The sequence below is a fragment of the Bubalus bubalis genome, chromosome 5 (assembly GCF_019923935.1).
Source record: "Bubalus bubalis isolate 160015118507 breed Murrah chromosome 5, NDDB_SH_1, whole genome shotgun sequence".
Lineage (NCBI taxonomy): Eukaryota > Metazoa > Chordata > Mammalia > Artiodactyla > Bovidae > Bubalus > Bubalus bubalis.
In genome coordinates, this window is record NC_059161.1 from 40720670 (window position 1) to 40864848 (window position 144179).

The 144179-nt window shown below is 40.4% G+C and overlaps 1 long non-coding RNA gene across 1 annotated transcript; it reads right to left on the minus strand.

Annotated features, from left to right (window-relative positions):
* Positions 1-2926: 2926 nt before the first annotated feature.
* On the minus strand, positions 2927-120909 carry LOC112585093. The gene is made up of 3 exons (XR_006551162.2): positions 120780-120909; positions 47034-47338; positions 2927-5543 (listed from the first exon to the last, which is right to left on the minus strand). It is a non-coding gene; the product is annotated as an uncharacterized LOC112585093 (long non-coding RNA).
* Positions 120910-144179: the final 23270 nt, after the last annotated feature.

A 144179-nucleotide genomic window follows, 5' to 3' on the forward strand; every position in this document is an offset into this window, starting at 1 on the left:
CTTCCGAACCCAGGGATGAAACCCAGGTCTCCTGCATTGCAGGCAGATTCTTTAGCAGCCGAGCCACGAGGGAAGCCCATTAATCAGAACCAAATGGCCAAAGTTGTTTACATCTCCCCTGTGTCCCAGCTTTCTTGAGTGCACAAAAATTACATTACAAACCCTCCAACCAATCCCAAGTCCTTATATTTAGCTGCCTTCTTTTGTTTTTTTTTTTTTTTAATTTTATTTTATTTTTAAACTTTACATAACTGTATTAGTTTTGCCAAATATCAAAATGAATCCGCCACAGGTATACATGTGTTCCCCATCCTGAACCCTCCTCCCTCCTCCCTCCCCATTCCATCCCTCTGGGTCGTCCCAGTGCACCAGCCCCAAGCATCCACTATCGTGCATCGAACCTGGACTGGCGACTCGTTTCATACATGATATTTTACATGTTTCAATGCCATTCTCCCAAATCTTCCCACCCTCTCCCTCTCTCACAGAGTCCATAAGACTGTTCTATACATCAGTGTCTCTTTTGCTGTCTCGTACACAGGGTTATTGTTGCCATCTTTCTAAATTCCATATATATGCGTTAGTATACTGTATTGGTGTTTTTCTTTCTGGCTTACTTCACTCTGTATAATAGGCTCCAGTTTCATCCACCTCATTAGAACTGATGCAAATATATTCTTTTTAATGGCTGAGTAATACTCCATTGTGTATATGTACCACAGCTTTCTTATCCATTCATCTGCTGATGGACATCTAGGTTGCTTCCATGTCCTGGCTATTATAAACAGTGCTGCGATGAACATTGGGGTACACGTGTCTCTTTCCCTTCTGGTTTCCTCAGTGTGTATGCCCAGCAGTGGGATTGCTGGGTCAGAAGGCAGGTCTATTTCCAGTTTTTTAAGGAATCTCCACACTGTTCTCCATAGTGGCTGTACTAGTTTGCATTTCCACCAACAGTGTAAGAGGGTTCCCTTTTCTCCACACCCTCTCCAGCATTTATTACTTGTAGACTTTTGGATCGCAGCCATTCTGACTGGTGTGAAATGGTACCTCATAGTGGTTTTGATTTGCATTTCTCTGATAATGAGTGATGTTGAGCATCTTTTCATGTGTTTGTTAGCCATCTGTATGTCTTCTTTGGAGAAATGTCTATTTAGTTCTTTGGCCCATTTTTTGATTGGGTCATTTATTTTTCTGGAGTTGAGCTGTAGGAGTTGCTTGTATATTCTCGAGATTAGTTGTTTGTCAGTTGCTTCATTTGCTATTATCTTCTCCCATTCTGAAGGCTGTCTTTTCACCTTGCTAATAGTTTCCTTTGATGTGCAGAAGCTTTTAAGGTTAATTAGGTCCCACTTGTTTATTTTTGCTTTTATTTCCAGTATTCTGGGAGGTGGGTCATAGAGGATCCTGCTGTGATGTATGTCAGAGAGTGTTTTGCCTATGTTCTCCTCTAGGAGTTTTATAGTTTCTGGTCTTACATTTAGATCTTTAATCCATTTTGAGTTTATTTTTGTGTATGGTGTTAGAAAGTGTTCTAGTTTCATTCTTTTACAAGTGGTTGACCAGAGTTCCCAGCACCACTTGTTAAAGAGATTGTCTTTTCTCCATTGTATATTCTTGCCTCCTTTGTCAAAGATAAGGTGTCCATATGTGCGTGGATTTATCTCTGGGCTTTCTATTTTGTTCCATTGATCTATATTTCTGTCTTTGTGCCAGTACCATACTGTCTTGATAACTGTGGCTTTGTAGTAGAGCCTGAAGTCATGTAGGTTGATTCCTCCAGTTCCATTCTTCTTTCTCAAGATCGCTTTGGCTATTCGAGGTTTTTTGTTTTTCCATACAAATTGTGAAATTATTTGTTCTAGCTCTGTGAAGAATGCTGTTGGTAGCTTGATAGGGATTGCATTGAATCTATAGATTGCTTTGGGTAGAAGGAACATACCTCAACATTAGCTGCCTTCTTTATCTAACTCTCATATACCAGGCCAGCATTTCTCCTGCCCTAAATCACTCAGGGCCAGGTACCAGAGAACTAGAGACCAACCCTATTGCCCAGAGCCTACCAACATAATTCAAACCAGTCCTAAGCAGTTTCCTTGCCCTGCTTTGCCTTTCCCACAGAAAACGCAATAAAGATTCTGGACCTATGTGTTTTCCCTTATTCCTGCTTCTGCCTCTTAACTAACTTTGGTGCTTCCCCCAGTGTCCCTGCATGGTAAGTCAAGGTGCTATTTCTAGGGGAACAGGGAATAATGACAAACTTCTTTCAGTGCCATTGACCTCCTATGTTGTCACTCAGTCATCTTTATAAATTAAGAGCCAGGCAGAAATCAAGATGATGGTCTCATAGGATTAAGAATCCTTCCTGACCAGCATTGGACTTTACATGACTGGATGATAAATGTTTATTTTGCTAAAGCACTGAAATTTTAGGGGCGATTTGTTACCACAGCTTAGTTGAACCTGTCCTGACCAATACAAAATCCTTGCGTTCCAAGTACGTTTCAATGATTAGGAAAAAATAAATGTATGTACAGTATATACAGTTAATGGTATAAAGTAGGAACTCCAAAAATGGTAGTGGTTATGATGATAATTCAACAATGTCTAAAAATATCTAAAATGTATCAACAATATCTAAAAATAAATCTAAATCTACATATATCAATAATGCCTAAAAGTATCAACAATGTCTCAGTTCAGTTCAGTCGCTCAGTCGTGTCTGACTCTTTGCGACCCCATGAATTGCAGCACGCCAGGCCTCTCTGTCCATCACCAACTCCCAGAGTTCACTCAGACTCATGTCCATCGAGTCAGTGATGCCATCCAGCCACCTCATCCTCTGTCATCCCCTTCTCCTCCTGCCCCCAATCCCTCCCAGCATCCGAGTCTTTCCCAATGAGTCAACTCTTCGCATGAGGTGGCCAAAGTGTCTAAAAGCAAGTATGATGTTTATTACTCCATCAAGTGAAAATAGCAAAACAAATTTTCATCAAATATGGAGCATATGTTTGAAATATCAACTTACAACAGAGATTGTGGTGTACCAAAAAATACACTTTGGCAATTTGTTCAAAGAGATGTTCACAGAAAGTGTAAACAAAAGACTCATTCCTTGGAAGGGGCACTCCCTGTGCTAGACTTCACAAAACACAACAATGAATTCAAACAAAAACCCATGTCAAAATACAAGGACAGATGCTATGAATAACAGGCATTGCTTTGCTAAGGAAATGGCAACCCACTCCAGTGTTCTTGCCTGGAGAATCCCAGGGACGGGGGAGCCTGGTGGGCTGCCGTCTATGGGGTCACACAGAGTCAGACACGACTGAAGCGACTTAGCAGCAGCAGCAGGTACACGGACAACCTACATGGCCAGGATGATTTATTTATTATGAGATGGTTAATGATGCAGGCAGGCCACTTAGTTTGTATAACTCTTCACAGTTTACAAAACACTCTCATAAACATTCTAATAAGAGACATATGAAATGATCAGAGAAGTGATACGCTGTCGGAAACAAAAGAGAACACCTTGTGTACAACTACTCACTTCATATGCCATTTCCGGAACTTAAAAATTGTATTTTTTTTCTAACAGGAAAAAGTTAGAGGCAATGGGGGACATTAGGATGCACAAGTCACCTACAAACTTACTACTTACAGTACATCTTTGGACCAATATCATTGATAGCACCTGGAGCTTGTTAGAAGCTCAGAGACTCAGGTCCCATTCCAGACTTGTTGAGTCACATTCTGCTTTTCAACAAGATGTCCAGGTACTTCCTATGCTCATTAACATTTGACAAGTGATACTCTAAAATGGTATCTCTAAAACTGTGTGCCTGAGATTTGCAAACCTCTGAACTGAATCAGGGAAAACAGCATGTAAACTCAGAAAAATAAGACTACACTATGACTGCAATTAATGAACCTGAAAAGTCAACCATGTTAGTGTTTTCTACCTGAAATTGAAAACTATTAATGGCACTGGAGACAGATTACTTGGAGTCTAGAAATAAGAAGCCTAAAAAGCACAGTTTTGCCTAATGTTTTCTATGGCATTTGATAAAGATAGTTCTAACCTACCAACACACATGTTTGTTCGAAGAGATGATGAGTGCATTTGATCAAAGTTGAATACCTTACATAATATCTTCAAAATCTAATTTTGTCTTTCTTTCAACTTTCTGATTATAATTCTACAACCCAATTTATACATAATTTTTAATATTTACATATAATACTACCCAATTTTTTTACAATTTTACTCTCCCCAATTTTTTTTTCACATAAAGAGAACTGACCAATCAGACCAAAACATTCTACGTTACCAACAACTGTACTTGCCATTACAACTTAGTATATTGTCTGCCTATTTTTAAAATCAGTCAATTTGAGCAGTTAGGGCAAACAAGTGTACCTGTGTCCACTGTAAAGTCAATATTAAAATTTTCTGGACATTGATGACCACTTCCTAGAAACATGACTGTGGTCATGGAGGAATGATATGCCTGAATAATGATAAACACGTTAAGCACCTAGAGCATATAAACGTTTGCCTCTTTAATTCTTACAATTATTATTATCTTCATTTCACAGATGTGAAAACAGGAGAGCAAAATCATTAAGCACTTGACTAAATTAGGAGGTGACAGAAATAGTGTTTTAATCTAGGCAATCTGGGAACAAAGCCACCTCTCTTGACTACTTTGATATATTTCTTCCATCCTGTCTCTCTATAATTATTACTTATTGATGTCTTCCTCTTTACTTCCCCTAACCATCATTTTTGGGTTAAATTCAAAAACATTAACAGAACTAAAGAACTAGGAAATAGAGCTTTTTATAAAACAAACATTAAAACTCCAAGCCTCAGTAAGTAACTCTTTCACCTCTGTGACTGAGTATGCTCCCCTGAGGCATACAGGTTAAACCACAGATATGCTAGATCCTAAAAAAGATACTCTCTATTTTGCACCTCCTTGGATTTGCTTCCCCTGGTATTGAGAACTGAATGGTATAGAAGCCAAAACTGGACAGGGCCAGGAAGGGCAAGGAGACAGAATTACTTCAGGAGGGACTTAGGTAAAGAGGAGTCTCTAACTCCATAACAGGTAACCATATTGGTCTTTGAATCAAGGATTCCATAGAAATACTAAATGTGCTTTGCCTTACTTGAACCTCATTGATTTCTCTTGGGAGGAATGTCTGGGTCAGGAGCTTCAGCCACAAAAAACTCTAGGATTTGCAACCCTAGATCTCTGGCCAAATACCAGAATTATCCACATGACAAACACAAAGGAAATAGTAAATCATTTACAGATTTTTTAAAAACACTGGTAAGCTGAAGCATATATATATTTAACTCCATTCCTGTGAGATGGGCAGCAGCATGAACCTGGAACAAGTTCTCTAAGGTGTCTCCTAGAATCTTTATAGCCCTCCACCACAGATGACTAGAATTGTCCAGTGACTTGTCCTTGGGACATCAGATCTTTATTGATGATCAGCATTTGTGATCTTTTCTCTGCGCAGCACACCTATGAGAAACAATACATTTCCATAGTTACAGTAATACTTCAAATGAGATTTGTATAAAGCTACACATCCTCCTCAACTTCAATGGGGTAATATCCCCATAAACCCATCATAAGTTGAAAATATCCTGGGTCAAAAATGCATTTAATACCCCTAACCTCCCAAACATCATGGTTTAGTCAATCCTGTCTTAAATGTCCTCAGAATGCTTTCATTAGCCTACAGTTGGCAAAATCATCTAACACAAACCTATTTTATAAGTGCTGGATATCTCATGTTATTGGATACTGTACTTAAAATGAAAAACAGAATGGCTGGCTGGGGGCAGCTGGTTGTAAGTTTATCAGCTGTTGACTCTTGTGATAGTGGAGCTGACAGGAGCTGTGGCTCATTCCCACTGGCCAACATCATGAGAGTGTATCATACTGCATATCGCTAGCTGAAGAAAAGATCAAAATTCAAAGTAAAGTTTCTACTGAATTCATACTGCTTTTGCACCATTGTAAAGTTGAAAAATTCTAAATCGAACCATCATAAATTAAAAACCACCTGTGCATGTTCTGACTCCCTTCAGTACAAAATAATGAAATCATGCTGCTCAGCATTTGTAAATATGCCAAATATATGTCATTGCCTCAGGGAGAAAAAAACCAGTTCAGTAAAAATGAGCAGCAGTGTAAAACTTCAGTATAAACTTAAACTGAACTTGAACATGTAACCCGTTCTGACATGCCTAATGACTAATAACTGGGCTTCTTTTCTCCTCCTGGTTCTTGGCAATACCAAAGAAACAAAGACTGAACAAGCAGTAACGAACAACTGCAGTCACTTACCTCATTCTGTGTTAGTTAGAAAAGTAAAATAGTTTAGTTTGTTGTGTATTTATAATTTTTTAACCAATTTCCCAATGTATCCAAATATTTGTCATCTATCTATCATTATCCAGAAAGCATTAGGATAACTTCCCAAGAGTCAGGACGAAGTTGTTTACACATTATCCCCCTGGCAAATAAAACTAGTAACATTTAGGGTTAACTAAATTCTTTATATGTATTGATCATGGCAATTGATGAGTTCATTCACTTTAATGGCAACCCACTCCAGTATTCTTGCCTGGGAAATCCCATGGACAGTGGAGCCTGGCAGGCTTCAATCCATGGGGTTGAAAAGAGTTGGACACAACTTCGCAATTAAACAATAAGCAAATAAGCCTCCAAGTTTGTATTTACTCAATATTTTTTAGAAAGTAGGTTTAGAATTTAAAGCATGCAAAGTTAAACAAATCATCTATTTTTATCTTGATCTGGAGTATAAATGCGTCTGAAAAATGCATTTCTGACAGCTTATAATCTGCATTTATGAACCACTGCTTCACTTTTTCAAAGATTTAATAGTTTAAGAAGTATAAAAATTACTGATTTCTATGCAGTAAATCAGAGCACAAGACATTGTGATAAACTGCAAAAGATATGTCCCTGAAACATTAAGAGGAGACCAGAAAATTTACAGTATCCAACACATGAGAGCAACCTAAGTGTCCATTAACAGATGGATGGATAAAGAAAATGTGGTACCTATATATAATGGAATCTTACTCAGTCATAAAAAAGAATGAAATAATGCCATTTGTAGCAACATGGATGGGCCTAGAGTTTATCATACTAAGTGAAGTCAATCAGAGAAAGACAGATATCATATGATATCCCTTACTCATGGAATCTAAAAAAATGATACAAATAAACTTATTTACAAAACAGATTCACAGACACAGAAAACAAACTTACGCTTACCAAACAGGGAAGGAGGAGAGAGATAAATTGAAAGTTTGAGATTAATAGATATATACTGCTGCTGCTGCTGCTAAGTCGTTTCAGTTGTGTCCGACTCTGTGTGACCCCATGGACAGCAGCTCACCAGGCTCCCCCGTCCCTGGGTAAAATAAACAAGGACTGTAATACAGAGTGGAGAAGGAAATGGCAAGCCATTCCAGTACTCTTGCCTAGAGAATCCCATGGACAGAGGAGGCTGGTGGGCTGCTGTCCATGGGGTCACACAGAGTCGGACACGACTGAAGCGACTTAGCATGCATGCATGCATTGGAGAAGGAAATGGCAACCCACTCCAGTATTCTTGCCTGGAAAATCCCAGGGACAGAGGAGCCTGGTCAGCTGCCATCTATGGGGTCACACAGAGTCGGACACGACTGAAGCAACCTAGCAGCAGCAGCAGTAATACTGAGAATTATATTTGATATCTTGTAGTAAACTGTAATGGAAATAAATCTGAAATAGATAACCGAATAATTTTGCTGTATATCTGAAACTAACACAGTATCATAAATAGACTATATTTCAATTAAGAAGAGAGAAGAGGAGACTAGATAGTTCACCACATCAAAATGAGATTCAACAAGAATGAAGCTGATAGAGAATTTTGAAGGAGAGGAAGTGCAAGTGTAAATGAGAAAAGCTAAGTGTCATAAATAAATCAAATTAAATACCAGATGAAAATAATCAGTGTGTCTGAGCATAACATAAGAAATAGTTACAATTATGAGAGTTGCAATGCCAGATATTCAGAATGATAGTTAAAAACAATTCTATGTACAGATTCACCTTAATAACTACTAAGATCAGCAAGAAGTTAATATTATACCTTGTATAACTGTAAGCAAAGTTGAAATAAACACATACGTTTATATCAGTGCGAAGCAATTATTATTTCAAATTTCAAGAACTCACAGAACTAAATCAATGCATTAAATATAATCATTATCACCACACTGGCATCCAGAAGGTTTTCATGGGTTTACTTTTTCACAAAGTGTCTGATTCCCACACCATTGCTAACTCTGGGTGCATGTGTATGTGGCCGGTTGCTTCAGTCATGTTGGACTCTTTGTGACCCTATGGACTGTAGCCCACCAGACTCCTCTGTCCATGGGATTCTCTAGGCAAGAATACTAGAGTGGGTTTCCATGCCCTCATCTAGAGGATCTTCCTGACCCAGGGATCGAGCCCACATCTTTTACATCTCCTGTCTTGGCAGGCAGGTTCTTTACTACTAGAGCCACCTGTGAAGCACTAAAACCATGGATATTGCTTTTTAACTAAAAATTTTCCTGCTTGCTAAGAGCAAGATTGTATTATCTTATTTTTATTTCCAGTGCACTTGAACACACTTTTGCATATTTCTTACACTTTTATATTTATCTTCAAAATTTCCTGCTTATACCTCTTACCCATTTTTCTGTTGGAATATTCATTTTTCTCTTATTAATCTACAAAAACTTTCATATATTCTGACTACTTATATGCCACATATGTTGAAAAATAGCTTTCATGACTGCAAATTTGTTTTCTGATAGATTCCAACAACTCTGTTATATTTGAGAGCTGTGTAACTGTGGTATAGACTATTCAGGCTAAGAGCAACAGATCTGTATCTAGCTAACCTAACACACTCATTGGTTTTCAATGGATCTTCTGTTTACTTCAAAGAAAGAAAGCACCCCAGGCTCACACCTGAGTCCTCTGCCTTTCTCTCCCCTGATAAATCTTCCTCCAGAAGTTCATGTACTCCAGTAGTTCTCACAACTCTGAGTTGATAATTTATAAATCTAAGTCACAGTTCCAGACATGGTCTACCCGACAAGAGATTTCAGTCAGAGATTTCATCTGCCTGATGAACTCTTTCATTAAGATTCCATTCATTCATTCACCCACTCAAATGCATACAGCATCTCTTAAGCATACCTAGTATCTATGATGGAGAAGGCAATGGCACCCCACTCCAGTACTCTTGCCTGGAAAATCCCATGGATGGAGGAGCCTGGTAGGCTCCAGTCCATGGGGTCGCTAAGAGTCGAACACGACTGAGCGACTTCACTTCCACTTTTCACTTTCATGCATTGGAGAAGGAAATGGCAACCCACTCCAGTATTCTTGCCTGGAGAATCCCAGGGACAGAGGAGCTTAGTGGGCTGCCGTCTATGGGGTCATATAGAGTCGAACATGACTGAAGCGACTTAGCAGCAGCAGCAGCAGTACCTATGAAATATTGCAATGTTTCATCATCTCAAATTAAAAGATTTGAAACTAAAGTCACCTGCTGCCCCATAAACCATCCTTCCTCTCCAAATTCCTTTTTTGTTCATTATATCCCCAACTTTCTGCTGCTGTATCTGAAAATGTCATGACTCTTTGCTCTCTGTTGTTATGACATGCAATCAGTCTGTTTATTTTTCCTCTAATGGCTCAAACTCTTTTTTTTTTCTTCACTCAACTGCCACTCTGGTCCATGCCCTCAGCATCTGGCACCTGTTGAACAGCTTTGATATCTCGTTGGCCTCACTGATTCCCACCTGTTTCCCACTTAGTTGGTTTTGTATCTTGTGCTGGATTGTTCTTCCTGCAAGATGGTTCTGAAAATATCACTCCTCTGTTTAAGAATCTCAAGTGCTTCTTCTGCCTGTGTAGATAAGCCCAAATCCACCTTCCCCTCATCAGAAGTTTCTAATAAGCCAATTCTACCAACCCAAACTCATCTCCCCCTACTCTGTGTCAGAGACACAATGTTAGTGTTCTGTCTGATTATCATTCAAACACCATCCACCCAATTCTTCACAGCACAGCTCAAGTCTTCTCTCTTCCAGGAAGTTGGCCCCAACTAAAACCATATTTAATTTTCTAAGAACTAGAGCAGACTTCAGAGAGCACCCTCAAGGACTCTGAGGCTCAAGAAATCTTAAATCTTGTTCAATAAAAATTTATCAAACACTCATTATGCACAAAACCCTGTGCTAGGAACTGGTGGTGAGAAAAATAAGTAGATGTGACCCCTCCTCTCAAGGAGCTCATGCCCATTGGAGTGGACAAGTACTTATCAAAATGTATCATTTTATTAAAACCTGGGAAGTTCTAGATTGTAGGTAAACACAGTGCTATGACAGTGAGAAAAGGGGGCATTTAGTTCAACTAGGGTTTCCAGGAAAACATCCCAGAGAGATATCATGTGACAAGAATGTTAAAAGATGAGTAAGAGCTATTAAGACAAAGTAAAATGGGAGGAGAGTTTGAGACAAAAGGAACAAAATAAATAAATCCAGAGACACAGACAATGGGGAAGGAGAGAGGAACTAGAGGCAGTAATATTAGGTTGTAATGTTGAGAACAAGAACTGGTGAGAGAGAATTCAGGAATCAACCAGAGGAAGTAAGCCAGGCCTGTAGGGCTATGTAAACGATAGTAAGAGCTTTGCACTCTGATCTGTAAATGGTGAGGAGCCACTAAAATTGTTTAAATAAGGAGGTTAAATGATGTGGTTTTGTATTCTCTCTACATTGTAGAGGCTAAATTGAAGGGAAGCAAGACAGAAGAAAGGAGACTGACTACATATTACAGTGCACCAAGAAAGAGAGGCCAAGGGCCTGCACGACATCACTGATACAAGGGACAGGGCTAAAAAGACAGATTTGAAAAAAATATTTAACAGCTAAAGTTGCTGATTGTCTAGACATAGGAGGTTTAGGGAAATGAGAAATCTCACATGACTCTTGAAGTCTCTGGTTTGGAAAACTAGATGGTAGTGCCAGTAAACTAGCAACAAAGAAGCCACGCAGCATTGTAAGGCATGGGGGTGGGGGTTGATGGCGAGGCCTGAAGGTGGTGAGTAGAGAATGACAGTCAAAGCTAAAGATAAAAATTTGGCATTGATCATTATTCCACTGATGGATAAAATAATGATAGTGATGAGATTGCCCAAAGTGTGCACAGACAGAAATAAATTTTTTTTATTTTTTAAAAATTTATTTATTTTAATTGGAGGATAATTACAATATTGTGATGGTTCTTGCCATACATCAACATGAGTCAGCCACAGGTTTACATGTGTCCCCCCACATCCTGAACCCCCCTCCCAACTCCCACCCCCTATCTCTATGGGTTGTCCCAGAGCACTGGCTTTGAGTGCCCTGCTTCATGCATCAAACTTGCACTGGTTATCTATTTTACATATGGCAATGTATATGTTTCAATGCTATTCTCTCACATTGTCCCACCCTCATCTTCTCTCACTGAGTCCAAAAGTCTGTTCCCTACATTCGAGTCTCCCTTGCTGCCCTGCATGTAGGATCATTGTTACCGTCTTTCTAAATTCCATATATATGCGCTAATATACAGCATTTGTGTTTTTCTGACTTACTTCACTCCGTATAATAGCCTCCAGCTTTGTAACTCTGGGATACACTAATGGTCAATGGATATACACAAAAGGAAGAGTTCATGGAGACCATAAAGGAATAACCAAGGAATTAGGAGGACTACCAGGACAAATTGGAGTCAAGGAAGTAAAGGCCAGAGAGTTTTAGGATGGGATGTATGGATAAGGACTGCAGAAGTATCCTCTGGCATGGCAATGTAAAGTTCATTGATGACCTGCAAAAGCGAATGTGGACTCCAAACTGAGATGAGTTGAAGAGTAGATGAAGTACAGACATGGCAGTGTTAACTTAGCTGAGAAGGAAAGGAGAAGAATTAGAACACAACTAGTGGGAAATGGCACCCCACTCCAGTATTCTTGCCTGGAGAATCCCAGGGACAGAGGAGCCTAGTGGGCTACCGTCTATGGGATTGCACAGAGTCGGACACGACTGAAGCGACTTAGCAGCAGCAGCAGCAGTAGTTGGGAGGCAGGGCCAAGAGACAGCTGACTAAGGCTAAAGGAAAAATTATTATAGAGGCAGATAGTAAACTAGTCATTATTTAATTCATTGCTTTAAGGAGAACAAGAGAAAGCAGTCTATAGACAATTCAATACCCAAATATCTTTTTTCAGTCACAAGACCAGAAGATAATAAAGTCACATGCACCGGCACTGACTTTGCCAGAATTCTAACCACATCTTTGTGTACAGGAAGATGATGAAGTTTCTGCTCCTGCCAGGAACCTGACGCTTGTCAAACTGGTCAGGCATCTTCTGGAATAACTTAACTTTGGGGTGTAATGATTTGCTTTCTGGAAGCTGGGCACCACTATTTCTATGAGGAGCCACTGCACCACCATGTGGCCAGTTGTGAGTTTTTCTCAACTTTCTCCCACGAGTAGTCCTGGTTTGAATCACGGAAAAAGAGAAATCTGCAGCTGGTGGAGACCTTCAGTTCAGTCGCTCAGTCATGTCTGATTCTTCGTGACTCCATGGACTGCAGCACACCAGGCTTCCCTGTCCATCACCAACTCAAACTCATGGCCATTGAGTCGGTGATGCCATCCTCTGTTGTCCCCTTCTCCTCCTGCCTTCAATCTTTCCCAGCATAAGGGTCTTTTCTAATGAGTCAGTTCTTCCCAACAGGTGGCCAAAGTATTAGAGCTTCAGCTTCAGCATCAGTCCTTCCAATGAATACTGATGCTATATAGTTCTGGTTTGAATCACAGAAAAAGAGAATTCTGTACTTGGTGGAGACCTTAGGGGCACTCTTCTTATCATACAGAGAGACTTGCTTCATTTTTCAAAAAATCTTTTTATTTTTACTTGCATATTATATCTTGCGTATATGTGAGTGACTGCATGCATACACACATATATACACAAATATATGTTTTATATACACATACACAATCTTTAAATATTCATTTAAACCCAGGAATAACATTCTTATCAGATTCCCTTGTTTTAAGTTTTAATGTTAACATTGATGAAATGCAGCAACTTGCACTGATCTTTGTTTCTAAACTAATCTTTAGCAATAATCACATTGCTAGGAGATTAGTAGGATATTTTGTATAAACTGAGTTATTTCAAATTATATTTTAAAAATGTATGTAGGCTCACATGAAATGGTAAAATAGGAAACAAGCCTTAGGATCAATTATCTTAAGATATAAAACTCAGGGACTTCCCTGGTGGACCAGTTTTAAGACTCTGCTCGTGGTGGAGAAGGCAATGGCACCCCACTCCAGTACTCTTGCCTGGAAAATCCCATGGATGGAGGAGCCTGGAAGACTGTATGTAGTCCATGGGGTCGCTGAGGGTCGGACACGACTGAGTGACTTCACTTTCACTTTTCACTTTCAAGCATTGGAGAAGGAAATAGCAACCCACTCCAGTGTTCTTGCCTGGAGAATCCCAGAGATGGGGGAGCCTGGTGGGCTGCCATCTATGGGGTCGCACAGAGTCGGACACAACTGAAGTGACTTAGAAGCAGCAGCATGGTGCAGGGGGCCTGGGATTGATCTCTGGTCAGGGAACTAGATCTCACACACTCCAACTAAGAATTTGCCTGCCGCAACTAGAAGATTCCACATGCAGCAATGAAGACCCTCCATTCCATAACTAAGACCTGGCACAGCCAAATATAAATAAAAATACATTTTTTTTAAAGATACAAAACTCAGTTCTATGTTATCTTTTTGCTTTTCCATATATCATTTTCTCTGATGATCTGAGTAACAGTTATCATAAAGAAAGCTTGGAGATTTCATAGGGGAAAGAAAAGTATTAAAAATCACTCAAAATTCCATAGCCTAATAATAACCTTTAAGATTTTGGCACATTCAATATTTTCTAAATGTTTTAAGTTAAACATATCAAACTAGTCATTTTAACATAGCACAGGGGACAATAGTCAATATTTTATAATAATCTATAAGGGAAAATAGTCTGAAAAAGTAAATATATACACACACGCATGCATACACACATATATATATCTGAATCATTGTGTTGTACACATGAAACTAACATTGTAATCCATTATACTTCAGATTAATATATGTGTGTGTGTATATGTATATATATACAAAAAAGTTAGTCATTTTATTTATTCCATGGAATTAGTTAAGAGTTAAATTGTTTTTTTCATATTTATAGAAGTTCTTTCACCCTTTAAGTCCACCTGACCAAAATATTCACCAACTTGGAGACTTTAAACAAATGTCAAAGAACAAAAGTAGACCAAGGTTGACAAAGTTTGGGCAAGCTTTGTCCAAGGTGACATCTCCAGCCAAACCACTCATTTGTTCATCAGTGTGTTACCATTAATTATTTCTGAAATTCCTTACTGTGTTGGCTTCTCTCTACAACTATTTATCTCTCAGTTCAAAGATGTTTCCGCTGATTCTAGATCATTTTGGAAAAGGAGCACCCTAAGTTAGCAAGACTACAACATTTGAAATGTTTCAAATCAAAACAATAGACTTCTGCTGAATGCAGCATTAATAGAAGTAGTGCTAGTAATAGCTTCCAAGGTGGCTCAGTGGGTAAAGAATTTGCCTGCAATGCAGGAGGTATAAGAGATGTGGGCTTGATTTCTGGGTTGGGAAGATCCGCTGGAGGAGGGCATGGCAACCCACTCCAGTATTCTTGCCTAGAGAATCCCAAGGACAGATGAACCGGGTGGGCTACAGTCCATATGGTTGCAAAGAGTAGGACATAACTGAAGTGACTAAGCATGCATGTATGTATTCGTAATGGTGAGAACAATAGATGAAGCTCTTATAAGTGCTTTGCAAAGTTCTCATTTAATCACCCCGATTTTGCAATGAAAGATGTTTAGAAATGGTCTCACCTCATAAGCTAATATTCATGTGGTCAGCCTCTGCCCAAAACTCTTCCAGGAACCAGAATCCCACAGCTCAAGACCTTTTCGGGAACTCAATGCTTAACCAATCCCAGGCTTTCGGATTCTTTTCAACCTACAGTAACGTAATTATATCACAAGTTCTGTGTGTAATATTTTGAAAAAAATACCTGCTTCTCTCTTTTCCCTTTTTTGACTACATCAGTCCAAGGAGTCCATTTCTCTGGGAAAATACTAGAATACTTTACAAAAGGAATGCAAAGGGGAAAAATTAGCATTCATTTTCTGATATACAAAATAGATTTATTCAGAAGACAATTTTTATTTTCCTGAGGAGGGCATGGCAACTCACTCCAGTATTCTTGCCTAGAGAATCCCATGGACAGAGGAACCTGGTGGGCTACAGAGTCCATACAGTCAGAATAGAGTCCATACGGAGGAAATAAAGCCCCTTAACCCAACATTTATATAGATCACCTGTAGTGTGGGAATGATAGAACCTTGGACCAATGATGGGCAAGTCCCTGGGGAGGCTTGATGCTCAAAGATAAAAGGAATAAATTACTCAGGAGGTAAAAGAAAAAGTCACCCTCACTTCATTTTTTAATAAAAGAAGTTGGGGGAGGCAGAAGAGGAAGACTGTTAACCACATGTGTCCCAATTGCCCCCCTTGCAGGCTTTGGCCCCTAGAAGGGGAGCTACAGTCAGGTAACATTGTGGTCAGGAGGAGTTTCTGCTCCCCACTCGACTTGGAAAATAATTACCTCCTGCACCAGCCTGGCACATGACCACATCAATTAGGAGGCCCAGGGAGGAAGAAATCTCAAAAGTTCAGCTTTCCAAAGTTTTGGTTCTCATGGTCTGTTGGGGGTAAGGCAAGATCCACAGATCAACCACTGATTCCCCAGTGACAGTGGCCCTATTTCTGATTCTGAGGTGGACCTGTGGTTCAGTGGACCAGCAGCAGCACATGGCGGAGATTCAGGCCTGCAGCCAGTGGGAACCAGGTATAAGCCATCCCAGCCCAAGGAGCACAGCCAGGGTCTGAGAAGCCAGGAGAGAAATGGGGCAGCAAGATGCGAGTTACCAACTGCACAAGAAAATGCCAGCAAAGCCAACAGCAGCCAGGTAAACAGGAATCTCACTTGGATTCCGGAGAACATGGGGCCCAAAGACACAAAGTCCTCTTCTCAGAACCTCCTTCCCCACATGTGTAGATACATGGGAGAAACACAGGAGGAAAAGGGAGCAACCAGAGAGAATGCATTTTTCCCGTAAGGAGACTGAGCATTATATAAAGGAACTGATTAAGTTATCAAATTATTTTTTTTTTTACCTTGATAGCCAGCAGATGAGTCCCCCTGAAGATCAAATGAGTTCCTGGCAAAAGAAAGAAGTTGTATTTGGGGAGAATCTAGGTTAAGGGCTCGGAGAAGGCAATGGCACCCCACTCCAGTACTCTTGCCTGGAAAATCCCTTGGACAGAGGAGCCTGGTGGGCTGCAGTCCGTGGGGTTGTGAAGAGTCGGACACGACTGAGTGACTTCACTTTAACTTTTCACTTTCATGCTTAGAGAAGGAAATGGCAACCCACTCCAATGTTCTTGCCTGGAGAACCCCAGGGATGGGGGAGCCTGGTGGCCTGCCATCGATGGGGTCGCACAGAGTCGGACACGACTGAAGCGACTTAGCAGCAGCAGCAGCAACAGCAGGTTAAAGGTTAAGGTGGATGACTTAACACACCCATCTACCTTCAACCCTTCCTGAAACCAGAACTGCAGTAAAGGGAGCTTTAACAAGACCCAACTCCATAACAATGGGAGAACCGAAGAGACCCCAGCTCCATAGTCTGGAAGCTAGCAAGAGATGGGCAAGTGATAACTAACTCATCATGTCCCATTCTAACAGTAGACAAAGATGGGGAGAACCAACCCAGTTAACATCACAGAACCTGCAGAGTTCTCAGGAACCAGAAGCCCCAGGGTCTCTGGAACCTGGGGTTAAAGGGATGTCTGAAATAAGGAAGCCTGAGTGGAATACTATCACAGAAGCTGTTAAGAGTCCCTAGGTTCCCTCGTCTTCTCTATTTCCTTTTTCCTAGTTTTGCAGAAATCTGAAGATTTGTTCTCTGAAAAGAAAACAGAGAGACTCTAGATCTGGAGGACACAGATACAGTTGGGGGTGTAGACACCTATTCCAAAATGCTGAGTAATTGTCCATCCCAAACTCCCTAACTATCTCTTTTCCCCATCCTTCCCCCCAGCAACTGTAAATTACACACTGCTATATTTAAAATGAATAACCAACAAGGACCTACTGTGTAACACAGAGAACTCTGCTCAAAGTTATGTGGCAGCCTGGATGGGAGGGGAGTTTGGGGGAGAGTGGATATGTATATGTATGGCTGAGTCCCTTCAGTTTACTTGAAAGCATCACAACACTGTTGATCATCTATACCCCAATACAAAACAAACAGTTTAGCCAAGAAGAACACTGAGTGAGGGGCGGTCCATAGTGAATGTTGAATGTGACAAACTCTTGCCATCTTCCCCTACTTTGAGAACTCTAGCAAAAAGACCCTTACACTCCTGGTAGGAATCCAGCCAACTGGTCTAACTTAAGCAATGTGATACAAGACACAGATATGATGAGGACTATCTTCACTGTGTCTCTCACCTTAATCAGACCATCTTTTTTAACTTTAATACAGAATATATTAGGAAGCCAGGTCCACATTCGTATCTGTTTTGGCTTGTCATGACCTTGTGCTGATCAAAGCTCCTATGAACTCCTCTATCTCTTCACCTTCAGCCAGCCGAGGATGCTCTTTTCATACCAGAGAATGCCCCTGCTTTGCCCTGCTCCTGAGGGCTGCATATGGTGGTGAGATGAGAAGCAGAAAATACAGGGCAGCCACTCCATTTGATGACATTTCTATCAGATGCCCAAAGCATGGTCCCATACAACAGCCCTGCAAGATCAGGATGACTATGGGGTCACCTATGTGGTGACTCCTGTTTCTCAATCACCATCTTGCCCACTGACTTTCCCAAGTGGATCTTATAAACTCTCAGAAAAACCAAAGCCAAACCATGATTCAGCACTTCACCTCCTAGGAACAGCCACAACATTGCTAATAGAGCTCTCTCTATATACAAATAGATCTATGCTTATTGATCAGATTTTTTTAATTTATTTTTTAACTGAAAGATAATTGCTTTACAGAGTTTTGTTGCTTTCTGTCAAACAGCAACAAGAATCAGCCATAGGTACACCCATGTCCCCTCCCTCCCATTTGCCTCTCTATCCCACCCCTCTAGGTTGTTACAGAGCCCCCTTTTGAGTTCCCTGAGGCATGCAGCATATTCCCATTGGCTGTCTATTTTACATTTGGTAATGTAAGTTTCCATGTTATTCTCTCCATACATCTCACCCTCTCCCTCCTCCCCTCCCCCTGTGTCCATAGGTCTGTACTCTTATGTTTGTTTCTCCATTGCTGCCCTGCAAATAAATTCATCAGTACCATCTTTCCAGATTCCACATATATGCGTCAGTATACAATATTTATATTTCTCTTTCTGACTTACTTCACACTGTGTAATAGGTTCTAGGTTCATCCACCTCATTAGAACTAACTCAAATGCATTCCTCCTTTTTGTGGCTGAGTATTATTCAATTGTATACATGCACCACAACTTCTTTATCCATTCATCTGTCGATGGTCAATGGACATCTAGATTGCTTCCATGTTTTGGCTATTGTAAATAGTGCTGCAATGAACACTGGGAGATGAGTCTTTTTCAATTATGGTTTCCTCAGGATATATGCCAGTTGTGGGATTGCTGGGTCATATGGTAGTTTTATTCCTAGTTTTTAAGGAATCTCCATACTGTCTTCCATAGTGGCTATATCAATTTACACTCCCACCAGCAATGCAAAGAGGGTTCCCTTTTTTCCACACCCGTTCCAGCATTTATGGTTTGTAGACATTTGGATGATGGCCATTCTGACAGGTGTGAGTTGGTATCTCACTGTAGTTTTGATTTGTATTTCTCTAGTAATGAGCAATGTTGAGCACCTTTTCATGTGTTTGTTTATCACTCAGATTTTTCAAAAATCACACGACACTGTTTATAGATTCACACCCCAGCATGAACTACAAACATCAGTTGTCAGAGGAAAGTGAAGATATGAATGAGTGCAGCATGGCAGCTGTTACTTCAGTCACACCTAGTCCAGCCCATGTACTCATGGCTGTAAGTCACACTGAAGACTTAGCCACCCTCTGGGAAGCATGAGTCTACAGGAGATGCGTCTCTGGGGGTGCTTCTAAAAGGGAGGAACACCAAGAAAACAGAGATCTTCTCCTCCATATTGACACAGACCACCTAGCTCTGCCACCTAAGGGCTTCAAGCCCCTAGCTGTGCTGCTACCTGGCAAATGTGAGCATATAGGAGACATTCCTTAAAAATTCCCAAGTGTACTTAAGTGACAAGAGTGGAAGAGGAAAATGATAAAGAGATTGGGCTTTCAGATTAACTCAAACCCAGACTCCAAACCCTACTAGCTCTCACCTTAGTCAGTTTACATAACTTATCAGAATTCATTCTCTTTATCTGTAAAATGAGGATTGTTATGGTCACACTTTTTTTTTTTTTGCCCAATCAATACCATTCATGCATTAGATGAAGAAATACCTGTGCATTTATTATGTGTCAGGCATTCTATTGGTACTTAAGATGCACCTGTTAAAGACAGAGTGAGATTTCTTTAAAAAAAAAAAAATTCCCTGCCCTTACAGTAACTCACATTTTTTTTTGAAAATTATTATTTATTTTGGCTGTGCTAGGACTTTATTGTGGTGTGCAGGCTTTCTCTAGTTCTTGTGCACCTGTTCTTGCCACTTATGGGCTTAGTTGCTCGGTAGCATGTGGGATCTTAGCTCCCTGACCAGGGATGGAACGGGCATTCCATGCATTGGAAGGCAGATTCTTAACCACTGGGCCACCAGGGAAGTCTCCTGTACTTACATTCTAAAGGAGGATATAAACAAAAAATAAACACTAAGGAAATGTAGTAAGCATGCAGTATATTAGAAGGTAAGTCCAAGAGGGAGAAAAAGCAGGAAACTGGAAGTGTGGGGGTCAGGTTTGCAATCTTACATAAAAGGGTGAAAGTCAGCTTCAACGAGAAGAAAAAAATTGAGCCAAGACTGAAAGGAGTGATGTAGGGACTACATGACACAGTGCAATTAAATGCTCTCACTGCCCACCTCACCTGGCATAGCCGGAGCTTGGCAAATTATGATGGTGATGGTGAGGAGGAGCAAGGAGAGGAGAAAGATGAATGACAGGAGATCAAGGTCCCAAGTGGGCAGATGAGTGAGATGGGCTGTAACATTCTTGAGAGAGTGACACTCTTTAACAATGGTTAAGGTGACACTCCTTAATAAAAGTAACTGTTATTTATCAAATTTTTGCTATGTGCTAAGCATAGTGCTAAATTTTAAAATATTTTATTTCATTTAATATTTGTCAATAGCCCTAAAACTGAGGCTGACAGAGATAAGTCATTGACTCAAGGTCACACAGCCAGCTGGCAATAAATTAGAGGTCATGAGAACCTTGGCCAGAGGCTTTAGCCATTGTCACCGTTGGTCCCCTTAATGCTCTGGCTCTCAGGTTTGTTCTCGGACACCAGTGAGACTAGTGGAAGCATGGGTCACCAGGAGGAAATGGAGGCATGTACACAGTGGCTGGGTCAGGATGACGTTGCTCTCTTCCCCTGCACTGGATGAACTGCCTGGCTCAGCACCAACACCATATAACTTGGACAGAAAGTCTACCAGACAACAATCCTCCCCGAACATAACAGGGAGAGTCACTGTGGAATCATCTTTTGAGGGGATTTTAAAATAATAGATGAGAGCGTCTTCAAGCTAGAAGTGTGCTTTTTAGCAGCCCAGGCCCCAAAGATGGTATACAGTATAAAAAGAATGGATGTTCCAGGAGGCATGAGGCCCCTTGTCTGTAGCGTCCACTCAAGGGTCTGGTCATGGGAAGACTCAGTGACACACATGTGTTGACTGAGGACCCTGCAACCTGGATTGATCCAGTGCTGCTCAGACTGATTACAGCAGCTGACCTGTGAGAACACAGGCCTGAGGCTCTGAGGCATGCCCTGCACACACAGAGGAAACCCAGGGTGTTTTTAAGATTCCTCTCAAGCTAAGGAGAAAATAGAGTTTAAACATAAATTCAAATCTATGCTCAGAAAGCAAGCCCTCTCGTGCATTAAAATGTTGGAGGGAAGAAAGAAAGACCTCGGAACACGAGAAAACAAAACTGAGAAATTTTACCCCATGCCTTGGTTTCACAGAGTCAAGAGCAGAAACTGAAACCAACAGACATTTCTGTTAAAGGGTTCACCTTCTGGAGCCTGACAACCCATCAACGATCTCAGACTAGCTAACATAAGCAAGAGGCTTCCCACCACAAAGCCCCGAAGGGCAAACCAAGCCAGCTAAAGGGGCAGCAGACTCGGCAGCCGAATGGGCGCTCTTCAGCACAGAAACATTTGAACAGAGAAGGGGAGACAAGGTAAGCCACCTCCTCCCCGACTTTCTCTGAGGCTGTGAAGTCTGCCACTTGCCGCCTGAGTGACAACACGAACTTGAGCAGCTCCAATACACCAAAAAAAAAAAAAAAAAAAACATGGGGGAAGTGACACTGGTGACATTCTCCATGAGAGAAATGAGTAATCGTGTCAAAAAGCGCATGGTCTACTGGCCCTAGAAACTTGAGCATGTCACCTCCCCCACCGAAACAGTGAGCCAGCAACAAAGAGCAAATGTCACAGAAAACAAAGCTCTTGCTGTTGGGTGACCCCCTCAGCTGAGGCTTGGAAGGGAGGAGGCCAGTAAGAACTGAGAGGTGGTGAAAAGTCACACAGTGAGGCCCCTGTAGGGCCTTAATTCACAGGCTACATAACTGAGCATCCCCAGGTGCCAAGGTCATGCTAAGTTTTCTTTGTTTAATATTTTATTGCATTTAAATGAACATTCAGGGCAGCCACAATCCATTTTGTTAATAATGTAAGCATCAGAAACCACACACTCACATATACCTCCCTTCCCAATCTACTGTATTACAAATAAAGGGGAAATTTAGACTGGGTAGCCAGTTCAAGCCAGCCTGTCATGCCTGAATATCGCTAGAAGCAGAAGGATGTGCTAAAAATAGATAAGCAAGTAAGTCTCCTCTAACGTTCGGCCCCATCCCCTCATGAACAGTACCACATTCTCGTTTCCCCTTCTGCTCCTGCTCCGAGTCACTGCATCACTGCACAGCTCTGATCTCATGCACGCTGAATGCGGCAACACCGAACGTGGGGCCCTATGGGCAGCAAAGTTGTACCTAAGGAGATTTTCCAGTCAGTGCTTCGTTATAAGATGGGATTAATAAGGCTAACCCTGTGATAATCCTTCCATGTTTACCACTAACAACATTGCCAGAATTCCCGCCTTGTCCCCAAACTGAGTGCACAAAGAGACACAAGTTAGAGGAAAAAGAGAAACTCTATTCTATTGTTGGCTGACTGGATCCCCATTGCCTAGAGGACATATCTGACATATAGTAAATTATTGATGAAATCTGTTGAATGAATTTTCTGCTGAATGAAAATAGTTATCTTTCTCTAGTAGGTAAAATAGTTAACAAACCACTTGAAGACTTGGTCGACTTTTTTACATTTATGTAAATAAATGAGATGAAGAGATGGGTCCTATGAATGTGCTTCAGGATGGGTCTGTAAGTTTCCTTGTTTTGTTATTTTTTGGTGTGTTTTTAACTAACCCTTACGTGCTATGAACTAGGAATCTATACCTTGTGTATGTTATTCTTACCAGGTATTCATTCCCCCAGGGTTCTCGGATAGAACAGGATTCTTGGAAGAGTTGTAATAGGAACGGATACTAGGTGCCCTTAGTCTCTCTCCCTTGATAACCCTTTATGTCACTTCATAAGCTAACAAGTCTGTGCTTTTGGCTTTACTTCACATAGATCAGGATTCAAAGGCACAGCCTCATTTTCACTTTCATGTCACCATAATCCGATGACCATTTTTCTCCCAATCTTCACCCTTGTCCATCATTGACTTTTGATCATTTCCTCAACCATTACTGAATACTATTACATTATTCTCTTTTCATTTTTTTCAAGGTCCCCATTTTTTGCTCCTACCCTGTGCATTCCCCAGTCCCCTGTTTGTTCATCCCATCTTTATTTCACACACTCATTCTTACTCACTCAATTTGACTTCTGTGTTTGTTTTCCTTGTGGGATTACTCGTATTTTTTTTTCCTTCTTCTTACTTTCTTTTTTGCATCCTCTTCCAACCTTCCTCCCTTTTTGTAAAATTATCTTTTTTCCCTAAAGTTCCATTTCATTGCTCTTCTGTCTACATTACTTTTACCCTTCTGCCTCTCTCAGATCATATAAAGTTTGGCTTCTGCAATTTTATTTAGAAGAAAAATTTTATAATTCTTAAATGTCAGTTACTCGTATCCTCATATTTTATTTCAGATCCTTTTGGTTTCTTTTAGAATTTTACAGACCAGCACTGGTGTATAGCAAAATGTCCTTGTTTCAAGCTTCTTCCCTTCCCCTGTAACCTTTGTTCACTCACTATAATAAAGGAAGACACATAAGCCTTAACAAGTTAGAAGGGATAAGGTTGACAAAATTATAAAGAATCACCCTTTTATTCCTCTTCTATTTCTCCCTTCTTTACAGTTTCTCTATGGCAAATTGTACCCACGTTTTATCTACTTAAATTCTGATAACTGGTAAGGAAGCTATAGAATAAAACAGCAAAAATTTTCCTGGGAATCCAGAGAAGATATGCAGCAAACTGAACACGTTTCCAGAACAGGATACTTACCATTTTTTTATTCCACGTTTGGGGAGCCCAATATTTGTCTCTTAAATTGCCCAAAGCTGAACAGCTCACCTAACTTGTAAAATTTTTATGTAGTCTCATAGATCTTGACACCTATGGTTAATTAGGTTGAATATATTGTGTAGGCTGGCACATGAAAAACATTTTAATCAAAAGAAAGGGAAGTACAGCAAATGAAGGATCACTTATGTTTTCATTCTCTATACCATTCTTTCTCCTATTATCTGACCACATCACTTCATACTTTAGTACACATGGTCTCCAATTATTGAATTCCCTCTTCTCTTGCCTTGATATTAACTATACTGGTTTCTTAGGGCTGGTGCACTGGGATGACCCAGAGGGATGGTACGGGGAGGGAGGAGGAAGGGGGGTTTGGGATGGGGAACACGTGTATACCTGTGGTGGATTCACGTTGACGTATGGCAAAACCAATACAATATTGTAAAGCAATTAACCTCCAATTAAAACAAATACATTTATATTTTAAAAAATAATAAATACAATCTTGAGTAATCAGGGAAAAAAAGACATTAACTATAAATTCATTGAGAAGAGAGTCTGTCTCCTGTGAGAGGAAAAAAGGAATAATATTTGTTTGTTAAGTGTTCACCGCATTTCAGGCACTATGCTACATGCTCTAAATTTGAGTTGGCTCGTTTTATGCTGACAGTCATCCTGTGAGGTACACATTTCTATTCTTGCGTTACAAAAGAGGAACTTGTGTTGCAGAAAATTTGAGTATCTTGTCCCAGATCACCTGGATAGAAAGTAGAGACACTGAAATTCAGCCCCAGATTAACCTCTCTACAATCCTACTATCCCACCTGCATAGGGCCTATCTCAGTTCTAGGAACATAGTAAGATTTCAGAGAGTGAGCCTCAACTTTCAAGGTAAGAGAAATAAAGTCAAGCAAAAAGTGTCTCTCTTCATCTCACACTATGGGGCTGCCCCAAAGCTCACTTGTTATTACCACTGTACTGTCCCCTCTCACAACACACCTGTCTCGGTACTCCCTTGCTTCCCTTGTGTAACACTCCTCACTTGAAAATTCTCTCCCCAGCATCCCTTGACCTTAGGTTAGCTGGACCTCTTTAAGGGACATACAACTAATCATACATACATGTGCACATAAAAGGACAATCGCTCTGTGTCTCTGGTTTCTCCCACTATATCTGGCATAGTACTGTACTGCGTTCTCATCACTACTGCTGTCCTCGCTATTGTCACCTTGATATGCATGATGGGCACACTGGTGTGTTCACTCTGGTCTGTGTACTTTTCTCTACCTTTCTATTTTTTTAAATTACATAAGATAGTAGGAATAGAACAAGTCTTTGGACACCCTTGTTCAACTCAGCATCAACCCTTGTGTAAAACTGAAAACATGTACCACAGGTTTTAATAATAAAAATTATAAAGGGACACTTTTAGGAATTTATATTAATGAACTAACCAGAAATGCATGTTGGGAGCACACAAGGAAATTTGAGGTAATATTTTTAAAAATACTGCAAAACTGGAAACTGTGTGTCTGCCCAATATGATAGAACTGTGTCTTACTAAAATATATCTACTTAATGGAAAAACGGGCTCCCAAATTAAAGACTTCCAGCAAATGTTGATTATATAAGGGAAAAGCATAAATCCACCATATGATTGCAATTTGTTTAAAAATACACTCACACACAGACACATATATGTTTGTGTGTGTCCATATAAGTATATATGTGAACATGTAGCTATAAAGTGTATATTTTATAGATGTATTCATAGACACAACAGAAAATTAGACACCCCAATATACCACCCGTATTTATTGCTGGAAGGTGGAATTCTATTTTTTTCCCTTACATTATTCTGCATTTTTCAACTTGAACTTCTTTCTTCCTCAACTCTACCTTCTTTCCAGGCTCCAGGTACAATATCCTCCTCTCCTCAAATCTCTTTTCTACTCCTCACCTTCATGACTACTTCAGTCAGGGAAAATAATTAATTAAGTAATTAATAAACTTAAGGAAATGCATAAAACAAAATCCAGAAAGATACTTAAAGTGATGATGAACTTATATTCACACGTGACTTTTTAAATTTCTGCATGCTTTTATGCACTTTCTAAATTTTATTCTATAATCAGAAGAGAAAAAGTTTGAAATATTAGGAAAAGGGACTATTTCCAGGATGGCATTGTAGGACACCCAAAAATCTGTTCCTCCATAAAAGCAGGAAAATTTGGGAAGGACATGTCAAAATCAACTTTTTTTGAACTTTGGAAATTAACCAAGGTCATACAAAAATCAGAGGGGTATTTATTAAAGAAAAACAGTTTAATCTCAGTAAAAACAGTAAGCTCTGTGACATTTTAACTTACTCTATTTCCATGGTCCTCTCCTTAGCTCAAAGCTAGCCTTGAAATCCAGCAACCCTAGAAGCATGGTAGCTGTGAGAACCAGCAGCCCAGCAATGAATGGAGGGAAGAGAATGGATTTGAAGTTCCCAAGTTCAGTTCAGTCACTCAGTCGTGTCTGACTCTTTGCGACTCCATGAACTGCACCACACCAGACCTCCCTGTCCATCACCAACTCCCAGAGTTTCCCCAAACTCATGTCCATTGAGGCAGTGATGCCATCCAGTCATCTCATCCTCTGTCGTCCCCTTCTCCTCCTGCCCCCAATCCCTCCCAGCATCAGGGTCTTTTCCAATGAGTCAACTCTTTGCATGAGGTGGCCAAAGTACTGGAGTTTCAGCTTTAGCATCATTCCTTCCAATGAACACCCAGGACTGATCTCCTTTAGGATGGACTGGTTAGATCTCCTTGCAGTCCAAGGGACTTTCAAGAGTCTTAAACACCACAGTTCAAAAGCATCAATTCATTGGCACTCAGCTTTCTTCACAGTCCAACTCTTACATCCATATATGACCACTGGAAAAACCATAGCCTTGATCAGACAGAGCTTTGTTGGCAAAGTAATGTCTCTGCTTTTGAATATGCTACCTAGGTTGGTCATACTTTTCTTTCCAAGGAGTAAGCATATTTTAATTTCATGGCTTCAATCACCATCTGCAGTGATTTTATAGACCCCCAGAATAAAGTCTGACACTGTTTCCACTGTTTCCCCATCTATTTCCAATGAAGTGATGGGACCAGATGCCATGATTTTAGTTTTCTGAATGTTGAACTTTAAGCCAACTTTTTCACTCTGCTCTTTCACTTTCATCAAGAGGCTTTTTAGTTCCTCTTCATTTTCTGCCCTAAGGGTGGTGTCATCTGCATATCTGAGGTTATTGATATTTCTCTCGGCAATCTTGATTCCAGCTTGTACTTCTTTCAGCCCAGCGTAGAGGAAAACAACAGAATGGGAAAGACTAGTGATCTCTTCAAGAAAATTAGAGATACCAAGGGAACATTTTATGCAAAGATGGGCTCGATAAAGGACAGAAATGGTATGGACCTAACAGAAGCAGAGGATATTAAGAAGAGATGGCAAGAATACACAGAAGAACTGTACAAAAAAGATCTTCATGACCCAGATAATCACGATGGTGTGATCACTCACCTAGAGCCAGACATCCTGGAATGTGAAGTCAAGTGGGCCTTAGAAAGCATCACTACGAACAATGCTAGTGGAGGTGATGGAATTCCAGTGGAACTATTTCAAATCCTAAAAGATGATGCTGTGAAAGTGCTGCGCTCAATATTCCAGCAAATTTGGAAAACTTAGCAGTGGCCTCAGGACTGAAAAAAGTCAGTTTTCATTTCAATGCCAAAGAATGCTCAAACTACCGCACAATTGCACTCATCTCACACACTAGTAAAGTAATGCTCAAAATTCTCCAAGCAAGGCTTCAGCAATACGTGAACTGTGAACTTCCAGTTGTTCAAGCTGGTTTTAGAAAAGGCATAGGAACCAGAGACCAAATAGCCAACATCTGCTGGATCATCAAAAAAGCAAGAGAGTTCCAGAAAAACATCTATTTCTGCTTTATTGACTATGCCAAAGCCTTTGACTGTGTGGATCACAATAAACTGTGGGATATTCTGAAAGAGATGGGAATACCAGACCACCTGACCTGCCTCTTGAGAAACGTGTATGCAGATCAGGAAGCAACAGTTAGAACTGGACATAGAACAACAGACTGGTTCCAAATAGGAAAAGGAGTACGTCAAGGTTGTATATTGTCACCCTAATTATTTAACTTATATGCAGAATACATCATGAGAAACGCTGGGCTGGAAGAAGCACAAGCTGGAATCAAGACTGTTGGAAGAAATATCAATAACCTCAGATATGCAGATGACACCACCCTTATGGCAAAAAGTGAAGAGGAACTAAAAAGCCTCTTGATGAAGGTGAAAGAGGAGAGTGAAAATGTTGGCTTAAAACTCACCTTTCAGAAAACGAAGATCATGGCATCTGGTCCCCTCACTTCATTGGAAATAGATGGGGAAACAGTGGAAACAGTGTCAGACTTTATTTTTTGGGGTTCCAAAATCACTGCAGATGGTGACTGCAGCCATGAAATTAAAAGATGCTTACTCCTTGGAAGAAAAGTTATGACCAACCTAGATAGCATATTCAAAAGCAGAGACATTACTTTGCCAACAAAGGTCCATCCAAGTCAAGGCTATGGTTTTTCCAGTGGTCATTTATGGATGTGAGAGTTGGACTGTGAAGAAAGCTGAGCGCCAAAGAATTAATGCTTTTGAACTGTGGTGTTGGAGAAGACTCTTGAGAGTCCCTTGGACTGCAAGGAGATCCAACCAATCCATTCTAAAGGAGATCAGTCCTGGGTGTTCTTTGGAAGGAATGATGCTAAAGCTGAAACTCCAGTACTTTGGCCACCTCATGCGAAGAGTTGACTCATTGGAAAAGATTCTGATGCTTGGAAGGATTGGGGGCAGGAGGAGAAGGGGACGACAGAGGATGAGATCGCTGGATGGCATCACCGACTTGATGGACGTGAGTTTGAGTGAACTTCGGGAGTTGGTGATGGACAGGGAGGCCTGGTGCGCTGTAATTCATGGGGTAGCAAAGAGTCGGACACGACTGAGCTACTGAACTGAACTGAAGGAATTGGTAAGAAAGCTATTAAAATATATAAGCATATTCATAAAACTTGTAAGATACAAGATAAATATACAAAAATCACTTGCATACTATACATTAACAATAAACAATCTGAATAAGAAATAAAGAAATAATTCAATTTACAATATCATAAAAAACAAAATATTAGTCAATTCAGTTTACTGTTCAGCCATGTCTGACCCTTTGCAACCACATGGACAATAGTACGCCAGGCTTTCCTGTCCATCACCAACTCCTGGAGCTTGCCCAAACTCATGTCCGTTGAGTTGGTGATGCCATCCAACCATCTCATCCTCTGTCATCCCCTTCTCCTCCTGCCTTCAATTTTTCCTAGCATCAGGGACTTTTCCAATGAGTCAGTTCTTTGCATCAGGTGGCCAAAGTATTGGAGTTTCAGCTTAAGCATCAGTCCTTCCAATGAATATTCAGGACTGATTTCCTTTAGTATTGACTGGTTGGATCTTCTTGCAGTCTAAGAGACTCTCAAGAATCTTCTCCAACACCACAATTTAAAAGCACCAATTCTTCAGTGCTCAGCTTTCTTTATAGTCCAGTTCTCACATCCATACATGACTATTGGAAAAACCATAGCTTTGACTAGACAGACCTTTGTTGGCAAAGTAATGTCTCTGCTTTTGAATATGCTGTCTAGGTTGATCATAACTTTCCTTCCAAGGAGTAAGCATCTTTTAATTTCATGGCTGCAGTCACCATCTGCAGTGATTTTATAACCCCCCAAAATAAAGTCTGATACTGTTTCCCCATCTATCTGCCATGAAGTGATGGGACAAGATGCCATGATTTTAGTTTTCTGAATGTTGAGCTTTAAGCCAACTCTCTCACTCTCCTCTTTCACTTCCATCAAGAGGCTTTTTAGTTCCTCTTCACTTTCTGCCATAAGGGTGGTATCATCTACATATCTGAGGTTATTGATATTTCTTCCAGCAATCTTGATTCCAGCTTGTGCTTCCTCCAGCCCAGCATTTCTCATAATGTACTCTGCATATAAGTTAAATAAGCAGGGTACCTGCTTTAGGTAAGTTTATTCCTAGGTACTTTATTGTTTTTGATGTAATGATATGTAAGATTGTTTCTGTTTCTTTCTGATAGTTTGCTGCTAGTGTGTAGAAGTGCAACAGATTTCTGTATATTAATTTTTCATCCTGCAACCATACCAAATTCATTGATTAAACTGTAGTAGTTTTCTGTGAGTTTCCCAGATGATGCCAGTGATATCCCTCTTGATACCCCTCTAGATTGTCACAGAGTCCCTGTTTGAGTTCCCTGAGACATACAACAAATTCCCATTGGCTATTTAACATTTAGTATTGTAACTTTCCATGTAACTCTCTCCATACATCTCACCCTCTCCCTCCTCCCTTCCACCCCCTCATGTCCATAAGTCTGTTCTCTATGTCTGTTTCTCCATTGCTGCTCTGCAAATAAATTCATCAATGCTAACTTTCTAGATTCTACATATATGCATTAGTACATGATACTTGGTTTTCTCTTTCTGACTTACTTCACTCTGTATAATAGGCTCTAGGTTCATCCACCTCATTAGAACACATTTAGTGTGTTCCTTTTAATGGCTGAGTAATATTCCATTGTATATATGTAGCACATCTTCTTTATCCATTCATCTGTCTATGGACATCTAGGATGTTTCCAAGTTCTAGCTATTATACATAGTGCTGCAGTGAATAGTTGGGTACATGTGTCTTTCTCAATTTTGGTTTCCTCAGGGTACAGGCTGAATAAGGGAATTCCTGGATCATATGGTGGTTTTATTCCTAGATTTTAGGGAGAGAGTTTTCTTGTTTCTTGGGTTATGCCTCTATTGCTATGAACTTCCTTCTTAGAACACATTTGCTGCATCCTATAGATTTTGTAAAGTTATATTTTCATTTATTTATCTCTAGGTATTTTCTGACCTATTCTTTGATTTCATTATTGACTCCTTTGTTGTTGTTTTTAGTATGTTCTTTGTTCTTTCTGTGTTTGTTCTTCCCTCATTTTTCTCTCTGTGGTTTATTTTTACTTTTATACCATTGTGGTCAGAAAAGATGTTTGAAACAATGTCCCCTTAAATTTGCTGAGACTTGTTTTGTGACCTAATATATGGTCTATCTTAGACAATATTCCACGAGGGCTTGAAAAGAATGTATGGTCTGTTTTGTTGGATATAGTTGACTGTAGATATCAATTAAGTCCAACTGGTATATTGGGTTATTGAGGACTTCGGCATTACTGATTTTCTGTCTGAATGAGCTGTCATTGATGTCAGAAGAGTGTTAGTCCTCTACTACTATTGTATTCCTGTCAGTTTCTCCCTTCATGTCTATTAGTATTTGTTTTATATATTTAGGTGCTCCTGTACTGGGCGTATGTATGTTCAGATCAGATCAGTCGCTCAGTTGTGTCCAACTCTTTGCGACCCCATGAATTGCAGCACGCCAGGCCTCCATGTCCATCACCAACTCCTGGAGTTCACTGAGACTCACGTCCATCAAATCGGTGATGCCATCCAGCCATCTCATCCTCTGTCGTCCCCTTCTCCTCCTGCCCCCAATCCCTCCCAGCATCGGAGTCTTTTCCAATGAGTCGACTCTTCGCATGAGGTGGCCAAAGTACTGGAGTTTCAGCTTTAGCATCATTCCTTCCAAAGAAATCCCACCCCACGTCCCAGGTCAGGGGCAGCCACCCAGAGTACCAGACTGCAATGGCGCAGGAACGGCCGAGAGGAGCTACCCTGCGTATGTATGTTAACGAGTATAATATCTTTTTGTATTGATACCTTTACTGTTATATAATATCTTTTCTTTTATGGCCTTTGTTTTAAAGTCTCTCTATTTTGTCTGATATGAATATGGCTTACCCCTGCTCTCTTGCTATTTATGTTTACACAAACTATTTTTCTATCCCCTTACTTTCAGTCTGCATGTCTTTCACCCTAAAGTGAGTCTCTTGTAGGCAGCGTACTGTAGGTCCTCTTTTTTTTTTTTAATGCAGCCTGCCACTTTATACCTTTTGATTAGAGCATTTGGTTCATTGGCATTTAGAGTAATTATCGATAGGGATCACAAAGAGTCAGACACAACTGAGCAACTAACACAAACAAATACTTACTGTCATTTTAAACTTTGTTTTCCAGTTGTTTTTGTAGTTCTTTATTTTTTTTTGTTTTTCCTTTTGTGGTTTGATGATTTCCTTTTGTAGTATGCTTGAGTAACTTTCTCTTTTTTATGAAACTATTTTATATTTTTGATTTGTGGCTACCCTGGAGTTCAAGTATGGTTGACCCATCACTATAGCTTCTTGCTTTAAACTGATAGTTGTACAAGTTCAAACACAAAACAAATTTATATTTTTATACTTCTCACCCTCACATTTTGTAATTTTATGCCCTATTTACATTTTCATGCTTATATTTTTGCTATTAATTTTAGCACTAAAATTTAATTAATTTTAGTGTTATAATAACTCTTACAAAAATTTGTTATTGTTTTTAAATCTACATACTTGCTTATTTAAGTGATCTTCAATACTTTTGTATATTTGCCATTCCTATTATGATTTAGAGAAGACCTTTCAATATTTCTTTTAGAATAGATTTAGTATCCCTGAATTCTTTTATAGTTTTGTTGTTGATGCTGGTGGTAGTGATGGTGGGTTTTTATTTTTGCTTAAGAAATTCTTTATCGCTCCTGTTCTAAATGATAACCTTACTTGGTAGAGAATCCTAGGTTGCAGGTTTTTCACTTTTAGGACTTTGTAGTCGGCACCCCACTCCAGTACTCTTGCCTGGAAAATCCAATGGACGGAGGAGCCTGGTGGACTGCAGTCCATGAAGTCGCTACAAGTCGGACACGACTAAGCGACTTCACTTTCACTTTTCACTTTCATGCACTGGAGGAAGAAATGGCAACCCACTCCAGTGTTCTTGCCTGGAGAATCCCAGGGACGGGGGAGCCTGGTGGGCTGCTGTCTATGGGGTCGCACAGAGTCGGACACGACTGAAGCGACTTAGCAGCAGCAGCAGCAGTCCTTTTCAGACTGTCATATATTCAAAGTTTCTGATGAGAAATCAGCTAATAGCCTTATGGGGTTTCACATGTAACTGACTTTTTGTTTCTCTCTTGCTGCTTTTAGAATTCTCTCTATCTTTAACGTTTGCTGTTTTAATTGTATGTCTTATGGTAGGTCTGTTTGGATTCATCTTGTGTGGGACCCTCTGTGCTTCCTGTACCTGGATATCTGTTTTCTTCATTAGATTTGAGAAATTTTCAATCATAATTTTTTCAAATACATGATTGATATTTTTCCTTCTCTCTTCTCTCCCTGGAACCCCTGTTATCCTAATGCCAGTGCACTGGTTTTGTTACTGTAGCATTATAGTAAGCTTTGAAATTGTGAAACATGAATCCTCTAACTTTGTTCTTCTTTTTGTCTTTTTTTGATAATTGTTTTTTTGGTATTTGGCCATTCTTATTTATTTGTATTTCTACATTAATTTCTTGAATCAATTTGCTAGTTTATACCCTCAAAAGCTCTCCTTGATATGATAGGCATTATGTTGAATCTGTTAAGTAATATGGGGACTATTGTCATCTCAAAAATGCTGTCTTTTACTAATACAGTGTTTGAGGTTTAAAAATAAAATAAAATAAAAAAAATGCTGTCTTTCAATCCATTAACATTGGTTGTTTTACCATTTTTTTTTTATGTCTTTTAAAAATATTTTTCAACAATGTTTTGTAGTATCAATGTAAAAGTCTTTCATTTCTTTTGTTAAACATCAGGGGATCTTCCCAACCCAGGGATTGAACCCAGATCTCCTGCGTTGTAGGCAAATTCTCTGCTATCTGAGACACCAGGGGAGCTCCTTTTTAAACATATTCCTAATATTTTGGATTTAGAAAAGGCAGAGGAACCAGAGATCAAACTGCCAACATCCATTAGATCATAGAAATAGCAAGAGAGTTTCAGAAAAACATCTGCTTTATTGACCACATCAAAGCCTTTGACTGTGTGGATCACAACAAACTGTGGAAAATTCTGAAAGAGATGGGAATACCAGACCACCTGACCTGCCTCCTGAGAAATCTATATGGAGTTCAAGAAGGAACAATTAGAACCAGACATGGAGCAGCAGACTAGTTCCAAATTGGGAAAGGAGTACGTCAAGGCTGTATATTGTCACCCTGCTTATTTAACTTATAAACAGAGTACATCATGTGAAATGCTGGGCTGGATGAAGCACAGCTGGAATTAGGATTGCTGGGAGAAATATCAATAACCTCAGATATGCAGATGACACCACCTTTATTGCAGAAAGCAAAGAGGAACTAAACAGCTTTTTGATGAAAGTGAAAGAGGAGAGTGAAAAAGCTGGCTTAACAATCGACATTCAGAAAACGAAGATCATGGCATCTGGTCCCATCACTTCATGGGGAATAGATGGGGAAACAGTGGAAACAGTGTCAGACTTTATTTTGGGGGCTCCAAAATCACTGTAGATGGTAACTGCAGCCATGAAATTAAAAGACGCTTACTCCTTGGAAGAAAAGCTATGACAAACCTAGATAGCATATTAAAAAGCAGAGACATTACTTTGCCAAGAAAGGTCTGTCTAGTCAAAGCTATGGTTTTTCCAGTAGTCATGTATGGATGTGAGAGTTGGACTATAAAGAAAGCTGAGCGCCGAAGAATTGATGCTTTTGAACTGTGGTGTTGGAGAAGATTCTTGAGAGTCCCTTGGACTGCAAGGAGAACCAACCGTCCATCCTAAAGGAAATCAGTCCTGAATATTCATTGGAAGACTGATGCTGAAGCTAAAACTCCAATACTTTGGCCAACTGATGTGAAAATCTGACTCTTTGGAAAAGATCCTGATGCTGGAAAAGATTGAGGGCAGGAGGAGAAGGGGATGACAGAGGATGAGATGGTTGGACAGTATCACCAACTCAATGGACATGAGTTTGAGTAAACTCCAGGAGTTGGAGATGGACAGGAAAGCCTGGTGTGCTGCAACCCATGGGGTTGCAAAGAGTCAGACACGACTGAGCGACTGAACTGACTGACTGACCATATACAAAAATAAAGTCAAAATGGACCTAAGTGTTAGACAAGAAACCATAAAACTCCTAGAGGAAAACTTAGGCAGAACAGTCTTTGACATCAATTGAAATAATATATTTGTTTTGGATCTGTCTCCTAAAGCAAAGGAAATGAAAGCAAAAATAAACAAATGGGAACTAATTAAGCTTAAAAGTTTTGGTACAGCAAAGGGAGTCATCAAAACAAAAAGACTACCCACTGAATGAGAGAACATATTTGATAATAATAGGACCAGTAAGAGTTTAATATCAAAAATATATAAACAGCTTATTTAATTCAACATTAACGTACATGTGTGGGGGACACGTGTACACCATGCCTGATTCATGTGAACGTATGGCAAAAACAACTACAATATCTTAAAGTAATTAGCCTCCAATTAAAATAAATTAATTTACAAAAAAAATAATTCAACTTTTTTTTAAAAGATTTAAAATGGAAAGAAGAACTAAATAGACATGTTTTCCAAAGAGGACATGCAGATGGCCAAAATACAAAAAATGTTGGTGAGGATGTGAAGAAAAGGGAACTTTCACACACTATTGGTGGGACTGTAAATTGGTGCAGTCACTGAAAAGCAGTAGGGAGGCTTCTCAAAAAACTGAAAATAGAACTTTCATATAACCCAGCAATTCTACTCCTGGGTATACATCTTTAAAAAAAAAAACCACTAAATTTGAAAATATACATGCACCATAATGTTCATAGCAGCGTTATTTACATTTCTATCAACAAAGGAAGGATAAAGAAGATATGAGAGATTTGCAACAACATGGATGGACTTGAAGGGTATTATGCTAAGTGAAATAAGACAGAGAAAGACAATCACTTATATGTAGAATCTAAAAAACCATTGTATGGTTTATATATAACAAAAAGGATACAGATTCACAGATATAGAGGACAAACTAGTGATTACCAGTGAGGAGAAGGGAAGGGAGAGAATCATGGTATGGGATGTGTATGCTGCTGCTGCTGCTACTGCTGCTAAGTCGCTTCAGTCGTGTCCAACTCTGTGCGACCCCAGAGACGGCAGCCCACCAGGCTCCCCCGTCCCTGGGATTCTCCAGGCAAGCACACTGGAGTGGGTTGCCATTTCCTCCTCCAATGCACGAAAGTGAAAAGGGAAAGTGAAGTCGCTCAGTCGTGTCTGACTCTTAGTGACCCCATGGACTGCAGCCTACCAGGCTCCTCCGTCCATGGGATTTTCTAGGCAAAAGTACTGGAGTGGGGTGCCATTGCCTTCTCCAGAGATGTGTACAAAGAGGTACAAATTACTGTGTATAAGATAAATGAGCTACAACACAGGGAATATACCTAATATTATATAGTGACTATAAATGGAATATAAACCTTTAAAAATTGTGAATCTTTATGTTATACACCTATAACTTATGCCATATTGTACATCAACTATACTTCAATTTTAAAAATTAAAACTAAAATTAAATCAAATAGAAAAAAGTAGCAATTTTTGAGAATTAAAAACAGAAACCAGTTTTACTAATTGTTTATTATTTGTAAAAGTAATTATTTTAAATGACTTAAGAACACAATATTTTAAATGTAAATCCATATGAAGCTTTCTTAAAAATTAAAAATAGACCTACCAGATAATTCAGCAATCCCACTCCTGAGTATATGTCCAGAAGAGACAAAACTCCAATTCAGAATGATACATGTACCCCAATGTTCATAACATCACTATGCATTAATACAATAGCCAGGCATGGAAACAACCCAAGTGTCCACCAGGTGATGATTGGCTTAAGAGCATGTAGCATACGTACGTGTGTTGTATGTGTATATGTTTGCGTGTGTGTGTGTGTATGTGTGTACACATAGGGCTTCCCTGGTGGTTCAGTGGTAAAGAATCCACCTGCAAGTGCAGGAGATGAGGGTTCAATCCCTGAGTTGGGGACATCTCCTGGAGAAGGAAATAGCAACCAATTCCAGTATTCTTGCTGGGAAATCCCATGGACAGAGAAGCCAGGCACACTACACTCCATGGGATCACAAAAGAGTTGAACATGACTTAGAGACTAAATAGCAATATGTATACATACATACACACAATGGAATAGTACTCTGTCATAAAATAGAATGAAATATTGCTATTTGCAGCAACACAGATGAACCCAGAGAGTATTATATTTAGTCAAGTCAGAGAAAGATAAAAGTCACTTATATATGGAATCAAAAATATATATAAATTAATCTATGTACAAAACAGAAACAGACTCACAGACAGAGCAAAAAAACCTATGGTTACAAAAGGGGAAAGGGAGAATAAATTATGTGTATGGGATTAACAAATACAAACTACTATATATAAAATAGATAAGCAGCAAGCATTTACTGTATAGCACAGGGAACTATATTCACTATCTTGTAATAACCTATAATGGAAAATAGTCTGTATATGTGCTATGTATAGATATCTGAATCACTTTTCTGTATACCTATAACTAACATAATATTGTTAACCAACTATACTTTAATTAAAAAAAAAAAACAATGAGATAACATTTCATTCCCACTGCTGCTGCTGCTGCTGCTAAGTCGCTTCAGTCGTGTCTGACTCTGTGTGACCCCATAGACGGCAGCCCACCAGGCTCCCCCGTCCCTGGGATTCTCCAGGCAAGAACTCTGGAGTGGGTTGCCATTTCCTTCTCCAATGCATGGAAGTGAAAAGTCAAAGTGAAGTCGTTCAGTCGTGTCTGACTCTTAGCAACCCCATGGACTGCAGCCTACCAGGCCCCTCCGTCCATGGGATTTTCCAGGCAAGAGTACTGGAGTGGGTTGCCATTGCCTTCTCCCACTAGGATGATTAAAAGCAAAAAGACAGAAAATAACAAGTGCTGGCAAAGATGTGAAAAAATTAGAACTCTCACTTATGGCTGGTGAAGTTCTAAAATGGTTCAGTCATTTTGGAGAAGGAAATTGCAACCACTCCAGTATCCTTGCCTGGGAAATCCCATGGACAGAGGAACCTGGTGGGCTACAGTCCATGGGGTAGACTGGAGAAACTTGGTACAGCATTTTGGAAAACTGTATGGCAGTTCCTCAAAAGTATTAAACACAGAATTATACATGGCCCAACAATTCTACTTCTAGTTACATACCCAAGAGAAATGTAAGCATATGTTCACACAAACAATTGTATATATAAAACAGATAGATAGTGGGAATCTGCTGTATAGCACAGAGAGCTCAGCTTGATGCTCTATGGTGAATTAGAGGGGTGGATAGGACAGGGTGCAAGGTCCAAGAGAAAGGGAAATATGTATGGATGTATGTATGTGTATGAGTGTGTGTATACATAGCTGCTCATGCTGTTGTACAGCAGAAATTAACACAACATTGTAAAGAAACTATACCCCAATTTAAAAAAAAAAAAAAACTGTTCTTAGCACCATTATTTATTATAGCCAAAAAGTGAAAACAAAACTGATACATGCTATAACATGGATGAACCTTAAGAACTTAATGCTAAGTGAAAGGAGCCAGTTTCAAAAGACTGCCTATTGTATGATTCCACTTACATGAACTGTCTAGAACAGGCTAATTTACAGGAACTGAAAACAGATGTGTGGTTTCCAGGGACTAGGGGCAAGGGGAAAATGCAGAGTGACTGCTAATGGGTAATTTTTTTTACAGGGGTGATAAAAATGTTCTTGAATTCTAGTTGCGATTGTTGCACAAGTTTATAACTTTACTAGAAAAACACTGAATTATATACTTTTTAAAGATGAGATATATGGTGTTCAAATATCACTTTAAAATTGTTATTTAAAAAAGTAGGAAAGACATAACAGACAAAAATGCCCATGCTTCACTCTACCCCAGCCAGTCCCCTGCATTCTCCCTCCTCCTTTACCCATCGTTGATCTCCTCGTGTGCTTTCCTTCTCTCTCTCTGACCTATTCCCTCCATCTCAATCACTCGCTCCCCTGGAATCTGTGGTCTGGCTCAGACTGGGATTAGAAATCCCCTGTTGCACACCCTGGCTTTGCATTTAAAGGACTCTGAATTGCTGAGGCGGGGGATGAGGGGGGAGTCTTAGTCACTCTTTGTGACCCCATGGACTGTAGCCCACCAGGAACCTCTATCCATGGAATTCTCCAGGTAAGAACTCTGAATTGCTGGGAGGAGTAGAGAACCACCCAAAGAGTTAAGGGGTGGTAGTGCCAGTGGATCTATAATGAACAGAGTTCTCTCCGTGGCCCCTCGGGGCTTTCAATTTGTCTAAGAAAGGAAAGGGCCTGCTATTCCCCTCCTCCTGGGACTTCCTAAACTACAAGTTAACTTCAGAACCTTTCAACCTAGACTTCCTTATTTCAGGGCTCTCTCTTCCTCTCTCCAGCCCCCCATTGAAGTACCCCCTTCTCCCCAAAACTCTCTCCTCCTCACCACCTTTCTCCTTCCTCTAACTCTAGCAGCTTTCCTTGAAACCCCCTTCTCTACCCTATTTATCCCCACATCCATTCCCAGGATCTCTGCTGCTGCATCTCCAGGGCCCACCATCCCAAACCTGGTCACAGAACAAGAACATATAGGCCTTTTGAGCCACGTGGTAGTCTCTCAAAGAATTAAAGAGCCAAAGCATCTGACTCTTTGCAACCTTATGGACTGCAGCCCACCAGGCTCCTCTGTCCATGGCCTATATGTTCTTGTTAGTCTCTCAAAGAATTAAAGTTCATCACCAAATTTACCCTGCAAGGTACAAAATAGATAAAAGGATATGGATAATATGGATATAAAGGATGATATGCATTTCTAGCTCCTGAAAACTGAAATGGGCTTCCAGGTGGCGCTAGTGGTAAAGAAACCTCCTGTCAGTGCAAGAGACATAAGAAACTCGGGTTCCATCCCTGGTTCCGGAAGATCCCCTAGAGGAGGAAATGGCAAACCACTCCAGTGTTCTTGCCTGGAGAATCCCCATGGACAGAAGAGCCTGGTGGGCTATAGTCCATAGTGTTGCATAGAGTTAGACAAGACTGAAGCGACTTAGCGTGCATGCAGGCACGAAGACTGAAATGTGTTTACTGCCTATATTCTTCTCATCTTCCTCCTAATGCCCTCAAGCTAGTACAGTAGTATCTAACAAGGTTAGAAGGAAGGTCAAGCTTTCACTTCTCTAATAAGTGAATAAAAGAGGTAGATAAATCCTCTTAAGAGCTTAAAATTTTGTTAAGCAGAAGAAATTAACTGAACTGATTCTAAGACCATGAAAGTGACCATTTTACATCATTATAGACCACAGCCACACCCACAAATATTCTCTAATGACTGGTATTACTATACTTTTCACCCCTGTGTATGACAATCCCTCCTACAATTATGAGGATTTCCTATGAACTGATCAAACTGATTGATTAATTGATTGGGTTAGACAGTTCTAACCCAATTTCTCTTCACCTCCCCTCAGAGGTAGGGGTATCTGATACTTTATATTCCCTGTCTCCAGGCTCCCAGACCCCTGGAAGTAAGCCCACATGGCTCATTTAGACTCAGATAGAAAGAACAGACAAGTTAGCTTCAAGCCAACAACAAAAGGGGCTTCGGTGCCTCCCCTCTCCAGCTGCCCTAGGACTGAGAGCAGGGCCAGCATTACAGATCCGTGGCTGTGTGTGCCATGTGCTTGGTTTAATGCCCTGATGTCACTGTCCTGAAATTCTTAATTACTTTTGAACATGGGGCCATGCATTTTCATTTTGCTCTGAGCCCTACAAATTATGTATCCAGTCCTGACAGGCAGTTATTCATGAGAAAAGCAGACACATGCTAAGTCAGCTTTGGTCCTCTTCTCTTCCCCAACCCCTCCCCCATTTTGTCATCAATTTCCCTGGTCTTCTGCTCCTGACATAGCAGATAGAAAGGGAAAATGTAAGGGAGAATTGAAAAGGATATATTTTTCTCAGTGCATGGGTGCTAAGTCACGTCAGTCATGTCCAACTGTGCAACACTATGCACTGAAGCCCATCAGGCTCCTCTCTCCATAGGATTCTCCAGGCAAGAATACTGGAGTGGGTTGCCAGTCCCTCCTCCTCCAGGGGATCTTCCTGACCCAGGGATGGAACCCATGTCTCTTACATCTCGTGCATTGGCAGGCTGGTTCTTTACCTCTAGTGCCACCTAGGCGTAAGTAATCAGTTCAGGGTCATTATTCTGCACTGCCTTAGGAAAGATGACGTTTCTTCAGATTTTCTTTTTAAGGAAGGAAGAGACAATCTTGTAAGATGAAAAACCATTTTGTATGTGCAAATGTGGTCTGTGTGTGTGTGATATGTGTGCATGTATTAGAGAAGTGGCATCTACTGTGTGCCAGATCTTGCAAGAGGAACTTGCATTCATTCATTCCTCAGAACAAACTATGAGGTAAATATCACTATTATCCCAATGTACAGATGGAGTAAACAAAGCTTAGAAAGATTAAATAACTTGTCCCATATCCCACTGCAGGCCAGGGGCACAACTGGGCTGACTCCAGACCCAATCTAACCATAAATCTCATGCATTCCACCACTAGGCTGTGCAGCCTGGGCTTGGCAGGGAAGGGGCAGGGGATGGTTAGCAGGTGATTTCCATGGGAAATAATTATTAAATGCTGATGATATGCCAAGCATTTTACGTCTATGTACCCATTTAATCCTTGTAATTCTCTGTGAGATGATGCTTTTTCATTTCCATTATACAAGTGAGAGGAAACTGAGGCATAGAGAGGTTACATAAATTGTCAGAGATCACACTGCTAGCGAGTGTTGGAAATCGATTTTTAAATCACACTTTAAAGTGATTTAAAAAGATTCTGAACTTTTAACCAATACCTTATTCTGCCTCAAGGGAGGAGAAATTACCTAATAGACTATAACCCAAGATCTCTTCTGATGATAAAGAAGCATGGAAAGATTTACCCTGTTCTTGACTTAAAATCAGCCCTTTTCCTGAATTGACACGAGAATGCCCTGATGTATTTCCCACGACCCACCACGCAGACACTGACAAACAGAATACCTCCCTGCTCCCACCCCCCATAAGCAGTTACCATGTCTTTATCTCCCCCTGTCTCCTCCAGTATTCCTCTACTATTTCGTGAAGACATGCCTTTCTCCCTTCTTCCTCAGTCTTCAAGGGTCTCTTAGCAGCAATACTTGACTGTTGATGTAAGAGACACAAGAAAGTGGGTATCCAGCCCACATGTGTTGATGGCCATCTCCTCACTTTCCCCACCAAGCCACACTGCCCTTCCTCAGCATGGGACCTGCTCAACTAGAGCAAAAGCAGTTTACTCAAAACAAGAGCAATGGTCTGAGAGGAACAGTGGCCAGTGGGAGAATTTCCAGATGAATAAAATGACCTTCAGGTCCTCCTGTGTTTTTTTCAGCCCACGATCTCCCCCTTAGTCTTTGCTACATCGAGCACCTTTTTTAAACAAGAAAACTGTTGCTTTCTCTTCCCAGAGTAGCCACAGCGGAGGAAACCACACACTGACCTATATGTAGAGAAGACCTTGACATATGTGGTTTTGAAATGTGCTAGTTAAGCAGGGGTTGGGTCACTAATCTTAGTATCGCCGGATTATTTCACTGGTTTTTCGTGCAAGTTCTAGAGATAGGAGGGGTTTTTCCCTGATGGGGTGTTGAGGAAAAAGAAGAATGAAGAAGGGGAATTACTCGTGACATTCACCTTCCCACTCTATCAGGTGGTTTGGTAAAATAATTTCAAAGGACAATGCTCAATAATATTAAGAGTTCTGACCTCCATAGTGGACTGAACTGCTATAATGTAGCATTCAGAAACAAGGTTGAATTACTTTCCCTGCAAAACCCCTGCTGCTGCTGCTAAGTCACTTCAGTCGTGTCCGACTCTGTGCGACCCCATAGACGGAAGCCCACCAGGCTCCCCCGTCCCTGGGATTCTACAGGCAAGAACACTGGAGTGGGTTGCCATTTCCTTCTCCAATGCATGAAAGTGAAAAGTGAAAGTGAAGTTGCTCAGTCGTGTCCGACTCTTAGCGACCCCATGGACTGTAAGCCCACCAGGCTCCTCTGTCCATGGGATTTTCTAGGCAAAACCCCTAGAGTGAGCCTAAAGCAGCTTTTCAGTAAGTATCTGAATTAGTAATAACTTGTATTTGTTTCTTAATTTCATGGATGGATTTTTTCTTCCTACTTCCTTAGTCACACTATAAGCTACGTAAGGGAAGGAACACTTTCATAATTCTGTTGCACAGTTACACATTTCACAATTCTGAGCATATTATAGAAATCTACAATCAAAGATATCCAAGAAAAATCTGGGAGAAATAGATTTCACCAAGAGATTGTGGCACAGTTTTCCTTGAAGCACTTGGGACATCAGAACTTTTCCAGGTTTCCAGGGGTACAGACTGTTAGTCTGCTTAGCCATCTTGAGATGGAACAATGCTGTGTTTGGGGTTTATGATAAGAAAAGGAAATCACACATCAGGTTCTTCAAATCAGACATTTAACTGCATAAGGATTATAAGTGAACAAAGAAACTAGGTATGAGTACAATTTGAAAGGGAAATACCAACCAGAGAAGTTTAGATTGGACAAAATTCTACTCTCTTGAGGTGTGCTCTTCATCTTTGGGGCCCAAATGAATTTAAGAGAAGTAAATGTTAACTCTCACATCCTACTTTTTAAAATAATAAGCTTTCACATTTGCATGCAATTTTATATTTTTCAAAGTATTTTCATATCCATTATAAAATTAGAGTTCATGGGGACTTCCCTAACTTTATAATGGATATGAAAAGACTTTGAAAAATAAAGAACTGAATGCAATGTGAGTTTCCCTGGTGGGTCCAGTGGTTAGGACTCCACCCTTCCACTGCAGAGGGTACAGGTTCAACCCCTATTGGAGGAACTAAGGTCTTACATGCCTCATGGTATGGCTAAATAAATGCAATTAAAATTGAATAAAATTTTAAATTAAAACTTGAGTTCATGTTGATCTAAAAATCTTGCTGTTCAGTCGTTCAGTAGTGTCCGACTCTTTGCAACCCCATGGACTGAAGCACAGGCTTTCCTGTCCTTTACCATCTCCCAGAGTTTGCTCAAACTCATGACCACTGAGTCGGTGATATCATCCAACCATCTCATCCTCTGTTGTCCCCTTTGCCTCCTGCCTTCAATCTTTCCCAGCATCAGGGTCTTTCCCAATGAGTCTATGGGTTCGCACAGAGTCAGACATGACTGAAGCAACTTAGCAGCAGCAGCAGCAGAGCTCGTACCTGACTAATACAAGCACCATCTGAGTTAATAACCTTGATCTTTTTCTGGATAGCTGAGATCCTGAGGAATGAAATGGAGTGATAAATTTAGTTGTTTCTAATATCTTCTGCAGATAGTGTATAATCTTGGGAAATATTGCTTTGTTAGGTCTTTCAGTAGTTTTAAGTTTTATTCTGCATCACCTATAACTCCTTATGAGAAGCCTCTTCTATTAGAGAGCCTACTGTTTCTAAGACAGGACCAGCTAAAAATCTCGGTTTTCTTTTCTAGCACATATGCTGGTTTCTATTTGAAAAGTGACATTTATTTACACCCTGTGGAGCTCTTATCTTGCTGTAATATCTCATTCCACATTAACATAAAGGTCAGAACTTAGGGGGAAATGTATCTCACAGATATCTGACAAAAAGCACCAAAATAAAAGAAAAATGCTGCCAGGACAGAAACTATTCCCCTCTCAAAATTAACCAGAAAATAGTAACAATGTAACCAAATGCTAACAAGTGATTACACCCACAGGTAGCATTTACACAAAAAGGAACTTTGCCACGTGATATAATCCAAGGCCTTTCAGGAAAATGTGTAAGTGTGAGTTCTGCCTTAGAAGACCCTCAGATGAATTACCACATATCTGTTTCAGGTTCTAAATCTGATTAATTCTTTAACTACAAACTGAGTAGCAATCTACTGGGTAAAGTATTATTCATAAACACCTTATATAATCCTCATAAGAACTTCATGGAATAAGTTTTATTGCCTTGATTTTTCAAATGATAAAATGAAGTTCAAAAAGTTAGATGATTCACCTAAAGTCACACAACCTGTAAAAGGAAAATCCAGAACTTCCTCTGGGGTCTTGAGATCCAAACTGAATTCCCTTCCCGCTGAACTGGGACTGGTTTCCATACATGAGGGTACAATTTCTTTGTGTCCAGACAAATGTAAGCAGACTATTGGTCAAGTTGTGACTGAATCATTTCATGTACAGGCACAAGAAAAGGAAGAGAAAAAGTAGAAGAGGGAGTGATGTAGCAGAAGGAATTTCTCAAAGTTTAAAAACAGCAAAGGTTTCTAAAAAGTTGAATTAAAGATAAGAAGCAGTTTTCTTTAAAACTTTCTTTTAATAGTTCATGCTTCATTGTCTGTCTGTCTTACTTATTCAAATTTAAGATCTTTTAATTTCTAACCCAGTGTACCAATCAGGAAGTAACTGGTATCAATTTTAAGTGAAAAAAAAAATGTTTATACAGCATGAAATTTAGATCATATATTTCTAGAATTGTATTACATTTGTCTGGAATTAAATAATTTTCCTGCTCTCAGGGGGGTCATGTGCAAGTTAAATTAAGCTCTCTGAAGGCTTCTTTTAATAATGTCAAACTTGGCTGAGAATCATTTCTTGTTTAATTGTCCCTAATTTCTTCCATGTTTAATGATATCCAGATAAAAAAAAAATTCTTCTGGTTGTTTTAATGAAGGAAATCATCACTGAATATTAACAATTTACTAAATGTGGTGCTGATTAGAAGGAAAATAGGAAAAATTAGAAGATAGCCAGATTATGAAAGATCCAACTCAAACTACACCCTAAAAAATATGTTCTCTTAAAGATATATCAATGCATTTTTCAAGGCTGTTATGCCCACATCACATCTTTTTCCTAATTTCTTTACCCCTGTAGATTATAGTCACCTATGGGTATTTCACCCCCATTTCCAATTAAAAGCACAAAAGAATCACAGAATCTAATAATTTGGAGTCAAAAGGAATCTCTCAGATGTTACTTGCTTCCAGGGTGTATTTAAAGGTAGCATTGATAGCTATTTGTTGCAACATTTATGAAGTTGGGATTCGAACTTTCTTTTTAAAAATAAGTTATGATTTGGAGATGGCAAATTCGGGTGAACCAAGAATCCCTCTGATAACCTTCACACCCAAATTCAGCTTGTTAGAAGGAAGGGGATGAGATAAAGGGATGAGAAGAGAGAAAATCCTTAATCTCCTTACAGGCAGTGAGTTACTATCAAGTACTGAAGTGGGGAAGGGATGTGTGTATCATATAGAGAAAAATCTATTGTGAAATCGGCATTAAGAGACATCATGGCCATAAGTAAAGTTTTAAGTTTGCCTATGACTCTGCTCCCCTTCCTGCAGGATATTGTTCCTGTAATAAGCCAGTCAGTGAAAAACAGCAGCTTGTTGACACTTTTTAAATGTGTGGTAATAGAGGAATGAGAAGAAAACAGTTTGTGTAGTCCAAGCCAACTCTCATATTTCAAAAGAAAAACAAAAAATATATAACTTCCAACACCTCATCCAAATCCTCTCAGGCTCAGCTTCTCAACTAAAGGTAAATGGTCCTTTCAAAGACTAATTTGGAATACTTCACTTTGATTGGCCTGTTTTCATCAAGAAATGTTCACAGAATACATCTTCTGACTATGCAATGTCCACATCAGATAAGTTAGAATGCTTATGAAACTCACCATTTTGAAGGAGTTGGACACCATATGGTTTGTTATTCCTGGATCCAGATGCACCTGTCTAGTAATCAGTTGAATTCTTCCCCTCCGCCACCCTTAACATGAAGAAAAGTCAATTCCTTCTCAGCTCTATGACCTTCTCTCTTCCCTGGATCTCATCCCATTGTCATCTTGTATCTTCACTCTTTACCTTCTTTCCAGCTTCCTCCATTCTCCAAAGCAGCCACTACACTCTTTTCTCTGCCAGTGTGATTAAGGCATGAAATCCAATTGACACACGATATTTCAATGAAGTCCATATTTATTGCCTGGTAACAAACAACAAAATATAAACAATGCAGTCATCTTACCTTCTAGAGAAGTTAGGTCATTCATTAAATTTCAGTAGGCTATGAACTATGCCTCTCCAAATGTCTGCAGTTACTTCAATTCTAAATGTTAGAAAGAAAACAAATCTTTAAGGCTGGCCTTGTATGAAAGCCACTGACCCCTTCAGTGTGATATGGGACCCTAGAAGGGGTTGGGGGAAGATGGCAGGGGTCTGAAAGATGAAAGAATAAATGCTGTAGAATCACAGAGCTACTAGAAACTTCAAGAGATCACTTGACCCAACTGCTTACATTTTACAGATGAAAACATACAGTGCCATAGACTTTTAAGAGGTTGTTCAAGATCACCATGCTAGCTAGAAGTTGCCAAGAGTTAATTCTCTGATGCAACAATATTTTGGCTTATTTTTTATTTATACTACTTCTATTTTTTTCCATTTTATTTATTTATTTTTTTAATGTTGAATTTTATTTTTTTTTAATTTAAATTTATTTATTTTAACTGGAGGCTAATTACTTTACAATATTGTATTGGTTTTGCCATACATCAACATGAATCCACCACGGGCGTACACGTGCTCCCCATCCTGAACCCCCCTCCCACCTCCCTCCCTGTACCATCCCTCTGGCTCATCCCACTGCACCACCCTGTATCCTGCATCAAACCTGATTTATTTCTTATATGATATTATGCATGTTTAAATGCCATTCTCCCAAATCATCCCCCCTCTCCCTCTCCCACGGAGTCCAAAAGACTGTTCTATACATCTGTGTCTCTTTTGCTGTCTCGCATACAGGGTTATCGTTACCATCTTTCTAAATTCCATATATATGCATTAGTAAACTGTATTGGTGTTTTTCTTTCTGGCTTACTTCACTCTGTATAATAGGCTCCAGTTTCATCCACCTCATTAGAACTGATTCAAATGTATTCTTTTTAATGGCTGAGTAATACTCCATTGTGTATATGTACCACAGCTTTCTTATCCATTCATCTGCTGATGGACATCTAGGTTGCTTCCATGTCCTGGCTATTATAAACAGTGCTGTGATGAACATTGGGGTACACGTGTCTCTTTCCCTTCTGGTTTCCTCAGTGTGTATGCCCAGCAGTGGGATTGCTGGGTCATAAGACAGTTCTATTTCCAGTTTTTTAAGGACTCTCCACACTGTTCTCCATAGTGGCTGTACTAGTTTGCATTCCCACCAACAGTGTAAGAAGGTTCCCTTTTTTCCACACCCTCTCCAGCATTTATTGCTTGTAGACTTTTGGATTGCAGCCATTCTGACTGGCATGAAATGGTACCTCATTGTGGTTTTGATTTGCATTTCTCTGATAATGAGTGATGTTGAGCATCTTTTCATGTGTTTGTTAGCCATCTGTATGTCTTCTTTGGAGAAATGTCTATTTAGTTCTTTGGCCCACTTTTTGATTGGGTCATTTATTTTTCTGGAATTGAGCTGTAGGAGTTGCTTGTATATTTTTGAGATTAGTTGTCAGTTGCTTCCTATGCTATTATCTTCTCCCATTCTGAAAGCTGTCTTTTCACCTTGCTTATAGTTTCTATTTTTAAACGGGGAGTCATACTATTAATACCACACCAATCATACGCTATATTGCACATAACCAAATTCCTTTTTCTTTTACCCTAATATTAATAACTAGACCTCATTTTTTACCCACTTCATATCTTACCATTCTCTCTTTTTTCTAGAATACATGTGACCTACTAATCTCATTTCATCTCCTTGGTTTGGCAAATTTGGAAGTGACTTCTGGCCCCACATTGGGCTCTGACCTTGTACCTGATATTCATTCAGTCTCTACTTAAACTTTTATCTCAACATACAATGCTCCAAAGTGCTTCCATTCTCTATCTTCTCAACTTTGTTCCTCCATTCACTTCCTAGTTCAGTTCAGTTGCTCAGTCACGTCCAACTCTTTGTGTCCCCATGAACCACAGCATGCTAGGACTCCCTGTCTGTCATCAACTCCCGGAGTTCACTCAAACCCATGTCCATTGTAATGGTGATGCAATCCAACCATCTCATCCTCTGTTGTCCCCTTCTCCTCCCGCCCTCAATCTTTCCCAGCATCAGGGTCTTTTCAAATGAGTCAGATCTCTGCATCAGGTGGCCAAAGTATTGGAGTTTCAGCTTCAACATCAGTCCCTCCAATGAACACCCAGGACTAATCTCCTTTAGGATGGACTGGTTGGATCTCCTTGCAGTCCAAGGGACTCTCAAGAGTCTTCACCAACACCGAAGTTCAAAAGCATCAATTCTTCAGCACTCAGCTTTCTTTATAGTCCAACTCTCACATCCATACATGACTATTGGAAAAACCATAGTCTTCACTAGATGGACCTTTTTTGGCAAAGCAATGTCTCTGCTTTTTAATATGCTGTCTAGTTGGTCATAACTTTCCTTCCAAGGAGCAAGCATCTTTTAATTTCATGGCTGCAGTCACCATCTGCAGTGATTTTAGGGTACTCAGAAATAAGTTAGATAGAGCCCTGTTTCTCTCCCAATCCCTATCTGAGCTTGCATAAATCCCATAGGATGGATGCTACATTTGAAGGGATTCAGGGGACAAATGATCAGTATGGATTCCTTGCACTGGGTACAACTCCTGGATTACAGATCCCTCATAACAAGGACCTCTACCCGGAAGCCCTAGTGTAAGTCTGCACATCAACAACTCTAACCCCTGAACCAATGCAATGGAGACTCACAAAAATCTGAGTTGCCACACCCTCAACAACCAATATTCCCTCAAAAATGTAACCCAGATTTTCCTGGTGGTACAAAGGATAAGAATTTGCCTGCCAGTACAGGGGACACAGGTTCGATGCCTGGTCCAGGAAGATTCCAGATGCCTCTGAGCGACAAAATCTTGTGTGCCACAGCCGTCTGCCTACAGCCTATGCTCTGCAACAAGAGGAGCCACCACAACACGTAGCCTGCACACAGCAGCTAGAGAGTAGCCCTCACTTGCTGCAACTAGAGAAAGCCCAGGTGCAGCAACAAAGACCCAGCACAACCAAAAGTAAGTATATAAATAATCTTTATTTATATATGTATATAAATCTCCATAAGCTATCTCAAGCTATGACTGACTCTAAAAGAACTGAAGTGTGTTTACTTACAGGGATCTCTCCAGAAGGCATTTGGGACCAGGTGTCTCCACCATAGTGGAGCCCACTATACTTCACCTTTCTAATGTCCCTCCTCCCGTGTTTGAAGCCCCTTTGTGGTCTAATCTCTCCTATGCGTCCACCATTAGAGATACTCTGTGCTGCCCCTCCTTCATGCCTTCCCTAACAATCCTTTTCTACAGGACCTCTCCTCATTGTCAATCACTCCTCAGACACATCTACAACTGTGTCCCTCAGAATTTCTCTAGATTCAAAAGACTAAAGTCAGTCACCCAGTCTCTTTTACTCTTCCATTTCTCTCACTCAGCTACCCTCCCTATACCTGCTTTTCATCTTAACCAGATCCACCAATCTAATAACCCAATCAAGTTTCTCCCAGTTAGCCCTTTCAGACTCACTTCCTTCCCTATCTGGCATATTGCTCTAAATAATAAAAAGCACAGTACACCATTCCTGGGCAATCTTGCCCATTTCTATTGGAGAAGACAATACCAGATATTTTGTCTCCAACCCAGATCTCCTTCTTAAACTCTAGGTTGAGGTATTAAAGTAACTGGCCTTTTCATAGACACCAAAAACTCAACATCTTCATAACTGACACAAAACTATTTTTCCTAATAGTCTTGTTTTCCTGAAATAGAAAGAGCTTCTTGCATCCAGTAGGGAGAGAACTACTTCCATCAATACAATGACAACTGCCTGGCTGTTGAATAACCTAAACAGAAAATCCAAATCATAAAGTATACTTCCTGACTGCTTTCCCCTGCTACTGATAACTTAAGAATGCATAGACTTAGACCTTTGGGCAGTTATTTAACAAAAACTTTTAAGTAGGGCTGCTTTCAGAAAACAGTGATAAAATTAACCCAAAAGATTGCAGCTCTAAAAGCTACCCACTGTCTTAAACATGTTGTTTGGTTACACATATGTTGGTCTTTCCACTGTGAATCCTGATAGATTTGCTCTCTCATATGATCTGATAAACTGCCTTCAACTCTTTAGTCTGGTATTTCAGATACAGCTTGCCTATCATCTTTGCTCTTTGAATAATTTTTGTTCAATTATCCAGTCCAAGCCACACCTTCCTTCTAAGTAATTTTTCTCTTGTCTGGTGACCAACCTAAGAAACCAATTTGTTGTTATTCGGTTGCTCAGTCATGTCTGACTCTTTGCGACCCCATGGACTGCAGCACACCAGGCATCCCTGTCCATCAACATCTCCCAGAGCTTGCTCAAACTCATGTCCATCAAGTCGGTGATGCCATCCAACCATCTTATCCTCTGTCATCCCCTTCTCCTTCTGCCTTCGATCTTTCCCAGCTTCAGGGTCTTTTCTAATGAGTCAGCTCTTTGCATCACATGGCCAAAGTACTGGAGCTTCAGCTTCATTATCAGTCCTTCCAGTGAATATTCAGGATTTGTTTCCTTAGGATTGACTGGTTTGATCTCCTTGCAGTCCAAGGGACTCTCAAGAGTCTTCAAAAGCATTAATTCTTTGGTGCTAAGCCTTCCTTGTGGTTCAACTCTCACATCCGTACATGACTACTGGAAAAACCATAGCTTTAACTATATGGATCTTTGTCAGCAAGGTAATGGTTGCAAGTCTGTAACTAATTTAATCTTTACTTATTCTTTGCCTGAGTCCTTCACTAGAATGGAAGTTCTGTAAAGTCAATAATATTTTTATTTACCATGTTTTTATCTTCAGTGCTTGTAACAGTAGTTGGTGCATAGTATGTGGCCAAAATAAATATTTGTTGAGCACATGGAAAGAAGTGAGATGGCTTTCAGGCTTGTAGATGGTGACTGATAGTTGAAGAAGAATAATAGGATGGGACTTAAGACCTTTAGCAGCTTAAAACTAAGAAAAATTAAAGTAATACTAGGAAGGAAAAAGTCAAAGTATAGGTATCTGTGGGGTTGCACAGAGTTGGACATGACTGAAATGCATAGGACAAGTCTCTGCCCAGAGGCAGAGACCTAAAGGAAACTAGATGATTAAAAGGCTCAGGAAAACCATGCCTACCTAGGACTTCAAAGTAGAAGTAACTCTCTGATCATAGCAATAATAAGATTTGGAAAGGACTTTCACATGAACAAGATCAGACATGCGCTTTTTCGGGAAGGGGGATTTGGAGGAGAGCACCTTTTTGTTTCAGCACCAAAGATAAACTCTGAGACGTGTTCTTGTCTGAGGAACTGAGATTATCATGGACTTTTTCAACCTCTTATCCTGCACGGACAATTGCATCTCCTTTCCTTTCTGGAGAACTTTTTTCTGATCTCAGTTTCCCCCTATTTCCTTATAGATCTGGTTCTGCTGATGATTCAGTTTCTCTTGCTACCTCTTTCTCAATGTCTCTATTATCTATAAACTTGGCCATTTCCTTCTCTCCTAAATGTATTAACCTAATATTACACAGCATCCACACAGAAGGAAATGGCAACCCACTCCAGTATTCTTGCCTGGAGAATCCCATGGACAGATGAGCCTGGCAGGTTACAGTCCATAGGGTTGCAAGAGTTGGATACAATTTAGCAACTTCACCACCACCACACAGCATCCATGCAAGACACTTTCCTAATTCTTATCCTCCTCTTTGAGGTCAAGCTTATAGAAGGAGCAGATTATGCCTCCTGTATAATTTTTTTCCTTCAGGTCCCATCACTCAATAGAAACCCACTCTAGCAATACCAACAAAATCCCTTAACTGTCAAATGCAAAGGGCTATTTTCAATGCTTACCTAATTGATTATGCTATCACATTGTTTCCCAAAGAGAATTCCTTGGGTTCTAGTTCTTTGTGCTATTATTCAGACTAGTTATGTAAGAAAGAGAGGGAGAGATTTAAGGTCAAATAAGCTTTGGAAACATTACATTAGAAATTAAAATGTATAGGTTTCTTAACATCAACACTTTTAAAAGACATTAATATGCTAAATTGTTGTGTGATTCTGCAAGAAAAGTAAGTAGACTTCAGCATTTCTCTCACTTAGTTGCCCACAGAATCTTTTTCCAAATAGTATTTCATGGGAGGATTATTCCTTGGAATAGCCTTTGAGAAATACTTCTTATCCTTTGACACAGGTGACCACTACTTTCAATATTTTTTCCTCCTCGGATTCTATGATATGCTGTTTCTACTGTCTTCTTTCTGTTCTCAAACTTTGCTTCCTCTACTCAACCCTTAAACTTTAGTTTTTTCCTTGCCTTTGTCCTAGGTCTCTTTCTACCTATGTTCTTTTTGAAAGTGAAAATGTTAGTTGCTCAGTCGTGGTCAACTCTTTCCAACTTCACGGACTGTAGCCAGACTTCTCTAGCTACAGGCTTCTCTGTCTGTGGGATTTTATAGGCAAGAATACAGGAGTAGATAGCCATTCCCTTTTTCAGGGGATTTCACAATGAATCCGGGTCTCCTGCTTTGCAGGCAGCTTCTTTACCATGGGTGATCTCATTTGCCATCTTGATTTTAGTATTTACTATGAAGTGATGATCCTCAAATCTATATTTTTAACCAAGATCTCTCCACTGCATTCTCCAAATGCCATACAAGGTCTCCTTAACATTTCCACTTGAATATATTCCAAATTATCTCTAACTCAGCATGTGCAAAGTTTTTCCCCAAACCCCAATCCTTTTCTTGTGTTTCCTATTACATTGAGAAGCACCACTAGTCATTAAATCATCTAAGTTAGAAATCATCTAAGATTTTCCTGCCTTGCTCTTCACATATTCAATTCAGTTCAGTCACTCAGTCATATCCGACTCTTTGAGACCCCATGAATCACAGCACGCCAGGCCTCCCTGTCCATCACCAACTCCCGGAGTTCACTCAAACTCATGTCCATCGAGTTGGTGATGCCATCCAGCCATTTTATCCTCTGTTGTCCCCTTCTCCTCCTGCCCCCAGTTCCTCCCAGCATCAGAGTCTTTTCCAATGAGTCAACTCTTCGAATGAGGTGGCCAAAGTACTGGAGTTTCAGCTTTAGCATCAGTCCTTCCAATGAACACCCAGGACTGATCTCCTTCAGAATGGACTGGTTGGATCTCCTTGTAGTCCAAGGGACTCTCAACAGTCTTCTCCAACACCACAGTTCAAAAGCATCAATTCTTTGGTGCTCATCCTTCTTCACAGTCCAACTCTCACACCCATACATGACCACTGGAAAAACCATAGCCTTGACTAGATGGACCTTTGTTGGCAAAGTAATGTCTCTGCTTTTCAATATGCTATCTAGGTTGGTCATAACTTTCCTGCCAAGGAGTAAGCGCCTTTTAATTTCATGGCTGCAGTCACCATCTGCAGTGATTTTGGAGCCCCCAAAAATAAAGTCTGACACTGTTTCCACTGTTTCCCCATCTATTTCCCATGAAATGATGTTATCAACCATCAAATCCTATAAATATCCAAGCTGTCTTAATTCTACAGATATCTAACCTATTCAAATTTCTCCATTTATTGAGCAAATATTTACACACTTAGAACTAACTCTATGGGCTTCCCAGGTGGTGCAATGGTAAAGAATCTTCTTGCCAAGGCAGAAGGCATGAGTTTGATCCCTGGGTCAGGAAGATTCCCTGGAGAAGGCAACACACTCCAGCATTCTTGCCTGGGAAAATCCCATGGGCAGAGGAGCTGATGGGCTACAGTCCATGGGATCTCAAGAGTTGGACATGACTAAGCAACTGAGCATGCATGCACTAACTACACTCCAGTCACAAGTCTAAGTACTTTGGACACAGCATCTAATGAAATAGATACCTTATACCAAAGGACCTATATTTTGGTAGTGAAAAAATAAACCTTATATAGGTGTTAAAGGCTGAATGTGACTCCCCCAAATTCACAAATTGAAGGGTAAACCTCCCAGTATCTCAGAATGTGACTCTATTTGGAGATAGGATCTTAATAGAGGTAATTTAGTTAAAATAAAGTCATTGATGTGGGCCCTAATTGACTGGTGTCCTTATAAGAGGAGGAGTTTAGGGCACAGACATATACAGAGGGAAGACCATGTGAAGAAACATGGAAAAGACGGCCATCAACAAGTCAAGGAGAGAAATAGAAGAAATCAACCGTACTGACACCTTGATCTTGGACTTCTAGTCTACAAAATTGTGAGAAAATAACTTTGTTGTTTAAGCTGCCAATCTCTAATGCTTTGTTTTGGCAGCCCTGGCAAATTAACCCACCATGTAAACAAATTTTTAAAAAGAAAAATATCAATGATTAAAATTGTTGTGAAGGAAATAAAATAGAGATTTGATAGCAAAGTCAGATGCTCAGAGACAGGGACCAACCAGCCTAGCACATTCTGGGGTGAGCAGGATGAGGGAGAAAAATCTGAGCTAGAAGGTCAAGGTGACAAGAGATGACACAGAGAGAGGCAGGACCAGATCCTAAAATGGACCTTTTACCTATTTTTGTACTTAAGGTTTTCATCTTTTTTGCATTGTTTTTTAGGATAATTTGAATATTAACTGTACTCATTGTCTAACTATAACAATACCCAGTTGTGGATGTGACTGGTGATAGAAGCAAGGTCCGATGCTGTAAAGAGCAATATTGCATAGGAACCTGGAATGTCAGGTCCATGAATCAAGGCAAATTGGAAGTGGTCAAACAAGAGATGGCAAGAGTGAATGCCGACATTCTGGGAATCAGCGAACTAAAATGGACTGGAACAGGTGAATTTAACTCAGATGACCATTAGATATACTACTGCGGGCAGGAATCCCTCAGAAGAAATGGAGTAGCCATCATGGTCAACAAAAGAGTTTGAAATGCAGTACTTGGATGCAATCTCAAAAACGACAGAATGATCTCTGTTCATTTCCAAGGCAAACCATTCAGTATCACAGTAATCCAAGTCTATGCCCCAACCAGTAATGCTGAAGAAGCTGAAGTTGAATGGTTCTATGAAGACCTACAAGACCTTTTAGAACTAACACCGAAAAAAAGATGTCCTTTTCATTATAGGGGACTGGAATGCAAAAGTAGGAAGTCAAGAAACACCTGGAGTAACAGGCAAATTTGGCCTTGGAGTACAGAATGAAGCAGGCCAAAGACTAATGGAGTTTTGCCAAGAAAATGCACTGGTCATAGCAAACACCCTCTTCCAGCAACACAAGAGAAGACTCTACACATGGACATCACCAGATGGTCAACACCGAAATCAGATTGATTATATTCTTTGCAGCCAAAGAAGGAGAAGCTCTATACAGTCAACAAAAACAAGACCAGGAGCTGACTGTAGCTCAGATCACAAACTCCTTATTGCCAAATTCAGACTTAAATTGAAGAAAGTAGGGAAAACCACTAGACCATTCAGGTATGACCTAAATCAAATCCCTTATGATTATACAGAGGAAGTGAGAAATAGATTTAAGGGACTAGATCTGATAGATACAGTGCCTGAAGAACTATGGACTGAAGTTCGTGACATTGTACAGGAGACAGGGATCAAGACCATCCCCATGGAAAAGAAAAGCAAAAAAGCAAAATGGCTGTCTGAGGAGGCCTTACAAATAGCTGTGAAAAGAAGAGAAGCGAAAAGCAAAGGAGAAAAGGAAAGATATAAGCATTTAAATGCAGAGTTCCAAAGAATAGCAAGAAGAGATAAGAAAGCCTTCCTCAGTGATTAATGCAAAGAAATAGAGGAAAACAACAGAATGGGAAAGACTAGTGATCTCTTCAAGAAAATTAGAGATACCAAGGGAACATTTTATGCAAAGATGGGCTCGATAAAGGACAGAAATGGTATGGACCTAACAGAAGCAGAGGATATTAAGAAGAGGTGGCAGGAATACACAGAAGAACTGTACAAAAAAGATCTTCACGACCCAGATAATCACGATGGTGTGATCACTCACCTAGAGCCAGACTCCTGGAATGTGAAGTCAAGTTGGCCTTAGAAAGCATCACTACGAACAAATCTAGTGGAGGTGATGGAATTCCAGTTGAGCTATTTCAAATCCTGAAAGATGATGCTATGAAAGTGCTGCACTCAATATGCCAGCAAATTTGGAAAACTCAGCAGTGGCCACAGGACTGGAAAAGGTCAGTTTTCATTCCAATCCCAAAGAAAGGCAATGCCAAAGAATGCTCAAACTACCACACAATTCTACTCCTCTCATACGCTAGTAAAGTAATGCTCAAAATTCTCCAATCAGGCTTCAGCAATATGTGAACCATGAAATTCCAGTTGTTCAAGCTGGTTTTAGAAAAGGCAGAGGAACCAGAGATCAAATTGCCAACATCTGCTGGATCATGGAAAAAGCAAGAGAGTTCCAGAAAAACATCTATTTCTGCTTTATTGACTATGCCAAAGCCTTTGACTGTGTGGATCACAGTAAACTGTGGAAAATTCTTCAAGAGATGGGCACACCAGACCACCTGACCTGCCTCTTGAGAAACCTGTATGCAGGTCAGGAAGCAACAGTTAGAACTGGACATGGAACAACAGACTGGTTCCAAATAGGAAAAGGAGTTCGTCAAGGCTGTATATTGTCACCCTGCTTATTTAACTTATATGCAGAGTACATCATGAGAAATGCTGGGCTGGAAGAAGCACAAGCTGGAATCAAGATTGCCGGGAGAAATCTCAATAACCTCGGATATGCAGATGACACTACCCTTATGGCAGAAAGTGAAGAGGAACTAAAAAGCCTCTTGAAGGTGAAAGAGGAGAGTGAAAAAGTTGGCTTAAAACTCAACATTCAGAAAACAAAGATCATGGCATCTGGTCCCATCACTTCATGGGAAATAGATGGGGAAACAGTGGAAACAGTGTCAGACTTTATTTTTTTGGGCTCCAAAATCACTGCAGATGGTGACTGCAGCCATGAAATTAAAAGAGGCTTTAATTTAATGGACCATTTAATTTAATGGAAGAAAAGTTATGACCAACCTAGATAGCATATAGAAAAGCAGCGACATTACTTTGCCAACAAAGGTCCATCTAGTCAAGGCTATGGTTTTCCCTGTGGTCATGTATGGATGTGAGAGTTGGACTGTGAAGAAGGCTGAGTGCCAAAGAATTGATGCTTTTGAAGTGTGGTGTTGGAGAAGATTCTTGAGAGTCCCTTTGACTGCAAGGAGATCCAACCAGTCCATTCTGAAGGAGATCAGCCCTGGGATTTCTTTGGAAGGACTGATGCTAAAGCTGAAACTCCAGTACTTTGGCCTCCTCATGCGAAGAGTTGACTCATTGGAAAAGACTCTGATGCTGGGAGGGATTGGGGGAAGGAGGAGAAGGGGACAACAGAGGATGAGATGGCTGGATGGCATCACTGACTCGATAGACGTGAGTCTGAGTGAACTCCGGGAGTTGGTGATGGACAGGGAGGCCTGGTGTGCTGCGATTCATGGGGTTGCAAAGAGTCAGACACAATTGAACAACTGAACTGAACTGAACTAGCCTTTTAAGAAGTACTCTTTGTTACTTTAAGATGATAGAAATATCTATAATGATGAAGACCAGGATGCACTAATCCTGGTCTCCAACTCTTCTCTGGGTTGTCATCATTGAGTAAATTCAGGGTGTGCCAAATCAGAAGTAAAGGTTTATTCATGAAGCCCAATAACTCCCATAGTAATGAACTCCCTGCTAAAACACTCACCGTGGACCTGAGGTCAAAATGGGACTTTCTTAAGTCCAGAGCTTGGGAGAGCCAATCAAGTCTGTTAAGATGACATAAATTGTTCCCCAGCTGCTTCACAGGCACATCAACAGTAGGACAGAGAAACCAAGAAAGCCCAGGAGAGTAAAGTTCTGTCTGTGCCTGCTTCCAGAGGGCAAACTCCAGCACTGACCCTGGTACAGCTCTCATACAGAAGGAGGAAGAGGAAGGAGCACACTGTTCTTACCTACCCACGTTGCAGTCAGTGCAGGGGAAAGCAGAAAGTCCATTCCTCTGCTCTAAGACACAGGACCCAGGCCAGAGGACATCAGACTCTTCCCCATAAGACTAGCTATTCCTTCTCCCTTGGAGACAAGCATAAGAGGTGGAAAGAAACACAGAAACCCCCTTGCATGTACTTCCCAGAAAGGATGGAAGGGTTGATGGAACTTCCTTTCCACGGGGACCACAGAAGAATATGAAGTGGGGAGTAAAAGAGTCTTCCGCTAGAATCCACCTAAGTTTTCTGTTAATAATTTCAGAAATCATCACACTTTCAGGTTTCATATTAATAAACAAACATGCGTGCATATTCACCCTACTCCTCCATAAACTGAGGTTACATTGTAGGCTGAGGCTGATGGGTGGGAAAAGGTTGTGAGCCATCCTGAAGGACCATTTTCTGAGCTAGAAATTTAGCTATTTTAAAAGACTGTGTTTCACGTAATACATCACAGGCCCTCTGAATTTGCTTGAAACTTATGTAGAGGTAGGTCTATTTCATTCTTCGGCAGCCAAGGCAAAAATAGCAACAGCAGCAGAAACAGTGAGTTCCTATAGACCCTCTACTGGGCACAAGTTGTAGGGTGCTGGGTAGAAAAGAGTGTAAAGTTCTGTTCCTAACTTCAAGGTCTAGTCAGGGAAGTCACTGTGCTTAGGACTTGCCTTGTTTATAGAGTTTTCTCTCCTAGATTGACTTCCCTGGTGGCTCAGATGATAAAGCATCTGCCTACAATGCAGAAGAACCAGGTTCAATCCCTGGGTCTGGAAGATCTCCTGGAGAAGGAAATGGCAACCCACTCCAGTACTCTTGCCTGGAAAATCCCATGGATGGAAGAGCCTGGTAGGCTACAGTCCATGGGGTCGCAAAAAGTCCGGATACGACTGAGCGACTTGCCTTGTTTATAGAGTTTTCTCTCCTAGATTTTTATACCAGCAAACCTACTAGACTTGAAGACAAGATGAAAGGATGCAGGGAAAACTTCCAATTATCTGGTGCACAGATATAACTAAAACTCACGTGGTAGGCACAGTTCTAAGGAAGTGCCCCACCCTTCTCTGAGATTCACCTCCTGGCCATTAAACTCTAATCTAGGCACTGCTGTGAAGAGATTTTGTAGATGGAATTAAGTTCACTCATTAGCTGAGCTTCCCCTGGAGGAGGAAATGGCCACCCACTCCAGTATTCTGGCCTGGAGAATCCCATGGACAGAGGAGCCTGGAGGGCTTCAGTCCATAGAGTCACAACTAGTCAGACATGACTGAAGCGACTTAGCATAGCACATCAGCTGAGCTTAAAATAGGAAGATGACTCTGGATTATCTGGGTAGGCCCAACATAGTCACATGAGCCCTTAAAAGCAGAAGTGGAGGCAGAGGATTCAGAGAGGTGTGGCTAAAGAGGTGAGCGGAGGCCAGATGAGGCAGAAGGGGAAGGTCAGAGGGGTTAGAAGCTTGAGGACTCAACCCACATGGTTGCTGGCTTTGAAGATGGAGGAAGGGGGCCATGAGTCAGGGAATACTGGTGGCCTCTAGAAACTAGTAACATACCCTGACCAATTGCAAACAAAGAAACAGATCCCTCAGGCCAACATGCAACTGGACCTGGCCAAATCCTGAATGAGCCTGGAAGCAAGCTCCAGACCCTTGTTGATGCCTCATCTCAGTCCTACGAGACTCAAAGTCTTGGATGCTGTGACTGCATCTCTGTGCTTCAGAACTACAAGATAATAAATGGGTGCTAAACTGCTAAATTTGTGATAACTTGTAATAGCAACACTAAAAAACTGATATAGCCCAAGAAAGTTATTCTGTTATGAGGCTAACAAAAAGAGAAGCTGAACAGAGAAGGGAGCAGAGGAGATTGTGTATCCCTTTGCAAAATTTTATATAAATAGCACTGAGTAATGCTGGGAAAGACTGAAGGCAGGAGGAGAAGAAGACAACAGAGAACAAGATGTTTGGATGGCATCACCAACTCGATGGACATGAGTTTGAGCAAATTCTGGGAGTCAGTGATGGACAGGAAAGCCTGGTGTGCTGCAGTCCATGGCGTTGCAAAGAGTTGGACACGACTGAGTGACTGAACTGAACTTAACTGAATTAATTATGATTTCTCTTCGCATTCTAAAGAAATGCTCACTTTTGTACCTAATTGTATTTTCCTCATTTTGTATACTACTTTATATAAGTTTCTTGTTGTCCATACTTGGATCTTCTCCAGCAAGGATGAATGTTCATGTAACAGACTTCTTTCTCCCATATTCTTGGATCCAAGGACAGTTTTGGTAGAGGGGTGGGATGCAAAGGAGGTGGGAGGAAGGTCCAAGAGGGAGGAGATATATGCATACATATAGCTGATACACTTCGTTGTGCAGCAGAAACACAACACTGTGAAGCAATTATACTCCAATAAAAATAAAGAGCACTGAGTTTCTTAGTTGATACTCTTGTCTTTCTTTTAAGAAGTAAGCCTTATGGCAAAACCAATACAATATTGTAAAATAATTAGCCTTCCATTAAAATAAATAAATTAAAAAAAAAAAAAAAGAAGTAAGCCTCTGTCTGGACTCAACACTAGGGAAAGATGTATTTTCAAAATATTTAAGTTAAGCAAATGCCCGCTAGCATCCTATCCTACACCTTTTAAAAAATAACAGGATGCCTGTCAAGACCAAAAATAAGAAGGGTGTACCTTGAGGATTTTGATAGATAATGTTATTATTCTTTCAAACATTCCAGTTCCCCTTTCTGTAGTATTCTTCCCTGCAGGATTATATGTTACCCTCCATGACATCAGGCCTAACCGTGTAAGCTTTGGTTCATCAAATGCAAGCGGAAGTTATGCTTGCCACTTACAAGCAGAAGTTTAAGAGCTAGCATGAAGTTCACTGGGGACCACTTACTTCTTCCATGAGCCTAGCAACGCCCCAGATAGAGGCTGCATCATCATTCTGGGTCTCACAATGAAGATAGGGAGCAAGAGCCTCAACTGACCAGTGATGGAAATGTAAATTGAGCAAGAAATAAACCTTTGTTGATAGGAGCCACTTGGATTTGGAGGTCATTTTTTATCATAGTATAATTGAGCCAAGCTGACTGATGTAGGTGTAGTCCTAGAAATGTCAACCCCTTTAAAGTCTAGGAGTCAGTAAGCAAGTCAGTCTGAAGCAAACCTTTCTGTTCACTGTGGGTAAATATAAAAGGTTCCTCTTGCTTATGCAAAAATAAGCTGGATGACATTGTCTGGGTTAGGGATGTGACAAATTGCCTCGAGTAATAAGTGTACTGGTTAAAGAAGGATAGACTCTTCTATGATAACAATTAGACCCCTAAATCTCAAGACTTCACAAAATAAAGACATATTTCTCATGCTCCCAAGAGATCGTGCAGACTGACTACTTTCCTATTAATAGGTGACTTTCCTCTAGGCAGTGACTCGGGGCTCAGGCTATTCCCTTCTCATGGCTTTACCATCTTGGAATCCTTTACTTTCAGCCATGCAGATAAAGCAAAGGGCACGTGGAAAGGTTTTATGGAAAAACCTGGGGACAATAGGGCATGTGGGCCCATATTCTCTGTGTGTTTCTCATCACAGTTTCCACCTTGAAGCAAGGAAGGCTGGAAAATGAAGTCTTCCTATGTGAACGGGAGGAAAGTGGTTTTATGAATGATTATATTCTGTCCACCACAATGAAGCACTCTTTTCATAGGAGAAAAGTATTAAAGAGATGTTGAATTTTCTGTGGCTTTAAAAGAGTGCTATTATTTGGGTGATGGTGGAGAACATTGACTCTCTTTTCACTGTAGTTGGAGAAGGAAATAGCAACCCACTCCAGTACTCTTGCCTGGAAAATTCCATGGATGGAGGAGGAGCCTGGTAGGCTACAGTCCATGGGGTCGCAAAGAGTCAGACACAACTGAGTGACTTCACTTTCTCTCACTGTAGTTATTAGAACCCAACTAAACCTCTCAGTGTTGGTCAGTTTCTGCCCCTAGCTGTCTGTGTGTGTGAACCAAAAGAACCTTCTGCTAGAGCCATATGAAAGCCAACAGAGGCCAAGTACAGATGAAGAACCGCTGCATAAAATGGAGGTGTCAGGGCCACCAAGGGCACCACTGCTGCTGTGGACAAGCCCTGCTGGAGAGAGGTGCAAGACTGGTCTTCACAGTCCCCAGTGGTGGTAAGCAAGGAACTGACCAGACCCCCCGTTCTCTCTATTTTTACATAGCGTTAACCCTGAAGTTTCTAGGCAATTGAAGTAGGAGAACCTCAAGAGAAATTTTGGCTTCCTTGCTGAGAAAATGTGTAGCAGTTCAAACAAATAGTTAAAGAGCAAAAAGATGTCTCATGTTTGAATAACAAGTTTGTTGAGCAATTCATTCCAATTAACTGAAGAGAAAGATGATAGGAAAATACTAAAGAGAGGAAGGAGAGCTTCAGAATGGAAGAAAGTGAACATGAAAAAGTAAGTGATTCATTTATATTAATTTTGGTTTTTCTGGGATTTCCCCGGAGGTCCAATGGTTAAGACTTCACCTTTCAATGCAGGGGGTGCAAGTTCGATTCCTGGTCACAGAGGTTAAGAGCCCACACGCCTGGCAGCCAAAAACAAAACAAACAAACAAAAAAAAAAAAATCAGAACATAAACAATGGAAGCAATATTGTAACTAATTAAATAAAGATTTTAAAAATAGTCCATTAAAAAAAATCTTTTAAAAAATTGTTTTGTTTTTTTTTTCCTTTAATCAATAACCCCCAGCCCTGCAGCAGGGCAAGCCAGGGAGGTTAGCTGGCCAGGACAGCACTTACTGAGAGAGGGATGGTTTTCTGTGATTCTCAAGTGATTCTACTTTTGAAATTCAGAGTCTAGAGAACAGAGCAGCGTTTCTGCTCTGTGTATTGAGTCACGGCAGGGGTAAGAGGATACCCGTCTAGTGTGTACTTAAAGCACTGTGGGGGTGTTTGATCTAACTTCTTACATAAACAGGATCTACATGTGAGAACACTTTCAAAGTGTACACGTGGAGCTGCACTAGAGACACAGCAGCAGGTGTGCAGCCAGCCAACCACTCACACGGGACTGGAACTGACAACGTTCTGAAGCCTGTGGGGCTCCTCGCAACCTCCCCACTTGCTCAGCCCACTCAGACACAAACTTAATGAGGTGCCTCTCACCTGTGGGCTGCCCCTACGCAAACCCCAACTGCACATCTGATCTAATCTCCAGAAGCCTTTCATATAGAGAACACACTTGCTCAAACACCCCTCCCTCATGGGAAAATGGCATCTCTGCTCAACAGCACAATTTTCTCTTGGGAACTCACAAATCATCTGCTCTCACTAAAACAATGGAATCATGGACTTGTTAAGAAAGCCATCTGCCATCTCTGTCTGTTCATCAAATCAACTGTTTGACTCAATGGATCTATGAGTATTGTGACTACCCTGTTCTACCCCAGGCCCTCATCTGCCCATGATGGACAGCAATTTGAGTGTCTTTGACCTCCTCAATCCCTGAACTTTGTTGGTATGGTCTCCAAACTCCCAACTCTTACCTTTCCCTGGTATCCCAGGGTTTCCTGTTCCGCTGAATAGATGCCAACCTCTTTCACTGCAGTCTCTATGCTTATGATCGTTACTCTGCTCAGAACACATTGACCACTTGGCAGTGGGTCCTTGCTCCCACCAGAGCTAAGAGACCAGCCATTGGCAGCTGAAAATCTCTTCACTGTGACTTCTACTTCTGAATTCCTGTTATTAACAATGTATTATCCCAGCAGCTCAGAGTCAATCCCCAAAGAAGGCCTGGTATTTTAATTCACAGAGTTCTTTACCAAAGAACCAGGAACATGTTTCCCAACATGCGGCCAGGATGCAGAGAGCTGCACCATTTTGAGATCAATCCCAAGGTGATCTTCCTCAACACCCTTGGTAAATAGTGTCCCTTTGGGCTTCCCTGTTGGCTCAATGGTAAAGAATCTGCCTACAAAGCAGGAGACCTAGCTTCAATCCCTGGGTTGGGAAGATCCCCTGGAGAAGGGAATGGCTAATCACTTCTGTATTCTTGCCTACAGAATTCAATGGATAGAGGAGGCTGGTGGGCTATAGTCCATGAGGTCGCAGAGTTGGACATGACTGAGCGATTAACACTTAACACTTTACATTGTCCCAGGCATTGTTCTAAGCCCTAGGGATGAACAGATGAATAAGACACTATCTTTGTCCTAAAAGAGTTCTCTGCTTCTGTGTTGCTCTTGCCTAAACATGGTAGGCATTCACGCCAAAAAGCAGGCAACTTCTCGAGCAAGCATGGTGTTATAGATGCTGTAGATTACAGCACAAAGTAAGGACAGTTCTTGGTAAACCATAATTGTTGGAAAGAACCAAGGAATTCCCCAGCTGGGATTAGGGGTAGCACCTTCTGAAGCCTTACTGTGGATTCTTTTGATTGAGTCTAAAGGAAAGGGAAAAACAGACTGTTCATTTGGTTATTTGGTTTTCCCTTCTAACAAGTTGCCAGATCATTACTTTCATGAAACATTTGGTGTCCCAAGGTAACTATGCTTTCTGTGGAGTACCCTAGAAAGTGATAAATCTAACTGCAAACAAAATAAGAATCTCATGAAAAAAAAGCAAAAAAAAAAGCTGAAATAATCACTTTCTTGTGATTAGCAAGCAAGTATATAACCTAGAACAACAAAAGTTGAAAGCGAAATCATTTATTAAGTTAATAACATGCAAAAGATTTAAAGTAGTTCAGTCCTGACAATGCCCTGGGGTTCTTTGTTACAAAAAACACCTAGGTTCTTTAGAAATTTCCCAAGATCAACAACAGAACCAAGAATAAAACCTCACTTTTATCATTTATGCATATTATAAATCTGGGAAATACTAAAGGGTGAACTGGATCTAAAACCTTTCACATCTCTTCCTTCCTCCCATCTTCTAAAGATATAGGTCTTATGGAAATAAGCATGTTTGGAAGGATGTGGCTGTGGGTGGATTTGAGTAACCCGGAAGGTTTTGTTTGTTTTTCTGAAGGCATCTGAATATGCCAATGTTTTCCTAAACATAATGAGAATTAAGAAGAGCTGACTCATGTGAATGCATGGCAAAACCCACAATATTGTAAAGTAATTAGCCTCCAATTAAAATAAATAAGCTAATTAAAAAAAATTAAAAAAGAAGACCTATGAATATAGCTAGGGGGAAAGAGGGTGGTATTGATCAATACTGGCAAGACAAATAGATTTCTGAAGCCTATGAAATGTCCTTGAACTACTGATCTTTGGAATTCAGCTACAGGTCACCCCATTGTCCTACTTAGAACTTATCTACTGCTACTAAATGATTCTCCCTAGACAATATGGGCTCTATGTTAGGTCATATCTAAGCTTCCCCTATTACGGTTTCTTTGTTCCCTCACCACAGGTTTCTTCCATTTAATACAGAACACCCTACCTTCTATTATAAGATAAAGGTCAGAGTCAAAACCAAAAAGTTTCACAAAAACAATAATCGCCTTGTTCTCCACAACCTCTATCTACCCCATAACCTCCCCAAAGGGAAAAAAAATGCAAGAAGGAGCTTGGTTTGAATGGAAATTGATTAAACTTTTTTTTCCAGTTTCAACACTATTTAAAAAAAAAAAACCTCTTGGTTTCTAGTGACCTTTCAAATACAGAATAATTAAATGCTGAAGTTGAAAAACTTCAACTTATAGGTGAAAAACCTAAATTTAAAAGTCACCTAACAATGCTGCCAACTCTTATTTATGGGGCCATCCAAGACCCTGAAAATGCAAAGATTTCTTGCCCACTACTGGTTTTGTTATACCTTGCCAGGGATGCTGATGCATTTTAAATAATAAAAGAACTATAGCCAGATACCTGGATCTATGCTGAACACAGTTCATATGTTACACACACACACACACACACACACAATCAAATTCTGCTGCCCACCCTTAGGGATAAAATATTTTTTAACTACTCAAATAAAATGGCACAAGTACCTAAGTCCCTAAATTCAAACTGAGGGAATTTTTCATCCATAGAACAGAGATAAGAAATCATATCTATTTCCTGTCTACTCTGCAGCCTGATTCTCCTTAATCTCAACTACCTGACTCTCACTACCTGTGGCAATCAGTCACAAGACTGCCAAGACTGCCTTGCTCATGCTAAATACCAATTTTCTATTTTTATTTAGCTTTAAGCTAAATTACCACTAGAAACTGTCATGTGTAACAGAAGTTTAATGAAAATTTAGGAGGAAGTCCAGCAAAGCTGAGAACCATGTAGAAATAAGAGTCACTCCTGTTCCAAAGTTCCTTGATCACATCCACTACATACCAAGGACTTCCTCAACCCCCTACTGGATAGCCCCTCCATCTGTGTCCCCTCTCCCTCCATCTTTCATTTTCAGAAACTCTCTCCCAGGCTACCCACAGATCAGGCTATTCCTTCACTTGGTTTTTCAGAGTAATTCACCTTTCACTTTGTTTTCCCCTCTCTCCCCAGGACACTCACCAAAAAGGCCTCCAAGGTAATTTTTCTAAGTAAGATACTGTTTACCTAAGATAGACTTCTGCTATGCCAGGGAGGTTAGCGGTGGCTGTAGCTGGTTTTTGCTTTAAATGACATTCTTTTTCCATTTTTACCACACACATATACCCACAAGCATTAAAAATATGTGTGTGTGTGTGTGTGTGTGTGTGTGTGTGTTAAACATATATTTGCCAGGGTCCAGCCCCAGTGGATCCAGGGAATTCAAAGCAGGGATGGCGTCGGCGAGGATCAGGAAACAACTGTTTAATTAAACATTAATTAAGGATATAAAGAGTGGTGAAATAAGGATAGCTCAGCGAAGAAATTCAGTGAAGAAAAGAGGCTGAATAAAATTCCAAAGCAGGGAATTTACGTCACCTACGAAGGCCGCAGGCATCCTCCCATTCTCCCGAAGCAGAGGAGACACTAAGGCCTCCCCGGTCAGATCTTAGAAGCCCAGGCAAAATTAGTAGGCTTGAGGAGCTTCCCTGCCTCAGAGGAAAAATTCAGCCAGAAAGTGAAAGAAAGAACGACATGGGGAGACCAAATTTCGGTGAAAAAAAGGACGTACTTTATTTTCCAAAGTAGTTTTATACCTTAAGTTGTGCATAGAGGATAATGGGGGAAGGGGTAGAGTCATGCAAGGACAGCAGTTCCTGATCCTAATCGAAGCCAGGCTTTCAAACTTACCATATACAAAAGTTTAGGTGATTTACCTCATCTTCTGGCCAGGAGGCCTGTTAACATTTTAAGAAACTTATTTTTCTCTAAAGGTGATTATTCCAAAGTCAGGCGCCAGTCTCCAAAAAGCATTAGATAAAGTTGCATTCCTATAGGGCAAAGGTGAGGTGGGCTCAATCAAGAAAAGAATTAACTCAAGGGTCCAAGGTTACAAACGTTGAGGCTACTACTTACATTTCTATACACCCATTATATCAATCAATACACTGCCAAGGACACAGTAGGTAAGGGATATGGAGACTTAGCAGCAAACATTGGCCCAACAAGTGAAAAACCCTTCACCAATACAATTTCTAATCAATCTTTTAACTATTCAAAGGAATCTGTGTTTAGACAGTTTAGAACATCTCCTGCCTCTCACAGTTGGGAGGCTTTGAACAATCACATGTGGCCGGATAAACCTATTCAGGCAGGCTAGAGGATTTCCAAAGGAGTTTGTAGGTTGAAACACTGTCACACCCAGGAATTATTAACTGGAGCTGTAAGCTAACTCTTTTTTCAGAGCGAGGTAGTGGGGGACAGCCACCCGTAAAGTCAGAGGTGTAGGTGAGAGCACAAAGCAGAAAGTAGGCAGACTCTGGTTTTGGGGGTAGATGCTTGAGAATTTCCAGGGGGACTCCTGAGGCTCGATCCCACCTTTGCGTATGCCGAGCCTCCTCCCTCATGACCTTTGCCACGGGTGGAGCTCCTCAGGCCAGCTCCCGGCATATATTCAACTATTAAAGCTATTGTCCTTGACAAGTAGAATTTAACAAATGAAAGTGAAAGTTGCTCAGTCATGTCTGACTCTTTGCAACTCCATGGATAGTCCATGAAATTCTCCAGGCCAGAATACTGGATTTGGTAGCCTTTCCCTTCTCCAAGGGATCTTCCCAACCCAGGTCTCCTGCATTGTAGGCAGATTCTTTACCAGCTGAGCCATAAGGGAAGCCCAAGAATACTGGAGTAGATAGCCTATCCCTTCTCCAGTGGATCTTCCTGACCCAGCAATCGAACCGGGGTCTCCTGCATTGCAGGTGGATTCCTTACCAACTGAGCTATTAGGGAAGCATAATTTTAAAAAGTTGGGAGCTTTTATTTTCCTATAGTGTGTGTATGTGTATATTGTGTAAGACTATTTTTAATGATTAGGTCCTATTTTACAATTAAATAAGGAAAAACATTGCTAATAGAAACTGAAATCTTGGAGTAATCCTTCTTCAGTTTCCCCACATCCTATCCATAAGGAAAAACATTGCTAATAGAAACCGAAATCTTGGAGTAATCCTTCTTTTTCAGTTTCCCCACATCCTATCCATCTGTAAGGCCACCTCCAAAATGTTACACCTCATCTACTTCTTTCTCCACTGCCACCCTAGTTTGCAACCCACCACTTCTAACCTGGATACCACAATAGTCTCGTAACATGTCTCCACGTTTTCATTCTTACAATTTATGCTCTGCATAGCAGGGAGATTTTTAAAGCATTCCATGACACCTGCCCGCTTAAAATTCTTTGAAGGCTTCCTAAGAAAACCTAAACCCCTTCCCAAGGCATTGCAGGACCTAGGGGTCACCTCCTCTCTGCCCTCACCTCCAGCCACACTCCCTCTTGTTTACTGTGCTCTAAGCATGTTTGTTGGAGCACAAAATTCATTCCTTGCTTAACCTGCTTCTTGGGGCTGGTTTCTTCCCTACATGTCTTAGCTTCAATGGCACCTCCTTAGCAGGCCCTCCCAAAGCACACTATCTGAAATAAGTCATTACGTTATTCTCTATCAAGGTACTAACAACAACCTCTAACCTACTTGATTACTCATTTATCTGTATCTCCAATGGGAGGTAAGTCCCCTGGGGCAAAGACCACATTTGTTTTGTTCTCTGTTGTATCCTCTACAGACTAATATAACACGTGGCTAAGAGAAATGTACGGATGAATAAATGAATGAATCACCTTCTCTTTGGAAGTTGTGCTAGGAACTTTACATATAGGCATAAAAATGTGACTTGAACTTTTCAGGATCTTACCCTCAAACAGGAGGAATATGACTTGTGAATAAATAATGACAAAATGTTGTAAGAACTCAGAAGAGGAAAAAATGCTTTTAATAGTTAAGATAATCAAAGGCTTTATAGATGAGTGGGAAGCTGAGATGATGGATACTGAGGGATGGGTAAGATCTCAAAGGATGGAAATTTCAATATTCCACATAGAATGAGGAAAGATACAAATGCATAAAATACAAAACACACCTGGGAGATGATATGGAGCTGTTTTACTAGAGGAGGTTTGTGTAGTGTGGATTAAGTTGGGGAAAGGCAGATTGGGGTCAGATTTTTGAAAATCATAAATACAAGAATAGGAAGTTTAAACTTCCAGTTTTTTCAAAAGAATACTGACATGATCAAAGTAAATTTGAGCCAAGGGAATCTTGCAGTGGCAGATAAGACCAATTAGAAGGTATGCCATTTATTAGGGCTTCCCAGGTGGCGCTGGTGGTAAAGAACCTGCCTGCCAATGCAGGAGACGCTAGAGAAACAGGTTTGATCCCTGGGCCAGAAAGATCCTCTGGAGAAGGGAAAGGCTACCCACCCCAGTATTCTAGCCTGGAGAATTCCACGGACAGAGGAGCCTGATGGGTTATGTTTCATGGAATTGCAAAAAGTCGGACATGACTGAAGTGACTACACATGCATGCCATAAAAGGGTATCACATACTGAATGGATTTCACAACAGAAATTTGTTTCTTCAGAGTCATAGAGGCTCAGAGTCCAAGGTCAAGGTTTCGGCCGGTTTGGCTGCCTTCCTGCTGTGTTCTCTTATGGTTGCCTCTCTGTGCATACCAGGGATGGGCCGCTCTCTGTGTGTTCTAATCTCTTCTTATTAGGACATCAGTCCCACTAGATTGGGGCCCACCCTAATGAAATCATTTTAACTTTGTCACTTCCTTAAAGGCCTTGTTTCCAAATGCAGTCACATTCTTAGGTGCTGGGTATTAGGACCTCAACATACAAATTTTAAGGGGAAAATAATTATCCATGAAGTGAAGTGAAAGTCACTCAATTGTGTCCCACTCTTTGTACAGTCCATGGAAAATTCTCCAGGCTAGAATACTGGAGTGGGCTGTGTTCCCTTCTCCAGGGGATCTTTCCAACCCAGGGATTGAACCCAGGTCTCCCACATTGCAGGCAGATTCTTTACCAGCTGAGCCACAAGGAATTGTCTATAGCAGAAGGTAAGGGAGAGGAGATAATATGGGGGGTTGAATGTCAAGATGTCTCATCTTTCATTTCTTAATGTCATGAGGATCCCTCCCCCTCTTCCCTTGTTGATCATGAGGAAATTTTGGAGAAGTCTTGGGTATACTCAAGTAGAAAAGAAAGCCTATAAATTTTTTTGTATAAAAGCAAAGTTTTTTTTTAATTTACCCTTTAATTTTTTTTTAAATTGGAAGATAGTTGCTTTATAATGTTGTGTTGATTTCTGCCATACAACAATGTTAATCAGCCTTAAGTATGGTTGTCACAGAGCACCTATAATTTTGATGTAAAGAAATCAAAGATGATGGTTTCTGATTAGTAAACATTCTCCTCCTTCCCTCATACAATGAAATTTTTACAAAAGTTGAAGTCAAATTTTTAAATTCTAAATCTTTATATGAAGGCCCTGAGGGAAAAAACTTTCCATGGCCTAGTATCAGAAATGGTTACTTTTCTCTTACGTTCCTACCACGGATTAACTGTTACCTAGGGAATCCTATCAATTTTGTAAACAATCATGTTCACTTTTCTGGTTAGTTCCTAGACAGGCCCAACTCCAACAAATGTAGAGAACTTATAGCATAAATGTTACGTTCCAAGCTCACTCCTGGATTCATCTAGTATCCCCCACACTTTTTTTCCCAATGTCTCATTTGTCTTATGCATTTACTTTTTTTTCATTCTGTAAGATTTCTAAAGTAGTCTTTGCACCCAGGTTGGTTATTTAAAAAAAAAATAATAATAATAAGCATTGAATTTTTTTTAAGGCAAAATCTGACATTAAATTTAGTAATTTTATTTCATAGTGGAAGTCTTGCAAATTTTGGTTCTCACTAGATGTTTGTCCATAGCCATAAAACTAACAGTAAATTGGTAGGAACAATGTGGGAGAGAATAAAAAGTGAAGATTCTCCTATTCTAGGAACCTGTGTCTAATAGTCAGATTCTTTCCCACTCCTCAGAGCAGCTGGTTTCTATAGTCTCCAATGATCCCCAGCTACTGACTCCAATCATGCTATAAACCTCTCTTCATTGTCCCTCACTATCAAGGCTGTGTTCATTTCTCTGGATTCCTTTAGCCAACAGGTATCTCTCTTGGTCAGAGTCCAGGGCCCAAACCTGGGTAGTGGTCACTTGGGTGACATACCAGTGAATACTACAAAAGCACCAGCTCACATGACTGTACTTAACCTTTAGACACACCCTGTCTAATATTGGAGTCGGTTTTACCATTATATCTTGTCTCTCCAAGTAGATCATCAATCTGAAGGAAAGACATTCTCTTCCTTTTTGTGAGCCCCTCAACTGCATCACAATGCTAAGTACATAGTAGTTCATCACTAAACACTTGTTAGTATAAATGAATTCAGTGCCTCTAAAAAGGGTAGAAATAGCAACAGCTAAAGGAGAAAGGGAAGCTGCAGGTCCAAGACTCAGTTAACTATGTCTGTTTGGGGGCTTTACCAAGAGACCAGAACAGACCACGTGGGGCTGACCACAGGACACTTATGAGAGAGGAATTGCTTGGGAGGAAGGAAGGGAGTTATCACTTTCAATGTTATTTGGAGAAATATTCAGCCTCAAACAAGGAAAACTGGAAGTCAAAAAGAGTTATAGGCTATAAAGGTAGGGAGCATATACAGCAAAAATAAAAAGGGTGGGGAGAAGATACACATTAACTGAGCCCCAGAGCCAGGCACAATGCTAAATGTTTTACACATACTAGTTAATCTTCTCAACTAACTGTGGGGCAGGCACAGAAGGAAACCGGCTATAAGAAGATAACAACTTCCCTAAAGTCACATAGCTTGTGATTTACAGATCAGAGAGCTGAGCTCAACCTACCTGATAAGAAAGCCCAAGCTCTTGATTCAATACCACACATTGGACAATAAACATGAGGGGTTCAAACTAAGATATAAATGGTGGGTGATCAGTAAGTCAAGAGAGAAGGAAATTAAAAGAATGGAGTGAGCGCAAGACAGAAGTTTCAGGATAAAAGGTCATGAGCACCAGGCCTGTGCGAGAACGTACATGTCCCGCTAGTATGGGTTTACTTCTTAAAGGACACCAATTACCCCTATAGTGTATTCTATGAAATTTGACATTTACATGTTCCTCTGAGTCCCTGTGATAATTCATTTTACGATATCATAGTTAAGAGAACTTTTCTTACTAAAATAAAATCTCCCTGTCTTCCTCTTTCATAACATCGTAACTGGGCACTCCCAGAAAACCAAGAAAACTGCTTATTTGTGTAACACACCTAGTTTTAAAAAGACAATCCCTTAAGAAATTGCATAGACAAGCCACAGATGGGAAGAAAATGTTTTCAAAGCAAGTATCTAGCAAATTATATCCATAATTTATAAAGAACTCTTAAAACTCAACAAAAAGAAAATAAACTTTTCGATTAATTAATTACTAAACACTTTGGGATTCCATTTGAAAATTGGCAGAAGCTCTATACAAACATTTTACTAAAGGAGATATATGGATGGCAAATAAGTATATGGAAATATGTTCAGCATCACATGTCATTAGAAAATCGCAAATCAAAGCAACAGTGAGGTACCATGACACAATAATTCGAATGATGAAAATCCAAATTCAACATCAAATGCCAATTAGGATGTGGAGCAACAAGAACTCTCATTCATTGCTGAAGGGAATACAGCTTGGCAATTTCCTGCAAAACTAAACAGTCTTACCATACGATCCAGAGATGTGCCCCTTGGTATTTATTCAAATGAGTTGAAAAATTATGTCCACCCAAAAACCCACACATGAACATTTATAGAAGTTTTACTCATAAGTGCCAAATATTAGAAACAGCCAAGATGTCCATCAATAAGTGAATAGATTAAGGTATGGTACATTCATAAAATAAATGGAAATGAGCTACTAACTCATGGAAAGATCTTAAGTGCATACTGCTAAGTGAAAGAAGCCAGTCTGAAAAGACTACGTATCATTCTAACTACATGACATTTGAGAAAAATGCAAAACTATAGAGACAGTAAAAACACAGTCCCTACTGTGTTGTCCATTCTCCCTAAATTCCAAGCTGCCAGGAATTCAGGGAAAAGGAAGAAGGGATGATTAGGCAGAACACAGGGAAATTTTAAGATGATAGAACTATTCAATACAGTACCATTAGGTGGATATAGGACATTAGGCATTTGTCAAAAGCCATAGAACTGGACAACACAAATAGGGAACCCTAACGTGAACTACTGACTTTAATTAATAGTGATATATCAATATGGGTTTACAAGGCTTCCCTTGTGGCTCAGACAGTAAAGCATCTGCCTACACTGCAGGAGACCCGGGTTCGATCCCTGGGTCAGGAAGTTCCCCTGAAGAAGGAAATGGCAACCCACTCCAGTATTCTTGCCTGGAAAATCCCATGGATGGAAGGGCCCGGTAGGCTACAGTCCATGGGCTCGCAAAAAGTCGGACACGACTGAGCGACTTCATTTCACTTCACTTCACTTCAATAGTGATATATCAGTATGGGTTTACCAGTTGTAGCAAATCCACCACAGCAAAGCAAGATGTGAAGAATAAGGGAAATTCTGCACGTGAGTGCATGTGAGAAGAGGGAGCAGTATGGCAACTCTCCATTTACCTGTAAACCTCTTTAATTATTCTAAAAATAAAGTCTATTAGCTTAAAAAGGAAAATAAAAAATGATACCTAAATATGTTTGTCTACTAGGCTCAATAGCTAATGGCATGAAAATTGAAACTGTAAATTTGTATATATACACATTCTGGTAAACTTTGGCAAATTTCAATTTTCCTTTGTCTTTTGAGGTTGTGTTTTACATTTGAAACAACCCTTAATGCTATTTGTTGCTTTAAAATGCTGCTTATGATGAATGCATCCTTTTCATACACAGTGAATCTACCAAAATTAACTTTTGTCTTATTCCAGATTAGTAGAAATTTTAGTGCTTCAAGTAGTTTTATGGGTCCTTTGGTAGCTCAGGTGGTAAAGAATCTGCCTGCAATGCAGGAGACCAGGTTCGATCCCTGGGTCGGGAAGTTCCCCTGAAGAAGGGAATAGCAACCCACTCCAGTATTTTTGCCTGGAGAATTCTATGGACAAAGGAGTCTGGCAGGCTACAGTCTGTGGGGTCACAAAGAGTCAGACACAGCTGAGCAACTGTCACTTCACTTCAATTCACTTCAGTTCAGTCGCTCAGTCATGTCTGACTCTTTGCGACCCCATGAATCGCAGCACGCCAGGCCTCCCTGTCCATCACCAACTCCCAGAGTTCACTCAAACTCACGTCCATCGAGTCGGTGATGGCATCCAGCCATCTCATCCTCTGTCCTCCCCTTCTCCTCCTGCCTCCAATCCCTCCCAGCATCAGAGTCTTTTCCAATGAGTCAACTCTTTGCATAAGGTGGCCAAAGGACTGGAGTTTCAGCTTTAGCATCATTCCTTCCAAAGACTTTAAGTAGTTTTAAGACAGAAATCACATTCTGTTTCACAATCATGTGAATTGTTCTTCTCTGAAGAGAATTCATTTTGTTCTTAAGAGAGAAATACCATTTCTGAAAATCATCTCACTTCATCCTTATCCATCAAATGTGTCACTAAGGTTCAGGAACTAATTACCTTTGTAGTACCAAGACAAAGAAAAATGAAAAAAATGAACAGTGATCACATATCTCCATTAGAAATAAAGTAAATTTGAGACAAATTTAGTACACCCTTTCCCAAGACACATAGAATAAAACTCTAATATACCCTGCTGGAGAATTATCATTGGCTTGTTATGACTTTATGTGGTTTCGTAAAAGGCAAGGAAGAGTCATTGTGCTGCAGTGTTGGTAAAAATGGGGAAGAAAGAAGAGGAAGCAACAGAACTCCTGGAAAGCTACGACTCAAGTGGGGAGTGAAACTCAAGGGGTGCTGGGATGCTGGGGAAATTCCTGCAAGGTTGGAAAGCAAAAAACTGAGAGGACATCAGATTTCAAATCCATGGGTGACAGCGCACTCAAGTCAGAAGCTTAAGTTAGAAGTAGAGAAGAGTGCTGGTATAGGACCAAAATATTTGTGTTCAAGAGTCCTGTCCTTTACAAGTCACTTCTTTGGACAGTTTTCCACTAATGGTAGATGCTTACTTCCTGGTTCACGGTGATGTTCTCAGCTGTATGTAGTTACATGATAAAAATGGAGAGATTGCAAGTCAACATTCCATTGAGAGTTAAAGCTCTGTGGAACCATTTGAATGGAGACTGTCAATCCCTTTGATAGCTTGAATCCATTCTAGCAGGTCCCAGTGAGATGATCAATTCCTCTCTGAAACCAAGAATCCAACTAAGCAAAAGATTAAGAGCTCCATCCTAAGAATCACAATCCTCTGCATCATTCCTGTGAACAGGAAGAGCTAGATAACAACTGGCTCTCCTCAGCCTTATACCAGGGCCCTTGACTCAGCTCCTGGGCTTCCCAGGTGGCACAGTGGTAAAGAACCCACATGCCAACGCAGAAGATGCATGAGACTCGGGTTCGATCTCTGGGTCAGGAAGATCCCCTGGAGGAGGAAATGGCAACCCACTCCGGTAATTTTGCCTGGAAAAATTCCATGGACAGAAGAGCCTGAGAGGCTACAGTCAATAGGGTCGCAAAGAGTTGGACACGAGTGAGCAGGCCCACACACACTGACTCCGCTCCTACATCCCCATCAGGTAGCCAGTCTATCCGCCTCCCACTTGGATCTCTGGGTATTCAAGTTTCTCCACTTTCTCCTCCTCAGACCTCTCTCTCCTCTACAGGACTCTATGCTATATTCGAACCAGCTGGATCTACTGGACGTTCTAGGTATGCCAGGGATCGCCTCCAAATTCTTTGTGTTCATTTTGAAATAAGGAGATGTGAAATAATCAAGGGCAAAGAAAAGTTAGTCAATACATACATATATTTTAAAAATATTTATTTTTATTCATTTATTTGGCTGTGCCAGGTCCCAGCTGTAGCACATGGGGTCTTTTAGTTGCAGCACGTGAACTCCTAGCATGCAGAATCCAGTTCCCTGGCCAGGGATCAAACCCTGGCCCCAAGCACTGGGAGTGCAGAGTCTTAGCCACTGGATCACCAGGGAAGTCCCCTCAATAAATATTAAGCAGCAAACTGGGAAGAGGTAAAATGGGGAATACAAGGGCTACAAAATAATCTAAACTGGTAGTTCTCAAAATGGAAAAACATCAGAATCACTTTGAAAACATCTCTCAATATTTTCAGACATCATCCCAGACTTGGTGAATAAAAATGGCAGATAGTGGAGAGAGGAACGTAATTTTAAAGAAGTTCCACAAGTGATTGATTTGCAACTGTGTTTAAATGCAGATAGAATTTGTAGCTGAGCCAAAGCATTTATTTTTGCACCTATTTTCTTTATGTTCATTTGGAAATAAGGCGTAAAACAATCAGGTACAAAGAAATAAAAGCTATTAAATGCATATGATGTAATGAAGTATCATTTCTGTGCACACATTTTCTTTTTGAACACATTTTCTTTTTGTCTCAGAAAAACAGTGCTTCTAAAACTTTCTTTTAAAAAAAATATATAAGAATACATTAAGAAATACATACATTAAGAAATCAATTCACCCAAGCACACAGAGAACTTTCAAGTTAATTCTATAGTTAATCTACCATTAACTTTTCTTTGTTTAAAATTTTATTGCTCTAATATTCCTGGCATTCAGAAGTACAAAACAGCCAACAATCAATTTTTTTCAGGGTATTATTCTGAGTATTAATTGTCTCATACAATGAACACACACGTTGGAATAGAAGGCTTGGGAATTGAACTAAATCTGGATTGATCCCCTGGAAGTTTAGTTTTGTCAGTAGGCTTTTTCCTCCTAAAAATGAAACACCTCCAGAAATGAGTTAATTGATAATTCTTTTTAAGTTGTATACTTTTTCATAAGAATTTACTGCCAATGAACTTCAGAATAAAGCTGCCATATATGTGACGTATGAGGGTGGGTAAAAGTCAGTTGGCACAGGGTCTCTAGGGACCGTCCCCCATAGATGTTTTGACACCCTATTAAACATTCTGAAAATCCCATAGGGCTTTAAGCCTCCTATATGGTCTGATCCTAGTCAGAGGTGGGTTTACTGGCATCACCCAGACAAAAAAGGCAGGTTCTGTGTGGGCGTAGGGGTAATTGACAAGTATGACTGAAGACTTGGGGGGCTGAGTAGTTAAAGCTGTGGTTTAACTAACAATTTCAGTTTTGAGTTGTTGGGGGCCCCATAAGAACTAGAAAAGACTATACTTGGGGGAGAGAATCTGCCAGGCATCAGTTCTAAAGACCTCCCACCAGAACCCTCAGATCACCTACAAGCAGGAAATGCTCTAGTAGAAATGGGTAGTGCCTCAGAGTCACTGGCCAATTTCTTAAAGGCCACATTTTATGAGTTGGAGTCAGGCTTCTCGAATATTTTCTAATTCTCAATCGAAGTTTTCTTTTCCCTCACGACTAATAAAGGTAACCAGAAAAATAGTCTGTGTGACTTCTAACACTTATTTCTTGGAGTACATTGAGTTTTTACTTTATAAGCACAAATAATCTATCTGTCAGACTTTTATTCAATTCTCTAAGACCCTACTTAGGTTTCACCCACGTCTAAAGCTTCCTCTGGCTAACCCCAATAGCTAGGCGGTTGAATTATTTATGTATAGCTTCATTACTGAAAAACACATTGCATTACACTGGAACATATATCTATCTCCTTGAGGCAAACGTCATGTTTTATTCATACAATATCTCTCTTCCTTTGTTGGTTTTAAACTCAGTATTTCTTGGGAAAAATAAAATGAGATAGAAAAAGGGAACAAAGAGGGAAGGAAGAAAAATAAAGCAAAAAGAAATTATCTCTTTATCTTATATTCAAATAATTATTTCTACATAACAAAAGTTCAGTTCATTTCATGCTCAAATAGTTACTGGAATGGATCAAAATACAGTTTCACACAGTATAGGAGAAAGAATAGGTCAACTTTTCTTCCCTTGAGGCCATACCTCAGTAGTAGTTTATGTCTTAGAAACACCTCAGATCACCATATCTGGTAACTCTGTAATTCTCTCCTTAGGTCTTTTCAGCCTAAAAGTCCCAAGGACTGGGCATCTGAGTGAATAGGAGTACAAAACTCTACATATAGCACCTGCTCAATGAATACTTACTAAAGTCACATAGGAATGCCCTGAAGAAAGAGACAATTATGCTGAAGGGAATTCTATTTTCTCCTGAGTTAAAAAAAAAAAGTACAGTCAACTGGTCTAGAATGACTGAAGGTAAGCCTGGACTCAAGCTCCTCAAATCAGAGCTTTTGGCTGGTGCTTTTTTAAGGAGAAATGAACTCACAGTGAATAAACAGCTGGTTTTAGCAGAACTGAATAAAAATAGTTTGGGAAGAGAGTGATCTTCAGAAGTTACTTTACTTTACGAACTTGTGTCTGTGTTTCTGAAGGACAACTAGATACAAATTCAGAATCTCAGAACTCTAGCTCTGTTGTTGACAGAAAATAGATGGCCAACTTCAATCAAGTCATTTACATTTTCTGTGCTTCTATTTCCTCATCTCTTCAAGAAGGATAATAATCTCTGCTGCATCTCAGCGTTGTCGTGATTCCAAACCAGTATATGATCTAATTCACAACAGTGTCCGCTAAAAGTTCTCTAACCACAGTTCTTGGTACACAGACAATCCCCCCAAAAATGTTTATGGAATAAATGGAGTGGAGTGGGTCAGAATGAATCTCTTCATTCATTTTCTGAGTTCAAAGCATCTTTGTTATTCTTGGAGGTAGATGCTTTGATCAATGAGATGAAAAATATTCAGCAATACCTATTAGTTTTTCAAAGCTCAGGTCACTGGGAAAACTTATTTGCTGTTGTTATTGTTACTATTTTTACCCACCAGATATTTCAAAGAGTTTTTCCCTATGCCACGTTTTCACATTTGACATTGTTTTTATTTCCATATTTCGTGATGAAATAAAGGCGGCAGGAAGGAGACAAATATAAGTGTCCAGTCTGTAAGTCATTTCCAGTTCTAATTTTTTCCTTTCAGAGGGTTGAACTGTAACATGGGGCATTGGAGCAAAAGCATCACAGATGTAGATATAAAGATCCAAGTAAGTAATAGATATTTGGGTTACTAACAGGACAAACAACACAATTAATATTGTCATAATAGACTCGTACTGGACACATACAAAGTATCAGTTCATTTAACACAATTGTAAAACAAGAAATAATAGGCAACTGGAAGGCAGAGAAGCTGAAGGTAGGGCAATGGGAGATAGAAAGAAATCCTCTGATAAATCAAGATGATGATAGTAGTATAATGATGACAGAAAATCATCGTGACTGTCAAGAAAGAAGTTACTTTCCTTTCCTCAGAGAGGGTTAGGTGGACAACCACTACTGTAAAACCCACGTCCTCTTAGAGGAAATATTAGGGTATCACTACCCATTCAACCCAAAATAGCATCCAGCTCCCATAGTGGAACCACAGGAGACTGCATCATAGCATTTGGCTGATATGACGGGGAAAACAAGGAGTACCACGACAGCAGAGGAGCTGAGCAGGAGTTTTTCCAGACAGAAGCAAGCCAAGAACCACCAGTACTGAATGATGATCTGTACTGTGGTTGGGATCTGTTGCTTCATGTTTCAGTTATTTCCATGAGTGCTTGGGGGGAAAAAAATGTTCCACTCATTACAGACAAAAAAGCTATCCACCTAGAGGAATACATACAGATGTTTCACAAAAGGGGAGCACATACACACAAAGCTGAATTAGGAGCTCACAGTCTAAAATAGGAATTCTTAACCTGGAATCTATAAACAGAATAAAGGGAAATCCATGAAATTGAATTGAAAAAATATATACACTATTATTTCCTCTAATTTCTAACTAAAATTTTTCATTTCCTTCAATTAAGAATGTAGGCAATAAACTAACCCCAGTAGTATTAGCAGTAATTGTGACCTTGTCTCCTATTGAAATTAAGTATTTTCATCTTCTTTATAATCCTTACAGATATTGTAAACTACTAACAGATACCCAAGATACACTTATGCTCATCATTCCTGAAGCTGCAATATTAGAGTCACCAGTTAAGTTTATCTAATGCATTAATAAAGAAGCATATATGTTGCTATATATCCCACACATGGGATTTTTTAATATTTTGATAACCATATTTCAGTATAACTGGTTTCTTTTATAAGCCTGCATACTTTATCTGACAGATTTTAAAATATTCTGAGAAGTGGTTCATAGACTTCATTTGATGGCCAAATGGGTTCATGTTACAGAAGATTAAGGACTCCTGGTATGAAGAGAAGTCAGACAAGCACAGAGCTCCTGTGTCAGTCTGACATAAGTGTAGCAGCTGTCTTTTGATGGAAGTCTCTTTTCTAACCTTCTTGCTGCTTCTCTGAAGCAATTGCCTTCCAATAAGTCCCTTTCCTGATGATGTAATCTAGAGCTTATATCTATTAAGTGCAACCAAGTCTCAGGTGGCACTGTCTTTAATATTTATATATTATGATTTTAAAAGTACATTTTATAGAAAATGCATAAATAGCTATCACATGCTAAATCTTCTAAAATGTTAACAGTTTAATAAGTCTCCTTATTGAATCTAATCTGCCCTAATAGATGCTACCCCCTACCTCATAGCAACTACCAAATGACAGGCCTAATACCTAAAAAGAATTGAATGACATATTGCCTTGAAAATTCAGCCCCATGAAGTGACCGCCGTATTTGCATACTTATAGATACAAACTGTTTAGAATGCCTCATCTTTCTCCACAATAGGCCTTTTCTCATAACTCTCTTAATATCACCCAAATAACTTAACAAGGCAATAGGTAATAGTTGATGGATCAGTGATGCAGAATTCAAGAATAATTCCCTTTGCTCTTTTCTTCAACTAAAAAGGATTTACTTACTGAGGAAAGAAATGCAACCTCCTCGATGTGGCACTCCCATAACCTGGATACTCAAGAGCAAAGTTAAACTGAGAATCTAGAACGGACATTGGGATGTTCTAGATGCCCACTGGGATCTGGTGTAGTGGCTGTCTGGAGCACAGTGATAAGAAATGTCTTGAGGCTACATCCTGGCTCAGTGTGAAAGAACACTACAATTAAAGAACAATGCTTATCAAGGGCCCAGAAGCAGTGACATGACTGCTTCATAGCTTCCTCCTGGCTTTACATACTTTCATGAAAGATTAACCAAATGGACCCACGAAGAAGAAAGTCCTTCTTTTGTCTATTGGCTCTTTACAAGTTCAACTTCAATTCTCAACAGGTATGCCATGATTTCTTAGGACCTTTATGAGTGGTCCAGTATCATGAGCTTGTTAGTAGACACAAGAATTAAAGTTGTAATAATAGCAAATAATCCTCTTGGAAACTCTCCCCATCATATACCAGCTGATCAAATAGAAATTTATTTGAGTCCATCTATAGATCCTTATGACCAACCTAGATAGCATATTCAAAAGCAGAGACATTACTTTGCCAACAAAGGTTCATCTAGTCAAGGCTATGGTTTTTCCTGTGGTCATGTATGGATGTGAGAGTTGGACTGTGAAGAAGGCTGAGCACCGAAGAATTGATGCTTTTAAACTGTGGTGTTGGAGAAGACTCTTGAGAGTCCCTTGGACTGCAAGGAGATCCAACCAGTCCATTCTGAAGGAGATCAGTGCTGGGTTTTCTTTGGAAGGAATGATGCTAAAGCTGAAACTCCAGTACTTTGGCCACCTCATATGAAGAGTTGACTCATTGGAAAAGACTCTGATGCTGGGAGGGATTGGGGGCAGGAGGAGAAGGGGACGACAGAGGATGAGATGGCTGGATGGCATCACTGACTCGATGGATGTGAGTCTGAGTGAACTCCGGGAGTTGGTGATGGACAGGGAGGCCTGGCATGCTGTGATTCATGGGGTCGCAGAGTCGGACACGACTGAGCGACTGATCTGATCTGATCTGATAGATCCTGAGCTCTTTTGCCATTGGCATCACTCCAATGGATGAATGAGAATAAAGACTTCAAACACTGGCAAATACTTGAAGATTCAAAACCAAATTCCTCTTCCTAGTTCACCTTACAGCGATGACACATACCACTCCCAGAAACTAGTGCCTACCTGCAGTGGTAAACACTCTGGCACTGGTGGCCTTGGTGTTTCTCCTTTCTAGTCATATAGTCCTTCTCAGCAAGGGTCACTCTTACTCCCAAGAGGAAAGTCAACATGACTCACTTTCAGAAACTGAAAGCACACCATGTCCACATGAACAGTGCTGCTTACTGTCTAACCACAAAACCACATCAGAAGAAGGAGTCAGCTGCTTAGGAAGGAGAAGAGGCAGTGGGCTGAACGAACTCATTCCCCATCCCAGACGCCAGGCTTCTGCAGGACCACAGGCTCCTTTGCTCAGATATGGAACAGAGGACGAATGTCAGCAACACATGCAGCCAGGGTCCTTGGCTTCTGGTCGCTGAACACAGAGAAATGAGGGCCTTCCTAAGGCCCCATTGTGAAGCAGGGAGGTTTTGGCCTCATCCTTCTTTCCATTTCCTGGGGCATGTTCTTCTCCAATTCTATCCTCTTCCCAAACATCCAGCACTCTCTTACCGAACCTTGTGTTAGGGGATTTGGAGGGAGGATTTCAGGAAATGAGGCCTTGGTCTGGGCAGGATACTGCCAGGATTCTATGACTGCGTATCCTGATCATTCTTACCTAGAAGGTGTGAGGAGTGTGTGCTGTGCGTCAGTCACTCAGTTGTGTCTGACACTTTGTGACCCCATGGGTGTAGCCCGCCAAGCTCTTCTGTCCATGCGATTTTTCCCAGTAACAATACTGGAGTGGGTTGCCATTTCCTTCCTCAGGGGATCTTCCTGATCCAGGGATCAAACAGAGGTCTCCTGCATTGCAGGCAGACTTTTACTGTCTGAGCCACCAGAGAAGAAGGTATGAGGAGTGAAACATGGCCAAACTTTAATCAGCAAAGAAATATAACTCACTCACTCATATTCATCAGATTATCGGCATGTTTAGTCATTTTTTTGCTCACTTTTGATCGTACTGTCATTTGTATCTGTGTTCAGACCTGAGCAACAATTTTTTTTTTTTTTTTTTTTGCCTTGCCCACTGTGGTTGCAGACTGGCCTTGTCAGATATTGGGGTTGTGTGAAATTGTTTCTGTTCAACCAGAGACCACCACAGCCTAGCCAAGAGTACAGGGCCAGCTCCAGCAATACCAAGGACCTGATAGGGCCAGGCCAGCTCCTAGCTGTCAGCCAAAATGAGGAGTGGGAATTCGCCCTAAATTCTGATCCTGTAGTATGACTTTAACCTTTCCCTCCACTTTTGGCTTAAAACTATTGGTTTCCACTCCCTTCCTTGAGACAATTCACTCTTTCAAAGTGGCATAAACTAATCGAAGAATTGATCTCAGCTAATAAGAGTTAAACTTTTGTCCCAAAGGGGTTGGAGGGATGTCCTGTACTTACATTATAACAGTGATCTTCCAGAGACAAAAGCTGACCCAGATGAGCCATAATGGTGAGCCTGGGCTAAACTGTGGAACAGAACACCTTCAAGACTTCACCAGGTAAACTAGACAGACAACTGGTTCTCCTTCCAACATACAGATCAGGCCCTGAATTTCATACCCACAAGTGAACTTCCACACACTGACTCAGTGAGATACTCTCTTGTCACCCCCATGTTGATTTCTCCAAGCATCTCTCCCCTCACAGAGAATCTCCTCTCATCTACCTGACATTTCTCTGCTAGTTTTTATATGGAGATGGCATTTTTGAACTCATATTGGAGCTTGACTTGCCAGATCTAATGAATTGCTTTCAGAATGAGGACTGCCCTGAATAAGCCAACCCCTCTCTTTTCTCATTTACTTTACTCTTTTTTATTCACGTACAGTTGATTTACAATGTTGTATTAATTTCTGCTGTACATCAAAGTGACTTAGTTATGTGTGTGCACACATACACACACATATATACATATTCTTTTTCATATTCTTTTCCATCATATGGAAAGGATACTTAATATTTTTCCTTATGCTATACAGTAGGACCTTATTATTTATCCATTCTATATGTGATAGTTTGCATCTGCTAACTCTGTTGCAACATTCATATCAGATGAAATAGACTTTAAAACAAAGCCCATAAAGGTAAAGAAGTACACTATATAATGAGGAAAAAATCAACACAAGGGACTTCCCTCATGGTCCAGTGGTTAAGACTCCATGCTTCCAATGCAGGGGGCCCAGGGTTTGATCCCTGGTCAAGGAACTAGGTCCCACATGCCACAACTAAGAGTTTACATGCCAAAACTAAAGATCCTACATACTTCACCAAAGATCCCATGTGCTGCAACTTAGACCCAGGGCAGACAAATAAATCAATACTTTTAATTAAAAAAAAAAAAAAAGAAAAATGCAAGAAGAGGATTTTACACTCATCAACATATAGGCACCCATAAATAGAAATAGACACAAAGGGAGAAACTGACAGGAATACAATAATAGCAGGAAACTTAAACACCCCACTGACATCAATGAACAGATAGATCTTCAAGCCACCATCGCCTGCTGGTCTCTACTCTGTGGTCTGAGTAGGACACTGATTCTGTGACGTCTCATAATACTCTGCTGCCACCTGGTGAAAATTCATAACCAAATAGGACACAAGTCACCACTGACTTTCAACCTCTATACATGCTCACATAGACACACAAAGGAAGTATTTACTCCTGCAGGATAAGTGAAGCTGGAATTCCTTGTTGATTGGAATCATCAACAACAAGCTGGAATCATCTTGTTAATTCTTCAGTTTTATCTGTAATTGGTCTTTAAAAGTAAATGGTACAGCAACATTCATATTAAAACACACCCACAAATACCTATCTGCTTACCTTCTACATGTACATTGGGCCATTTTAATCTTCAGGATAGCTCTATGAGATAATTTATTAATATCACCACTTCACAGATAAGAACACTAAAGCACAGAGAAGCTAAGTGATGGCCCCAAAGTCACCTTATTAGGGGAAGAACTGAAATAGAACCTCAGAGAGTATGGCTTCAGAATCCATTCTTTTCTGCTGTGACTTTCTGACTCTTACTATGCTACCTGGAGCTCTGATCACTAGAAAAGAAAAAGAGGGAAAGAATCTTTCTATCTCCTTTCTGAACCTGAATCCTTTGCCTCTCCATTTGCCATTTCTCAGGCACCCTAGAGTCCTTGAACCAGATTCCCGGCTTCTATGGACTCAGGGAACAAAGAATACTGATTACCCTTTGGGGTTCACAGAGCTATAATAAGGCAACAGCAAGATAAACACAAACCCCCAATTCTCCCCCAGTTCTAATTAATAAGAAATAGTAAGTGATTAAAATCTATGTATAAATTTGTAAGTAGACTATCCTATTTTAAATGCAACCTAGAAGCTTAAAGAACCAATCAATTTAAAAAGAAAATTTTGAAGACCACAGTAACTTCTGAATGAGCACCAAAGAACCATCAGGGTCACTGTTAAAACCTGCACTGATGTACCTGAGACATAAGGAGAGCACCAGGAATACAGTGCTTTGTGTGCCAGCCACCACCCTGAGTGGCCAGCCTGGTGGCTTTTACACAGAGGGGAAGGCAGAGGGCTGGACATAGGGGGTAGCTCATAGGAAGGGCTGGGGGGAGTCGCTCTGAGACACACCATTAGGAAACCTTTCCACACACGGACAGGAAAATCAGCAAAGAGGAACTCCCTCCATGGACGCTTAGGTCTGGACCTCAGCCATGACAGAGATCAGGAAAGGAGCCTACAGACGACTCTCAGGAAGAAGTGGCTGCCCAAGGGCCCACTCCAGCCCACGGTTAGTTTTGATTGGCTCACTCTGTGCTTCCTAAACTATGAATTAGTGCCAGCATTAAAAAAAAAAAAATCAGGAAATTTCATATAAATTTGCATTTCCGAACTCTCTTGAAAAACTGGAAGACTTAGTAATACCGGGTCCAGGTCACCACATGATAACAAGCTTTCACCCAGGACCTTCAGACTGACCACATCTGGCAAAGAGCCCACCCAGCCAAGGCACTTATGTAACTTCCCTCCGGGCCCCTAGAGGATGTTGAGTCTTGAGCTTCTGATCCAGCAGGAGCTGTCCAAGGCTCTGGGACAGGCTGCTCCACCACAGAGGACTGTTGCTAAAAACTGCGGGCACTCCCAGCACCCTGGCCAGAGACGGGAGCATGTACACAGGACTCAGAAACAACACCCTTCCCTCATGTAAGAACTCCCATAACATGATGCCAACTCAGCTTCCCAACATCGACTTCCATGATTTCCTTCACATATGCTATGCTGCAGCCACACTTCAGGATTTATTGTTCTCTAGGTATTCTTCCCAGATCTGTACTCTCTATTTGGAATACCTCCTCCCTCTTCCCACCTGGTATGTTCAACCTTTACCCAACTGTCAAAGCCAACCACAAAAGTTTTTTAGTGAAGACTTCTTCAGTTTTTGTAAATCAGAATTAATCCCCCTTCCTGTCTTACATTAATATTAGTTTACACTTCTACTGTAGGATTACCATAGTCTGATTTATGTTATGGTTAGTCTTTCTTTCTGTTAATTTGTGAAATCCTGAAAGGCAGAAATTGCCTCTTATTAATTTTCATGGCCACACCCTCTCCACAACCACTCCTCTCATTTCCTAATCTATAAATATATTGTTATATAATCATTGTTGAGTATGTTTTTAAAAGACTGTGAAGTAGACCTTGGTTTCTACTGCCATCTAGTGACCATAATGTAGAATTATGCCTGAAACCATTGCAATCTTTTAGGAACCTAATATTCTAAATTCATCCCTCTGTTTCTCTTCCCAATATTTCCTACTCCTTCCTTTTTCTTCTTTCCTCCTTTTCTCCTTCACTTTTTATTCATTTATCCTTTCAATCAACACATACTCATTGACCATCTTCTAGGTGTCAGACACTGTGAGCAATTAACAATCATCACAAATATGAATAAAAATGAAGGACCCCTATTACCAGCCAAGGTGGAGCAAGCCCACGCAGCCTGTATCTCCTATCGATTACAGAAAAACTGTGGACAAACACACAAAATCAACTACCTCGAAGAAGATTAGGGAGGAGAACCTAAACTTGAAAAATTCATATAGAGACGAGTTTCTTTGGTATTTTTCCTCTTTTGCCTTTCCACTTTGACCCAAGTGATTCCCACTGGTTTTTTTGTTTGTTTGTTTGTTTGTTTTGTTTTTTCTCCTATTTTTCCTTCCAGTCCTGTACCAAGGGCAACCTGAATCATGAATCTGCAATGTAATCACCGTTACTCCAGCACCAAAATCCCTGGGAGAAAATCCATGTTTCTGGCCAAAGTAACTCAAATAAAGGGAACCTTGTGATACAAAAAGAGTGGAGAAATGACTTTTATGTTTTTGCCTCTCTCTCTCCCCCTTTATTCTCACCACTTGGTACTGAGGGTTGCCCCAGTCATGCATAATTATGGGTAATAAGATCACTTGAACTTTAAATAAACTTTTTTCTAGTCAGATGATCGGGAAAAGGAGCTCCTGGAAGCCAGAGAGTTTAGGGGATACACTGGAGAGAAAGAGTCAGAGAGGGAGATCTCTGAATTTTGTGGAGAAAGCCACATGTCCTGAATTCATCTCTGAGTGCCCACGTGCAGGACAGAGTAAAAGCAGAAGAGCAAAGACCTTGAAAGGCCACGCAGAGAAAATGAAAGAAAACTCTCAATCTAAATTTAAAGATTAACTACCAAAAAAAAAAAAAGAAAAGAAAAACCTTATTCAGAGGAGTTTAATAGGACCAACTCTCAATATAAAATCCAAAATGTCTGGATACAATTGGAAAAAAAAAAAAATCTACGGACAAGCAAGGAACCAGGGAAATTTGACAACTTACAGGAAAATAAGAATCAATGAAAGTCAATTGTAAGATGACACAGATATTGGAATCAGAGAAAATTTAGACCAGCTATAGTAACCAGACTCCAAGAAGCAAACACTCCTGAAATAAATGTAGCAATAGAAGCTCTCAATAAAGAAAGGGAAACTGGAAAAAAAAAAAAAAAAAAAGGAAATTTTAGAACCAAAAAATATCTGAAATACAAAATTCACTAGGTGGTCTCAAGGGAGATTAAAAAAAAAAAAAAGGAAAGAGTCAGAAAATTAGTACAGATCAACAGAAACTATTCAAACCTGAAGAACAGAAAGGGAAAATACTGGCTGGGGGTGGAGGTGGGGGAACAAGCCTACAGGCCAGTATCAAAAGGTTTACATTTAAGTCGTTGGAATCACAGAAAAACGTGAAAAGGGGGAAAAGGATGGCTGAAAACTTTCCAGACTTTGTGAAAGAAATAAATTCAAAAGGCTCAGAAAACCCCAGATAGGTTAAATTCAAAGAAAATTATACCTCCATACATTATAATAAATTTGCAGGAAATCAAGGATTTTTTTTTAAGTTTTGAAAATAACCAGAGGAAAATGACACATTACAAAAAGAGGCAAAATTATTCAAATTACTGTGGATTTCTTATCAGAAAACATGGAGACCAGAAGATAGCGACACAGTTTTCTTTTAAAGTAACTATAATGTAATAACTAGCAAACCAGGATTCTGTGTTTAACTAACGAAATACCTAGCAAGGAAAAATATAGTGAAATTAAGGCATTTTAAGATGAAGGAAAACTGAGACAATTCATATTTAGCAAAACTGCTCTAAGAAAAATGCTAAAGGAATTTTTCAGGCTAACTGAAAGTGATACAACATGGAGATTAAAGATATCTAGATAAATAGCTTATTTCTTCCTCTTAGATTCATTAAAGTGGGTGTGACTATTAAAAGCAAAAATTATAATATTGTCTGATGGGATTTGCAATGCAAATAAATGTAATACATTGGTGTGTGTGCTCAGTTGCTCGGTTATGTCTGACTCTTTGCGACCCCAGAGACTATAACCCACCAGGTTCCTCTGTCCATGAAGAGTCTCTAGGCAACAATACTGGAGTGGTTTGCCATTTCCTTTTCCAGGGGATCTTCCCAACCCATGGATCAAATCTGCATCTCTTATGTCTCCTGCATTGACAGGTGGGTTCTTTATCACTAGTGCCACCTGGGAGCCCAAATGTAATATGCATGAAAAGTTTAATATAAAGGGAGACGGGAAAATAAAGAAAACTACATGATTAAAACTTCAACCTTTACTTGAAGTGGTAAAATACTAACTCTAAGTAGACTGTGAAAGGTTGGATATGTATACTGTAAAGACCTAAAACAGCAACTAAAAAAAATACAAAGACATGAAACCAAGAGATTAAGTATAAAAAAAAAATGGAAATAATCTAAAACATGGCAGAAAATGGTGAATAGAGAAAAACCAGAGAAATGGTGAATAGGTAAAAAACAGAGAAAAGGAAAATCTAAACTAAATAGAGAGTACACCTAAATTCAACCATATCAATAATTCCATTCAAAGAAAGTGGTCTCGACATGCCAATTAAAAGACAAAGATTGTCAGATAGGAAAAACAAAAAAGGCTCAGTTACATGTTATCTACAAGAAACTCTATAAATATGATATACAGGTTAAAGTAAAAGGATGGAGAATGATAAAACATGACATCACACAACTAAAGAAAGTGAGAATGACTATATTAATACCCAGGCAGATGTCAAAACAAGGATTACTAGGGAGAAAAAGGGGTCAATGTATCTAGAACACAAAACAATCCAGATATGTATACTGCAAACAACAGAGCTTCAAAATACATGAATCAAAAATGGAGAACTAAAAGGAAAAATACACAAATCCACAATTATTCTTGGGGACTTCAAAATACCTCCATAGTCAGCAGAACAGTAGAAAATCAAGGATTAGAAGACCTGAATATTATTGCTCAGTTTTACCTAATTAATATTCATAAAGTATTCCATCCAACAACAGAATATACATTTTTAAGTGTGCATGGAACATTCACCAAGGTAGATCAGGGGTCAGCAAATTATGACCTGCAGGCCAAATTCAATCTACCATCTGTTTTTATAAATAAAGTCTAATTGGAACACAGCTATGCCTATTTGTTTGCATTTCTTCTGTGGCTATTTCAGTGCCACAAAAGCAGAAATGAGTAGTTGAGGGATAAACTATATGGTCTTAAAAGTCAAAAATATTTGCTATCTGACACATTACAAAAAAAATTATTTACCTCTGTTCTAGACAATGCCCAAAAAATAGTCAACTGAGAAGACTACTAGAGAGAACATCTGACCATAATGGAATTAGATTTAAAAATAAAGATATTTGAAAATTTCCCAGTTTTGGGAAGTTAAACCACATCCTTATAACTCACTCATTGTCAAAGTGGAAGTCTCAAGAGAAGGTATAAAACATTTTAAACTACACAAATATGAAAATACCACATATCAAATATTTCTGGGAGGGGGATGCAACATAGAAAACTGAATATTCTACTAAAGAAATGGAATACAAAGTTTAAAAAGTCTCAACAGAGAATAATACAGGCCAGGAGAAATGCACTATTAAACTCAACCAAGCATATGAGGGAGAAATACCAAATCTATACATTTCTTTCAGAAAATAGAATAGGAAGGAACAACTTTCTAATTCATTTTATGAGCCCAGCATTAGCCTGATACCAAAACTAGACAAAGACATTACAAAACAATATCCCTCCTGAATATGGACACCAAAGTTCAACAGATTTTATCAATTCCAGGAGCATATAATTATATACTATGAGCAAGAGAGGTTTATTATAGGAATACAAAGATGTTTCAACTTTTGAAAATCACTCCAGTATAATTCATCATAACAGACTTAAAAGAAAAACTGTACAATCATCTCAACAGAGGCAGGAAAATATTTGACCGAACTCAATGTCCAGGATGTTAAAAACTCTTAACATCACTATCAAAAGCAAAAGAAAACTTCATTAATCTGAAAAGGCAGCTACAAAAACTACACCACTAATGCTACTTTATGGAGAAATAATGACTGTTTACTCCTTGGAAGGAAAGTTATGATCAACCTAGACAGCATATTAAAAAGCAGAGACATTACTTTGCCAACAAAGGTCCATCTAGTCCAGGCTATGGTTTTTCCAGTGGTCATGTATGGATGTGAGAGTTGGACTATAAAGAAAGCTGAGCACAGAAGAATTGATGCTTTTGAACTGTGGTGTTGGAGAAGACTCTTGAGAGTCCCTTGGACTGTAAGGAGATCCAACCAGTCCATCCTAAAGGAGATCACTCCTGGGTGTTCACTGGAAGGACTGATGTTGAAGATGAAACTCCCAATACTTTGGCCACCTGATGCAAAGAGCTGACTCATTTGAAAAGACCCTGATGCTGGGAAAGATTGAGGGCAGGAGAAGGGGACGACAAAGGATGAGATGGTTGGATGGCATCACCGACTCAATGGACACGGGTTTGGATGGACTTTGGGAGTTGGTGATGGACAGGGAGGCCTGGCGTGCTGTGGTTCATGGGGTCTCAAAGAGTTGGACATGACTGAGTGATTGAACTGAACTGAATGGCTGTTTCCCTAGTATTGACACCAAGACAACAACTGCTGTTGCCCCACCTAACTAGCACAATAAAACAAGAGAAGGAAATGAAAAAACACAGAGATTGGAAAGGAGGAAATAAAATTGTTTGTATATGGAGAAAATCCCAGCGAACCTATGAGAAAAACTCTTAGAACTAACAAGTTTAGCAAGGTTACAGGATATAAGATTAATATATAAAGTCAAGTGTATTTCTTAATAATAGCAAAGAGTAACTAGAATTTAAAAAAATTATAATAGCATAAAAATGAAATACTTAGGAAATGTATATTTGATACAAATGCATATATCTACATACACCAATATACTCTGTGCTGAAAACAACTCAGCATTAATGAAAACAAAATCAAAGGAGACCTAAATAAATGTGGAGATATACTGTGTTTATGGATTGGAAGACTCAGTATTGTTATGATGTCCCTTCTTCCTAGACTGATGCACAGATGCAATATAATCCCAATCAGAATTCTAGCAGGATTTCCTGTGGAAATCAACTAACTAACCCCCAAATTTATGTGAGAAAGCAAAGGAACTAGAATAGCCAACACAGTTTAGAAAAAAGAAGAAAACAGTATGATTTTCAAGATTTACTGTATAAATCAGTGATTCTCAACCAGAGATGATTTTTTTCCCTTAGTTCATTTCAGCTATGTCTGGAGATTTTTTTTTTTTTTTGATTGTCATGATTCAGGAGATGTCTGGAAAATAGAGGCCAACCATGCTGCTAAATAGCCTATGATAACCTCTACAACAAAATTACCTGGACCAAAATATCAATAGCGATGAGACTGAGAAATCCTGCTACAAAACTACAATAAGAAAGATAGTGTTTTACTGACAGAAGAGCAGACACTTAGATGAATGGAAGAGAAGAAAAGGTTCAGATATAGACCCACACATATAAAGTCAACTGACTTTGACAAAGGCAAAAGTTAATTCAATGAAGAAACAATAGTCTTTTAATCAAATAGTGCTAGGAAAATTATACATTCATATCCAGAAAAACAAACTCACCTAGAGCCAGACATTCTGGAATGTGAAGTCAGGTGGGCCTTAGGAAGCATCACTATGAACAAAGCTAGTGGAGGTGATTGAATCCCAGTTGAGCTATTTCAAATCCTGAAAGATGATGCTGTGAAACTGCTGCACTCAATATGCCAGCAAATTTGGAGAACTCAGCAGTGGCCACAGGACTGGAAAAGGTCAATTTTCATTTCAATCCCAAAGAAAGGCAATGTCAAAGAATGCTGAAACTACAGCACAATTGCACTCATCTCACATACTAGTAAGGTAATGCTCAAAATTCTCCAAGCCAGGCTTCAGCAATATGTGAACCATGAACTTCCTGATGTTCAAGCTGGTTTTAGAAAAGGCAGAGGAACCAGAGATCAAATTGCCAACATCTGCTGGATCATGGAAAAAGCAAGAGAGTTCCAGAAAAACATCTATTTCTGCTTTATTGACTATGCCAAAGCTTTTGACTGTGTGGATCACAACAAACTGTGGAAAATTCTCAAAGAGATGGGCATACCAGACTACCTGACCTGCCTCTTGAGAAACCTGTATACAGGTCAGGAAGCAACAGTTAGAACTGGACATGGAACAACAGACTGGTTCCAAATAGGAAAAGGAGTATGTCAAGGCTTAATATTGTCACCCTGCTTATTTAACTTATATGCAGAGTACATCAATGAGAAATGCTGGGCTGGAAGAAGCACAAGCTGGAATCAAGATTGCAGGGGAAAATATCAATAACTTCAGATATGCAGATGACACCACCCTTATGCCAGAAAGTGAAGAAGAACTAAAGAGCCTCTTGATGAGAGTGAAAGAGGAGAGTGAAAATGTTGGCTTAAAGCTGAACATTCAGAAAACTAAGATCATGGCATCCAGTCCCATCACTTCATGGCAAATAGATGGGGAAACAATGGAAACAGTGGCTGACTTTATTTTTCTGGGCTCCAAAATCACTGCGGATGGTGATTGCAGCCATGAAATTAAAAGACGCTTGTTCCTTGGAAGGAAAGTTATGACCAACCTAGACAGCATATTCGGAGAAGGCAATGGCACCCCACTCCAGTACTCTTGCCTGGAAAATCCCATGGACGGAGGAGCCTGGTAGGCTGCAGTCCATGGAGTCGCTAGGAGTCGGACACGACTGAGCAACTTCACTTTCACTTTTCACTTTCATGCATTGGAGAAGGAAATGGCAACCCACTCCAGTGTTCTAGCCTGGAGAATCCCAGGGACGGGGGAGCCTGGTAGGCTGCCATCTCTGGGGTCGCACAGAATCAGACACGACTGAAGCGATTTAGCAGCAGCAGCAGCAGACAGCATATTAAAAAGCAGAGACATTACTTTGCCAACAAAGGTCCATCTAGTCAAGGCTATGGTTTTTCCAGTAGTCGTGTATGGACGTGAGAGTTGGACTGTGACGAAAGCTGAGCGCCAAAGAATTGATGCTTTTGAACTGTGGTGTTGGAGAAGACTCTTGAGAGTCCTTTGGACTGCAAGGAGATCCAACCAGTCCATCCTAAAGGAGATCAGTCCTGGGTGTTCATTGGAGGGCCTGATGTTGAAGCTGAAACTCCAATACTTTGGCCACCTGATGCGAAGAGCTGACTCATTTGAAAAGACCCTGATGCTGGGAGAGATTGAGGGCAGGAGAAGAAGGGGACGACAGAGGATGAGATGGTTGGATGACATCACCAACCAATGGGTTTGGGTGGACTCCAGGAGTTGGTGATGGACAGGGAGGCCTGGCGTGCTGTGCTTCATGGGATCACAGAGCCAGACATGACTGAGCGACCGAACTGACTGAATGAACTGATCCAGACAAATGAAACAGCATAACCATATATTAAAAATTTAACTCAAGAAAGATCAAAGACTTAAATGCATAACATAAAACCATAAAGTTCCTGAAATTGAAAGTGTTAGTCCCCCAGTCATGTCTAACTCTTGCGATCCCATGGACTGTAGCCCACTAGGTTCCTCTGTCTATAGAATTCTCCAGGCAAGAATACTGGAGTGGGTTGCTATTTCCTTCTCTAGGGGATCTTCCCGAGCTGGGATTGACCTCGAGTCTCCCACATTACAGGCAGACTCTTACTGACTGAGCCACCAGGGAAGACCATAAATGAAAGTGAAAGTCATTCAGTTGTGTCTGACTCTTTGGACCCCATGGACTGTATAGTCCATGGAATTCTCTAGGCCAGAATACTAGAGTGGGTAGTCTTTTCCTTCTCCAGGGGAATCTTTCCAACCCAGGAATCAAACCCAGGTCTCCTGGTTTACATGCAGATTCTTTACCAGCTGAGCAAACAGGGAAGCCCAAAAAAGCTCCTAGAAGAAAATTAAGGAGAAAATCTTTGTGACCTTAGGTTAGGTCAAGACTTCCTAGATATGGCAACAAAAGCATGACCAAAAAAGAAGAAAATTGGTAAACTGAATTTCACCATAATTAAAAACCTGTGCTCTGCAAAAGACACTTAAGCAAATAAAAAGACAATCTATTTAAATCATTGTGATACACCATATAACAAAGAATAAAAACTGTATGACCATCTCAATAGACACAGAAAAAAGCTGAGTTCAAATTCAATACCCATTTATGATTAAAAACAAAAGAGAGAGAGAGAGAAAGACCCTCCTGAAAGTGGGCATAGAGGGAACCTGTGCTATGCTGTGCTTAGTTGCTCAGTCATGTCCAACTCTTTGCGACCTCATGACTTGTAGCCCTCCAGGCTCCTCGGTCCATGGGATTCTCCAGGCAAGAATACTGGAGTGGGTTGCCATGTCCTCCTCCAGGGGATCTTCCCAACCCAGGGATCAAACACAGGCCTCCCACATTGCAGGTGGATTCTTTACTGTCTGAGCCACCAGGGAAGCCCATAGATGGGCTTCAACATATCTACTTCAACATAATAAAGGCCATATATGACAAACCCACAGCTAACATCATACTCAACCATCACAAGCTTATTCCTCTAAGATCAGGAATAAGACAAGGATGTCTACTCTTAGCACTTTTATTCAACATAGTTTTAGAATTCTATGGCAAAACAGAGAAAAAAAAGGAATACGAACTGGAAAAGAAGTTAAACTGTCACTGTTTGCAGATGTGGTTTAGTCACTAAGTCGTGTCTGACACTTGCGACCCCATGGACTGTAGCCCGCCAGGCTCCTCTGTCCATGGATTCTCCAGGCAAGAATACTGGAGTGGGTTGCCATTTCCTTCTCCAGGGGATCTTCCTGACCCAGGAATAGAACTTGGGTCGCCTGCATTGCAGGCAGATTCTTTACCAACTGAGCTACAAGGGAAGATTATTTGCAGATGACATGATACTATACATAGAAAATCCTAAAGATGCTACCAGATAACTTAAGAGTTCATCAATGAATTTGGTAAAGTTGCAGGATATGAAATTAATACACAGAAATCTCTTGCATTTCTCTATACTAACAATGAAATATCAGAATGAGAAATTAAAGAAACAATCACATTTTCCATCACATGAAAAAGAACAAAATACCTAGGAATAAATCTACCTAAGGAGGCAAAACACTCATACACCAAAAACTATGAGGCTGATGAAAGAAACTGAAGATGACACAGTTGGAAAGATATGTCATGTTCTAGGATTGGAAGAATCAGTATTGTCAGAATCACTATACTACCCAACAATCTACAGATTCAGTGCAATCCTTATCAAATTGCCAGTGACATTTTTCACAAATCTAGGAAAAAAATCTTAAAATTTTTGTGGAAACACAAAAGACCCTGAGTAGCCAAAGCAATCTTGAGAAAGAAAAATGGAGCTTGAGGAAATCAGACTCCCTAACCTCAGTTGTACTACAGTGATCAAGACAGTATGTTACTGACACAAAAGCAGAAATACAGATCAATGGAATAGGATTGAAATTCCAGAGATAAACTCACCCACCTATGTTCACCTAATCTATGACAAAGGAGGCAAGAATACACAATCTCTTCAATAAGTGGGGAAAACTAGATAGTTACATGTGAAAGAATGAAATTAGAATACTTCCTAATACCATACACAAAAATAAACTCAAAAATTGATTAAAGACCTAAATGTAACACTTGATACTATAAAACTCTTAGAGGAAAACATAGGCAGAATCCTCTGACATAAGTTGCAGCAAAATTTTTTGAGCCACCAGAGAGTAATGAAAATAAAAACAAAAACAAACAACTGGGGCCAAACTAAACTTAAAGGTTTTGTACAGCAAATAAAACCATAATCAGAAATAATAACAGCCAGAATAGGAGAAAATATTTGCAGACAAAGTGAGCAACAAGGAATTAACCTCCAAAATATACAAACAGCTCATTCAGCTCAATTAAAAAAGCAATCCCAAAATAGGCAGATCTTAATAGACATTTCTCCAAAGAAGACATGGCAGGATGGCCATGAAGCACATGAAAAGATGCTCAACATCACTGATTATTAGAGAAATACAAATCAAAACTACAACGAGGTATCACCTCACATCAGTTAAAATGGCCATTATCACAATATCTGCAAACAGTGAATGCTGGCGAGGGTGTGGAAAAAAAGGAATCCTCCTACACTGTTAGTGGGAATGTAAATTGGTACAGCCACTATGGAGAACAGTATGGAGGTTCCTTAAAAAACTCAAAATAGAGCTATCATATGACCTAGCAATCCCATCCCGAGGCTGATACCCAGAGAAAACCATAATTTGAAAAGATACACACACCTCAATGTTCATTGCAGCACTATTTACAATAGCCAGGACATGAAAGTAACTTAAATGTCCATCGACAGCAGAATGGATAAAGAAGATGTGGTCCATACATACAATGGAATATTATTCAGCCATAAAAAAGAATCAAATGTCATTTGCGGCATCGTAGATGGACCTAGAGATTGTTATACTGAGTGAAGTAAGTCAGACAGATAAATACAAATATCAAGATATCATTTTTATGTGGAATCTTAAAAAAATGATACAAATGAAACTATTCACAAAACAGAAATAGAGTCACAGGTGTAGAAAATGAACATGGTTACCAGGAGGATAGGGGGAGGATAAATAGAGAGATTGGGATTGACATAAACACACCACTAAATATAAAATAGATAATAAGGACCTATTGCATAGCACAGGGAACTCTATTCAGCACTCTCTAATGACCTATATGGGAAAAGAATCTAAAAAAGAGTGAATGTATGTATAACTGATTCACTTAGCTAGGCACCTGAAACACAATTGTGTAAAACAACTATATGCCAATAAAATCTTTTTTAAAAATAGCCTACTGACTTTACTCACTCACTGACTTTACCTCCCCCTCCCAAAATAAAAACATGTTCACACTAAAACTTATTTGCAAATGTTTATAGCAGCTTTATTACAATCACTAAAAACTAGGAAAAAGCAAATGTCTTTCAGCAGGTGACTGGATAAACAGACCGTGATACATCAATAAAATAGAATACAATTCTGCAACAAAAAGTATGTATTTTACTGATACACACAACAACATAAATAAATCTCCAAAAAATGATTGATGCTGAATGGGGGGAAAAAAGCCAGACTGAAAAGGCTACATATTGTCTGATTCCATTTCTCTGATTTTCTGGAAAAGTTGAAACTATAGGAATAGAGAACACAGTGGTTGCTAGGGGTTGATGATGGAGGAAGAATTAATACATGAGCTGTATAAGGAATTGTTGGGTGATGAAACCATTCTGTATCTTGGTTGTATTGGTAATGATATGACTGCATGCATTTGTGAAAACTCAAATATATATTAAATAGAATGAATATTAATATATGCACTGCTGCTGCTAAGTCGCTTCAGTCGTGTCCGACTCTGTGCGACCCCATAGACGGCAGCCCACGAGGCTCCCCCGTCCCTGGGATTCTCCAGGCAAGAACACTGGAGTGGGTTGCCATTTCCTTCTCCAGTGCATGAAAGTGAAAAGTGAAAGTGAAGTTGCTCAGTCGTGTCCAACTCCTAGCGACCCCATGGACTGCAGCCTACCAGGCTCCTCCACCCATGGGATTTTCCAGGCAAGAGTAATATATGCACATATAAATAAAATAGGAAAAAAGTAAGTGGATACAACTATCTTTGAGTGTCTTCAATATTAGAAAGAAACTTATCACTGGGATTTGAACGATCTTTATGAAATAAAATGAGCTGGTTTGAATACATTGTCTTTAAAGTCCATTTTAGTTCTGAAATTCAATTATTCTATAATTTGATATTGTATAGATACCTCCTCACTACATAGGAGGACAAATAAAGGAGATCAATTTTATTTTTAGTGATAATGATAATGAAGATGGCATATTCTCTCTTAGGTCCAAGTCTTTATTATTTAGAGCAGCATAGAACCTGCACGGTCATATGCTAAATATGGAATAGAGCAAGATACTCCTCCACATTTTTAGGTCTTTCTGTAGAGTTTTTCCAATAGTTTTTATTTAAGAATTTGATTCTTTTATCTAAACAAATATAATTTAGAAAAGCTATCTTTTTTCTGGGTAAGCATTATGTTAGTCTTAGATTCCTATATAATATTTTTGAAATACTGGTGTAGAGATAAATTAGACCAAACATAGCTTTTACTAGTCCTTGACAAGTTAACTTCAATAAGAACTCAGTAATAAAGTACAAGAAAGCATTTAATCTACTTATAAGCCACTTTATTATTTTAGTTAAGATATTTACGCAGTTTTGACATTAATATTCAGAGGATATGCTGAAGAGTTCTCAGAAGTAAATTTACCTAACTATGTAAGTGAGCTATGAACCAAAGAGAACTTTCAGAGACTCAGAAAAACGCCAATCTTGATGATTATAGTTCAAACACTTCAATTTACAGACCAGAAAACTAGATACCAGGGAAGGAAAATGACTGGTTTGTCAAGCTTATATGCCTTACACACTGATGGGGCCAGAACTTTAGAAATCAAATCAGACAGACCAGCACTTGCAAATTTTAACAGCTCAACATAGAAATCTCAAGATAGCTTCAATTAAATTGACCAAGGCAGTCTGAAATTATTAGTCTAAAATTTTTGATTTTAGAGTCAAATCACCAACAGTATTTAATAACTGCCCTTTTTCATAGTCATAAAAATAAATCAGACAAAAATCACTCAGAACTTTAATGATCACATTAAAATGATCAAAAATAAGATTTTGTGTGAACTTTAACTCTTGTTTCATCCATTTACCACAAATTTTCATCTGGTAATTTAGCAGGTAATTAAAGTCATATATGCAATTTTGTACTCTTTAATTTCAGTGCCCCTTCAACTTCTCTGAACTGCCTCAGTCATATGATGGAGATAATAATTCCTACATACCGAGGTCAGAGATTAATAGCCTCAGTTGTATTCATGCTGAAGGTCAGTTCTTGTCTGAATACATCTGTAGAATCTACCTGCTGCTAAGTCGCTTCAGTTGTGTCCGACTCTGTGCGACCCCAGAGACGGCAGCCCACCAGGCTCCCCTTCCCTGGGATTCTCCAGGCAAGAACACTGGAATGGGTTGCCATTTCCTTCTCCAACGCATGAAAGTGAAATGTGAAAGCGAAGTCGTTCAGTCGTGTCCGACTCTTTGTGACCCCATGGACTGCAGCCTACCAGGCTCCTTCATCCATGGGATTTTCCAGGCAAGAGTACTGGAGTGGGGTGCCATTGCCTTCTCCGTAGAATCTACCAAATAACCTCAAATACAAAGGAAAGAAGTTATTCAAACACAGAATGACTCCTTGTGCCTGGTCTAAGGGCAGGGTTGAAGAGACAGTACCGAGCATCTGCTAGTAGGCTAACAGGTCACGACAGCGTCTTTGAGGCAAAGCTCTAACAAAGAGAAGGTTAAAAAGTGAGTCATTTCCCCCAATCTCTGCTATTACATTGAGAGTATAGATGATTCCGATTTGAAACCCAATAGAACAAAACAAGGATAAAAGGGACTTTCATAATCCTTTTTAAAAGCTGCTTATAATTTCATCATGTGAAAATTACACAATATAAATAAAAGATGTGTTGTAGTTCCTCTCATTTCCAACACCCTTTTAGCCTGCCTCTATCCCTCCTTGTTCCAAGTTCATTCCTTGAGGAAACCGTGATTAACAGTTTGTTGTATAACTTTAGACACACACACACAGTTTTGTATCGAGGTCATGCTATGCTATTGAACTGAAATTGCTAAAAACATATCATAGTCATGTTTTCAGGTCAGTATTTATTCTTAATAGTTCCTAGTATTTCATAATTTTTTCAGCCATTTACCTATTGATAGACACATGGGTCATTTCCAATTTCTTAATGAAAGGTTCTGGCTAAGGAGGAGGTTCCTAAAGGCTCCTAACAAGGTTCCAGCTCAGGAAGAAGAATTAGAGAAGCCCCTTCCTGAAAGAGGGTTTTTGAAATCACACACAAAATACTCATGAAATGAACAAATGGTAAGGAAGGATTCAAGGAAGGCTGAAATTATAGTCAAACCAAATCTAACTCTACCTCAAGCTTTGTTGTGAGTAATAAGATTACACATATAAAGCATCTAGTGCTACGTTTGGCCACATGAGAAGTTCAGTAAACATCAGTTTCCTTCCTACAGTTCTTTAAGTGCCTGTGTATTACAGCCCACTGTGTGGATAAATTCCTGAGTCTGAGGCTGGAGGGGATTGAAACATCCCGGTACCATCCCGGAAACCAGTGATCACCGACAGATAACCAGTGTCCCGAGGCAAGTGCCTTCTTTCCACACAACCTCAGGGTGGTGATCTTGCCGTCCTGCGGAGTGCTCCAACATGCCCAACAGAGATGGACAAACGTAGCCTTTGTCTCAAGTCTGTTTCTCAAGATTGCCATCTTTTTTTAAAGTATATTTCAAAAACAGCTTTTATTTATAAAGTTTAATTAGAGTATAGCTGATTTACAATGTTGTGTTGTTTTCAGGTGTACAGCAAAGTCAATCAGTTATTTATATACACACACACACACACACACACACACACACACACACATATCCGCCCTTTGAAAAGATTCTCCTATAGGCCATTGTTGGTCAGTCACTAAGTCATTTCCAACTTTTGCAACCCCATGGACGATAACCTGCCAGGCTCCTCTGCCCTGGGATTTCCCATACAAGAATACTGGAATGGGTTTCTATTTCCCTCTCCAGAGGATCTTCCCAGCCCAGGAATTGAACCCATGTCTCCTGCATTGGAAGGGGGAATCTTTACCCCTGAGCCACCAGGAAAGCCTTATAGGCTATTACAGAGTATTGAGTAGAGTTCCTTATGCTATACAGCAGATTCTTCTTAGCTATCTACTTTATATATAGTATTAATAGTGTGTATATGTCAAAGATTTCCATTTTGATGCCCCAAGCACCACCGTCTCTTTATATTTGTTACCCAAGGGATGTTGGGCCACCATACCAGGAGGATTCCTAGGAAATTTGCCTGTTATTTTAGAGCTCTGAAAATGATCATTGCTGTATGTATATGTGTGTATGTATATGTATATATATATATATATATATATATATATATATATGAAGTTTTTCTATAGAGAATAAATTGTCTCTAAATGTTTTCCCAAAAATGTATTGATATATTGCTTATATGTTTATGATCTCTCTCATCTCATTTAGTATAATTGGTTTCTTTCCTGTTTCCTGCATTAGACTATAAAATCCTTACTGGCAGAGACCTTCTGTGTATTCTTCATCCCTGAACTGCAAGGGTCTTTAATCAAACCTATGGAACCATGTATCTGAAAGAACATGGAGTAGAGAATCAGAACTGGGTGTTACTCCTAACTCTGTTAATAACTTGCATCTGATCTCAGAAAAGTCTCACCCCCTGTCTGGATCTCAGTTTTCCTCATCTTTAAAACATCTTTACAGTAAAGGAAGGCAATGGATCAAATGTCCTTTACAGTCCCTTAAAGCTCTAACATTTGATACTCACAACTGATATCTGTCACCAGGAATCATGACAGCAAAACAGAAAAATGCTTACTACCTTAATATAGATTGTCACTACAATGTACATTTTAATTAGTAAAAATGAGTTTCATTTAACTTATCTTATTTGTACCTGTATATTTCCTAAATTCACATCAGCTACACAGAAATTATTCCTCAGAGCAGGCTTTGACAAATGGCTTTGCAAAGGGTACCACTTATCAGTTGACTTTCATCATTTGCTTTTTCAAACGGTGCCTTTTCTTGACCTTCCCCTTAATGCTAGCTGTCTCTATCCTCTTACCTTGGCTAGTTATTCTACAATCCCTTCAGAGTATTACAACTATCACTAAGATTAAATACACTAAGAACTACTAGCAGTACTTTTTAATAATAATTGAGATAATAAATATTTATATAATGCTTTAAACTTAATCACAGTCTTTCACACATATCTCATTTGAATCTTAGAAGAAGTATGTTAGAGGGATATAGTAGATAATACTACTTTCTTGATTTTACTGCCTAAAACCCTCAGCTAGAGAGAGTGGATAAATCACCCAAGTTGCAAAGCTAGTAACAAGTGTCCCTGCAGCAAGCAGTAGCAGTGTTAGTCGCTCAGTCGTGTCTGACTCTTTGCGACCCCAGCCCACCAGGCTCCTCCATCCATGAAATTTTCCAGGCAAGAATACTGGAGTGGGTTGCCATTTCCTTCTCCAGGGGATCTTCCCGACCCAGGGATTGAATCTGGGTCTCCCGCATTGCAGGCAGACGCTTTACTATCTGAGCCACCAGGGAAGCCAACAATGAGTTACTCCTTCCCTATCAGCGGCAGTTAAACAGAGTTGGATCGTTAAAGAAAATTCACAGGATCCAAATGACAAAGCTTAAGCAGTACTCTTGCCTGGAAAATCCCACAGACAGAGGAGCCTGGTAGGCTTCAGACCATGGCGTCGCGAAGAGTCAGACATGACTGAGCGACTTCACTTTTACTTTTCACTTTCATGCACTGGAGAAGGAATGGCAACCCACTCCAGTGTTCTTGCCTGGAGAATCCCAGGGACAGCAGAGCCTGGTGGGCTGCCGTCTATGGGGTCGCGCCGAGTCGGACACGACTGAAGTGACTTAGCAGTAGTAAGCAGGCGAAAGACACAGTAGTAGCACAGGATCAACAGTACAACCACAGGATCTCACAGAAAGGGGCCTGGGGAGGCCAGGTGCAGGCTCTCACTGTCCTCGCTCAGGCTGTGGCCGGATGAACTTTCCCTCTCTAGTGACAAATGCACAGAGCAACTTCGAAAAACCTCAGTTGAGACTATTTTCATGTTGCTAATCACTTGGACATAATCCTGCTATGTACTAGCTCAACACCAGAGCCAGAATTCTGAAGAGCTCAGTAAAACTAGGTACAAATACACATACACACACACTTTTCTCCAGATTCAGATTACATACATTAAATGTGTACAGTTTTTAATATCATATCTCAATAAAACGGCTTAAAATTTTTTTAAGAGACTAATGCCACTATCAAGCTTCAGCAGTAACTACAGCTGCCATGAGGCAGTACCAGCAAGCCAAACATGCATGCAGGGGCGGAAACAAAATGAAAAGAAACAAGAAAAGGATGAATGGATACAAACAAAATTAGTTCAATATTTCCTAATTGTTTATAAGAGCCATATATGAGAGAATCCGTCTGGTAGGGGAGGAGGAAATATGTGTCCTCTGATTTCACATTATGATATATCCCCACACATCCTCCTAATTTAAACTTTTAAAGCTCTCAATTCAATGTCTCAGTATCCCTGAAGGAGAAATATCACATATGCAGTCACCAGGCAAATGACAGACATTAAAAATGAGAGCAGATGAAATCACCAATATACATTTCTAAATACAAGTCACTGTTCTATTGATTCTACCACTGTACAAACTTTAACTTGGGTCTCACTCCAACTCTATCACACTTGTGTAAGTCAAGCTTGAAAAGCAGATATTATTTACCACTCCTTCCCTTGTTCAGTGAAGGAGGTTGAGGCTCAAAGAATGAAGTTGCCCACAATCGTAGCACTAGCAGAGCTGGAATTCAAATCCTGATCTAACTTCAAAGCCTCTTCTCTTTAAACCATAAAACTGGGAGATAGGGTTCCTGAATCGTTACTAAATTTATGTAAGATTTCCTTGGAGAAGGAGGAAAAGGAAATTATAAATATAAACGTGATTATTATGTTTATCTATTCCTTTGCACGGTCAGGAACCCTGCTAACACATTTACAACCACCATCTAGGGAACTGCTGTTGGTTGCCTTCTGGCATCATTTTTCTCCCCCTTTTCCTGGAACAAGATTCACATTTTTCTTTGAGAAATTGCCTCTCCTAGAGTCTTCACGTGGTGGTTAATGTGGGTTTGATACCACCCTCAGCTCTGGAAGTTACCCTTATGTCTATCATCCCACCCCTTTTGCCCAGTGATTGTTCAGAGTGTACTCATGAGCTAATTCTGGCCTTTGAGACATAGGAGACATTTGCTGAGGGCTTCTTGGAAAGAAGTTTCTTCCTCCTTCCATGGGAATTACCAAAAGAGAACTCTCTTCTTTTAGATAGTGGGATATGAGGGTGTAAGGTCTAAAACTGCCATGACCATTGTTGCTTCCCTGAAGTGGGAAAGTCTGAGGGCATAACTGATGCAAGAAGGAAGACACAGCAAGAGACTTGTAAATAAATCCAGCTAGAGGCCCAATGAAATTGTGAGTAGCTGGATCAAACCACACCTGAAGCTAGGCCTACTTCAAAACTTTATTTCCCTTAAACTATCTTGAGTTTTCTACTATTCAAAATCAAAGGCATCTTAACTGATTCATATAAGCACTAGCATTTATCCCTGTTTTAAGAAAAAGAAAATGAGGACTTAAAAATATTGCCCAATATTATACCATTTGTAAGAAAATTTTGAGCTTTCTGGCCCCCAGCCCTGGGGGGTGGGGGCGGATGGGGGGGGGCATGCAGGGAGTTCCCCAATGGCTCAGCAGGTAAAGAATCCTCCTGCAACACAAGAGACATGGGTTCAATCCCTGGGCCGGGAAGATCCCCTGGAGAAGGAAATAGCTACCCACTCCAGGATTCTTGCCTGGAAAACCCCATGGACAGAGGATTTTGGTGGGCTGCAGCCCAAAGGGTCACAAAGGGTCAAACACAACTAAGCATGCAGGCATGGCATGGCCCCCAAGCCTTAGCTGTTGATTACAAATTACAACTTTCACATGCCAACATCCCAAAGAAGGGAAATGCCTCCTTCCCTTTGGCTTTAGCTAGGAGCTGCTGTTTAGCCCTTCTCTTTTATATTCACATTTTCTATGGAACTCTTAAAGAGCCTCTTCTGATCACATATTCACTGGACTAAGATGTTACTAGATTGATGATGTGAACTCCCAGATGCAAATAAGATTATTCTATTTGATTTCAAAAGTGAACTATTAGAATGACTTCGAGCCCAGGAATCAATTATGCATCTTCACTATGGATTTCTGATTGTTTCCTATGCTTAGACCCAGTCCTTTCTGGGTCTCTGGTGATAAAACAGAGTATTTGTCTAGTCATTGACATTGCCAGGCAAAGCAGAGCCAAAGGCAACGTTGTGACAGTGGCCATGTAAACATATGGCTCATAGCAAACTTCCCAAGAGGCTAAGAGGGTGATCACAAACAAACCCAGAGCATTATTGAAACACCTGCATGATACCAGTTTAGAACTCCTGTCTCCACTCTCATTCTACTTAGAAAAGATTCCCAAATGTCCCTACCCCCAACTATGCTCAAATTGTTTTCTGTCCACTTAACCAAACCTATAAAATTACCCTTTGTGACAGTACAAAACAAGAAAAGCCTACGGCAGGGAAGTTCATCAAAACACCTTCCAGTGGGATCCACCAGAAAGACTTTGCAAGTATCTTCTCACAAAGTAAAACAACGTAAGGGGTCACATACACCTCTTGGAAGCTAAACTCTTTATTCTCTGTGGTGGAAATATTCTGTCTCACTTTTTCAAACTTGTTATTCAATTTTTTTTTTCACTATCAATCTGACATTTTCTTTCTTTAAACATCTCCACCTCTATAGCTCCCTCCCTGTTACATGGCCTCCGCAGTTAATAGAATTTGAAAGGTATACCCCAACAACTGAGCTTTTGATGTGGGTTTTGCTGCATGGTTTTCTTATTGACTGTTCAAAATAATTTCAGCAATTTTTTTCGATCATGATATTCAGTTTTCTGTTTGTACTTTAGATCGGTCTCCCCAGAGAGTGGCAAAACAAGATGAGTCTCTGCACTTTTCCACCCACATGACAGCCAGTCACAGGGAGAGAGAAGAGGGGGCGAGGATAGGAAACCCTGCAGAGGCATGAGTGGAGGAAGATGCAAGATAAGGCTCTTGATGACACCAACACAGCTTCTCCAGGAGGGAGAGAAATAATACCTCTTAGGGGTTTTCATATGTCTCTAAAGAGCAAATCCAAAAGTCTACAGATTAGTAACCGAACCCTCGCTTGTTGTTCAATCACTAACTGGTGTCTGACTCTTTGCAGCCCCATGGACTGCAGCATGCCATGCTTCCTTGTCCTTCACTATCTCCCAGAGCTTGCTCAAACTCGTCCTTCAAGTCAATGATGCTATCCCCCCATCTCAACCTCTGTTGCCCCCTTCTCCTCCTGCCCTCAACCTTTCCCATCACCAGGGTCTTTCCCAGTGAGTTGACTCTTTGCATCATGTGGCCAAAGTATTGGAGCTTCAGCTTCAACATCAGTCCTTCCAATGAATATTCAGAGTTGATTTCCTTTAAAATTGACTGGTTTGATCTCCTTACTGTCCAAGGGACTCTCAAGTCTTCTCCAGCACCACAGTTTAAAAGCATCAACTTTCACATCCATACATGACTACTGGAAAAACCATAGTTTTCCTACTGAGTGATACTCTGTAAGAATAGTTATTACAGTCTACTAAGTTCAACTGTTGAATTATGGACAAGTCAGTTGACTTTGTTACTTTCATGACAAACACTGGATTGAGAACATGTCTGCCATATGACCATCAGGACTGCTCTGATTCCACCTCTTTCCAGAGCCCTACTCTGCTGAAGGAGCAACTGGATTACATTTTAGACCCACTGGCCAGGTGTCTCACTGGAGACACAAAGAAGAGTCCATAAGGAGAGGTCACTGCTGAGCCCCTAAGCCCCTAGATGAGCTGTGGTTCATGGACACAGACCTCAAGTAGAAGAGCAAGATAAGTGTAGACTCCTTCTCAGAATCAGTGTCAATGCTATGAGCAACTTTGAAAGTCACTTAGTACAAAACCCTTATTTTCAAGTTAAAGAAATGAAGACCCAGAAGTTAAAGTTACATGCCTAAAATATCTGAAGGTTTGGAAGAGAACTTAAGGTCAACTGATCAAACCTTCCCTGTTGAAGTCTATTCTATAATATAACTTAATTGCTGTCCTGTCTGTGCTTGTATACCCTCAGTGTTGAGAGCTTACTATACCTCAAAGCAAAATGTTCTGTATATGGAGAATTGGTTAAAAAAAAATTCTTCCTTGGACTTTCCTGGTGGTACAGTGGATAAGAATCTGCCTGCCAATGCAGGGGACACAGATTTGGTCCCTGATCTGGGAAGATTCCACATGCTGTGGGGCAACTAAGCCCATGTGCCACGGCTACTGAGCCTGTGCTCTTAGAGCCCGTGAACCACAACTACTGAGCCTGTGTGCTGTAACTGCTGAAGCTTGTGTGCCCTAGAGCCTGTGCTCAGTGACAAAGGATGCCACCACAATGAGAAGCCCTCACACCCCAACGAAGAGTAGACCCCCGGTCGCAATTAGAGAAAGCCCATGCAAAGCAATGAAGATCCAGCACAGCCAAAAATAAATAAATCTTAAAAAAAAAAAAAAACACACAAAACCTCTTCCTTACACTGAAGAGAAATCTGACTCCTTGCAACTCCTCCCCACCTCCCCACCCACAGCAAGGCCCCATGGGCCTTAGTTTTTTTTCTGGAGTCACATAAGGAGCAAAATTAAACCTTCTTACATCACAGTCCTTTAGTTACTTGAAGATGCCTATGATGTCTATTACTCTACTCTCCTCCAGGACATACACCCTAGTTTTTTTAAACTCTCTAATAAGGGTTCCAAATCTCATGTGTCCTGATCATTTTACATTGGACGTGCCAGTTTGTCCAGGACACTCCTACAGGGGACTTACTGAAATAAACGTAAGCTCCAAGAACAATGTAGTGCAGAAAGGAGAAGATCACTTCCCTTGTTCTGGTCAACAGAGCAGTCCCTGGGACCACATTTAGGTCAGCAATATACAAGTGCTCTTTCTAACTTCCCTCTACAGCCTTCTCCCTAAAAAGGGTAAAATATCTAAATGTTATCATCCACTGAACTAAAATCCAGCTGTCCTTAGTAAGCTTTCAATTCTAGACCAACCAAATCCAGATCAGCAGAGCAGAAATGGCAGTCTACGATGACTGTAAGAAAAAAGGGGGAGCCAGTCAACAGCCAGTTAAGACAGACTCTTGTCAGCTTTGCATGGTTAGAAGTTTCTCCTATTAGGCAATTGATAAATGAAGGAATTAATCAAAGAAACCTTGGGCATCATGAAATAAAAACAGCAACTAGGAGTGATATTAGCAACTTCTAGGATTTATTAAAATATGAACCCATACCATCTATGCTGCATTATTGAGGCGAAAGTCTGTGTAAGAGGATGGGTGTCAGTAGGCTTCTCAAAGTCTCTTCCAGCCAGTTTACAAATGTTAAATCACTAAGTCACACTTCAAGACGCTATACTTTGAAGTGATGCTATAACATTAAGTCCCCCAAATGACAAAAATTTATAGGATAACGTGAAATTGACTAATTCTTAGGACAAAGAGTCCAACCTGTAAAAACATGAAAGCAAACCATTCAGATGATTGACAGAAAGACAGTATCATTCCGAAACAGATGATTTCTCCAGGACTTAGGCTACTTAGGCCTCATCCCCTTAAATCCCAATGGTCCCAAGAAAACAATGTCTGAGTTAAATGCTCCATTGGGAGTTTTTAAATTGTTGAAATGTCAAATGAAATGATCTTCATGTGACAAATTCATACCGTGTGTCTAAAAGATAACCTGAATGGTGGTGGAAAAATTCAGCCCTGTGTGTTTTTAAATGCTCACTTTGTAGGTAAAAGGAAGACCAAAGAGGAACTCTAAAGTCATCATTATTTTCACTTCAAAAATAAAAGTTTCAAAGTCTACCATTGTGTTTTTAAATTTTTTATTTCATTTATTTCTAGGGGGAGGTTTATAGTTTACTTCTAGCCCATGAATTTCATTGTATGTTCAAGTAGAGTCATATCTATTATGTTTTACTTTCATATTTATATTTAAGGAAGTTTCATTTCTGATCATGGTGTATAGAATATGACTAGAGAGACAACTGAATAGGGAAGGATCTTCATGTGTAATTTGGTGTGACCTGGGAATTAATGGAAGTATCATGAACTAAAAAATAGTATGAAAAACTGCACTAGAAAATATCTAGGTAAGTGAGACTGCTTTGGACTGCCTAACTCCAGCTTTACAGTATGTCCTCATAAGATGGAAAAAATGGATTTTTACAATGGCCAAAGTAATTTTTGCTCACAGAAAAAAGTGATATCATAGAGAACTTGCTTTTGAAAGTCAATATAACTTATTTGGGAATTGCTTTTATAGTTCTTTTTCTCTGGATAATATAAATGTATTTGAATATATAGATTCTACATCTACCTCCTGTCATCTAAGAATGATCAGCATATACTCATGGGTAAAAATCTACCCCCCATCCAACACACTTCCATACTCAGGACCAGCAGGAGAACTTGCTTCTACCCCTTCTCTATTTTATTTGCTAAAGAGAAGGGCATGAGGTTTCTGCAAATTAACTTGAGAGTGCTGCCTATCATACTTCCTTGCTAATAATTGCCTGAAAGGAAGAAAACAGCTGTTGCTTGGCCAAATGTCAAAATTTCTGAATTCCAGTGCAGTAAGTGTACCTGTGAGTGAAAAAGCATATTTTCTTTTCTGCCTAACAAGTTGGGGAAGGGGGCGGAGGGGGATAGAATTAGATTTACTTTGCCTTAGCAAGAGTCAAGCAAATTTTGCTCTCTCATCATAATCAGTAGTTCTCCAACTTTAAGGGCTCTGGAACCACTCGGAAAGCTAGTGAAAACACACAGGGATATTTGACTGAGCAGGCTGTGAGGCAGGCCTAGAAGACTGTACTTGAAACAAACAACTACAGGTGGTCGGTCGGTCCTTGGTCCACACTTTAAGATATCCCATTCTAGAAACCCCACCACTCAATAGGTATACACTACAGAGCTCCAACTGGTCCATGAATGATGGCTTGTTAGTGAAACATTTGGCACAAATAGAGATTACTTTCCTTTATGTCCTCCCACTCCTCCTTCTCACCACCCTTTCTGCTTTCCCCTTGGTTTCCTTCTGCTCTGTCTTTGCATTCTCAGCTGTGAATCACGGAAAAGCAGAAGAGAAGAAGAAAGGATAAGCAGAAGGGAAGGCCTCACTCCTCTTGACTTTCTGAGCACCAGACTGGCATTTGTTGGTGTCCTTCTTAAATTCAACAATTTCCTGAAGTCTGGTACTGATACAATTTTCTTATCTTTCAGTTCCATGATCTCTCCTTTCTTTTTCTTTGGCTAAAAGCTTTCTAATATCCACAAGCCAATAAATTGAGAGGTGAAACGAAATTCCATCTAACACATTTATTACTTGTTAGCAGCTTGGAGAAAGATTTACTGAAAGAACTGAAGCTTGAGAATAAAAATATCAAGAAAAAGATTTATTCACTCATTCTTTCACTTATTCTTAACATCCATATTTTTTTTGCCAGGGCATAAGAAAATTAAATAGTTTTCATTATTGTTAAAGGATTGTTCAAGAAATAATTAAAAATAAAGAAATCAAATAGAAGACTAAGAAATGTTTTCATAACATCAACTTTGTTTCTCATAATCTAAAGCTGATGGATCTCCCTTTATTTATAAAGAACATCTTTCCTTAATTCACTCAAGCAATCTTGGATCAACTCATTAAGCTCCTGACCAAAACAAATGAAGATGAGTTACTTTCAGTTCAGTTCAGTTCATTTCAGTCGCTCAGTCGTGTCCGACTCTTTGCGACCCCATGAATCGCAGCACGCCAGGCCTCCCTGTCCATCACCAACTCCCGGAGTTCACTCAGACTCACGTCCATCGAGTCAGTGATGCCATTCAGTCATCTCATCCTCTGTCATCTTCAATTCCTCTAAATCAGCAATTCCCAACCTTTCTTGACACCAGGTACTGGTTTTACGGATGACCATTTTTCCATGCATAGAGGGGGATGGTTTCAGGATGATTTGAATGCATTACATTTATTATGCACTTTATTTCTAACCTAATGCCACTGCTGATTTGACAGGAAATACCTGTCCACAGCTTCAAGGTTAGGGACCTCAGCTCTAAATCATTGGTCATTAACACCATATTCATAGATCCCAAGGAGCCCATTGATAGAATAGAGAGGAATTCCTGAATCTGAATGGGGAAAACAAAAACGCATCTTGATTTTTCATTAACTTTGAACTGGTATTTAACACATCTTCTTTTATGATTGTAGGAAATAAATCACAGTAATATCAGCCATATCTGTAGCTATCAGAGATCACTGATATCTTCCTTGACACATTAACAGTTGTACAAACATTAAAACAGTGTTTACATTTATCCCTATGTTAACCTACAATACTTTGCAGACATGCTGATATCTTAATATGTTAACATATTAATATATCACAAATTTTCAAATATATCAATATCCATACTTCAATACAACTGATTTCATTGTAATTCTGTGTTCTTTGTTCCATATCTATAAAATGGTGTTTTAAAAAGAGGTCCATAGTGTAAGAAAGTTAAAGAACTCCAGCAATAAATTCTCAGTATTCTAATTCTGTGTCAAATAATGTTTAAATAAGACATATTGGCTTAGGACTCCATACAAACTCCTTAAGTTTGTATAAATCAAAGGCATAATATTATGCCTTTGAATTTTGAAGGATCATGAATGTGAGAGAAAATTACTCATAGCGTATTTCTGCAGACATGTCCATTTCTTTATTAGCCTTTATAAGACTAAGTTAATTTCTCTTGGGAATTCAATACAAAAAAAAAAAAAAAAAACCTCTAAATGGATTTTTATGATTCCCTTTATAAAATAACAAGGACCATGTCTGTTTCTTTAGTTATTGTTTTCCTAAGGCTACTAAGATCAGAGCTAAATCTAGTACCTGATTTTCCGACAATATCATATCAGTTTTGATGTAAAATTGTCTGTCTTCCCTTAAAATAGTTTGTTAAACCATTTTAGCTGGCCTATGCTATAACTTGGAAAAGATCCTGATGCTGGGAAAGACTGAAGGCAGAAGCGGACAACAGAAGATGAGATGATTCGATGGCATCACTGACTCAATAGACATGAGTTTGAGCAAGCTCCGGGAGTTGGTGATGGACAGGGAAGCCTGGCATGCTGCAGTCCATGGGGTCGCAGAGAGTAGGACACGACTTGGCAACTGAACAACAACAAATGCTGTAACTTTTAACAACTTAGAGTTGTTAAAACTTTAATTATAACTTGACATAAAACATTTTTTGAAGTAGGAAAAGTGAGAAAGATGAACAAGTTTTTCTTAACAGTTTTGAAGAAATATTTTAAGTCCTTCCATCTAGATATTTTCTGAGTTCTTTCCTATCCTGGGGAAAAGAAATATATATTTTTTAATATGGTATTTACTTCCCCCATTTACTTTCTAGACACTTTCTGAGTCAGTGCTCACGAGCTCTGCAACCCCTAATCATCTGCCAGAAATAAAGGAGCTTCTGCATGGGATGATATAAGTTGTTATGTTACACGGCCTCAGCAGGCCATGCCCACCACAGAAAAATTCCACCAGTCTTGATAGAAATAAACTGCCCCCAAGACATTCCAGTGATTCAGTTCTCCCACTTTAATGAGCTGTTATGCAAATATTCATGAACTGCAGAAGGACTTTGCCTTATACAGAGTTACACAGGAAACCAGCATCTGATTTTTTAAATCAATGTAATTGCCATCCACCCACTACATTATTTCTCCTTCTCCCAGCCTCACTCCCATCCTCCCCACAGCCCAGGTTCACTCACCTATTCATGGAACACCCCCAGGAATTTACAAGCTTCCAGGAAAAAAATATATATATCAAAGAAATAAAGGTTCTGAGACAAGTATGAACCCATGTGGGTCATTTCAAATTAGGAATGAGACTCCTTGAGACTTCACTCTAAATTAGGCACCCATTGTCTCCACCCACTAAATGTCGACTTTGGCCTGACTCACTGAATTGAGAGGAAGTAATGAGTTTTCTTAGTGAGTTCCTGGTAAAGAATAAAGACAGCTCCAGACGGGAGGTAGATGGGTCCCCCCAGGAAAGCACTCCCTGTGGACAGAAATTCCAAAACATACACAGCAAGACAAGAAAGCGCAGATAAAAGATAAGAGACTGTATAATTCTCAGAGTCAAGGAAACCTTCTAGGCTAGAAAGCTCTTTGGAGGTCAGAAAGGAAGTGATGCTTAGTCTACCCATAGGCCTCTTTGCCAGAACCCATCTTGGCTGAGAGATGTGCACACACACACACATGGGAGGACCCTGAGATAAACCAAATACGGACTCAGAACCAAGCAAAGCAAGACAACTGGCCAAAGAAAATCTGGAGAAAATACCCCATAAAAGTGATTTAAACTGCCATGAGGCCATGACCCCAAGTTTGCTCGTGTATCTAGCCACACATACTGTACTATTTTTCCTCCTAATAAACAGTTTACTTATTTCATTACTTTCTGTCTTTGTGGGAATTCTTTTCTGCAAAGCTGAAGGGCCAAGGCCTTGCCACTGACCACTGGCCTAGTGGTTAGGACCAGGTGCTCACACTGCCATGACCTGACCTTGAACCCTGGCCAGGAACCAAATCCCTGCTTCAAGCCACTGCAAGCCAAGGCCACCAAAACCACGCTGAGCACTATAACTTCAGTTCTGCCCTCGACCCTCTGAAGACCCTAGACATTAACTTTAGCCATCAGTTTCCCCACATGACTGAGCTCTCCTTAGAGAGTACTCTTGACCTCTTCAGAGTAAAACCCATAACCATAACCCACAGTAGAGCTTGACATATGGAAGCAAAGGGCAGGAATGGTTTTCTACTTATGGAGTAGTGGTCAATTGTAAAAAAAAAAAAAAAAAAAAAAAAAGAGGAAAAAAGGCAAAACAAATCAAAATACTAAGGCTGAAGCTTAATTTCAAAATTGTCCTTGTATAGTATCCTTAAAGTCTATCACAATGATTTCAGTTGTGCCTTAGAGTTGTAATTTTCTATAAAAATGCCATCCTTAAATAACTGACAGATGCCTCTCAGGCATTCAGAACACTGAGAAGAACATTAAATCCTTCAGCAAAGAGATAGTAAATAGCTACTGCATTGTCAGGCCCTGAAATAGAAATCAGGCATATTTTAATTCAATAAAACAAATGTGCACAACGTACTGGTCATTTTTTAGAAGTTTAAATATACATCTACCCTATGACTCAGTAATTCCACTTCTAGGTGCTTGTCCAAGAGAAACAAACACATATGAGCATAAAAATACTTGGACAAGAATGTTCATACCAGCCTTATTCCAAAACCTGGGAACCACCCAAGTGCCATCAACAAGACAATGGAGAATCAACTTTTAGGGTATTCATACAATGGAATGTTAGTCAGCAATAAAAGCAGTAAACTGATATCTACAGCAACTTGAACGAATCTCATAGGGATTGTGTTGAAAGAAAGCCTTTGTGGTACAACAGGGAAAGACTGATACTGCCCAAGAAAATAAACAAATTGATAATTACACGAACAGAATGCAGTAATAGAAAATAATAGAGGAACCTCACTAGCGTGGTTGTGGAAGGCCTTTCTGACAGGATAGCCTAAAGAGCCAAAGGATGAAAAGAAATAGCCTTGTAAAGAGCCACAGAGCAGCATTTCAAGTAGAAGAAATGGTGTGTGCAAAAGCCCGGAGGCAAGAGAGGGTGGTGGTTGCAGCAACCGAAGGGGCCAGTGTGGCTGGCACTTAGTAGACATCAGGGAAGCTAGCATGAGATGAGGCTGGGGAGTAGGCAGGCACCAGAAGATATTGGTTAGGAAGGCCACGAACAAGAGTTTGGATTTTAAATTTCAGAGTACTGGGAAGTTATTGAAGGATTTAATACAGGTGAACATTGCTGAGTCATGTCCGATTCTTGCCACCCCATGGACTGTAGCCTGCCAGTCTCCTCTTGAAAAGGAAAAGTTAAAATGTTACATAACCTCCTGCTCATTCTGCCTCTGTAACTCAGCTTGTTTCTTACAAAGTCTGGATCACCTATGTCATGCAGTCTCAGAAAGTGGGGACTCATGATACTATGAACTGGAGCTTATCTCACTCACCCTTGTCCTGCTCCTTGCAATCACCCATCTCCTGCAAACCCGCTTAATCATGCCTGTCCATGTATAAAAACTCTGTAACCCCTTTGTTCAGGGCTCACAGATTGGCGTGTTAACTCCTCTGGGCCCGCCAGTGTAATAAACCTGAGTTCTCCAGTTCTCCAAGTGTGGTGCTTGGTTTCTCAAGTACTGGTTTCTGCAACACTCTCTCCAAGGGATTTCCCAGGCAAGAATACTGGAGTGGGTTGCCATTTCCTTCTCCAGGGAATCGTCCCAACTCAGGGATCGAACCTGCATCTCCTGCATTGCCAGGTGAATTCTTTACCACTGGATCTTCAGGAAAGCCCAATACAGGTGAAAAGGGTGATTTATTTTTTTTAACTATCACTCTGGTTGCTGGACTGAAAATGGAGGAACACATGAACTATGTAAACCAATTTCTCTTAAAAGCTATTAAGCTTTTTCAGAATGAATTTAGTTTTTCAATTACATAAAGCTATTTTATTCTATCATATTAGCCTTCAGGGCTTGGGTGTCAAGTGTAAAAGAAACATAGTTCTCTACTCCGTGAAACCGATTTGTCTTTTTCTGATTATTCCATTTTATCCTTCAGCCCGAAGAGAAAAGTATTTAAATACTCTTGACTACAGAATGAAGCTTGTCTGGTAGGAAAATGCAGCCTCAACTGTTGCTGGTTGAAACTTCAGGAGAGGAAGCAACAAAGAGCAAATTTACATGAAGAAGTTATCCCAATCAGCCAGTCCCAGCTGCTAAATCAATGAGTGTGCATGTGGGGAGAGGCATGAACTTACTTCAAAGCCAGGTTACACTCTCAAGTATTCTGCAGCTTTTTTTTTTTTAAAGCCTAGGTTAGCAGAAAAAAAAGCAGTGCTCTTATCTCTTCTCCCCTGTACCTCATCCTCCAACCTCATCAAGAGGACACAGCCCAACCTACAAAACTAACATGGAAAACAGCCATCAGACCTGCAGCTAAGAAGCCCGAGACACAGTTACTTTATTCACCAAGGACTCTGCAAACACACTCAGGTTTTCTGACGTTGCACTGCTTGGAACAATGAATAAGATTCCACCCCTGTGGGGTTGCCTGACTAAACAAAAAGTAAAAGTTGACAAATAGAGGGAAAGAGTGACACGCTCAGGTAGCTTCTATCTTGAGTGGAAATCAATGCTCAGCAAACCGTGAGGTGGGAAAATACTACCTAATGGGAGCGATCAAAAGAAAAAGCTTCAGCTGTTCAGCTTGTTTTCAGCCTGTCAGCTGAAGCAGGTGTCTTCTCTCAAAAATCCGCAAAGCAGGGAATACCCATGGTGACCCCCGCCTCTTCCTCCCACTCGGAGAGAGAATTCTGACTTGAGAAGAAACCGATTTCCCCAGTATCTTTAAAGCACTGAAATTTAAAACAAAAAAAATGAAACACACACAGGTGAAAAGAACAATGAGGCAGTCTAATCGCGTTACAAGCAGGAAAAAAAAAAACAACAGGCAAGTCAGGGAAAATGAGCTCTAATTATAAGCACATTTGGAAGCTGATGCCAGCACCTGATTCTGGCCAGGAAGACTTTTCCAGTAAGCCACCAACCAAAGATCTTCATTTTCTCAATTATGATATTGTCCAAGCATAAGTCATTCAAGTGAATTAAGTCCTAGACACAGTACATGCCAGTTGTTTTACCCCTAAAACCAACTGCTGATTTATTTACTCTTGAGATCTGTGGTCTCCATTCCCTGCTTTCTTGCTTCATATGCAATTCTTTTTAAATTTAAATATTGTATCTCTGTTAACTCTGGGTTCCAACAGACTCTTGGAAAAGCTTAATGCTCTTCTAACTTAAAACGTGATGTTTAAAGTCAGTATGTTGCTGTTGAGATGGCTCAGTGGTAAAGAATCTGCTTGACGATGCAGAATACTCGGGTTAGATCCCTGAGTCAAGAAGCTCCCTGGAGAAGGAAATGGCAACCCACTCCAGGATTCTTGCCTGGAGAACACTACAGTCCGTAGTTTGCAAAGAGTCAGACAGGGCTTAGCAACTAAACAACAATAAACTTAAAACATGATGTTTAAACCCAGTATACTTACATTCAAGTATTTTGAATTTACCTAAGGAAAAAACATGTTAAATACTGCTTGTTTTGATTTAGAACCCAAGCACCTCCATAAGATTCTAAAATGAACACAAGATAATATTTTAGAAGTTACTAGAGCAGCCAAGCCAGAGAAGGCAATGGCACCCCGTTCCAGCACTCTTGCCTGGAAAATCCCATGGACGGAGGAGCCTGGTAGGCTACAGTCCATGGGGTCACTAGGAGTCAGACACGACTGAGCGACTTCACTTTCCGTTTTCACTTTCATGCATTGGAGAAGGAAATGGCAACCCACTCCAGTGTTCTTGCCTGGAGAATCCCAGGGACGGGGGACCCTGGTGGGCTGCCGTCTCTGGGGTCTCGCAGAGTCAGACACGACTGAAGCAACTTAGCAGCAGAGCAGCCAAGCATTCGGGAAGCCTCCATACCTCTCTTCAGGAAAGGTGAAGCCAGCGGTGTTGGAGGAGGTCACGGAGAGGACAGGGCCATCATCTGATCCAGGAGCTAGATCCAGACAATCTGAACCTTCTCACCCCCTTCTCTGATCCTTGGATCCCACAGCTGGAACCATTTTCAAGGATGCAGCCTTGGGAGGGTTAAGTGTTATTGAGACCATCTGGATTAAATATGTGATTGAACATCATTGAGGCCTCAAAAACTTTTTAAAAAATATATTCTTAAATACATATACTCTTGTATTTGTGATAGTTTTGTTAATTTGCTTTGTTCTTTTTTAATTGGAGGATAATTGCTTTACAATGTTGTGTTGGTTTCTGCCATACAACAACACAAATCAACCATAAAATATATATGGGGTTTCCTAAGTGGCACAGTGGTATAGAATCCGCCTGCCAATGCAGGAGACGCAGGTTTGATCCCTGCGTCAGCAAGATTCCCTGGAGGAGGAAATGGCAACCCACTCCAGTATTCTTGCCTGGAGAATCCCATGAACAGAGGCGCCTGGCAATGTCAGTGCTGCTCTCCCAATTCGTCCCACCCTCTCAGCATGGCTGAACAGGAAGGCAGGCTCTGGGAAGTAACTGACACCACACAGGGAAAACAACCCAAGAGGAAGCCAGCATGGTAGGAAGCAGATGGAAGTTCCCCTAGGACCCATCTGGGCTGTAAAATCATGAGTCAGGGTGCTCAGGGCTGGTGCAGTGGGATGACCTCAAGGCATGGGATGGGGAGGGAGGTGGGAGAGAGGATCAGGATGGGGAACACATGTACACCCATGGCTGATTCATATGAATGTATGGCAAAAACTACCACAATATTGTAAAGTAAATAGCCTCCAATTAAAAAAAAAATCAATACAAACCCTGAAGTCTACCCTCACTGTGAACTTACCAATATGTGAAAGAATCACACTGTATATTCTAAAGACATCTGAGTCTGGGAATGCTGCAAACTTGCTGGCAAACCATCCTGATACAGACAGTCAGCATTAAGCAGAAGATTATTTGGGGTTCCTCCTATGTGTCAGACACCACCTCAGGCCCTGGGTCCACAGTGGTGAAAAGAAAAGGAACTCCCTCTTTTGGAGTATACAGTCCAGTGGGAAAGACACTCTACCTACACAAATACTACTCAGAAAATTCTACTGTGCAAATCCTGGGGACCGGAGTCACTGATAACTAGGAGGTCTAACAGAGTCTGAGAAATCAGAGAAGGTTTTCCTGAAGAAAGTGATGTTTAAGCTGAGACCTGAAGAGCAAATGGGAGTTGTTCCAAGTCAAGACTGTATGTGTGGGAAGCTGACAGGGAGGGAGTAATGGTAATTTCCAGGTAAAGGGATGGCCTGGAGGCAGCAAGAAACTCATCTGTCATTTTTAGGGAACAGGATCCGCCTGCCAAAGCAGGAGATGCAGGTTCCATCTCTGGGTCGGGGAGATCCCCTGGGAAAAGAAATGGCAACCCACTCCAATATTTTTACCTGGGAAATCCCATTGACAGAGGAGCCTGGTAGGCTACACTCCATGGGGTTGCAAAAGATTCAGTAGGAACTTAGCAACTAAATAACAGCAACTGCTTGGAGCAGAGAACCTGGGAGATTCACTTGGGGCTGGAGGATAATAGTCAGTGTAGCTACATGGGTAGCTTGAGGCCAGAGCAGTAGTAAGCCGTGTTACAAATCTGAAGCTAGGGCTTCCATGGTGACCAGTGGTAAGGAGTCTGCCTGCCAATTCAGGAGACAGGGTTTGATCCCTGGTCTGGGAGGATCCCACGTGCTGTGGAGCAATTAGGCTCATGTACCACAACTACTGAGCCTGTGCTCCAGAGCCAGAGAGGTGCAACTACCGAGACTCTACACCCTAGAACCTGTGATCTGCAAGAAGAGAAGCCACTGCAATGAGAAGCTCGTGTACCACAAATAGAAAGTAGCCCCCACTTGCTGCAATGAGAGAAAAATCCGTGCAGCAACAAAGACCAAGCACAGCCAAAAATAAAAAGTAAATAAAATTAAATATTTAAAAAAAGAATTTGAAGCAAAGTTCTTAAGTCAGTAAAAATCCATGGTAAAGGAATGAGTGGTACAGTCAGGTATATGATTTTAAAAGAATGTTTTATTAAGAGGGTGATGAATGGATGGATGGAGTTCAAGAGTGCAGCAGAAAGGCAGGCCAAAAAGGACCAGGAGGGGAAAGTATATAAAGGGATGGAAAGCATATAAATGGTGGACTTGATAATGGGTTGGATGGGGTGAAGAACTAGTCATCAGCAATACCCCAACATCTCTGGTCTGGGCAAGAAGGGAGAAGGCAAGGCTGTTTACTGAAATTCAGGACAGGGAAAGTAGAGGAGGTGACAAGCAGGGGGAGGAGGTACATGAGAGACCAAAAAACTGACTCTCTCTGTAGAAAACTATGCCGGTCAATGATTCAAGCGGGCTCTGGGGACCTAATTTACAGCAGTGAATCCGGGTAGTTAGAAGAGTCAGACACAGAACTGAGCCCCCAAGATCAACACACACACCTGACCCTTGTGGTTTTCCAGCTGACTCAGCGACTGAGCTGCATGTGGGGACTCACCATGTGCTGCACATACTCTTTCCTGAAGATCATCAAGATGACCACAGCACAGGGACTCTGCACTGCTGAGATGACTGGAAGTGATCTTCAGTGAGGTCAAAAACTAACGTTGAACCTAAAAAAGGCTTCTGTCCTGCTGCCTGGGTTTCTCACGCTCAGTACAGGTTATGTCTCTCCATGAAAAGTCACGTCATCCGGACAATCATAGTTCATTCTGTTTCAAAGGGCGTCACTGGCCTTTTCAGCACGTGATTGTTCATTGGCCCTGCTGTTCAGGTCCACACAGGAAAACAGAGCAGCCCTAGAAAACGCCTTGAGGGTATCTACTGGCAACGATTAAATAACATGTGTATACTGTCAACTGGGAAAAATCTATGTCACTTATATTTGCTGCTGTATATAGTTAATAACTGCTGCTGCTAAGGCGTTCCAGTCATGTCCGACTCTGTGCGACCCCATAGACGTCAGCCCACCAGGCTCCCCCGTCCCTGGGATTCTCCAGGCAAGAACACTGGAGTGGGTTGCCATTTCCTTCTCCAATACATGAAAGGGAAAAGGGAAAGTGAAGTCGTTCAGTCATGTCTGACTCTTAGCGACCCCATGGACTGCAGCCTACCAGGCTCCTCCACCCTTGGGATTTTCCAGGAGTTGGTTGCCAGTGCCTTCTCTACTGATTACTATATAGAAGGTACAGGACATGCAAGTGACCTGAATTATATTTTCCTTGAGAAGGAAAAGATTAAAAACAACCATCAACTGTGTTAAAGTGTTACAAAATTCCTCTAACCAAACCACCTAAAAGGAGTGCTCTTATTTATTGCATATGCTATTTGGTCTCTAATTGGATTTTTAATTTGGTAGTGGCTAGGGAGGAAACTCGGAGAAGGCAATGGCACCCCACTCCAGTACTCTTGCCTGGAGAATCCCACGGACGGAGGAGCCTGGTGGGCTGCAGTCCATGAGGTCGCTAAGAGTCGGACACGACTGAGCGACTTCACTTTCACTTTTCACTTTCATGCATTGGAGAAGGAAATGGCAACCCACTCCAGTGTTCTTGCCTGGAGAATTCCAGGGATGGGGGAGCCTGTGGGCTGCCATCTCTGGGGTCGCACAGAGTTGGACACGACTGAAGCGACTTAGCAGCAGCAGCATCAGGGAGGAAACTGCTGCAGCAGCATCAGGGAGGGAAACAGGTTCTGGGTTTTGGCTTTTCTTATGTCCTTTTTTTTTCTTTCTTTTGAAGTGCATGAGAGGTGCACAATGAGTAGCTGTCTTCCTGGGAGAAGATATCTATCAAATGAAAAACAAACAAACATAAAAACCTCTGTTACACTACTACATATAAAATAGATAAACAACAAGAATTTGCTGTATAGCACAGGGAACTAAACTCAATATCTTGTAATAACCTATACTGGAAAAGAATCTGAGAAAGAATATATATGTATGTATACATATGTGTATATACGTATATACCTACATGCATATATGTATATATAACCAAATCACTTTGCCTCACACCTGAAACTAATACAATATTGTAAATCAATTATTCTTCAATTTAAAGAAAAGATTCATTAAAAAAATATTTTATTGTCCAATACATATAACCATAGCATTATAAGACAGAGGAGGATGTCTGACTGATTGATTTCTCAAACAATACTCACTATTTTCCTCTTTCTGAATAATCTGTATAATCTCTGGCAATTATGGTAAAAAACAGCACCAGAGCTGTCAAGATGAATCATCAATCCCCCTAATTGTCTAGCAGTTGACAGAAGTTACCAAAATCAACTCTGATCTAAGCCAATCTACTTAGAGCCCTTGTTTGTTACAAGGATTTTTGAAACCTCAACCAAAACCTATCTTCAGACCAGACCACAGTACAACGCCAGGAAATGCATTTTCACTGGGGGTGGGGGGAGGGTGGAAGGGTTCACACAAAAGCACTTTCCTTTGTTCTGGAAGAAAAGAATCATTTGTTCACTCAGAATGAGAACTCAGACAGGTAGGCCAGCAGAAGCAGCAGTTAGGAACAGGAAGGTTGGTTTTTGACAACTGGCTCATTGTGTATTAGAGAAGCAGAGGTTAGTTTCCTGAAGTGAAGTCCTGGAGGGTCACTGAAAGTGCACCTGGAAGGGGCATGAAGAAATCATGAAGAGTGCCATCCAGGCAGGGAAAGTCGCAGTGGAAGGGGGCAGAGCCAAGGTCTTCTCTTTGCATGTTTTACTTTGGACATTGTGCCCATGTTCCCTTCCTTCAATACCCACAGACACTCATCCTTGTTCCTCAGACCCTCCCAGGGCACAAGCACTTTGCCTGTGAATTCCCTGCGTGGCTCTGAGCTGGGTGAGTCAGCAAACTCCTCCTATGTCCCTTCTCCTAACACAAGGGATCAAAGTTACAGAAGTGGAGAGGAGGTACATATATATTGCTTACGCCATGGCTACCTTAATTAAGAGGGACATTTATACATTGGATTGACCTACAAGAACCTTTCTCTCCACACACAAGGAAGGCTGCAAGAAACAGCCCAGGTCCAAGGAGTGTTCTCTTAAAAGTCCAGACAGGCTCTAACCCTGACTACCAGCCCAGGGCACCACCCTCACTTTCTCTCTGCCCATCTCGGGTCTGTTCTCTCAAGTTCCACTTACAGCAAGGAGGAGGTGGGGGATGGTTGGCTTTGACAGGATGAATAATTTCTGAGTTATGTTTCTTCTTAGTGACGCCATTAAAGTTTCATTAAGGGGAAATATCACAACCACTGACTAAAAGGAGATCTTAAAAGGATTTGTTGGCCCCATCCGTTAATTTGTGCCCAGACCTTCCCCTAACCATGAAGCATCTGCTCAGCCTTAGCCAGAGAGGGGTCAACTTATCACTTCTTGCACACCAAGAATGTTACTGCCCCTTGCCTTTGGCGAAGTCTCTCCACCAGTTCCACTCCTGTCCATCCTTCAAGAAATGTGAGTCCAACTCTTAACTCATACCTTCTTTGGAAATGGCTGTTAACTTTTCATCCCATAATGATGTCCCCTTCCTGTAATTCAGAACAAGGGTGATCTAAAACTTATACTTTTTCTTGGCCTTTAGCAAGCCTGGGACTGCCTTGGTTCTAATCCTTTTGTGGTCATCTAACCTTTTATATGTAAATTCTGTCTTACCAACTTGGCTATAAGCTAAAGACTTGAAATGCAGCATCTAGCACAGTGGTAATACTTAAAAGTAAATGTTAACTATGGTAATATTTAAAAGTAATATTTGGTAATATTTAAAAGTAAATGTTAACTATGAGGAGATGATCAAATCCAGTCATCTCATTTTACAAATAAAATATAAAATGAGGTAATTCTCCCAAAGTCACTGTAACAACCAGAAATCAATCTGAAGCCTACCCCCCTTTACCAATCCATGTCTCTAAATTGCTGATTTCTACCCATGTACTCCATCACAAAGAATAAAGAATCTAGAGTGCAGATAATAAAGAAAGCTGTCATTCAATCCAGTTGCAATCCTGTATCTATAAAAGGTTACTAGTTGAACATCATTTCCAAATGAATGGGGAGAAGAACAAGGGGCCATCATCCTGAATAAACAAGACAGTTTAAGGAAAGGGGCTGGGGAGCTGACCTCCACCAGTCAGAATCAGCCCTCTTGGGTTGGCTGTTTTTTTTCATATACTTACTCCATTTACAAGACTAAGAAACGACTTTCCTCCAATACCATTTCTGTCATGTTTGATCAAATGTAAACATTTTAAAGTGTTTTAACACTCCTTAGAGATATGCAAAGGCATGGGTAGGAAATTTTATTTTGGTGTTTGAAATGACACACAGAAAGCTCAGTAAAATGAGGTGAACATCACCTTGACTACCTATTATTTTTATGCCAATAAAAAACTTTCAGTTTCCATACTACTCTTCATCTTGCCTTATGGCATTGATTTCTACTCCTTTCTCAAATTTTCTCACATGATTCTGTCTTTTGATAATATGCTATACTTTATTACCAACATCCTCAAGGGAGTCCCTGTATTAGTCTCTAATTGTTCTTCTCTTGTTCTTTTCTTAAACTCATTCCAACCAGACATTAGTCCTCATAACCCCACCATACCTGCTTTCATCAAAGTCCTCAGTGACCCCCACTTTGCTGGCTCCCTTGATCAGTTCTCAGCAATTTACATCTCTCACCATAATTGACCTATCAGAAGCATTTGACATAGTAGGTCATTCCTACTCCTTGATATATTTTTTGTCACCTGCTTTCTAGGACCCCAAACTCTAGTTTCCTCCTACATCATGGGTCATTCCTTCTCCATCTCCTTTATTGGTTCTTCCTCTTCTTCCCAACCTCTTAATGCTGGAGTATCTATACCAAGATTGAGCCCTTTGGTCCTCTGTTCTTCTCTGTCAACAGTCACTTACCCAGTGTCATAATTTTAAACAGCTCCTAAATGCCAGGCCTCCCAGATTTCTATACCCAGAGCAGACCTCTCTCCTGAACTCTAGAATCACACTTCCACAACTTCCCACTTCATATTTACACTTGGAATTCAACAGAAACAGAATCCTTCATCACCTCTCAAACCTGAACCCTTAATCTTCCCTTGAGATATCTCCACCTTAGTTTACTGTTACTCTATCCCTCCGGCTGTTCAGATCAAAAATTTTGAGGCCCTGTATTCCCAATGCCCTGATTCCTGGTCACTTGGATTATTGCCATACCTCTTTTTTTCAATTAATTTATTTATTTTAATTGGAAGCTAATTACTTTAAAATACTGTAGTGGTTTTGCCATACATTGACATGAATCAGCCATGGGTATACATGTGTCCCCCATTCTGAACCCCCTCCCACTTCCCTCCACATCCCATCCCTCAGGGTTGTCCCAGTGCACCAGCTTTGAGTGTCCTGTCTCATGCATCAAACTTGGACTGGTGATCTATTTCACATATGGTAATATACATGTTTCAATGCTATTCTCTCAAATCATCCTATCCTCACAGAGTCCAATATCCATATCTGTGTCTCTTTTGCCATCCCGCATGTAGGATCATCGTTACCATCTTTCTAAATTCCATATATATGTGTTCAGTTCAGTTCAGTCCAGTCACTCAGTCATGTCCGACTCTTTGCAACTTCATGAATTGCAGCACGCCAGGCCTTCCTGTCCATCACCAACTCCCAGAGTTTATGCAAACTCATGTCCATTGAGTCAGTGATGCCATTCAGCCATCTCATCCTCTGTCGTCCCCTTCTCCTCCTGCCCCCAATCCCTCCCAGCATCAGGGTCTTTTCCAATGAGTAAACTCTTCACATGAGGTGGCCAAAGTACTGGAGTTTCAGCTTTAGCATCATTCCTTCCAATGAACACCCAGGACTGATCTCCTTTAGAATGGACTGGTTGGATCTCCTTGCAGTCCAAAGGACTCGCAAGAGTCTTCAACACTACAGTTCAAAAGCACCAATTCTTCAGTGCTCAGCTTTCTTCACAGTCCAACTCTCACGTCCATACATGACCACTGGAAAAACCATGGCCTTGACTAGCCAGACCTTTGTTGGCAAAGTAATGTCTCTGCTTTTGAATATGCTATCTAGGTTGGTCATAACTTTCCTTCCAAGGAGTAAGCATCTTTTAATTTCATGGCTACAATCACCATCTGCAGTGATTTTGGAGCCCAGAAAAATAAAGTCTGACACGGTTTCCACTGTTTCCCCATCAATTTCCCCATGAAGTGGTGGGACCAGATGCGGTGATATTTGTTTTCTGAATGTTGAGTTCTAAGCCAACTTTTCCACTCTCCTCTTTCACTTACATCAAGAGGCTTTTTAGTTCCTCTTCACCTTCTGCCATAAGGGTGGTGTCATCTGCATATCTGAGGTTATTGATATTTCTCCCGGCAATCTTGATTCCACCTTGTGCTTTTTCCAGCCCTGCGTTTCTCTTGATGTACTCTGCATATAATTTAAATAGCAGGGTGACAATATACAGCCTTAACATACTCCTTTTCCTATTTGGAACCAGTCTGTTGTTCCATGTCCAGTTCTAACTGTTGCTTCCTGACCTGCATACAGGTTTCTCAAGAGGCAGGTCAGGTGGTCTGGTATGCCCATCTCTTTCAGAATTTTCCACAGTTTATTGTGATCCACACAGTCAAAGGTTTTGGCATAGTCAATAAAGCAGAAATAGGTGTTTTTCTGGAACTCTCTTGCTTTCTCGATGATCCAGTGGATGTCAGCAATTTGATCTCTGGTTCCTCTGCCTTTTCTAAAACCAGCTTGAACGTCTGGAAGTTCACGGTCCATGTATTGCTGAAGCCTGGCTTGGAGAATTTTGAGCATTACTTTACTAGCATGTGAGATGAGTGCAATTGTGTGGTAGTTTGAGCATTCTTTGGCATTGCCTTTCTTTGGGATTGGAATGAAAACTGACCTTTTCCAGTCCTGTGGCCACTGCTGAGTTTTCCAAATTTGCTGGCACATTGAGTGCAGCACTTTCACAGCATCATCTTTCAGGATTTGAAATAGCGCAACTAGAATTCCATCACCTCCACTAGTTTTGTTCGTAGTGATGCTTTCTAAGGCCCATTTGACTTCACATTCCAGGATGTCTGGCTCTAGGTGAGTGATCACACCACCATGATTATCTTGGTCATGAAGATATTTTTTGTACAGTTCTTCTGTGTATTCTTGCCACCTCTTCTTCATATCGTCTGCTTCTGTTTGGTCCATGCCATTTTTGTCCTTTATTGAGCCCATCTTTGCATGAAATGTTCCCTTGGTATCTCTAATTTTCTTGAAGAGATCTCTAGTCTTTCCCATTCTGTTGTTTTCCTCTATTTCTTTGCACTGATCACTGAGAAAGGCTTTCTTATTTGTCCTTGCTATTCTTCAGAACTGTGCATTCAGATGCTTATATCTTTCCTTTTCTCCTTTGCTTTTCGCTTCTCTTCTTTTCACAGCTGTTTGTAAGGCCTCCCCAGACAGCCATTTTGCTTTTTTGCATTTCTTTTCCATGGGGATGGTCTTGATCCCTGTCTCCTGTACAATGTCACGAACATCCGTCCATAGTTCATCAGGCACTCTATCAGATCTAGTCCCTTATATCTATTTCTCACTTCCACTGTATAATCATAAGGGATTTGATTTAGGTCATACCTGAATGATCTAGTGGTTTTCCCTACTTTCTTCAATTTCAGTCAGAATTTGGCAATAAGGAGTTCATGATCTGAGCCATAGTCAGCTCCTGGTCTTGTTTTTGCTGACTGTATAGAGCTTGTCCATCTATGGCTGCAAAAAATATAATCAATCTGATTTCAGTGTTGACCATCTGGTGATGTCCACGTGTAGAGTCTTCTCTTGTGTTGTTGGAAGCGGGTGTTTGCTATGACCAGTACGTTCTCTTGGCAAAACTCTATTAGCCTTTGCCCTGCTTCATTCCGTACTCCAAGGCCAAATTCGCCTGTTACCCCAGGTGTTTCTTGACTTCCTACTTTTACATTCCAGTCCCCTATAATGAAAAGGACATCTTTTTTGGGTGTTAGTTCTAAAAGGTCTTGTAGGTATTCATAGATATGTGTTAATATACTGTATTGGTGTTTTTCTTTCTGACTTACTTCACTCTGTGTAATAGGCTCCAGTTTCATTCACCTCATTAGAACTGATTCAAATTCGTTCTTTTTAATAGCTGAGTAATACTCCATTGTGTATATGTACCACAGCTTTCTTATCCATTTGTCTGCCAATGGACATCTAGGTTGCTTCCATGTCCTGGCTATTTTGAAAAGTGCTGCGATGAACATTGGGGTACACATGTCTCGTTCACTTCTGGTTTCCTGAGTGTGTATGCCCAGCAGTGGGATTGCTAGGTTGTATGGCAGTTCTATTTCCAGTTTTTTGAGGAATATCCACACTGTTTTCCATAGTGGTTGTACAAATATGTGTTTCCACCAACAGTGTAAGAGGGTTCCCTTTTCTCTACACCCTCTCCAGCATTTATTGTTTGTAGACTTTTTGATAGCAGTCATTCTGACCAGTATGAGATGGTTCCACACTGTGGTTTTGATTTGCATTTCTCTGATAATGGGTGATGTTGAGCATCTTCTCATGTTTTTGTTAGCCATTTGTATGTCTTCTTTGGAGAAATGCCTGTTTAGTTCTTTGGCCCAATTTTTGATTGGGTTGTTTATTTTTCTGGTATTGAGCTGCATGAGCTGCTTGTATATTTTTGAGATTAATTCTTTGTCAGTTGCTTTGTTTGCTATTATTTTCTCCCATTCTGAAGGCTGTCTTTTCACCTTTCTTACAGTTTCCTTCATTGTGGATTATTGCCATACATCTTTACAGGTCTCTCTGGTTTTGTCCTTGCCCACCCACAGCCTTTTTTGAACTGTGGTGTTGGAGAAGACTCTTGAGAGTCCCTTGGACTGCAAGAAGATCCAACCAGTCCATTCTAAAGGAAATCAGTCCTGAATATTCATTGGAAGGACTGATGCTGAAGCTGAAACTCCAATACTTTGGCCACCTGATGTGAAGAACTGACTCATTTGAAAAGACCCTGTTGCTGGGAAAGACTGAAGGTGGGAGGAGAAGGGGACAACAGAGGATGAGGTGGTTGGATGGCATCACTGACTCAATGGACATGAGTCTGAGCAAGCTTTGGGAGATAGTAAAGGACAAGGAGGCCTGGCATGCTGCAGTCTATGGGGTCACAAAGAATCGGACATGACTAACTGAACTGAACCCACAGCCTATTCACGACACTGAAGCCAGAGAGATACTTTCAAAATGCAAATCAGGTCATATCACCATAAGTGTTAAAAGTCTCTAACACTCCCTATTTCACTCACAACATAAACCAAAGTGTTTACAGAGTCCCACAAAGACCTACCTGAATAATTCTTCATCTACTCTCTTACCTCTCTGACCTCACTTCTTATGACTTTCCTCATCCTTTAATTAACTCAGTACACAAAACAAGACAGGAGGCTGACTGTGGCTCAGATCATGAATTCCTTATTGCCAAATTCAGACTGAAATTGAAGAAAGTAGGGAAAACCACTAGACCATTCGAGTATGACCTAAATCATACCCTTATGATTATACAGTGGGAGTGACAAATAGATTCAAGGGATTACATCTCATAGACAGAGTACCTGAAGAACTATGGATGGAGGTTTGTTACATTGTACAGGAGGCAGTGATCAAGATCATCCCCAAGAAAAAGAAATGCAAAATGGAAAAATGGTTGTCTGAGCAGGCCTTACAAATAGCAGAGAAAAGAAGACAAGCAAAAGGCAAAGGAAAAAAGGAAAGATACACCCATCTGAAGGCAGAGTTCCAAAGAATAGCAAGAAGAGATAAGAAAGCCTTCCTCAGTGATCAATGCAAAAAATAGAGGAAAACAACAGAATGGGAAAGACTAGAGATCTCTTCAAGAAAATTAGAGATACCAAGGGAACATTTCATGCAAATATGAGCTCAATAAAGGACAGAAATAGTATGGACTTAACAGAAGCAGAAGATATTAAGAAGAGGTGGCAAGAATACACAGAAAAACTATATAAAAAAGATCTTCATGACCCAGATAACCATGATGTGTGATCACTCACCTAGAGCCAGACATGCTGGAATGCAAAGTCAAGTGGGCCTTAGGAAGCATCACTACAAACAAAGCTAGTGGAGGTGATGGAACTCCAGCTGAGTTATTTCAAATCCTAAAAGATGAGGCTGTGAAAGTGCTGCACTCAATATGCCAGCAAATTTGAAAAACTGAGCAGTGGCCACAGGACTAGAAAAGATTAGTTTTCATTACAATCCAAAAGAAAGACAATGCCAAAGAATGTTCAAACTACAGCACAATTGCACTCATCTCACACACTAGCAAAGTAATGATCAATATTCTCTACACCAGGCTTCAACAGTACGTGAACCATGAACTTCCAGATGTTCAAGCTGGATTTAGAAAAGGCAGTGCAACCAGAGATCAAATTGCCAACTTCCACTGGATCACAGAAAAAGCAAGAGAGTTCCAGAAAAACATCTACTTTTGCTTTATTGACTACACCAAAGCCTTTGACTATGTGGATCACAACAAACTGTGTAAAATTCTTAGAGATGGGAATACCAGACCACCTGACCAGCCCCCTGAGAAATCTGTATGCAGGTCAAAAACAGCAGTTAGAACTGGACATGGAACAGCAGACTGGCTCCAAATCAGGAAAGGAGTACATCAAGGCTGTATTTTGTCACCCTGCTTATTTAGCTTATATGCAGAGTACATCATGTGAAATGCCAGGCTGGATGAAGCACAAGCTGGAATCAAGATTGCAGGGAGAAATAGCAATAACCTCAGATATGCAGATGACATGACCCTTACAGCAGAAAGCAAAGAAGAACTAAACACCCTCTTGATGAAAGTGAAAGAGGAGAGTAGAAAAGTTGGCTTAAAACTCAACATTCTGAAAACTAAGATCATGGCATCCTGTCCCATCATTTCATGGCAAATAGATGAGAAAACAATGGAAATAGTGACAGACTTTATTTTGGGAGGGCTCCAAAATCACTGCAAATGGTGACTGCAGTCATGAAATTAAAAAACACTTGCTCCTTGGAAGAAAAGCTATGACCAACCTAGACAGTATATTAAAAAGCAGAGACATTACTTTACCAAAAAAGGTCCGTCTAGTCAAAGCTATGGTTTTTCCTGTAGTCATGTATGGATGTGAGAGTTGGGCTATAAAGAAAGCTGAGAGCTGAAGAACTGATGCTTTTGAACTGTGGTTTTGGAGAAGACGCTTGAGAGTCCCTTGGGCTGCAAGGAGATCTAACCAGTCCATCCTAAAGGAAATCAGTCCTAAATATTCATTGGAAGGAATGATGCTGAAGCTGAAATGCCAATACTTTGGCCCCCTAATGTGAAGAACTGACTCACTGGAAAAGATCCTGATGCTGGGAAAGATTGAAGGCAGGAGAAGGGGATAACAGGGGATGAGGTGTTTGGATGGCATCACTGACACGATGGATATGAGTTTGAGTGAGTAGGCTCCAGGAGTTGGTGATAGACAGAGAAGCCTGGTGTGCTGCAGTGCATGGGATTGCAAAGAGTTGGATATGACTGAGCGACTGAACTGAACTAAGACACACTGACCTCATTGCTCTCCTTGGAATACTGCAGCCACTCTACTGCCCCAGGTCCTGTACACCAGCTGTCACCTCTGCCTGGCAACATGCTTGCCCCAGAAATTTGCCTGGTTTCCTCCCTTACTCCTGTCAAGTCTCTCCCCAAATATCACTTTTCCAATGAGACTTACTGTGACCATGTTATTTAATATTATAACATGCTTCCACTCATACTCCATAGTTCCCCTACCTCGTTATACATCTCATTTTTCCTGAGCCATTATAACCTTATAGCATATAATATCGGAGAAGGCAATGGCACCCCCACTCCAGTATTCTTGCCTGGGAAATCCCATGGACAGAGGAGCCTGGTAGGCTGCAGTCCATGGGGTTGCTAAGAGTCAGACACAACTGAGCGACTTCACTTTCACTTCTCACTTTCACGCATTGGAGAAGGAAATGGCAATCCACTGCAGTGTTCTTGCCTGGAGAATCCCAGGGACCGGGGAGCCTGGTAGGCTGCCGTCTATGGGGTCGCACAGAGTCGGACATGACTGACGTGACTTAGCAGCAGCAACAGCATATAATATTTATTTAATTTACTATTTGTCTCTACCAACTGCAGTAAAAGCTCTGTGAGGATACAGGTCTTCTTTGTTCACCAATATATCTCAAGTCCCTGGAATGATGCTTCCACATATATGCTGAATGAGTGGATGCATGTATTCAGCAGCCCCCTCCACTGCAGAGCAATAGGGAACTGTCTACTGCATACCGCCTGGAATGAGGAAAGTCAAACCCAAAAAGGACTTGACTGTTAATCAAAGTAGAAGTTCAAGTCTTAGGATTTCATTTTCTCTTTCCTTCTCTCACGTAGGTCACCTGTCACTTTTTATGTGGACTACTGTACAGGAAAGAACTTTCACTCTCTTGCAATATGGGTTCTACTCACTCACCTCAGAACTGGAAAGAAATGGAAGACTGAGATGATGAATTCTTACCGACGCCCAAGCAAGGACAAATTCTCTACCTTCAATAATCATTGAGCTCTAATTCTGTGCCAGGAACAGGAAACATGCTAAAGAAGGAAGGAAAGGATGCTGATCTCCTGGAGATTAAATTCCAGTGTGATTACCTATCCCACCAAGGTCTGTTTCTGGGTGCCAGTTACTAGAACTCATTTGCCTTGTTGGGGACAGAAGAAAAACCCAGATATTCTATGTTACATTCACCCCTAGAACATGTGGCTCATGGTGTGACCCCCAGCTAGCTGCATGGGCCCACCTGGAAGCCTGTTAGAATGCAGACTCACTGCCCCTACCTCAAGCCTATGAATCAGAGACTGTATTTGAATAAGATTCCCAGGCAATTTTTATGCACAGAAATATTCCTATGTACTGCCTTGGAGCCTTCCACTCACAGTAAACCCATTGGTATCACGTGACTTGTGGCCAACAGAAATTTGAGGAAGAGAAATGAGAGAATCCAGCTCATATTCCCTTTTGCTAATAAACAAGGACGATCATTTGATGCCATAGATGATAATAGGAATTGTAGTAGAAGGCTCTAGATTAATGTCCTGGATCATTTAAAAATTCATAGAACACAAAACTGATCTGAAATAGATACACGATAATCATTGGCTAAACACTTTGAGCTTTCAAACACATTCAAGAGGCAGTATTTAAAGGCCTTAATACATTTGAGTCTGAAGCAAACATCCTGATTTCTAAGATGTCACTCTATCATTAGTTGTGGTTCCTGGGTCAGTTTGTTTGGTCTCTCTAAGTTTCCGTTTCCTCTTCTATAAATTAGAAATAATAATAGTACTTACCTTATATGATTTTTATGAGGACTAGATAAGGTAATTGTGTATAAAGAAGTAAGCATCCAACATACACACGAACTTTCTATTAGAAAATAATTTCTAGAGATCTAATGTGAAGCATGATAACTGTACTTAATAATGTATCTACCTCTGGAATGAGTAGATTTAGTGTTCTCAGCACAAAAAAAGATAAAGGAAAAAAGAAAGAAACATAATGCTAAACATATAATAATAAGAATTCAATGAATTTTAGCTTATATTATTATTTTGTTTCCATCACATTTCATTTATTTGAAAAATATTTTAGGAATATAATGTAATGTGTCAGTCATGTCTGACTCTTTGTGACCCTATGGACTATAGCCTCCCAGGCTCCTCTGTCAAGAATACTAGAGTGGTTTGCCATTTCCTTCTCCAGGGATCTTCCCAACCCAGGGACTGAACCTGTGTCTCTTGCATTGGCAGGTGGATTCTTCACCGCTGAGCCACCTGGGAAGCCCTATTTTAGGAATAGGGTACAAAAATGGAGACAATCAGGATAAAGTATGAGGAACCTACTTAGATTAGCTGATAAAGCAAGACCTCTCTGGGGAAAAAAAGGTTGACATGGAAAGCTGGAGGATAAGAAATAGCCAGTCATGATGAGTCATGGAGTCATGCTGGGGAAGGGAAGAGGAGTTCAAGACAGATACAGATCACACAGGGCTTCAGAGTCTAGAAGAGGGGAATGGAATTCATCCATCATCATGGAAAGCTACTGAATCCTTTCAGACAGAGGAGTGAATTGGACAAACACAAATGTATATTGGGTGCCACTGGGGACAAAGGTCTAGGAAAAGTCCCTGGGACGTATGAAGATGAATCAAACATGGGGTCAGCTTCTAAGGAACTGTCATTCTAATAGTCTGGCTTGAGACTTAATGCCAAAGTGGCAAAATTCTCCTCCCATGTCCTCCCACCCTTCTTCTGCACCTTCTCACTGAACATGTCCAGGAACCAGCTCACCCATCAGCTCCTTTCTGGAACTTGTACTGACCTCTGTCCCCTAAATCCCTAGCTCCTTCGTCTGATCTCTCAGAGAACCTGGCACATGCCTGTGTAATGGAGCCTCGATCTCCTGTGGCTGTAATTAGTTGCATCCTTTCTATACTTGTTTATGGCTAAATCTATGCTTTCCATTTTTGTAGTCTCACTACCGATTAGAACGCTGGCAGGTTGGCACATGGTCAGTTCTCAATAAATGTTATTGTGAATAAAAGAACTAACATTTGCTTGCCATTTCTTTCTTTATGGCCAAAAATGTGTGTGCCAAGTTCATTTTCTGTGTTTCAGTGACAAACCAGAGACCCCCTGACTAGGGGTTTTCTCAAAGAGAATTATCTCTTTTAGTGACTGCCCCCTGAAAGAGGAAAATCAATTTGAAATGCATTTTACTACTAAGTGAACGTGTATTTTACACACCTTGTGATTTCTTTTTTTAAATTCAGCCCAGAATTATTACCATAGAAACCATAAAAGAACATATCCACCACCAGCATCTTGGTCTATTTTTTTAGCTTTTTTTCCCCATGGCCTTTTGTTGTGCTTCTCATCTCACAGAAGGGGAAACTGCAGCACAGGAAGGGCAGGCCACACAATGAGTCAGTGATCAAACAAGCTCTTCCTGTGAGCAGGGTGCTCTGGAGGTGTCTCTGAGGTGGCCACACTCATCTCCGACCTTGCCCTCCCCTCTCTGCGCTGCTTTCTCTGCTAGGTCTCCTCCAGGCATAACTTCCACTCTTCCCTGGTCCTATTAGTCCAGGCCTGCATCCCCGGTCAGCCCCGGAAAACCCAGCCACGCCTCACCTCACCCACCCACTGCAGACTCCTCACCTGGACAATCCCTCCCATGCTGGCCCCCGACCCTGCCTCAGAGTGGCTCACGACCTCGCTCATGCCATTCCCTCTCTGCCACCCCTTTTCCTATGGGTCACAATTGCTAGTTGAATCTTCAAGTTCTGCCCTTCTTTCCCTTGAAGTCCTGCTATTTGAAACAAATATAGAACCTCAAGTTGACAAAGAACTCAAAGAGTCATCCAATCCCACCTACGAAGGTACCTTACAAAGTAATAGCAGCTAGTCTGGTCTTCCAGTACAGTGGATGGGAGCCCACCTGCCAACGCAGGAGACAAGGGTCTGATCCGTGGTCTGGGATGATTCCACATGACACCAAGCCTGAGAGCCCCGACTACTGAAGCCCATGAGCCCTAGAGCCCGCACGCCACAACCACTGAGGCCACGTGCTGCAACTGCTGAAGACTGCGCCTAGAGCCTGTGCTCCGCAAAAGTCACCACAATGAGAAGCCCGTAGTGGAGCCCCTACTCACTGCAGCTACAGAAAGACTGTCCAGAGCAATGAAGACCCAGGGCCGTGATGGGGAACACATGTATACCTGTGGCGGATTCATTTTGATATTTGGCAAAACTAATACAATTTTGTAAAGTTTAAAAATAAAATAAAATTTAAAAAAATTAAATTAAATTAAATTAATAATATTTTTTTAAAAAATAGCAGCTAATCTGAAAAGCAGTTTGTGTTCCTGGGTAGTTAATGGAAAAAAAGAAAAGGTCAGCACTGAGAGGAGCCAAAATTAAGAACCAATTCAAGAATCAGGGTAAGCTAATTGCCACATCTGCTTGGTCATTCACTGGAAGAGTTAGAACTCATGTCTACCAAAACTGTTCTTGGATCCAAGAAGATGGGAGAAAAGAAGTCTGTTATATGAACATTCATCCTTGCTGGAGAAGATCCAAGTATGGACAACAAGAAATTTATATGAAGTAGTATACAAAATGAGGAAAATACAATTAGGTATCAAAGTGAGCATTTCTTTAAAATTCAAAGAGAAATTGTAATGAATTCAGTTAAGTTCAGTTCAGTCACTCAGTTGTGTCCAACTCTTTGCAAGCCCATAGACTGCAGCACACCAGGATTCCCTGTCCATCACTAACTCCTGGAGTATGCTCAAACTCATGTCCATTGAGTCAGTGATGCCATCCAACCATCTCATCTGTTGTCCCCTTCTGCTCCTGCCTTCAATCTTTCCCAGCATCAGGGTCTTTTCAATTCTTCACATCAGGTGGCCAAAGTATTGGAACTTCAGGTTCAGCATCAGTCCTTCCAATGAATATTCAGGACTGATTTCCTTTAAGATGGACTGGTTGGATCTCCTTGCAATCCAAGAGACTCTCAAGACTCTTCTCCAACAGCACAGGTCAAAAGCATCAACTCTTCAGTGCTTAGCTTTTTTTATAGTCCAACTCTCACACCCATACATGACTACTGGAAAAACCATAGCTTTGACTAGATGGACCTTTGTTGGTAAAATAATGTCTCTGCTTTTTAATATGCTATCTAGGTTGGTCATAGCTTTTCTTCCAAGGAGCAAGCATCTTTTAACTTCATGGCTGCAGTCACCATCTGCAGTGATGTTGGAGCCCAAGAATATAAAGTCTGTCACTGTTCCCATTGTTTCCCCTACTATTTGCCATTAAGTGATGGGACTGGATGCCATGATTTTCGTTTTTTGAATGTTGAGTTTTAGGCTAGCTTTTTCATTCTCCTCTTTCACCTTCATCAAAAGGGTCTTTAATTCCTCTTCACTTTCTGCTGTAAGGGTGGGTCATCTGCGTATCTGATGTTATTGCTATTTCTCCCTGCAATCTTGATTCCAGCTTGTGCTTCATCCAGTCTGGCATTTTGCTTTATGTACTCTGCATATAAGTTAAACAAGCAAGGTGACAATATACAGTCTTGATGTATTCATTCCTTTCCCAATTTGGAACCAGTCCATTGTTCCATGTCCAATTCTCACTGTTGCTTCTTGACCTGCATACAGATTTCTCAGGAGGCAGGTAAGATGGTCTGGTATTTCCATCTCTTTAGAATTTTCCACAGTTTGTTGTGATCCACACAGTCAAAGGTTTTAGCATAGTCAATGAAGCAGAAGTAGGTGTTCTTCTGGAATTTTCTTGCCATTTCAATGATCCTACGGATGTGGCAATTTGATCTCTGGTTCCTCTGCCTTTTCTAAATCCAGCTTGAACATCCGGAAGTTCTTGGTTCATGTACTGTTGAAGCCTGACTTGGAGAATCTTGAGCATTACTTTGCTAGCATGTGAGATGAGTGCAATTGTGCCATAGTTTGAACATTCTTTGGCATTGCCTGTCTTTGAGATTGGAATGAAAACTGATCTTTTCCAGTCCTGTGGCCACTGCTGAGTTTTCCAGATTTGCTGGCGTAATGAATGTAGCACTTTCACAGCATCATTTTTTAGGATTTGAAATAACTCAGCTGGAGTTCCATCACTTCTACTAGCTTTGTTTGTAGTGATGACCCACTTGACTTTGCACTCCAGGATGCCTGGCTCTAGGTGAGTGATCACACTATCGTGGTTATCTGGGTTATTAAGATCTTTTTTATATAGTTTTTCTGTGTATTCTTGCCACTTCTTCTTGATATTTTCTGCTTCTGTTAAGTCCATAACATTTTGTCCTTTATTGTGCTCATCTTTGCATGAAATGTTCCCTTGGTATCTCTAATTTTCTTGAAGAGATCTCTAGTCTTTCCCATTCTATTGTTTCCATCTATTTGTTTGCATTGATCACTGAGGAAGGCTTTCTCATCTCTCCTTGCTATTCTTTGGAACTCTGCATTCAGATGGGTGTATCTTTCCTTTTTCCTTTGCTTTTTGCTTCTCTTCTTTTCTCAGCTATTTGTAAGGCCTCCTCAGACAATCATTTTGCCTTTTGGCATTTCTTTTTCTTTGGGATGGTTTTGATCACCACCTCCTGTACAATGTTATGAACCACTATCCATAGTTCTTCAGGCACTCTGTCTATCAGATCTAATCCCTTGAATCTATTTGTCACTGCCACTGTATAATCATAAAGATTTGATTTAGGTCATACTTGAATGGTCTAGTGGTTTTCCCTACTTTCTTGAATTTAATTCTGAATTTGGCAATAAGGAGTTCATGATATGAGTCACAGTCAGCTCCTGGTCTTGTTTTTGCTGACTGTATAGAGCTTCTTCATATTCTGCTGCAAAGAATATAATCAATCTGATTTTGATATTGACCATCTGGTGATGTCCATGTGTAGAGTCTTCTCTTGTGTTGTTGGAAGAGGGTGTTTTCTATGGCCAGTGCATTCTCTTGGCAAAACTCTATTAGCCTTTGCCCTGCTTCATTTTGTACTCCGAGGCCAAACTTGCCTGTTACTCCAGGTATCTCTTGACTTCCTACTTTTGCATTCCAGTCCCCTATGATGAAAAGGACATCTTTTTTTGGTGTTAGTTCTAGGAGTTCTTGTAGGTCTTCATAGAACAAATTGCACATTTTTAAAAAGGTGATAAATATCACAAAATCCTAAGTAGTCCAATGTCAGAGCAGTGAGGATCCCTGGAGTTTTTTTCTACCAGGGTAGGTAAGTCTGACTTTAATCCTGGAGTTCTTTTTGTTTGTTTGTTTCCTGCCTATATTTTTTTTGAAAAGTTGTCTGTCTTCCTGTCCTCCATTTCCTCATCAATGAATCTCCCCCTAATTGCTGACACTGTTTTCTAGTCTACACAACTCCACTGAATCATCTCTCAAAGGTTCCCAGTGCCTCCTCATCACCTAATCAGATGGCTTTTACTCAGCCTTTGTGCTACTGGTCTCTTTCTCGTGGCAGACAATCATAACTGAAAACAAGTCCTCCTGAAAACAAGTTCTCTTACTGAGTTTGTGATTCATCTTTCTATCCAGAACTTTTTTCCCTTTCTTATCCCCTGACCTCAATTCTGTGCTGACCACTAATCAACCAGAATCAGATGATTAAGACTGCAGTTGTCCCTAAATATTGTCAATGGTCTAAAGTTGCTATTGTTATATTTCAATATTAATATACAAACTAAAGTTGCTTTTCCAGGACAAGATGAGCTCAGAGACCCCTAAGCCTTGGGCCACCTGGCTAGAGAATCATAAACTGGACACGTCTTGACTCCTAAAAACATGATTAAGACATGTCACAGGATGATGATTTATCCCAGTTTTTCTGTTCTTCCCCTTAAAAATATCCCTAACTCAAAGACCAAGGTGGAATGGATCTGAGTCCTGTCTCCCACTCCTTTGCTTGACTCCCTGCAAATAAATCCTTACTTTGCTGCAAATACTTGCTACCAGAGTTTGGCTTTCTGCCTTGTGGGCACACAAGCCCTTGCTCAGTTACATAAGCACACCTGCCTTCTCAGAATTCTATCGGTGTTGGCATGCACAAGGCTATATTGTCACAATCTCCCTACCATATCTATTCATCTTTTTTTTTCTTGGTTTCACTTTCTCCTTCCATGTACCAAATTGGGTATAACCCAAGGCTCAATCCTCAATTCCTGCTTTTGGCAGTCCAGGAGTTTCCCCATTACCTCACAAAGCTTCAAACATACAAGTAATGACCAAATCTATAACTCTGGCCCTGACACCTCTTCTATGTCAGCTCTGCCAGTTGGACACCTCCATAGGAAAATCTTGCTGAACCTTAAACTCCATGTGTTCAAAGCCTAATGATACGCACTTCAAAACTGGATTCTGTGTTCCAAAAATTCACTAGATTCTGAAATTCAATGTTTCTAAAATTAAATGCATCATCTTCCCTCATAACTAGCTATTTATCAGAACTTCCCCTTTCTGCTAAAGATCTGAACTAAGTAGATGAGTATCAAGTCATAATCTCAGATGAGAAAATGACACTATCTTTCTCCTATCCTGTCTACATAAAGCAATTCATTCTGGTTTGTTCCTCATGAGAACAGGAAGTTGCTCTGAAGAGTTGGCTGGAAGAGAGCATCTGCAACGCACTTTATGAACTTTTGTTTACATGCAATTCTGTGTATGTCTCCACCTAGACTTAGAGCAGAGGCTCCAGGCCCCATTAGAACGAAAGCATGTTTTGTGGTCAACGATGCTATTGTGATTCTGGTAGCTAATAGGAACATTTAAAAGCATTTAAAAGATGAACATTGTGTTATCAACACTATTTTTAAAAACAAACAAACAAAACTAAGAAGCAAAAAAACTTTCCTTTATACTTGTAGAATTGAGGTGCAAGAGCAAAAACAGCTCTTAACCCTCTTCTTAGTACCTCAAGGAACTAGAAAATGTCCTTACAAAAAGGAGCAGAATGGCAGAGTTCAGGGGGGAGCATTCAATGAGAAGAGAGAGGAAGAAGAAAAGGGGAGGAGAGGGAATGAGGAGGAAAAAGAAGAGGAAAAGAGAGAGCACTAAAGTAAAACAGGAGCCTCCAACCTTTGCAGAAGAAAATGGATTCTTCAGTGCCCTAAATCAAAAAACAAAATTTTCTCAACTGAATATTGAGGAAAGAGAAATTGACTAATCAGTTTCAAAGACTGACATTCTGAGTGGCTTCTAATGGAAACTGACCTGGAAGTCTGGAGAGATGTTTTGTTAAGGAGGCAAAATTCAGCCAACCAAAGAAGCTGGGATGTAAAATGAATAGAAGCAAGAGCAATTTCCTTTTTAAAATCATAATATGATGACCAACCCTGGGACTTCCCTGGTGGTCCAGTGGTTAAGAATCTGCCTGCCAATGCAGGGGACTTAAGTTTGTTTCCTGGTTCAGGAAGATCCCATATGCTGTATCACAACTACTGAGCCCACGTTCTACAGCCTGTGCTCTGCAACAAGAGAAGCCACCACACTAAGAAGCCCACACTCCACAGCTAGAGAGTAGCCCCCGCTCACTGCAACTAGAGAAAAGCCCGTGCACAGCAATGAAAAATACAGATTTTGTGGCCAAAAATACAGATC